This window comes from Azolla caroliniana, unplaced genomic scaffold, assembly GCF_043228905.1.
Source record: "Azolla caroliniana isolate FFs.n. ecotype wild unplaced genomic scaffold, voAzoCaro1.0.p SCAF_2, whole genome shotgun sequence".
In the NCBI taxonomy this organism is placed as follows: domain Eukaryota; kingdom Viridiplantae; phylum Streptophyta; class Polypodiopsida; order Salviniales; family Salviniaceae; genus Azolla; species Azolla caroliniana.
The window spans coordinates 6590564-6734742 of NW_028230437.1; the positions used below are offsets into that span (position 1 = coordinate 6590564).

A 144179-nucleotide genomic window follows, 5' to 3' on the forward strand; every position below is an offset into this window, starting at 1 on the left:
AGATATGCTGCCTCTTGAAACAAGGCTCTGCCCCACTATGCAAGGTAATGGAATACAAAGACCAATGTGTGGGATTGTTCTTGCAAGAACTTAAAAGAGTCAAAGAGCTTGAAAGACAACAGTACACCACAGCTTATCAACAAAAATCCATCAGAACTCCCTTTAGCTCCATCTCTCCTCATGCAACAAGTCAATCAAGGGCTACAAAAATAGCGTCCTCATTAAAAAACTTGAAAGGGGTTACAATAGATTGGGCAATAACAATTTGTTGTGCATGTAGGCTACACCCATCTAAACCACGCCACTGCTAACCTTATTATTAATAGCACAAAAGATGTTTCCTTCTAGGTAAAGAACTCTCCATGTTGAAGTTCTTTTGAAAGCACAAGTTTCAGCCCATCTAAGTTTAGAATGTTAAATGCTTAGGTTGCAAGATTCTCCGGTACCTTATGTCTGTACTATTAGTTTAATTATCTTTAATTTGGTCTGTCTTCCTCAGAGACCGATATTTTAAGATACAATCTCCGATTTGGTTTTATAGGGTATTTTTGCCTCCTATGATACATTGATATCTCTCTCTTTCTAAACGTCTTTTGAAGATAGTGAAGGGGAAAGTATTTTCTTTTGGAAATGCATGCTCAAATCCCCTTTCTCTCTCCTCTATCAATCTCCACTTTATTCAGCTGCTTTACTACTACTGATTTACTAGCTAAGATGACTATCTTCTTTGAGCATCAAGATGCGTTTATGGATGACCTTACAGGTCCTTAACCCATATTTTAATTTTAATTTCAATCTTCCGAATACTTTGATGTTGCATTTCCCCATTTCTTAGGGCATTGAAACATATTTCTGCCATTTCCAAAACTTTTGGCGACTATGGGTACAATATTGATGGTTATTGACGATCAAAGATGCATGATGCATGAATACCTTAGGTAGGATGTTGTATGATACTACATTGCACAAACTTCTGTCTTATGAACTAGAATCTGTCTCAAATTTTCAAGCTATTGGTGTTTTTGTCCTTTAACAAGATTGTTGTGTACATCATTTTAAAGCTGTCTTAATGGTTTGAGTAATTATGGACCTCATATTCAGGATAGGACTTCATTCTTATACCTCCTCTTTCCATCAATCCTACTCTTGTTAAAGAATTGGCTGTGGGAAGGATGCTTTCCTGCGTTACCTGTTCAAGCTTATGAGGTGTTTTCCGATAAACTTTTATGTTGCACAACTTAATTAACTTATATATTGATGTTTTATTTTTCCATCTTATGAAAGCTTATTGCTATCAGGCATGGTTATTATTCTTCTATACAAGTCTTGCATTGCGGGAGAATATTCTTAGAATTAATGGCAGTGACATACGTCCATGGTAATGGCAAAAAATGCATCTTCTCCTCATTTACTTTCTTCAAGATCTAATTAATCACGATTCATTCATTTTGTAGAGTATTTACGAATATCATATTGATGCTTCAATTCAGGATATTTTTATTCTCTTTTTCATTAACAATCCAAGCTGAGATGCATTCTGAACTAATGTGGATTGCTTATGGCATTTGAGGTGGGTGTACCATCATTATTGTGCTATGCTAATGGCTGTCGTTGCTCTTACATGGGACATCAAAGGATATTATCCACATTGCCAACAAAAGCAGGTCAACTCTTGAAAAATATTGTTCTGTTATTATTTTTGTTACTTTTTTGTCATATGTTGATTGATTTGTTTATTTAATTGGGTAAATTTGGACAGGATGGGATCCAGTTTTTCTTGATATGGGCAGTTGTGCAAGGTGTGGCCATGTTGCTTCAAAATAGATATCAAAGGCAACGGTTATATACTCGGATTGCACTTGGGAAGGTATTTTTCATATTATTCTTTTTTGAGATTACCTATCCTTTATATTTTCCATATTCAGATTTATATGAGAATCTGAATAGCATAAAACTCTTGAATGAATGTTGACATCCTCACCATGCTTCTATAATTATGACTATTCTCATCCTCACCGTGCTTCTATAATTATGATGATTTATAAACATGAATAGAATCTGCAGCTTGCTTAAGAAGATCGAAGGCCATTGATTATGTCCAACTTCATCAATATTCAACAAGAAACCTCACGAGGCCTAGTAATTTTAAGATTATGATGATGGGGAAGATCAAGTCCCCAACTTTACCCATGGCTCATGATTGAGGCCTTCAATAGCACTGATAAATGGATGAAATAGGAATCTCAAAAGATAAAAAACTGTTGGTATGAAAAACCATTGTTATTGCATATGACATGGTCTCAAGAAATTGTTTGTTGAGAATAATCTTTTGAAGAGCATTCTGTTATTGATGCTCAATATTATACAAGAAAACTGGTTAGCAAATCAGCTCTTTACACGGGAGAATGTTGTCGAGGTTATTCATTTGATGGGATTTGATTTTTCATGACCATCCAGCCAACATCTGGGATATTCACAGCCAAGTAAACACATTATGTATTAAAAAACCATGTGATTATGCATTCGTGATTCATGCTTGATTTCTTTGAAGCAATCTATGCCAATTGATAGTCTTCTTTCTTGTGGAAGAAGTCCCGATAGACTTTTTTCTTCTACAAAGTTTCTCTACAACCCTGGGTTCTAGGTTCTATTCAAAACTTGTTTGTGTGAGGCTGTCTAAGATAACCGAAGAAATTAATTCTCAATGTTAAAAGATACAGTACATCAAAAGAACTAATGTCTAGATACCCTAAATGCAATAAGCTAGTTTCTGCCATTGATGTGCAATGTGAAAAGACATTTTACCTACAACAGATGTTCAGCTTACTACTTGTTTGTGCTTTTTGCTGTTCAACCTTAAAAAGTCTTCTTATGGATGGGTGCCATTGATCTCAGGCAGGACGAATGGACGTTGTATGGGGTGAAACTGCAGGTGTTATCGGTCAACTATGGCTACTATACCCTCTTCTCTTCTTACTCCAGGTAATATTTATGAATCTCGCCACATCTTAGTGTTTCTTTCAACAACTCTTTGATTATAATCTGGTAAATTTTCAACATTGCTTTAGGACATTACTTTTTCTTATTCAGGTTTGTCAAGGTTGCCTCGGGTTCCTTCTACTCCTATCTGCTTATTCAAAGAACTCAGAATGGCAGGTTATTGTTATTGCTTATTTTCTTACCTCCTAATCAAGATTTCCAATAAGATTTGAGATGCGTTTGTCTTTTTCTCTTACAGGTAATAGCATGTGGCATTTTGTTGCTTATCATGGCATTAGGCAATTTTGCAAACACTTTGGAGACCTTGTTTGCTAAAAGAAGAATCAAGACAAAGAAAACATCAGTTCAGAAAGAACCATCAAAGAACCTCTAGCTCAATAATATATTGAGCAAATTTTTATGCCTCTATTTTTTTATAGCTGGTTGGGAGGGGGGGGGGCAGAGGTTAGTATCAATTTTGAGTAGGAAAAACCTTTAGTAGCGAGCGAGAATGACTTTACATAAGGATTCTTCAACAATATGCCCATGTAATACCTTGCTATCAAGAAAGAATGTGGCCATTTGAGCTAGGCCCTATGGTCTCTCAATTGTTTTCTGTTGGGCCTCCACAAAGCGCATACTTGACTAAATGCTGCTCAACTTGTATCTCTATAGAGCTGTTATATTGGAAGTGCAATGTTTCCATAAGTAGTCTCTCAATGAGAATGTCACATATAATCATGATTTGAACCTTGATAGACAGCCATATAAAGGGTCTTCACAAAGTTGTAGGCTAAATAAATTCCTTCTCACAACAGAAAAACATTGTTTGAAACTTGAGCCAGGGCAAACATATTATGATCTAATTTTAAAAGTAACATCTACAAGTTTGCTTAGATACGGGCAATATTAAAATGAAATAAAAGGCGTGACTCCAACTTCAAATTCACTTCCATTTTCTTTATCCCACTCATAATATGTCTACAATAGTTTATTTATCATGACAAAAGTATGAGTTTATTGCAATATGTTTACAAGTTTTTGTTTATTATGACACTAGCATATTGAGGATACAAAATATAATCATGTTACCTCCATCTCTTTATTAATACCTTGCTTCTTCCTTCATTGCAATGAAAACATGTGTCAAGTTTGAAATCAATATACAATGATTTGATTACATTGATCGTTGTTCCACACAATGTTTGCATTGAGTTGTGCTTATTGCTTGGAAGACTTAATCCACTTTAGTTTTGTACTAAGTAGAACAATTTTCAAGACAAGTGAATTTGAGATACATTTTGCCTAGTGAGTTGTCACTTTGTAACTCTCTCTCTCTTTCTCTCTCTCTCTCTCTCTAAATGTGCATTGCATAGTTGTATTGTGTACATAAAAGAACACCTTGAAGATATCATGAGATCAGAGTTGAGAGGATAATCATGCACAAGGCTTAGAGGTTGCATGTATGAATTTGTCTTAGAAGAGAAGCAATAGTTCCATGAGACCATAGTTTATATTAGGCTAATTTATTTATGATTGATCTATCATATATTAGGGTTTGACATACAAGAGATGAATAGATAGGTGTTATGGAGTAGGGAAAGGTGATGCTGTTTTCTTTTCCCACAAGAGCAGGAAGGTCGCAATGGCAGAGCGAGAAAGAAAGGTGATATTGGATAGGATCGATGGCCAATTGTGTCTTCAGCTTGTGCAATTGGCAAATAGATAGGAGGGTGACACAACCCCCCCCCCCCAAAAAAAAACAAAAACAAAAACAAAACAAAACAAGCCCTACCAAAAAAACTTCAAGCATGCGCCAAGTTTCCGGTGGTTCGGGCAAACAAACAGAGAGCTCGAAAGCCAGGAGGAGCACACCACGATTCTTGCTCGAGGATGGACTATCATCCCGCGAGATAAGAAGATGATGATGTTAAAAGAACCACAAACCCTCCTCTCCCACAAAGGTTTTAGTATGTATGTATCCATATATATGTATGTATGTGGAAATATTCTTCTGTTGCATTTTTCTTTCATTCTGGCTTCACATTTTTCTCATTCCATTTGGATTTGGTTGGCCCATGCCCATGCACATACATACATACATCCATCCATCCATCCATCCATACATACATACATACATACATACATACATACATAGATACATACATAGATACATAGATACATAGATAAATAGATACATACATACATACATGATACATAGATAGATAGATAGATACATACATACATACATACATGATACATAGATAGATAGATAGATAGATAGATAGATAGATAGATAGATACATACATACATACATACATACATACATACATACATACATACATACATACATACATACATACAATGATACATAGATACATAGATACATGATACATAGATACATACATACAATGATACATAGATACATACATACATATGGATGCATGCAATCCTCTCTCTCTCTCTCTCTCTCTCTCTCTCTCTCTCTCTCTCTCTCTGCAATATGAACACACACCCTCCCCCACTTCTCTTATTCCTTCTCCTTCTCCTGCTTTGATTCTGCTTCTTCTTCTTCTTCTTCTCTCTTCCTTTGATTCTTCTTCATTTTCCATTGATTCTTCTTCATTTTCCATTGGTCCTTCTTCTCTCTTCCTTTGATCCTTCTTCTTCTTCTTCTTCTTCTCTTTCCATTGTTTCTTCTTCTTCCATTGATTGATTGATTGATTGATTGATTAATTCATGTTCATCTTCTCCCATTGATTCTTCTTCTTCTTCCGTTGTTGATTCTTCTTCTCTCGTAATCTTTCTGCTCCTCCTCCTCCTCTTCATATCCTTTGTTCTTTCCTTTTATCTACTTCTGTGCAGGAAAAATCTTACCATGAGCTTTATTAATCTTCGTCACCGGAAGCAGAATGCAGACGCTCAGCATATTCAAGGATCGGAATCACTAGAAAGTATACAGGGAGCTAATTATATGGAGGATAGTCACAATATAGCTCCATCGCCATCTGAAGGAGATGATCAAACGAAGATGAAGAAGAAAAAGAAGAAGAAGAAGAAGAAGGAAAAGAGTAAACCGAGCTCATCCGAAATGAATCAATTTTCCTCCTCTTCGTACGATAATCTCGAATCAGACCAGAAACCTCATTCAGAAGCTCCCTCTCCTACTACTGCTCTCGAGCCAGACCAGAAAACGTGTTCAAAAATCCCCTCTGAGAACGACGATAACAGGGAGACTTCGAAGAAGAAGAAGAAGAAGAAGAGTTTTTCTTCACCAGAAACTCTGTCTTCTTCTTCTTCTTCTTCAACTATTCTCGAACCATCTGAACAAAAACCTCCTCCTAATTCTACCTCCATCTCCAACACTTACTGTGACGAAGAAAAGGTAAGTTCTTCCTCTTCCTTTCTTCTTCTTCTTCTTCTTCTTCTGCTAGGCAATTATAGTGATGGGAAGATGTCACCATCACCACCACCACCACCATCATCATCATCATCCATTATATTGTTTAATGATGCATACATGTATATTCTCTCTCTTCTTGTTCTGCAAAAACGATAATGATGAAAAGGTGCATTATTCCTCATCATCTTCTTCTTCTGCAACCATTTTGTAATCATAATGATGGAAAGTTACAGCTTTTCTTTACTCTAATTTCATCCTTAGAAATAAATTTGTTTCCATTAATGAACAAAGATAAAGGGTCATATCCTCCATGAGGTGCAAATTTAAGAGATACAAGGAGGGAGTCGAAGTAATTCATTTCCACATGGAATAAGAACCGGAGAGACTGAAAAAGAAATGAAAAAGAATATCCAAAACGATCTAGAGATATTGGTAGGATTGAAGTAGAAAAAACCCATAGACCATATCGGGCAGTTCTAGATGGATTTTCTGTAGCTGCATGACCTTTGCTCAATCTCTCTCTCGAGAGCGGATGGGCCCTATCAATCTCTCCAACGTGGCACCTCCTGGTACTGACTAGAGTTACCCTCCCCGATCCTGACCTGTGTGTTGCCATCTTTCATTGCCAGAGTCTGTCTGTCTTAACACCTGCGTTGGCGATGAAGTTACTAATTTGAATGAGGTCGGATCAGAGTCTGACCTGAGCTTGGGATGATGTCACTGGGAAATTCTATCCTCAAACTGGTGAACTGGGTCGAGAGGGAGAGGGGTAGCACATGTCTTAGAAAACTTTTTGGGAACTAGAATGACCATGAATCTCTCTGACGTCTGAGGTTTCCATGGTTGTCCAGTGTCTGGGGTCACCAAGGATCTCATGCCTGGGCTCTAAGATGGAAATCACTAGAGAAGAAATTATTTTCCAAGCTAGAAGCAGTTCCAAAAGCAATGAATTTGCCCAAGAGGCCAGTTCCACTGCAAGGTCAGATCAATCAGACCAAGACATAATGAGAATGGGAGCCGAATCATAATGATGTAAAAATACATTCTTTGTTCACTTTTATTGGTTTTTCTTCTTCTTCATGACCATTATAATGATTTTATCATCATCTTCTTCTGCACAATTATACTGATGGAAAGGTACATTCTTCATCATCCTCTTTTCCTTCTCCAACTATTATAATTATAATTAAGAAAAACACATTCTTCCTTACTGTATTCTTCTTCTTCTTTTGTTCTGTAGTCTCATTCGATCAAGTCGAGCAAGAAGCCATCAAAACGATCTCGTGGTTGCAATGGATGGGGATGTATAGACACGTGTTGCTGGCTCATTGGTTACATCTGCTGTGTTTGGTGGATTCTTCTGGTTCTTTATAAGTCTCTGCCTTCTCTCTCAGAGGCCATAACCGGACCGCTTCCTCATCCTCCCGGAGTAAAGCTAAAAATTGAAGGCTTAAGGGCCCTGCATCCTGTTGTATTTGTACCTGGCATAGTAACTGGTGGCCTTGAGCTCTGGGAAGGTCAACCTTGTGCTGATGAGCTGTTCAGAAAACGACTCTGGGGAGGGACGTTTGGAGATATTTACAAGAGGTAAGCTACTCTACTCTATATTTGACATTACCTTAAGTGATCTTTAGCTCTATGATAGGGATTGTTATCAAAGGTATTTCATAACAAACATCAAGTGATCTTTGGATTATAAGAATACTTACAGTAGGTAAGAAACTCTATAATACTATGCATTACATTTTTCAATCTATGATAAGTATATTTACGAAAGCTATACAGTCTGCAATATGTCAAATGAACTTTGGATGCTCCACAAGCCAAAATCTTTGGCTGTAGATAGCTTACAATAACTTATGTATCTACAGTATGCTACCCAATCTCTAGATGATATGGATATGTTTAGGTGTTTTCAAGTGCTAAACTCATTATGTGGGCTTTAAATGATAGGAAATCAATCATATGATATCTTGTAAATCAAACCATGAAGTGAATTACCAAACTGTATGGTTGCTTGAATACATCCAAACTAGAGATGAGTCTGTAGAGGGAGATGCAGAGATATATATGGCTGACTAGATATATCAGAATGTGAACTTTAGATGAAGTAGTTTGCTGCTCCAATATAAGCTTTCCTTGTTTATTTTATGTTGTAAAGATTGTCGACAATAAGCACAATATAGGAATCCAATCCTTGTTATTGTATTGTGTGATGACTCAAAATAAGGAAGTTGCTTAAGAATCCTTAATCCTAGGAGGTGTATGAATGATGAAATTATAATACTATGCATGAATAATTGTAGAGGATGGATGTCTTTGTCAAAAAGCTGTTGTATCTGGCATGTTGATTTGGTTGAACTTACTAGTCAAACGTTGGAACTATCAAGATGGTGGATATGCTCATTATATCGAGAAATGGTTCAAGAATCACTTGTTGCTGGTTTCCCAACATTTTTGTGATTGCTCCATTACTGTAGCAAAATAAGAAATTGCAAAGGCATGCTAAGACATTTTGAATTTCACAAAGGCTTTCCTATACATCTGAACACTTTCTCACTATCAGGAGGAAAAGCTCTTGAGAAAATTTGTGCAATGTATTTAATCACCGCCTATTAGTTTATAAGGTCTTAATCTATAGATCCAATTGTGTCATATCGTACATATGGATAGACATCATATAGAAAAATATATTAATCTGGTAATGTTACCATGGGTTTTTCTACTGTATGTCCTTTTATATCTCACATATGCATGCGTTCAAAGGAGAATAATACCAGCAATGGGCCCGGTTCGTTTTTGGTTCAGTTCGGTTTCTTTGCCTTCAAACTGAACCGAGCCATTTATATAAACAGAAACCATACCAAACTGTTTATGAACTCTTAAGCCATTTTAACCAAACCATTTAAGAAAAGGTAAATCAAACTGTTTAAACCACAATCGTTTAGGGAAAAGTTAAAACCAAACCGAACCATTTAATAAAAAATTTAAACCTAACCATTTAAGTCAAAACAATTAAAAAACTTAATAAACAAAAATACATTAAATTATATGAGCATTTAAGTTAAATTAATTGAATATATAAATAAGCATTAATTAAACCATTAAATTAAATAAACTTTTAAGTTAAATGAATTAAATCAATAAAAAAACATTAATTAAACCATTAAGCGAAAAAAAAGTTAACAAAAAACCAAATAACCTTTAGACCGAACCACTTAAACCTATAAACCGATAAACCCGAGTTATAGAACCAAACCAAACTAAAACCGAACCGTTTATTAATAATCCAAACCAAACCAAACCATTTAATTATTTTTGAACCGATAAATTGTTAAATCATGACTTAAGAGTTCGGTTCAGTTTGAGCCAAAATTGGGCCCATGGCCACTTGATGATATATACTAGGAAAGGTTTGCATCCTGGATGTGAGATTGGTCTCTAAAACTCATGTACTCCTTTGTGAAGCCAAAATATATGTTTCTCATTACACAGAGAGGATATTTGTTGTAGAGAATGAAAGCAATTCTCTATGGATAAGTTACTTTTGCTATACATTCAATGAGTGAAGAAAACAGTTAATAATGGGAACTGCTAGACAATAAATAGACATGAGATAAATAATTACCTTTATAATGATATCTTGAATCTGTTTCCAAGAAAAGTGATAAAATTCCATTCAATGTCATCTAATAATTTCTGGGCCAAAGATATGATACTGGATAATGTAACTCGATTGGATCCATGAGATGTAAGAGTAAGACCAGTCTCTGGTCCAGTTGCAGCTAATTACTTTGCTGCTGGCTATTTGTTGAAAGCTTGATTCTTTTGGTTGTGTTTTTTCCTTATATCAGGCCTTTTTGCTGGATCGACCATATAATATTGGATAATGTAACTGGATTGGATCCACCACGTGTAAGAGTAAGACCAGTCTCTGGTCTAGTTGCAGCTGATTACTTTGCAGCTGGCTATTTTGTCTGGGCTGTTCTCATCCAGAATTTGGCAAAGATTGGTTATGAAGAAAAAAATTTGCACATGGCAGCTTATGACTGGCGTCTTTCCTTCCAAAATACTGAGGTATTTTATATTTCCATATGAAATTTGAATATAAATCAGTTTTAAGGAAAAAATTTCAAATGGGAAAAATGCCAAAATACTCAAGATTTTTCATTACTTCCTGAATGCCCCTAAGTTTTCATTTTTTCTTCAAATGTCCTTGAAGAATCCCTTCTTAATTAGGGATGCAGTTACATTATAATTGCTCAAGTAGCACATATAGTTGCTTGAGAGGGAGTTGGCCAAGGACATTTGAGGCTTTGAACTTTTTCAAATTGCCACTCTAGTTTGCCATTATTGTCAAGGATCATTCAAGCTTACGAAATTCCAAATTTTGCCTCTTAAGTTCCTGAAATTTACAAATGACTACAAACTATTGATTTGAGATTACTGCATGTGTAAATTAAAACAATTCTTAATTATTCTTCTTTTTTACTTTTTCAACTGTCTAACATTTGAAATTTTGAATCTCTTAACTCCTGCAAAATTAAGAGTCTAGCTGCGTATTAAAAACTAACGATGTTTATTTGTGCTAATCAAATAGTTTGGGAATTGACAGTTAGTGTCCATTTTTTTCTCTCAATAGTCGGTAATTAGAACTCAATCTTGTGTTAAGCTGTTATAATCATCCCAAATTACTAGTAATCAGGATTTAAATCTACACATTATTCAAAAGGCCTTCCAGAAATTATAATGCCATTCTAGGAGTTCATTAAACTTGAATGGCATTTTGGGAATTATGGAAAAGGAGAGTAACATTTTGATAATTTTCCCAAAACTCAACGTGTGATAGTATTCATTTGTTTCGTCCTTTTTTTGTGTGGTCTCGAAACAGTACCGTGACAAAACTTTAAGCAGACTTAAGAGTACCATTGAGCTACTTGTGGAAACAAATGGAGGAAAGAAGGTAGTTGCAGTACCACATTCAATGGGGGCACTTTATTTCATGCATTTCATGAAGTGGGTAGAAGCTCCAGCACCAATGGGTGGTGGTGGTGGCTCTGATTGGTGCGCCAAACACATAAAATCTGTTATGAACATAGGTGGACCTTTGCTTGGTGTTCCAAAAGCTGTATCTGGGCTCTTTTCTGCGGAAGCTAAAGACATAGCAGTGGCAAGGTACTTATCTACCTACACATATACGTTCTTCTCAAACATGAAACAGTTGGAAAAAACTATTTAGAATTACATTGTCCAATCACATTGCATGGTTAACGATGTAATTCCAATTTTTTTCATTGGAAACTCTCAAAATTTTTAAGTTGTAGTTGAAAGGATATTCCTCCTTTTGAAACCACTGCTAAAATTTATCCTTGAACCAAAAGCACTTCTGATCATCTGGACTGTAGTTATGTGATAAATGATATCCTATATTGTCTGAATTTTTTTCACAATCAATATCTACAATGCAAGGGTAGAAACAATACTGTTGCCTTAGGTAATGTAAAGGTAAAAATATCCCTGGGCAAGATGCACTTTACAATCATCTAGGAACTAGTTTATTGTGAGTACAAAGACCAATCGACTCTAAATTGATGTTCTATCCTGTCTCTTTTTATTAGTATTGCACATAATCCATTTCTGTGTTTAAATTCTTCAAATTATTTGGTTGAATATTCTTCAAAGCAAAAACTAAAACTAGGCTATCAAGTACCTATGTTGTTTAGAAATTAGACAAATGAGCATCATATGCTAGAATATAATGTGGTTCACATCAAGCATGCCACATTGTCTATGTAATCTTCGGACCGAGCATCTGTTTATATTAATCACCCCATTAGTTCCATTTATACTTTACGAGCTAATTCTTTTATCAATAATACACACTATAGTTCTATGATATATGTTGCCAACTTGGCTTTCCATCGAACATATAGAAGACATCTCTGTTGTTGTGAAATATAGAGATCTTACTTGATTACAAGTTTGCGTGCTTTTCTCCCAAGATTCAACAGCAGTGAAGTCTTATCTCCATACGAATGTGAAATCTTCACATAAAACTCCTATGCTATGGAGAATTAGTTCTTCAAGTGATTGTTCTATAAATAAGAATTTCTAAGGATCTCTAGAATCTTAGATCCCTGTTATGTTGAAAGATCTATGCTTTGCTATGACTTTGTACTCTTACATCATGAGGAACGTAGTCTTCAAATTCCTAAATTCAGAAAGATACCAAGTCTAGCAAATTTAGAATTTAAAGCAATTTTGGCAATCAACTAATGATGTCATTTCCTAATTTTTCAAGTAGTCAAAGTTTTGTTAGGGACTCATTTTCTGAAAAATTCAGGCAATGATTGCTGAATGTGTAGAATTATTTTTACTTCAAGCTGCAGTTTAGGTATGTTGAATGTTGAAGCTGCAATAGGGATGGAATCAAATTCTTGTGATTCGATTTGGTTTGTGGTGTTTGTGAGTTATGCTGGTAGATACAGGCCATCAATTTTCCCTCTTTGTTAGGTGCCAAATGAGATCAAACTCCTGTTTCTAGCCCGTACAGTCTTTATTTGCATAGCATTAGATGTAGGAAGTCTAAATTAATATGATATTTAACTTTGTGCCATGGTGATCATCTCACACATTGAGTGTAACGATGCTATAGTTCATTTTCCATCTGATCCTTCTTTTTTTGAGTCTAGCTTGCAAAAATGATTCTTTTTGTCTGTAGGATTTTTTCTCAAAAGACTAGAATGGTTGGATATGCGCATAAGATGTAGTCTACATAGAGGTCATAAATTTTTCTTCCTCACACAGGGCTGTAGCTCCAGGGGTGCTGGATTCAGAGTTATTTGCTGTACAAACACTCCAACATATTATGCGAGTGTCTCGAACTTGGGATTCAACTATGTCTATGATTCCTAAAGGTGGGGAAGTGATATGGGGAGGCGTTGATTGGTCTCCCGAAGATGGTTTCCAGTGCTTACCTAAAAAGAATGGAAACAACAATGGTTTCACTGAGAAGAAATCTATCAGATTGCATAATCCGAACAAAACTAAAACTCACTATGGGAGAATGATCTCATTCGGAAAAATTGTCTCTGAAAGGCCATCAGATATGCTGGAAGTGGAAAGGGAGCCTTTCAAGGTTTGGAGTCCATTTTTTGAACAAAAAACTCTGAAATACCTGAGTTTTTCTTTGTTCCCCAAATGCCCTTAAGTTTCATTATTTCCAAAGGAGTCCTCGTCCAACCCCCTGTGAGAGACAACAGAGTAAATTGGCAGTATATATCTCCTCCAATATCAAGCGTATTGTGCAACTTGAGCAATATATGCCTGGTTCATCTCCTTTTTCTCAGGATCATTCGGGAAAATAACTTGAAGTGGCATTTGAGGAATTAAAGAAAAATCCAAGGGTGTTTATGGGTTTTTTCCTTTCCATATTAATTATTGAAACTAGTGCAAGACACTACAGCTTTCGTTGATAGAAATGTTGATGAGGGTGGGGCCAAGTTAACACTTAATATTCATGTCATTGCAGTATGTGAGAAATGGTGTGCCAATAAAGGTTAGCACGAATCGTTCATGTGGGGATGCATGGACAGAGTATCATGAGATGAGCTTGGAAGATATTCATGTTGTTGCAGAACATGAAGTATATACTGCAGAAACTATCCCCGACCTTCTGAGATATGTGGCCCCTAAAATGATGCAGAGAGGCGATGCTCAATTTTCCCATGGACTTGCTGATGACCTCGATGATCCGAAATACCAACACTTCAAATATTGGTCGAATCCTCTAGAAACTCGGTAAATTCTCAAATTCAGACATTTTTTATTATTTGGTTAAAACACCCACACCCCTAACATTTCGGATATTTACCAGAATAACCCTTAACTTTTCAAAATATTACCAAAATACCCCTTAACTTCTCAAAATATTACCAGATACCCCTCTACAGTGGTAAATTTGGTGCTACAGACCTGGTAAATTGTTGAAAACTTGGGATTATTTTATGTTTTGGTTTTATCAACAAATCTGAAGGGTATAAAGCATAAGCTTTGCCACCGCACTATCACTTTATACATTTTATGTGCCTCATAGGGCAATTATATTTTGCATTGGTGCACTTGGGCTAACTTACTGTTCTTACACCCCTTGCACGGTTACCACACATAAGCATATTACTTGCCCTTGCCTCTGTGAGTTGATTATTCGGTTTCAATTTTTACTTGTATAAATTGCCATGTTGAAGTTTACAACGTACTCAGCTGAATGGTAATGCTCATACATCAATATGGAAGCACATTGGCGTACTTGGGTTAACTTCCTGTTCTTACACCCTTGCACGGTTACCACATGTAAGCATATTAATTTGGCCTTGCCAGTGTGAGTTGATTATTTGGTTTCTTTTGCTTGTATCAATTGCGATGTTGAAGTTTACAGTGTACTTAGTGGAAAGGTAATGCTCATACATTACATGTAATGCCCTTGTTTGTATGCATATATGGTAATTTTTCTGATGGAGATGCAAGAAAGGATCTTTTCACCTTGTGCTTTAGCACATAGTGTGTTGTTTTTAATTCTTGCATCTCATGCTTTAGCATGTTATTTCTTGTTTTGAAATGAAATGTATTGTGGATGCATGAAAACTTTGTAGGTTGCCAAATGCCCCAGACATGGAGATATATTGTATGTATGGTGTGGGCATCTTGACAGAGCGATCATACGTATATAAGCTCTCACCTCTTGCTGAGACATGCTATATACCATTCCGGATTGACACAATGGCAAATGGTGATAATGATGATCACCTAGGTTGTATGCGAGGGGGCACTCTCTTTGTAGATGGTGACGAGACAGTTCCTGTGTTAAGTGCTGGCCTTATGTGTGCGAAAGGATGGCGTGGAAAAACTCGATTCAATCCTTCAGGTTCGTCTACCTTTATTAGGGAGTATAACCATGCTCCACCTTCGAACTTGCTTGAAGGTAGAGGTACCCAGAGTGGGTCACATGTAGATATCATGGGAAATTTTGCGCTGATCGAGGACGTGATGAGAGTTGCTGCGGGAGCCTCTGGAGAAGACATTGGTGGTGATGAGATCTACTCTGATATATTGAAGTGGGCTGAGAGAGTCCCCCTCAAATTATAATTTTTTGCTCATCATTTTTGTTGAATGTGATTATTTTTATGATGGTTGAAAATATCAAATGTAAAGAGGTCTATCCACTGAAATAGTGGAATTTGTTAAGGAGATCATGTTGTTCTGGACCCTCCTCTCTCTCTTTCTGTCTCTCTCTCTCTCTCTCTCATGTATGTATTTTTATTATGATGGTATGGGAACTCAATTTGTAATTTACATGCTCTCACAACGGTATAGTATTCATTAGAATTTTTATGATGGCTGGATCTTCCAATGTAACCTGACAATCACCATATTTACAGCTTCTAGGGTAGGGATGGTGTTGAATTTCCAATGTATGGATTATAAAGTAATAATTGTTAGATACATAGAAATATGTGTGCATGTTCTAGTGAACAATGTCTTCTTCGTTTGAGGCTCGTACAGTACAGCATTATGATTCAGGGATACGTGTAACCCTGTAAATAACTAGTTCAAAGTATGTTCTGCATCGGTGCCATAGGTAAGGCGGTGCCATAGGTAAGGATTCGTGCATAAGGGTGGCTATATATTGGATTGGTAAACAAATAGAACCAAAACCATTTGTAGGCTTGGGGTTCAAAAGGTTTTGGTTCTATTTTGTAATAAAACATTGATTACAAATAAAAACCCAAAATGTCAATGTTATTTATCCATTCCATTTGTTAAGATTTTTTACCATATTGCTTGTAAATGATCAGGAATAATGAAACATGAAATGAGGGCATGTCATAGAATAAATGCTTAGTATTGCCATCATCCAATTAGGTTGATAAATATTTACCCATGGCACTTACGAATCACAATAGATTGAGATTTGATCCTAGTTAATTGTTCATGAAAGGGGACATTCGTTAGTGATGGATTTCAAGACTACAAGCAAGTGTTCACTCTAGATGCTTTTGTGAACCACAAACCAGCTCCTTGCATCATTATGATCTTTTCATTACTCTTATGTCTTGAGGAATGTTGGTAACTGTTTAGAGATTTCATATAGTAAATAGTTGCTTTTTATTTATCTTTGCGTTTGTGTTTTGCAACATTACATTATTTGCACTATTATGTATTTGTAAGGATTTTAATAGCTTTGCAAGGTTTCGTACAATGTTTAAGAAGTTGCATTACACGAGGTGGACGTAGAAGGTTTCTCAAAAGCACACAAACACTTTTTCGCTTAAAGCATGAGCCAATTTACTAGATGGAAGGGTGATCGAAGAAGTTGACGTATAACAACATGAAGAATTTCAACAATCTCATCAACATAAATAAAATATATATATGTATATATATAGATATATAGATATATAGATATATAGATATGTATGTGCAAGATGATTATAGAAAAGACTATAGAATCTTGTTGCATGGGATTGTTTATGGAAAAAACTAAACAAAAAGAATTGAGTGGTCGTTGGTTATTGTTTTATCGTCATAGAACTTGTGTAAGAAAATAGGAGAAAATCTATTTTGAATAGAAAATGATTAAGAGTACTATTGATGCGTGTTTCCCCAATGTTTTAATTTTTTATGACAACTTTTGAGGATGAGTTAAAGGACCAAGGTATATTAAATGGGGTGAATAACTTAATTAGCTATTTTAATAAATATCTACTTTATAGACATGTACATTAATTTCATTGCGCTTTGATACACACACATTATACATACATATTGATATGATATAATATGATTTTCTAGGGTTGTGGCAATGTCCATGTTCTTTTTAATATCTATAGACTATAACAAAACTTAAAAAGGTTCTTCACATCTTTTGAGACTTATTTTTTAGTGGTGATTAAGAAATGACCAATGTACTCCATCCATGTCAAGGATACTACTGATTATCACCCTAAATTAAGCTAACCTCTTGTATGAGTCTGTGAAGACAATTAGCTAAAGCTATGTCTTGGGTTCGTGCAGAAAATCCAAGGAGAGAGTCGTCTGATTATGGTGTCTTGTAGGTTTTCTGAGGAATCCACAAAGCTAAAGCTAGGCCTTTTTTCTTCAGAGAAAGAGAAGAATGGAGAGAGGATGAAGATGAAGAAGACCCATGAAAGAGCTTCCCGTGAAGGAGAGAAGCAAATAAAATAAATACAGAATTATTATGTCTGTAGACACCATGTCAGTATGTATGTATAGGCAGGAGGGGAGTGAGAGTCCATCATCGCCCATGTCTAAGAAGACCAGAATCCCATCAGATTTCCTAAAATTACAAGGATGCCCCTAGTGAATATAATGAGTGAATGGTATTTGCCTATCAATATATAATGTATGTATTTGTTTGTGTTTTTTTACACTCACTCTATGTGGTCATTCCACACACGTTGATTCGATTTGGGTAGAAATCATGACTTCTTATCGAGCGCTAACCATAGAGGCAACAACTAGTAGAACTACATATTTAATTGGTCTTCTTTACTCGGAAACCTAATTACTATTATTAGGCAAAAAGTAAGACCTAATTAAAATGGGAGGGGATCATTACAAAACAAACACAAGGGACACGGGGATATTGTAGTGGGTGTTTTAATAAGCCTAGTGGGACATCCTCATAACAATACGTAGAAGCTAAAGTGCCATATAAGAGTGCAAGAAAGAGAGGCATCCTTGTAATTTAAACAAATTTGCAAAACCAAAGGGACAATTGAGTATACTTGTAACAAACACGAAAAAGCTAGGAATCATATATGAACCTAAGAGGGGTATCGTCGTAAAACCTACAAATGGGCAAGAACCATATACAGCTCCTAGAGAAGGGTATCGAAAGCTTGCACAAGGACATAATGCCTTGAGTTTGGTCACTGGTGAATATGTCATACATTCGGAGGTCAAGAAGGAAGGCTTTTTAGTTAAGAAGTGCATCATGATTGGAACGGCCTTGATAGATATGTATACCAAATGTGGTGCACTTGGCAAAGCACGAGGATTGTTTAACGAGCTCTCGACAAGGAACACCATATCTTGGAGTGTTATGATCATTAGTTATGTTCAATGTGAACTATATGACGAAGCCATAAGCACCTGTCATCATATGAAAGATGAGGGTGTTTCTCCTAATGCTGCGATTTTTACTTGTGTTTTGAAAGCATCTGGACATTAAGGATGTGTGAAGATGGGAGAAGATCTAGATACATGATGAAGTTAAGAACCATGCCATTCTTACCATGTCTTTAGTGGACATTTCTTTAGGGCACAAGATGTATTTGATTCACTTCCCACATGAGACAATATATCTTGGAATGCACTTATATGTGGTTATTCCCAACATGACCTGCATGATGAAGCATTGAAGTGCTTTAAACTGGTGTATGAAAATGGAATACCAGATTCAGTCACTTACATCTACGTACTTTCACATATCTTTGTTACAAATGTTTGATGCATTGTATGAACGACTTCACATTCTACAAACAATTATCACCTAGTTGTCATGTTCTGTTCTGTGTGGTGTGAAGGTTATCACATCTGTTTACCACACTAAAGGTCTCCGTTGATGAGGCACTGGATGTTGGTGCATAGGTGAGAGTAGTCAATGTTGTTGGGTGGGGGGTGGATCCAAGAACGGCTCCACCCCCCTCCCAAGGGGGTTATGCATGAGGGGAGAGAGGGAAACAAGCACACACACACAAAGAAAATCATAGATGAAACAAAGATTGAGGGGTAACTCTTTCGTATCCTTGTTTTATTCGTGCCCCATGGGTGGGGTTTATATAGTACATAATATGACCATTACATATTTGTACACATCCACACAAATGTGCATGTGTACATACGCACTCATCTTCGCACTCACACATTACACACCCACACTATATTCTTTTACCCTTTACCCTCCCGTACATCCCATAGGGGTAAGCGTCAACTTCCCTAAACAAGTCTTGGAGTCTAGGTATCATACTAATACAAGGCTCTATATTTGATCGCATTGAACAATGTTTCCCACTCATCGTCGAGCAAACCCAATGCTTGCACAAATTTCTCTCAGAAATGGTGTCAATTGGAATATTTATTAGAAAAGTTCGTGAACATAGAGAGTCGATGCTCGCTTTCACATGTATTTCGTGAAAATGTTATTATGCATCTCATTTTTAAATATGATAATAAAATTTATTCATATGTAATTGTTGGCTTATTGGTTTACTTCCTAGCATCAAAATCATAAAATTGAAAGAGCTTAATTTCTATTCTCACCATGGGCATCTTTGTTTTTGTGTGAAAACACACAATTATATTAATAAGGGAAAAGTACCAAGATACCCCTAGAAGTTCGTCTATTTACCAGAATGCCCCTATAAGTTCCAAATTTACCAAACTACCCCTATGTCCAAAAAATTACACCTTATAAAGTAATTATACACTCAAATCTACAAGCCCTATTTACCAAAGATCGAAGAAATGGACCCAAACTAGCCCTATTTACCAAAGATTTGAGTGTATAATTACTTTATAAAGTGTAATTTTTTGGACATAGGGGTAGTTTAGTAAATTTGGAACTTCCAGGGGCATTCTGGTAAATAGACAAACTTCCAGTGGTATCCTGGTACTTTTCCCTATTAATAAATGGGCGCAAAAAACACAACATACATCACTGTTATACGAATAGTGGTACATGTCCAATAATCAATAACAAGATAAACACTACATCGATGTCATTGTTACAGAGATAGTGGGACATGATGAATCACCAATAAACAAGATAAACACTCCATTGACGTCGATAACCAATAACACGATAAACATTACACCGGTGTCATTATTACACAGATTGTGGGACATGTTGAATCACCAATAAACAAGATAAATACTCCATTATGTTCAATCAAAACCAGCAAGTGTAAAATAGATGAAGACTCACATTTAAAAGGACATCCATGTGAGAGAGAACGATGGCGGGAGCGCGAGCAGTAGCAAAGCGTGGAGTGGGAGCAGCAGAACATGGCGCGCAGACAGGGCGAACAGGAGCAGGCGCAGGCGCAGGTGCACGATGAAGAACGCGCGCGCTGTCCACCAGAGCAGGAGCAGGAGCACAACGCCAACTGTTGTCCAGGTACTCCCACACCCACAATGCTCCCTCCCTCCCCCAACCAGAAAACGCACATTAATTAATTAATTAAAAAACACACAAAACAAAGGGGGAAGGGAAGACCAACATAGATAGCCTCGCAAGACACATAACTCGCTATGGAGGGAGGAATCGAGCTTCCACCAACGACCATTTTGCTCGATGAAGAAGGTGGATCAGATCTCGACATTACGTTGTCCCATGAGGCCAACCGTTTCTTATCGGAGGAAATCGAACGTCTACGGCGTACCTCCTTCATATGTAGGTTTCTGGCAGGTAGACCAAGTCGGGGAATGGTTCGGGACATGTTCCAGGTGGCTGGGATGGAGAACATGCTTGTGATCAAGAGTGTCAGGGGTTTAGGGAAAAACTTCTTCCACATCGAATTAGGTAATGGCTCGCTGGCGCAACCACTGGTCGAGCTCAAGGTACTCGAACTGAAGTACGGCAAGGTGTTGCTCCAGCCATGGTCACCAGGGTTCAATCCGATTGAAGAGTTACGGAAACTCAACAACCCTAGGGTGATCAGCGCAACATTTCCCGGCCTCCCTCCTCATTTGTGCCATCTGCTCCCTCTTTTTGGTGAACAAATAGGGATGATATGTCCTCAAAAAGTGTCAATGGCAGACACAGTTGCGGAGGTGCCCAAGTTGCGCATCTTGGTGCCTTCCCTCCAAGGACTTCCATCAAGGATTAGACTCTACTCTGAGGAGCTAGGTCTCACAGTGGTGAAAGTGGTTTACGAGGGACTCTCGGGGCAATGTTTCATTTGCAAACAGATAGGACACCTAGCTAAGGTGTGTCCTCGCAAGATTGGAAAGGGAGGCTTGGGACCTCGACCCTCGGGAAAAGTCGGGCCAACCAAGGGTGACGAGGCTCCTTGGATACCCGTTAAGAAGAAGGGGAAACTTGGAGGCCTAGGTGCATCCTCTTCCACCCTTTTTCGTGACCACCCCTTTGAAAGAAGTCCCGCTACCTTGTCACCAGCAAGCGCGAACGAGCAACCCTTGAAATGGGTAAAGATCCTCTTCGGGAGTGCTGATGCACCCGACCTACAGGTGAGAGCTACCAACAGATTTACACCTCTTCAAGGGTTAGGGGATGGCGACCCAGAAGCATTGGCAGCAAGGTTGTCCCCATGCGACTCCTCATGCCTTTCCCCACGAGAGCCTGAACTTGTGTTCTCTACCCCGATGGAGATGCAACCCCAACTCATATCGTCCACCCCGGAAGAGAAGTTGGCAAAGGCCCCCCTCCCGCTGGAACGTGAAGGTGGTAGTGGCCTAAGATTAGTGAAATCGTGGATCCGGACGGGCAAGCTCAAGGACAAGGGAAAGGGTAAGATAGGCCGACCAACACTTGGTTTGGCGACGACTCTCTTAGATAGAGGAATGCAAGAGGTGCCACCATTTCAGAGCACAAATGTATTGCGGGATCTATTTGAAGCAGGTCGGGAACAACCGACTGAGAATCCCGTAGGGGATTTGCAGCCTACTGTGGAGACCATACCCCCCGAAATAGGTGTTAGGTTGCCCCTTAACATGGGGATCGGCCCGAACATGGGCGTCAGCGTCACCGCTTTCGGATGAGGATCCTAACGTGGAATGTACAGGGCCTTGGTGGAGGCCGACAACACCAAGAGTGCCGAAGACTTCAGGAGGAGCTGAATCCCCTTAATATAGGGGGCCATATTGACATATTGCTTTTGCAGGAACACCACCTCTCGCAAGAGTGAACTCAGAGCTTAGTAAACCCCTTGTCAGGTGGGTGGACCACATGGTGGTCAGCTGCACAAGGTGACCTCCACCGAAGAGGAGGGGTCTGCATCTCGATCAGCGATAAGGCCCAATACGAAGTAACATCATCTGGCACACTGGTGGAGGGTCGGGCCTTATACGTGCTTCTGAAATGGAATCACCTACAGGTTGGGGTGCTAAACATTTATGCCCCTAACTCAGCCCCTGAGAGAGCAATCTTTTAGAGGATGTTAGCGACAACATTACCTGATGCCGAGGCTTGGCTAATGGCAGGTGATTTCAACATGACTGAACACCTGGGAGATAGGAAAGGAGGGACCCAGAGGCCTATTTATGGTGCGGAGCTGAATTCATGGGCTTTCCTAATTGGCAAAATCGGGGTGAAGGATACATGGGGCTCTTCCCTTAGGAGAAGCTCACATTCACTGCACTTTTCCAGAGCTGTCGGGAATGCTAGGGGCGGTAGTCTTGCACGGCTTGATCGCATATACATCAGCTCATCGCTCGAAGAGCTTGGGGGCGCCTTTGCTATCTTGGCAGGTCTTACCTTTTCAGATCATCAACCGGTGAGACTAGACCTTAACCCACCCAACGATGGCAAGGGCAGTCTCAATGTGAAGATCCCCACAAAGATCATGAAGAGTGAAGAGGTGAAGGCCGGTTTACAAAGTATATGGCAGGACACCATGGGCAATGAATCAGCCAGCGAAGATTTGCAAAAAAATTTGGCCCTCTCCTCCTCCTTACAACAGGAGACCAAGCACGCCCTCTAGCAGGTTAGAGCCATTGAAACAAAATTAAGGAAGGTCGTTGCGGCAGCGCAACGACTGCTACAGGTAGACCCTGGTTGCACTTGGTCTAGAGCTAAGCTGGAGGAAGCAAAGATGAAGGTACAGGAAAGGACTTTAGAGAAGAACCGAATGTTGTTTCGAAGAAATGCAGCATGGTGGGCTAGAAAACACGACAAGGTCAACCGACATTTCTTTCACTACAAGGCACCCAAGGGTGGTGGTGGACGTATACAAGGGTTGCGAAAACCAGATGGCTCGATAACGGAGGACAAGACTGAGATTCTGGAAATGGCAACACAATACTATCGTGACCTCCTCGCACCTATGCAGGTGAGGCAACACACGGAGCTGGCTGATCGAGTGATGTCTTGCATTCACCCCAAGGTAACCCAGGCGATGGAAGTTGTGCTCGATAGCCCCATCTCTCGTTTAGAACTCTCGGAGGCGCTTAGGGGATTGCGAAGGGGTGCATGCCCAGACCCCAATGGTCTCTCACGAGATTTCTTCGAGATTCATTGGGAATGTGTCATCCCGTCTTTTGAAGCCGGAGTTTCAGAGATTTGGTCCTCAAGAAAGATGCCAATTGGTTTGGCTGAGGGGATGATATATCTCATCCCCAAAGCATCAGAGCGAAGCCTAGAGTTGCGCCAATGGCGTCCAATCATGATCCTTAACACGGCATACAAGATACTCGCTAAAGTCCTAGCTCGGCGGTTAGCAAGCTTCTTACCGGACATCATACATGACAATCAAACTGGATTAGTCAAGAACAGATGTATCTTTGATAATGTGGTGCTTCTTTGGGAAGTTATGGCATTGGCCGGCCGCTCCGTATCGAGCTCGGCTATTCTGATGTTAGACTTCGAGAAGGCCTACGACCGGGTGTTATGGCCCTTTTTGGAAAATGTGATGCGAGCTTTGGGCCTACCTCAAAAATGGAGGAATTGCACTTCTGCACTCTACCGGACAGCTACGAGTAGCGCGCTGTTGGCTGGTTCTAGGGGACCTGCCTTCCAACTACAACGCTCAGTGAGGCAAGGTTGTCCCCTAGCCCCATATCCTATCTCTTTGTAACTGAGGCTTTCTCCGCCTACTTACAAGCACCAACCAGCGGGCTGCGGGGATTGCCCATCCCCAATGCGACTGAAGATTTGCTATTATCTGAATATGCCGACGATACGGTTCTTTTCTTGCAAGGTGATGAGGAGAATCTGCAGTGGGCTGAACATCTTGTCGAGGACTTTTGTCAGGCGGCTGGTGCCAAGATCAATTGGAATAAAACCCAAGGCCTATGGTTCGGCGAACAAGAGAAACCAAGATGGCAACCCCATGCCGATTTTATGTGGGTCCCTAATGGGACGACGTTCAAGTACCTTGGATTTACGATGGGGAGGTCAATCCCCAAGGGAGCGGAATTGGCCCACGTACAAGCCAAAATAAACAGGAAGTTGACCTAATGGAGTAGATCTAAACTATCCTTCGCTAGTTGGGTCCTTGTTGCGAACCAAGTGTTGCTCACTACCATGTGGCACTCAGTCTCCTGCTGGATTATGGACCTTGCAGGTCTTCACGCGATTAAGGCTGCCATCAAGGGGTTTATATGGTCAGGTAAGGACAATCCAAGGGCTGCTGCCAGAGTGTCATGGTGTTGGTTAACGCAACCGCGGGCCAAAGGGGGGCTTGGCCTCATAGACCCCTTAATGCAAAGTTGTTCATTGCTGGCTAAAATGGTGGTTCGCTGCCTCCTGCCAGGTAAGGGGTGCTGGAAGGTACTACTTCGCAACAGGCTGCAAGCAGGGACTCCCAAGTATGGTAGGCCTTGGCCCGACTCACTGAATTGGTGCTGCACGAGCGGAGTCCCACCCAAGCTAGCTTGCCATCCGGAGGACAGGGTCGCGAACTCCATCTTGCGGGCATGGTGCCATCTACGACAGCATTTGGTCAAACACACCCCGGAGACATTGACCGAATGGACTAGAAAGCCACTATTCTGGAATCCTCACGTGCGAACAAGTGACGACACGATGCTAGGGCAACTTAAGGGCCTAGCATGGGGAAAGCTGGCACAAACAGGCCTCCTATCTATAGACGATTGGAGACGCGTGGCTGTTTCAGGAAGAGCCCAAGAGGACCTTTTCCCTCCCCTCAAGGGAGCTACGAAAATGCGGAGACTGATAGCTGAGGCAGTTGACAGGGTTCCGATGGGGGAGGCGAGAGAACCTGCATGGTTTGGTCTCTTTGACGAGGTTGGAATAGTCAAGTCGCTAAAGGGTGTGAGCGGATCGGGGAGAGATACAATTTTTGGGGACAGTCAGAGCATGGGCTCTTGGCACCCAATCCGAGTGGTGGCACAGGTTGACAACATCTGGAAGACAGACCCGGATGTTGCTAAGGTGGAACCCCATTGGAGGTTAAGGGTATATGGCTGTCGCCCCCTTGTCGATCTGGATTGGGACCCAGGGGATTTCAAATGGAAACATGATGATAGACTCCATCACTTCTTCGATTACACCACTAAATTGGGTCGGACTTTGCAGTTGCAGCTGGGCAGCCCCCTTCGCAATGGCTGGCGAACATTGGGCATCCCCAATGAGGCGCTCATTACCTTTTGGAAAGGTCTCTGGCGCCTCCACATGCCTGAAAAGATCAAGCTCTTTTGGTGGCAGATCGGTCATAATGTGGTGCCCGTTGGTGAATGGCTAGGTAAACGCGGCAGCCCATTAGAATGCCCACTGTGCTCTCGACCTATTGAGACTCTGAGACATTGTCTGTGGGATTGCCCTCAAGCTCAAAAGATCTGGGATAGAGTGACTCGCCTCCTTGCGGCATGTGAAGTTGAAGGAACAGCCTCGTGGAGCGCTGCGGCATGGATTGGTCACTCAGTCGAAGGGTGGACGGACACAGTCAATGCGGATAGCTGGTGCTATGTATGCACGAGGCTTGCGGCCCGCATCCCCTAGGTTTCCAGAAATCTGGATGCTGATCACAGGTTTCACCTTGTGGTACATATGGAAAGCGCGTTGCCTCAAGGTTTTCCAAGGTATGGTACGGCCCCCGGAGGAAGGGATCATGGACATATGGTTCGCGATTATCAGCTGCCTACGAGGGCAACTGGAAGAGATTTGTAGCCACTCCAACGACGTGATTTCTGCCCGGTTGCGCTTTTGCCAGAAATGGAGGAACACACCTATGGTGATGCAAGGCGGGAGTGGCCCGAGGTGGAATTACCAGCCCCCACGCTGGTTCTTTCCTACTCACCTGCCACCCTCTCTTCGTTGTAGGCCCCAAGAGCCGACTCATACTAGGCAACATTGAAGGGCACCGCCTTAGATATAGGTAGCTTCTTACATTAAGTTAGGCCGCAAGGCATTGTAAGTAGGCTCATCTTCTTTTACTTGATCGGAGGAAGACTCCCCGATGTGTGTATAAGTCTCCTTGTAGACTCTCTATGTACTAATCATTCCTAACTAATGGGAAAGTAGCTTCATTTTGAAAAAAGAAAGAAAGAAAAATACTCCATTGACGTCGAAAGAGATAAACCATGCATTATGTACAACAATGAGTCACTTGAATGCCACATGGAAAGCTTCAAATATCTTGGCCTTAAAGTTCCTTCAAATCGTAGATGGAATGAATTTGCTACACGCTGCTTAGAGGCGGGTAAGTAAGCATACTATGCATTTGAGAACACATGCAATCTTAGAGATATTAAGTGTTGGGTCCTTAAGAAATATCTTTTCGACACTTTGGTGACATCGGTTCTTCTCTATGGGGTGGAAGTATGGGGCGATAACATCCCTAAATCTACGTGGAAAGAGTTTGAAAATGTCCAAAAACATTTTCTTACAAAGTTTCTAGAAGTTAAGAAACAAACGCCCTACACCCTCGTCCTCCTTGAGACGGGATCGCTTCCCATTGAGATCATGGCCATGGAAAGGGTTGTTGAATACATGCTAAAGGTTCAAAAAAGTCCCTCACATCGACTTCCTAGAATTGCGTGGGAAGCAAGCAAAAAGATCCAAAAGACGCATAAAAGCAAAATTTTGTGTTCCGGTTGGATGCAAGATATAGAAAAATGGTTTGGTAGATGGGATGTGAGACACTTGCTTCATGATGCATAATTAGATTCTTCTGTAAATGAGGCATTTTTGCAACGCCAATGTATCATGACATGGGACAAATGTGGAGGCTCACGCTTCACACATTATACTACACATGTTGCACCTAACTACAAAACCATATTTTTCACGAAACAGGGAAACCGTACACGTCGATACATGTCAGAGCCCATACCGTTATCTGCCATTCGAACCATTGCTTCCCTGTGACTTAGCTCACATGCATTGCAATGTGAGACGGGGCGTTGGGGCACAAGTGATGAGAGTGGCCGGTTATGCACACTTTGCCCTAAACAAGTTTGAGAGTTTGAGTATCACACTTTGATACAATGCTCTGCCTTTGATAATATTCGATCATGCTTTCCACATCTCTTCGACGGAGCCCAATCCTTGCACAAATTTCTCTCACAACCACAATGTGCACTCTCGATTGCAACATTCATTCGTAAAGTTTTTGAACATCGAGAGCTGCTACTCACTTTCACACGTATCACGTGAAATGTAATATTTTTGGTCTCATAGGTCATATTTGACCTCCGAAGACGATAATATAATCTATCTCTCTCTCTCTCTCTCTCTCTTTGGTGAAAACACACAATTATATTAATAAATGTGTGTAAAAAACACTACTTACAATATGTGTGACAATGGAGTATGGTCACCCATCAACTACACTACACGGGTAGTGGAACATGTTGAATTGCCAATAGGCAAGATGAACACTCCACTGAGGAAAGAATTCCCTCAGTAAAGAAAATTGCCACATTAGTACTCCCTTCAATTTTCGTATATATGCTTTCACTCCATGTCTACCGTTGAATACAAAAGTGTTGCGCATTTTCCAAGTATGACGCAATCCCCAATATCTTAGAAATAGAAAAACGATCTCCATCTTTGATTTTGGGTCAACTTGTGTAAATTGTGCAAACACCCACTGTCTAGGTGTCAAATAACACCGTGATAAAACTTGCCAAATTTGAGAAATGTAACTCCAAATCTAACAAGCAATCAGACATTGTATAAATCGATGAGTACTATCTTCCATTTGAATAGTGCAAAAGAAACAATTACCCGTTGCTCATCCACGACGCTTTAGAGCTAATCCCAAAGGCAATCCTTCAATCAAAACTCTCCAAATGAAGAATCTCTCTCTCTCTCTCTCTCTCTCTCTCTCTCTCTCTCTCTCTCTCTCTCTCTCTATTATGAAAACACACAATTATATAAGTAAATGTGTGTGAAAAACATTACAATAATACCACAACCTAGTAGTGTTACCTCCATACAGGTAGTGCGACATGTTACATTGTCAATAGGTAAGATGAACACTCTACCGAAGAAAGAATTTCAACTTGCTTCAATAAACAAAGTTGCCAAATCAATACTCCATTCAAATTTTGTCGACATGTCGTAACTCTATGCTTACCATCAAATACAAAAGCTTGGTGCCTATCCCAATTTTGATGTAATCCCCAATATTATAGAATTAGGAAAATGGTTTGCATCTCTAATTTAGGATTGACTTGTGTGGTCAATTGTGCAAATGCACATTGTCTTGGTATCAAATAACAATGCAATAAAACATACCAAACTTGAGATGTGTATCTGACCAACAATAGTACATTGTACGAAACGATGAATACTTCTTTGTCCATGATAGCAACGCTAAATAATATAATATCATGGGTTCCATTATGCATTGTACAACATTAAGACGTACATGAAATGGCCAATATTGTGCCTTTCAACACATGAACTTATCCCGCAATTTGCTAGTCATCCATTCAATCAATTGGGCATTTGTACCATTCACTCCTAATGGATACCCCACTGCCCAGGTGCATTAAAATTGTATCCACTTGATCAACTATGAAATCTACATTCTGTTCATGACCAAAGAGGAATGTGCACAATACATCCAACCATATCATTAGGGTTGACGGGAACTGGTCGTTCCTTATGCGCAACGCTCGGCCACAACCAAGCTTAGAATGATACACAGAAAACGGGAAATAAGATGCGACACAAAGAAGAAGAAAATAAAAATAAAAATACACAGAAGGTTTACGTGGAAAACCCCAAACTAGGGGAAAAACCACGGCAGCCCACAGGCTGCAAACTGTCACTATGTAAGAATGTATAGGCAACGACCTCGGACTCACGATCTTCGCCACAGGCGGCGGTTACAACAGAGGCAACGACCTCTTTCTCTCTCTCTCTCTGTACAACGTTACGTACTCTCTCTTCTTCTTTCACCAACAAGAAGAATGACAACAACCAACCCCACTAAAAGTTTGCCGTAAGTCATATTTATACTAATATGACTTTTCGGCTATTTACAAATATAGCCACGGTGGGCTCTTCAAAAAACATATTTACGAATATGTCTCTTCATCCGGAGAGCATTCCTCATCGGGTCTGCATCATCCGGCTCTCCGTAGCCGGGTACTCCTCATCCGGTCTTCACCGGGTCTACATCATCCGGCTCTCCGTAGCCGGGTACTCCTCATACGGTTTCGGCCTCGGCCGAGTTTGTTCATCAGCACTGTTCTTTTCTCTTCCCATCCGGAGGGACCTATCTCCCAACAAGGGTGTGCTCTAATTACCCCACATCTCATAAACATTTGTAGGCCAAGTAACTCCTCAAACTAATGAACAAGTATTGCAATTTTTGTAGCTAGATCTACTATAAATTCATCTTTGTCATGTCATAGTGACATAAAATACATAGTCATGGTGAGGATTGAACCTGCAACCTCACCTCAACAAGATGTCATGCTAAACCATTTTGATATGAGCATGTATTTATATATGTTTAGTATTATATAATCTAGGTAATAATACAATCCAAAATATTCTACTCTTTAGTCTATTCTATGATATATTCCAGAGATATTTCTCAGGTATATTCTAGAGATATTCAATCTCAGAACTTGTATAAATACGTGCGTTCACCTAGATTACAATCAAGGTGAAAAAAACTAGTTACGGAGTCTTTCAATTCATCAATTCATCCATTCAATTCTTTTCTAGTCTTTTGTGCATATTATCTATTCGTGACAGTTTATTCACCTTCCACTGGAAGCATCGCCCGTGTTCGTCATCGCCCTTGCTTCCAGAGTTACCAACATCACCGTCCTTGCTTCCAAAGTCGCGTCCTCATCATCATTGTCTTCGTTGCCCTGTCTTCGACATCATCATTTTTAGCACCTCTTGTTGTCTTCATCAACGTTACGTCACCAAACCTTCATCTTCGTCAACACTACTTTGCTTGGTCGATCATTATCGTTATCATTGTCATTGTCATCATCTAGAGGTATCATTTTGTATCACAATTTTGGTGAGGATTGATTTCAATCACTCACCTTTCCAGTTCCATTGGGGGTTACAACTGCTCACTTTCCTTGTGGGATAGAATCATTTCTCACTTGCACTCCATTTTCATTTTGGTCCACACTTCGCTCCAGTTTCCTTTGATTAGTTCCGGTGGGGGTCACAACCGCTCACATTCTTGGTGAGGATCGCATCGGTTTCTCACTAGCGCTACCGTTTGTGTCGTGTTTTGGGTCAACCTCGACTATTTACCCTCTCATGTTAGAAGAAGTCGAGTTGACCACTTCACCTGCACTCCTTTATTCGTTGGTGTTCCAGTTCTCGTGGAGGATTGCACATGGTCGTTCATGCTCGTTGGTGTTCTAGTTCCCGATGAGGACCGCACATGATCGCTCACGCCTGTTGGTATTCCAATTCCCGATGATGATTGCACATGTCCGCTCACGTTCATTGGTATTCCAATTCCCAGTGAAGACTACACATGTTCGCTCATGCCCATTGGTGTTACAATTCTCGATGAGGACCCCACATGGTCACTCACACGCAATGATGTTCCAGTCTCAATGAGAACCTCACATGGTCGCTCACCTCCGTTCGTGTTCCAATTCCCGGTGAGGGCTGCACATGGCCACTCATGCTCGTTGGTGTTCCTGTTCCCGGTGAGGATTGCACATGGTCGCTCACACCCATTCATGTTCTTGTTCTCAGAGAGGACCGCACATGGTCCCTCACGCCCATTGGTGTTCGTGTTCCTGATGAGGACCACCCATGGTCTCTCGCGCTTGTTGGTGTTCTAGTTCCTGTTGAGGATCGCACATGGTCATTCACGCCTGTTGGTGTTCCAATCTCCGGTGTGGACAACACATGGTTGCTTATGACACCATGCTTTCAAAAAGGCGGCGATAAAGGGGAGGATAATGTCACGACATAGTTATATAAAATACATAGTTGATGAGGATTGAACCTACAACTCACGTCAACAAGATGTTATACTCAACCATTTTGATATGAACATATATTTGTATATAATATTTAGTATTGCATAGTCTAGCAAATACTACATTCCTGAATATTCTAGTTTTTAGTATATTCTATGATATATTCTAGAGATATTTCTCAAGTATATTCTAGAGATATTCAATCTCAAAACTTGTATAAATATGTGTGTTCACCTAGATTACAATCAAGGTGAACATCACCAAAGGTGCACATGTGTGAGTAGAATATAGGTACAGACGTGTAAGTCATATATTAAATGAAAATGGGAGTGGAGGATCTACAATGTATCCCACTCAAGTACAAAATCCTATTTATTCTATCTAGGTAACTACTAAGTTACGTGTGTTGACTAAATGACTAAACTAAATTGAGCTTGATATCTCAACACATATGATAAATGATCTTAATGTTTCTTAAAGTTGTATCCTATGCCTCTACTCCCTTGCTAACCACTTCCTCTAAAAAGTTCAACAAAAGTTTCTCCATAAGAGAATCAAAATGAGATTGATGCAAAAGAGAAAGCGAAAGCATAATGGAGGTTTACTAAGTAAGGATTTTTACATGGACTGAATTGAATGATTACAAATCTTCAAACAAAGTGGTTTGAAGTCCACACATCTCATAGAACTATCATACGAAGTGATGTTGTTAAAATGGACTCATCATGCATCACATACATATTATCTCGTTAATTCAATCTTTGTGTATGTTGCACAAATTGGAAGGTAAAACTTGGATCACTCCCTTGCAACCATGTTTATACATCAAACAACCTCAACAACCAATGAAGCCCAAGCAATTTGCTTAGGATAATCCGTAATTGAATGTTGTGAATGATAATTAGTTATGGGTTTCCCTTAATAGAATTTGACAAAGAGAGCCCCATAATGCATTGTGATGAGTAGCCTGGTTAGGGGCATCAATACCCATCACCCTTACAACTTCACCAAAATGAGTGATTTCTATAACCAAAGGGTAATCGTAAGGATCATTCTACACAAGTTGAGGATAATACTTATCCCACACAATTAATACAACACCTGAATAATGACTACTAAGATGTCTTACATAGAATGAAGAATATCCACATAAATGGATTATGGACTCCACTAACTCATGACACTTACGCTCAACCTCACACAATATAACCCATTCTCTAATTAGCAATATTCCCCATAATATATACTTATTATGAGAAGAACACGCCCCTCTCACATTCCATGTTACCACTTTCATTCAATCCCATTCTCTAATTACCAATGTTTCCCCATAATATATACTTTTAATGAGGAGAAAACATGCCCCCCTATTACATTCCATGTTACCAATTTCATTCAATCAACAATGTTATGGGTGCACTTTCTCCTTTAGAGCAATTGATGGCATGAAACTAATTAAAACATGTTCCAAAGCTGCCTATGGGTTTCCATACACCACATTCTTACGATTATCTAGAAGAACCTTTTGTTTAGGTCCTTCAACATTATGAAAACCCTAAGGATTGGATGATTTTATGATTCGTTCTTATGTATGAAATTGAGGTTGAAGGGTTATCCCTTATCTATAAATCATTGCTAAGGAGCTTTATGACACCTCATTTCTTCTTGAATTACCTTGCCAAGTAGTATCACAAGTAGTGGACAAATCATTATATTGCATATTCACCAATTTCCTCTTCAGCTCACCAAACATATTGACAATCTTCATCAACGACAAGATTGATACTTTGTGTATCAATTGTTTTTTCCCCTTATCTGGAAGCAGTAGACTTCGATTTTGGCAAATTCATCAATTGATTTCCCTTATTTTTCAACATAACATTTTAAAGTAAGACATCTTAATTACATGTTGAAATGTCGACGATAGATTACTAGAGGCACCGATATTGAAATGGCAAGATGCTAAAATGTCAAAATTAGAATACTATAGTACAAAGTGTTAACCCTAAATGTTGGCCTCCAATACAAGATAATGATGTCAAAACATATCCAAATTCAGCTATGCAACTTGAAGTGTCCAATACAAGATAATGATGTCAAAACATGTCCAAATTTGGCTATACAAGTTGAAGTGAACACTTCTCAAGGAACCCTTCGGCTACGCAACTTGAAATATATGCTCCTCAATTTGAAATATATGCTTCTCAAGGAACCCCTACACTCCTTTGAACTCACTCACACAAGTCAGGCCTTGAGGATAAATATATGTAATGATAAACTAGTGGAGGATGAATCACTTGTTCCATGCATGCTCAATATGCAATGTAACTCACGAGTATAATGACATGCTAAACAAGTATGTATACGATAAATTTAAGTGTCATACTCAAAATCTCCACCAACAGTAAGAACATGACTGCACCCATTACTTTCACAGTGGGAGTTTCTACCACAAGGCAATAACCCCCCCCTTCTTAGGAAGCAGTCACATACAAGATTATTCGTTTATTTTTGTCCCATAGGTCAAATTTGGCCTACTTGTGGATAATAAAAAAAGCTAATGTAACCTCTCTCCCAAGTGGTAAACTCGAGCTTCTACTAAGCCAACCTTGTGCAGAATAAACCTACCAAAGCTAGAAATGTTTGGGTCCTTGTTGTCTCTTATGTTTCACTAATATGTGTGTGAACAAAAACAATGGTTGGCTTTAAAATTAGTAAAACAAAAAAAAAAAAAACAAGAACCTTAGACCCTCTTGCTGTATGTGGCATTATTACAGTAGACCTTAAATTTTGCATTAAAAACGTAATGAAGCCAATGATATAAAGCCTCTTTAGATGGATGGAAACCATCTGAGAGCTTTTAAGATACCTAGGTAAAAATGGGATAACAAAAAAAATAACAGAATCAAATAGTGTAGCATAACACACAAGTAATGAGATTAACTTAATTTATTTCTTTTAAAAAAGGGTCAATCAGATCAGATCAAATGATGATATAACAAAATTATGTAGTGGTTAAGCCTTGGGAAACAATCAAAATTTATATAGTTCCGGAACTTAAAAGATGTATCATGAAGAGGACGATACTGTGGAAGCCGAGGGCTCGCCAGAGCATATCGAATTGAGCATCATGTGTACAAGCATGACCTCAACAAAGTAATGATGTGGTTTATCAAACCATGGCCACCGGTGAATACCAGGAGGCCGACCATAATGTCCGCCATCACTATAATTGAAGTCGTAATGGAAAGGGAACGTAACATCGAAGGCATCGATAACTTGCATTCCTCGAAACCTCTTCCGAAACCCTTCCAACAGGATGGCATTGTAATCCTCCATCTTTTGAGGGTTCGATTTGTTCCATCGGGCGGGGCCTGCGGGAGCTACGGTAGTCCTCAACAAGATCCTAATCTTCTTCCCGACTTTGTCCGTCAAAGGCCTTATCACATACCTCCAAAAGTCGGCCGCCCTACCCACTGCCTTTGCGAACCCGCCCATTTCCTCAAAATGCAGCCCATCGTGTAGACCCGAATTGAAGATGAACGTGTCGGGGTGCCCCGCGCTCCCGTTGAAGTGGATCTCGAGCTTCTCCCGATACGTCTTGTTCTTCAGCGAATCCAGCCCTAACCAGTCGCCCATCGTCTCGTGGTGCCCATTGAAAATGTAGGTGATTCGGACGGCTTGGTCAGGCCGTCTCGGGTTCACAAACAAAGGCTGTTCAACAACCCGGTTCATCTCCCACGTGGAGATATTGGCCCAACTCGGGGGCGGGTAATCGAGGCCGAAGATGAGGAGATTCCGCAAGAAATCGAGCATGTTGCTATCCCCCCACATGAAGAGCCACCGATTCGAGAGGCATTCCCAAGCTTCCTCTTTCGAGAAGATACGGAACCCGCATTCGCGATCTGAGTAGACCCAGCCATTGCTTTCGAGGTCCGAGACATGGCCGGAGCACCAAGGGAGTTCACACTCGGCCGACGATTTGTCCGACAAGCACCGCCACCGCCCATCCTGGGGCCCGGCCACACAGCTCTCGTTGAAGAGCCCGCGTGTCCACCGGCCCCCTCCGCCCCCTGCCCTAACCATGTCTTCTTCCCCACACATCCTCATGGTTGAAGAAACCAACCCTAATTTGCTTGGCCTGGCAAGGAATTGAACAGAAGCACTCACCTCCCCATCTCTCCTCCATTCCAAGGTGTTGTGATCCAATCCGTGCAGGTTTCCGAACAGGATCCGAGCCGAGAAGCTATACAGACCTGGTTTGCTTCCATCGATCATGAAACTAACCTCATAGCTCCCATCTTCTAGATCCTTCACCTCCGGCCGGCTCTTCCAGTGGTCTCCTTCAATGTCTGCTTCGTAGTAATCTCCGCCTGCGCATCGATCTTTTCCGTCTGCAGAGACTGAGATTAGGGTAAAACGGATGATCTCATCGGTCGAGATTTGGACAGGCCGATGGGCAGGCAATCCAGACAATCTGGTTCCGAAGGTAGTGACATTATGACATGAAGTGGTCCCATTTCGTCTTATCTTATCCAAGATTTTCTGTGTGTTGTGTGTGTGACCAAGAAGAGACCAATCTGAAGAAGATGATGATGATGATTTTTCTTCATCACTCTTATCTTTCTTCTTTATCAGAGGTATAGATATGCCACTCTCTGTAGACGAGTGCAATCTCACTAGCAGTAGCAGTATGAATGTGAAGAAAACAATCACAATGATTCCTCCATAGCTCAAACCAGATTTGGGTTTTCTGACACTCATAGAGGAATAAGAAGCTTCTGAAGCTTTTGTTCTCATTGACCTCGCGAGAGTTTGCACATAACAGAGATTTCAAAGCATTCCATATGTCATATCTTCATCATCATCATCATCATCATGAAACCCTAATCTTCTGTTGTCATCAAACCCTAATCTTCTGATGTTGTCAAACCCTTAGCTTGGGTTATCATCAAAAACCTAACTTTCATTGACAATAAACCCTAATCTTCTTTCCACAGATCGTTCCAAGCAAAACCTGTTAAACATAGACCAAACAAGAATGAAATGCTGCTCTGTTACAGAACGAGAGACAAAATCAAACCCAAAAGAACCCAGAGAAATTCCATTTAAGACAAGGCCAAAAAAAAAGAGAAATTAAAATTATTGGGCTCTTTCATTTATGAAGAAAATCTGGAGGAGAGAAAATTAATTCCTATTCTCTAGAGAGCAGAAACCAAAATCAAATCAAATAAAGAGAAGTAAAAAAAAAAAAAACAGACAGTTACACACACACAAAAAAAAAAAACATTAAAAACAAATTGAAAAATTAAAAATTAAAAACTAAAGTAAAGAAGATACAGCTGGATGGGATTAAGGGTTTTTGTAAGGATCCTCATCCCCTAAAAAAGCAGTAAAAAGCAAAAAAGCAGACATGGATGTGTGTGTGTGTGGTGTCCCTTTGAGAGGAGCTGGGCATGATCCTCCTAACTCACCATACCATACCAATCAATCAAATGGTGGTTTGCTAGAAGCACAATCATGTCCTGCTTCTTGGTAGCAATCAGCAACGGTTCGGTTCGGTTTAAACCGTTGCCGATTGCTTCTTCTTGACTTGGCTTGGTACTCCAAGAGGCCACTAGGTCTCCCTCCTGTCCTAGAGTCTTTTGTCCACCCGGCCACAACCACAAGTTTCACACTCAACCAACCACTCCTTGCCTATCCCTCTACCGTAACAATGAGGTTGTGTGCCACCACGTAATGTTATCCAATGTGTCAGGGCTAATGTTAATGGTAACTAGCCATGCAGATAATGTTTTCCCCATTGTCTACCTCTCACACTAGCTTCTTGTTACCATGACAATGCATGAGCATATAAAAGTGCTCGAGACTAGCACCAAAATCATTGTTGCCTTAGGCCTATCCTAGAGCAATAGTAATGAGTTTTCTACATGATGAGGCTAGCTCATTAGATTCAAATCCACCATCAATCAATGATGCCTGCGTTTGTTGGTTCATGAATGGTGAGACTTGCAATCGAGATAAGCTCTTTCGATAGACAAGGGGAGAAGTTTCTTGGCACAATATTTCTTAAGAGGCTAGTTGATTCATTTAACTAAGTCGTCGATGGATGATGGGGTTATAAGCATAACCTTACGGACAAATTTGAAAGTTTGTTTAAGTGAGAAACCAATTATCCTTGGACTTAGGCAAACTCCACAAGGACCTATTGGCTATGACACATAACATATTGCCTTATGTTATGATTCATTTCAACCTATAGCCTATGCCTTATGTATAGAACACCGACGGCATTCTATGTTTGAACACCTCTTGTCCTTCGCTCGAGGGTGGCCAATGTGGGTAATCACATGATGGAAGAGAGTCGACCACAAGGAAAAACACTTTATTGTTGTTTTGTTGATTTCAAGAAAGCTTTTGATATGGTGCCACGAAGGGAGCTTTGGAATGGTAGAGATTGACATGCCAGTAGAGTACCCGAGTTGTTGTTGCACGCCTATACGAACAAGTTAAATGCCAACTAAAAATGGATAGTGTATTCTCAAAGCACTTTTTAAGTAACATGGGGGTCAAGCAAGGATGATCACCATCACCCACACTCTTTGGCTTATGTATTTATAAACTAGAAGAAGTGATGAATAAGGTTGCAAGAGAAGAATGATTGAATGCCCCCAAATTGATGCAACATGTTATCTTATTGCTTCTATATGCAGATGATGTGGTACTCTTCTCATATGATGTTGATAGTATACAACATTTACTTGGGATATTAGAAGAATTTTGCCATAGTAGTGGACTAGCAGTGAATGTGGTGAAAACAATGCAACCAAAGTGATACTTGTCGATGGGAAGTAAAACTAATGTTGTTCAATGCCATGGTAACTCAAGTATTGCTTTATGGGGTAGAAGTATGGTTGTGGCATCATCTCTCTTAATGCATGGAATGAGATTGAGAAAATTCAAAAGATGTTTTTAAGGAGGCAATTAGGAGTTAAATGCACTACCTCTTACCAAGTTATACTCTTGGGAATAGGTGCTTGACCCATAGAAATATTGGCACTCCAAAGTATATAAATATATTACAAAAGTCAAGAATATGCCGAATCATCGATTACCACATCTTGTTTGGAATGTTGGATGTAGGCTACAAAAGAATCATAAGAGTAAGATTCTCTCATCTAGTTGGCTTGTTGACATAAGGAAGTGGTTTAGAAGATTGGGTGTGGATGATCTTTTAGAGCTTTTGAGTGATGTTATGCATTATGTCATGATTGAGGAAAGGTTAGTGGAATCATTAAGGATTAAGTGGGAAGATGCTATGAGGACAACGCTAAAATACTACATTGCAAATGTCAACCTTGAATGTTGGTCTCAATATAAAGCAAGAATGGTTATTGGTCGTATCCAACCTTATCTCATTACCAATATGAGTAGTAATGCTCGTAGAGCCCTTACACTACTTTGCACTTGATCTCACAATTTAGGGATTGAAATTGCATCATGGTATCAAAATGTAACGAATTTGAAAACATGTAAAGTATGCAATGAAGGTATGGTAGAGGATGAATGTAACTTGCTCTTCACATGCTCGACATATAGTGCAATTCGTTCAAGATATGCTGACATACTAAGAGGGAGTGATAACTTAAGTGCCATAATTAAGACACCACCTAGAAGGTTGAGCTCATATGTGTATGCTTTATTCACACATGGAGACTTTGTGCTTCAATGTATGAATACCCCTTCTTACGAAGGAGACACATATCAAGAACAAATGTATACTCCGGTCCCATAGGTCAAATTTGGCCTCTTTATGGACGATAAAAATTCTAATTCTAATTCTAATTTCCCTAATCTAAATATGCATTGTTTATCACTAGTATTTTGATTCATAATAGACACCAAGGTTGTCGATTCAAGAACAGTGAAGCTTGTGTTCACGATAGGCTCGTTGGGAAATCAAGTTTCCAAAGAATCAATTCCTAGAGGTAGAACCCTCATTGCAATGTTGAATTGCTAAAACACAATATCCTTGGCCCTGAACAAGTTTCTCCTTTCCTTGACTCAAGAGTTTTGTAAGAGTGTTTATCATTAATCCATTAGATGTTGATTTTGCTTCTAGTTTAGGAGGAAATATGTGTGAAAGGGCATTACAATATTTTTTGTATACAATGAAACAAACGATATACCGTAAACTCTTATCTTTACGAGGCACTGACCTAATATACTTTGTGGAGCATGTGCGGATCCAAGAGATGTGTATTTTAGGATCAATCGTCACAATCTTTTGCAATACAATCTACAATTTCATACATGAATTGTTTAACCTAAAAAAAAGGTTGGTAATGCATTTATGTGTGTGCTTTTTAATATTTGTTCTTCAAACTAAAATGCCCTTTTACGATAGAAGCACAACACTTTCATCGTGTGATAGGCCTAAACATCAATGTAACTCTTAGATTTTGAGGAGAGTATAGTTATTTGAATACATTACCACATGCCTTTTATGCACTTATATGCTTAGTGATTAGTCAATATAAAGGTAATTTTTAACTCAAAAGGGTTGGGTAGTTATTACCCACATGCATACATTGCAATTATATCGTGTGAAAGAAACTTTTACATGTTTCAAAAGTTGTAGAGTATTGATTAATCAACTTATTTTTTGTTTTCTAAGCTGACGCCAAGGGGCATCTATCTATCTACTCCAAAGAGTAGATTGAACTTTGGCTATGCAACTTGAAGTGGATGCAACATTTTTCACACACCAAAATCCTTCCAACTTGAAAGGTAGATGCAAGTGATTGTTGTGTACCATCAAACATTGTCACATGGCACAATGCTAAAAACCTTAGTTTTATTAGAATGGAAGGCTGATGTACTAAAATATTCGAGGAAAGTGTCACTCTTTTTCTTGCACCCATCTCTTTGCATGAATAGCATACACATGGTTAGACAAGGCCACTCTGCCAGGAAATAAAGGCATTGAACAGTAACATGCATTATCTTTTTTGGTTTTTATTCCTCGTCCAGTGGAATGAGAAGAAATAACACACACTCAAAACAAGTTAATGTTTGGTAACCTTTTCATTCTCGGATGTGTTAAATATAGCTCATAGAAAGAGAAAAAACAAACATGGAAAACAAAGAGAAAGAATAATAGACTATGGATGCACGCATCTTATTTCAATTGAAGCCAACTTTATAAATTGAATCCATGTTCTTAACATATATTTTTTCAAATGCTATCCTTGAATCTGAAATAACCTATTTTCAGTAATTATTTGGTCATCAAAGAACAATCTCTTACAAATTTTAGAGCAATAACATGGACTTGTACATCAAGAAGGTTACGCGACAAACCTAGTCCACAACAAACAATACTCAAATATAATCAATGAAGATTTGAAACACATAAAATTTCTAGTTGATCAAGCAAAAACAACACAAAAAATTTCCATCACCTCAACATAACAAATCAATGTGCACATCTCTATGCTAATAAAAAGTACCACTTCTATCACACATCAAACTATGGTCACCTTTGATGTGGATGTGCATTATGCCCAATCAACAAACCAAAACATAACATTTTTTCTTCATTTGGCCTATGAACCATTTCAATCTCCACAATCAAGTGACAAAAGCTCAATAAAACCAAACCTTATGAATGCTATTACAAAGCTTTCATATCATTGTTGGATGGGAAAGTTAATTACATCCCAGCACATTAATATGGTCACATCTCCATTATGACCAGTCATCCAACCAAAACACGACATTTTTTCTTCATTTGGCTTGTGAACCATGTCAATCTCCACAATCAAGTGACAAAACTCCAATAAAACCAAACGTTACGAATGCTATTCCAAAGTTCTCATAGCATTGTTGGATGGGAAAGTTAATTACATCCCAGCACATTAATATTACTATTAGATCTACTATTTTCTACACATTTAAAAAATGCAATGAGAACGTGGCAAATAATGCCATGAATTGAAGACCAAAAGCATCCAAGAGTTGCAACTACTCTAGAATTTAAATGATCTTCTAATGAAAACATCATGTCAAGGAATTTCAAATATTAACCAAACCTTCCCCATGTCAAAAATGTTTATTGTATTTAAATACTTTTCGAATGAGAACATGGGAACTCAACATTTCTTTGATAAAAATATTTTACAAATTTAAATTACAATTTTCCACAATTGCCAAGTCAACAGCTGTAAGATTCTTAAAATTGAACGTGACTATGATGATAAAGACATACAGGGAATGAAAAATTGATATCACCAATACAAAACCCTATCAACATATTGTTGCTCACATGGACTGAAATCGCCTATTTAAAATCAGTAACTTTGCATATCTACTCTTCCCTACGGTCATCATATGATCCATAACAGAAGTATTATTTTAAGGGAAGAGTTAAGTAAGAATGAAAACGACATCAAGCATCGACAAGAAAAATTTCAAGGGTAAATATAAACGTGCGTTTTCAAATGTCAAGGAAAAATTTCAAAATGTGTACATTATAAACAGATACAATAAACAGCCTCTCCAGTTTGCACTGTTATGCGAGACAACACTGCACAATGAAGTAGAGGGATGTCCTGTGTTGAAATCATCAAGAGAATGATTCCTCAAGTACAAAATGGTGTTGGTATATTTATATGAACATCATACAACAAAATCTCATGAGGTTCAGTTATGTTCACACATTCCTGAACAAGGGATTGGGAGTGCAGAGTTTGTTGAAATTGTGACCAATGGCTTAGCATTCACCCTTCCCGCTTGTATCAAGAATTTTACAATCAAGTCAAAAATTTGTCAAAATTCTTGGCTCAGTCAATGATGAAAGATTTACCAGCTAATATTCGATGACTATTCAGCAGAATATTCGATGACTAAGTGCTAAAAATCATTAGCCAGAGGTTAACAAGATGCGTCTTCTAAAATTTTATGGTACAACTTTATCATCTTTCACATCTTTCGGATTAAAAGATACAAGTTTAAGCTCCAAGTCATGTCGTAATACAATCCTTTGGCAGTCTCAGAACCTCCAATCAAATCCACTTCAAATCAAATCTTTATATGCAAAAATGCAAAGCATTAATGGAGCTCAGAGTGGATGCAAAAAATGCACTGAAATTTTGAGCCTATAATGCATTTCTACACAAATTATGCAAAGAGAAGATAATAACTTGCCTATATGCAAAATATAAATCCAGTTCGAATTTGAGTTTTTGTACATATACTTACAAATGTCTCAATTTTAAATGTGATTTTCAATCTTTATCACCAACATCAACTTTTGGCCCGTCGTATGTTGACACAAAGAAAACACTTTGGTTCTTTTGCAGATACCTGTCCGAAATAAATATAACAATACACATCCATTCCTAACATTTAGTAGGCAGTCTCTGCAAATGTGTTTTTTCTTCTTTTACATCCCAGGGTGGCACTTGAATTCTCAACATCATATATCTATATACATAGTTAAGAGCATCAAGTTACTGTTAACTTTTTGAAGATTTAACAAAATACCCCAAAGTTTCAGAACTAGTGAGAATATTATGCTCTCAGTCTTTCTTCTGCTAATTGTTCAAAATCTATGGGTATTTTGGTAAATATCCAAAATTTTAGCAGATATTACATACATACATATACCACTCTCACTTACCTAACATAAATTTAATAATAGCATTTCCTTACTTGAGAAAATCTGCTAGCTTTTGTTGCAATTGTGCCAGAGCATCCTCTTCCATATTAGTGTAAACAAGCAAATCTGGAAGCTTCACTGGGAAAAATACACAAGTTTTTATCCATCACTGTAAAAATAATACAAAAATCTTAAAACTACCATAGTTAACATTCATAAGGTTTTATCCCTTCTGTAACTTCCATGGTTCTAAAAGGAGGATACACATGCTTTCATAATTCCAATACAAAATAACTACAGTTGTATTTTCATATACATTGCTCTATCCTTCAGACTAAAAACTTAACTTCAAACTATGAACTACCATAATTCTATTTCAAGGATAAACAAACTTTTAACCATCGGTGAAAACTAGCCTAACTATCATATAGGAGATCGAGCATTACCAAACAAGCGCAAAAGGTGTTCAGCTCCATAGATAGATGAGGGGGTAATGTTAGTATGGTCTTCCTGTACATTGTCAGTATATTGACCACGTTCTTCTTTATATAATAGCATCACTGGAAGAGCCTTGTCGAAATAAGAGCGCAAGCCATTGAGAATTTCTACCACAGTATCACTGACTCTGGAAAAGAGGCAATAGATCAATCACCACTAAGTAATTAATTAATTTATAACTAATATACTCAAAACTACTTCCCACTAAGAGATCTATTGTCCATTGTGTTTACTGAAATTTGAAGGGATGCAAGGATTCTTTTTTATGCATTTGGCTATTATGTCATAGGAAAACAAAAATACTGGAATCTTAATTAAAACATTATCAGCAAATTTACTCTCTAGAAGCTACTAAGTTACTAAAAGCTTGGACTTCCATCATTTTTAAGTTCAAAAATTTCTATTTCTTCAGGTAGAGAATGACTTTCTAGTTTAATACATTTTTCTCCGCATTTTATGGTATGTGACTAAAAATTTAACAGCATTTAGGGTGTCTTTTCTTTTATATCTATTAGTGGATCACTGCTATATGATCAATCCATTCACATTTTATATATATGAAGACAACACTATGATATTGATTGAGTGTACACCAAGGTTAACACATTAGACTATTCAGCTTTATAAACCATTTTAAGTTCAATAAATTAAAGGATGGTGTTATATACTCATTCTTGACTTTCTGCCAAGTGGAACATCCGAAATTCAGATTGAATAGGCATTGTATGTATTATCTAAAATGCATTTATAAGAAACCATAATTCAGTCCTTTTATTAGAATAGGCATAATTTGTTGAAAGTTAGAATTGTTCAGTCCAAGGACAAAATGCAGAGAAATCTTACATGCCATCCTGTTTAGTTTTGAATTCCAGATACTTTTTGAGGATATCATCAACATTGGGATCCCGGGGAAGCTTGATTAACTGAGTAGTTTTGTGGATAAAAATAATTAGCAGCCTGAAGGAAGTAAAATTCTAACCACATGAAAAATATCAAATTTCATGCTTTAGACCAAAATAAATAATCAATATTTGGCACATTTAAAATGTCATGGTTACAAGCTTTTGAATCAATCCGCATCATATGATAAACTAATTGGACTCTTTGTAACACCCTAGTTAATTCATATAGGCACCAACAAGGTACATAATATCAAAGATATAAATGGAGATTGGCAACATGATCCCCCCCCAGAAGACTAACATTTCTCTGGAAAAATTATGATCTTAAAAAATGTAGAAAAATGTACAAGGTTCGATTTTCTCTACCTTGCCATGCTGTGTTACAAACTCCCAATCATCCACTAACTGCTTTTTCAATGCTCCTGGAAGAGGAATCTTCATAACTTGATCAGGTTCATCAGTGTCTCTATCCTAAAACAAATAAATATACCAGATAAAATGCAATGCCATATTTACAAAATCAGGTAGTATATTCATAAAAGAGTATTTTATAATCTCTTGAATACAATGCACAACTCTAGAACTTATTAACAAAAATTCAAGTTATTGCATGGATCATGTTTAAGAGAATACAATACAGATTTTCAGCTTTACTAAAGAGAAAGAGAAACTTCACATACTTCAACACCTGCGTCCGCTTTACGTTTCTTTGCCCTTGTAACTGCAGAGTTTCGGATTAGCAACAGACAATATTAGACTTGTACTAACAATCAGTTTAAACGGAGTTTACTCATCTCTTATTCTCATATAGAAAGATATATTAACATCTTCTAAGAGGCAAAAATGGCCTATAAGACCAAACAAGAGATCACAGCTTAAAATGTTGTCTTGTCTTTGCAAACAAAAAACCAATTTAAATGTAGACGTGACAAAAGAATCTCATCATCTATAGATGTAAGATTCTCAAATCAGATATATTGTAATTTTTGTTTTCGAAAGATCTCTTGCATAGGTTGATAAAAGACATTAAAATGCATGCAATGCTAATAAAATCGTGTCTATGATTCATGAAATGGACATAAACTCGGGTCAAAGAGTATGACAAACATTAACAATCAAATTAAGATGAACCATTAATGAAACTAGAATGTATAAGACTACAAATAAATGCAACGACAGTAAGAAACTGAATCAATGTGCTCATAAAACTTTTGGGTTTAAAATCTTTAAAAGAATTGAAAATAAACACCCAAGCCTTAGTTTCAGTTCACTAAACGTGAGATTTCAGGTTACAATATTTCACCCTCGTTGCATAAGTTTTACCTTTAATGATTCAAACATTCGAACATGAGATTTCAAGGATGGCATATATGGTCATTAGTGCATAAGCTTTAGATTTCAATGTTTCTTTGTTTAAAACTTGAGATTTCAAGGTTAGCATGCATGGTCATTAGTGCATAAACTTTTGCTTTCCATGCTTCAGACATGAAAACATGAGATTTAAGATTAAATCTTTGGTTATTATTACACAAACTTTAGCTTTATATGCTTCAAATAAACAACCATGAGGTTTAAGGTCAACTTATTTTTTCATCATTGCATAAACTTGTAGCTTTTAATGCTTCAAAAATTAGTTCCTAGGGTTGGAACCAAATTCCTGGAATAATGTAAGAAAAGAACCTTAAACATCAATACAATATATGAGACACGTGCATGTTACCTGTTGTTCCCTTAGGTTTAGTTTGTGGAATGCGCCCTTTCAGAATTTTATCACCACTTTGGTCCTTAAAGAGCTTCTTTCGTTTCTCCACATTTGGCTCAGTGTATTTCATCAAACGATCTGCGCCTACCCATTCATCCCAACTACCAACAGTAACAAACATATACCATGAACTTCTTGCATAAATCTCAGCCTAGGCGCTCAATCAATTGCAAAAAGGGATTGACTCACTTTTTGCTCCATCCCTGACAAAAGAAAAAGATACATCACATCACTTCAAGGGCATTTATAGAGTTTCCGCAATTATGTCAGCAGCCTATCCATACTGTGAGTTTCATTAACAGCTTCAGATCAGTTTTATTCCATCCAAGAACTACATTTAGAATCTTTGCATTCTTAATGCTAATTCTTTGTATTTGTCGTTTATTTCCTATTTTCTTTCTCGTAACTCTCTTTATACAATTCAATATAGCCTTCATATTCCTGTGATTCCCATCCATGAACCTAGCATGGGCCCTCGCATTAATGATACTTATCACACAACCATCTCGTATGAAAGACATTAAGATTTTCAAAGCACTGCCATCAGAAAGCTTCATTGAAAAGCATGAACAGTTTTGATTTTCACGAAGTTTTAACTTTTAGTTTCATAAATATCAACTACAATCCTCTGAAAATGGTATGGATACAATTTTCATACTTACTTAGATACATGTTGAGCATACATAGGCACAAATAACTGTTGCCTATCAGCCAAAGCATTTGATATAAACACAATTTGGATTTCCATTTCATTGACGTCAAAACTTTTCCTTAAAATCGTGAATCACTTTGATTTTTCAAGAAGTTTTGCCTCTCACTTTCATAAATCTCACCTGTTGCAATCATTTGAAAATATTATAGATTTCATACTTACTTAGATATAGATGTTATGTAGGCATAGGCATAAATATGTTTTAAGTAAAACATACATGCTTTAAGTTAACTTAAAGCATGAAAACACACACATGTTTTTGCATAGTGTAAACTGATAAAACCAAAGAGATGAGAATAAGAATTTCAATAGTGAGGCTCTGGCTAGCAAGTACTCACAAGGTAATGCACAAAATACCTCCGCGATTTCTTTCGCACCTCTGCCTTTAGAACCTGTGCAAATATACAATTAACATGAGTCATAACACTCTAGAAGAGACAACAAATAATCTGAAAAGAACAGCATTTCCTACATTTCCACATTATGAAATCTCGGTCAATCTCAACTCCCACATGTTCAAATATGAGTAATACTTACTTATAGGGATGTATGTCTAACAAAACTCTCTCAATAAAACGTTAGATGGAACCCCCAGTATAGATATAATCCTATGTACACAGATACACTTACATGTATATAAACCACACACCGATACATCCTTTCTCGTAGAAATGCATTATGGTAGGGTTAGAAAAGATCAAACTGAGGCAAGACTCCACAATTCTTACATCCACATCAATCTCTTCAAGAACCCACATACATTATACATACACTCTGAAGGAAGTACTATATCATGCTCCCTTCTATTGTCTGCCAATACAAGTCAACCTCATGCACAATTCATACGAGCCAACCTCCAAATATATCATGCTCCCTTCTATAGTCTGCGAATACAAGTCAACTTCATGCACAATTCTTACATCCACATCAATCTCTTCAAGAACCCACATACATTATACATATACTCTGAAGGAAGCACTGTTCAGAACCCAGTTCAGAGACAGACAAACAGACAGACAAACAGACAGACAGATAGACTTCGGTCATGAAAAGATTTCATTTATGGGATTTTTTACGATCAAACTTGGATTCTCTAGAGACAGACAGACGGAAGAGGATCAAATGCAGGTTCCTCAATTTTAAGATCAAACTTGGATTCTCTAGAGTTTACACTTTTACAGTATAAATAATTGAAGCAAGAGCCAGAGTTGACAGAAATATACACATGCACACACATATACATCTTAAAAATTCTTAATTCTGGCGCCGACACATCTTTGCTTTTCTTATAAAAAAAACCAGCACCCACACATACATACACATATATACTGACATAGATATATATACATGTACACAAACACACATAGATATATACACACGCCCATACAAACATACACAGAAAATGCATTATTTACTACATTGCAACATACCCATGCATATACACAAATGCATATACATATATATATACATAAATACCTATATATACGCGTACAAATGCATTTAAACATAAACCACATGCATTACTTACTACATTGCATACACATCAAGTACATTATGTATGTAGATAAACGTACACACACATGTAGAATACTTACAATACAGTACGCACACAATAGCACATTATGTATTCTAAAATTATTCTACCTTTTTTATAAATACTTAGAATACATATTCTAAAGATAAAATATGTGAAATACAAAGAATACATTAAAAACTTATTAGATTTGTAATGCATTTAAAAATTGTTATTTGGCCAGATTATTTATTTTAACTTTATTTCTTAATTTTCGGAAACGTTAAATACTTTTTAAATAAGCAGAATACATGAAACAATTTTTAAATGCAAGTTCTAAAACCTTACGTATTGAATACTTCATATTATTCTCTAAAACCGTATTCTATGCATAAAATCCTCACTTTTTGTCAACTATGACAAATAGAGATATTCTCGTCATTTCTTTGAAGAGTTTTAACTTCCTGGAGTTGGTAGGTAAGCAAAGACCTTACAATTTGAGGTTGCATAAATACATATATTAGTGTATAGGCATGCATGGCATGAGTGTATACTCACAAGAACACACAGATAAAAAAAGAGAGTAGATAAATTAGATAGAGAAATGTGAGCACCTTGGCTTCATAGATGAGGGGTCCATGGTAGGCAAGCACCTTCTCTCCCTCCACGAACAGACTACGACCACCACTGGACTCTTCTTCTTCTTCGTCTTCTTCTTCTTCTTCTTCTTCTTCTTCTTCATCTTCACCTCCTCCCCCTTCTTCAATGGTGTCATCCTCCTCAGAGCTCCCCATCCTCTCTCTCTCTCTCTCTCTCTCTCTCTCTCTCTCTCTCACTGTCTTGTTCCTTCAAAATGGAAAAACCTTCCAATACCAATTTTCTTCCCTTTCATTTCTCTCTTACTTGTGAAGAAGTCCAAATTACAAAAATATGCCCACATACAAGTTATATGTTTTTTTTATTTTTTTTTATTTTAATTTTTTTTTAATGTTTTAAAAAAAAATTATTTTTTTAATTTTTTAATTTTTTAATTTTTTTTAAAATTTTTTTATTTTTTTATTTTTTTTTTAATTTTTTTAATTTTTTAATTTTTTACTTTTTTTAATTTTTATTTATTTATTTATTTTATTTTATTTAATTATTTTTTGTTGGGGAGGGGGGCGGGGGGGCTAAACAAAAGCCGTCCATTGTAACACATCCGTTGTGCTGTGTTGAGGGGTTCTGTGATTGGAACCACAACACACCACCTCAACGGATTGAGGTGAGGGCCAAAGGACCTGTGAGTTGTGGGCTTCTAAGACTTCTCAACGGATGGAGAAGACACCCATGACTCACAATGTAAAGGGATTGATTAATTTAAAGGAGGTAGTGAGACCTATTCAACGAGACAAAGGGTGGTTGGGCGGTATGTTCATCGGGTCCAAATACTTCATCTAGTCTTTTTTAATTTTTTTTAAAATTTTTTTATTTTTTTATTTTTTTTTTATTTTTTAATTTTTTAATTTTTTTACTTTTTTTATTTTTTATTTATTTATTTATTTTATTTTATTTAATTATTTTTTGTTGGGGAGGGGGGCGGGGGGGGTAAACAAAAGCCGCCCATTGTAACACATCCGTTGTGCTGTGTTGAGGGGTTCTGTGATTGGAACCACAACACACCACCTCAACGGATTGAGGTGAGGGCCAAAGGACCTGTGAGTTGTGGGCTTCTAAGTCTTCTCAACGAATGGAGAAGACACCCATGACTCACAATGTAAAGGGATTGATTAATTTAAAGGAGGTAGTGAGACCTATTCAACGAGACAAAGGGTGGTTGGGCGGTATGTTCATCGGGTCCAAATACTTCATCTAGTCATCCTTCACACAGTCGAGTAGCGTTGGTCACGTGAGTCCAAGTCCGAGTCCGATCGAAGATCCACCCTAATCATTAAAAAAATCGGTGGAGGGGTAGGTGAAGGACATTTCAAATAATAGAATGAAAAATTGCATGGCCCCTACTTGGCTTCCATGACTCCCTTCTTGTATCAACCAAAGAGAGAGAGAGAGAGAGAGAGAGATCTTTATTGGAGCAAGTAGAAATTCTTTCCTCGATGGAGTGTTCATCTTGCCTATTAGCGTGCAATTCAACATGTAGTGGTGACTATACTTCATTGTGATACCCATTGAAACCAACATTTTTCAAATGCATTGTAAGTAGTGTTTTCATTGATATATTTAGCGTCCACAGAGATGCCAATATTGACCCATATGACCTAAGTACAAAAGTTATCTTGATGTGTGTCTCCTTCCTAAGAAGGGATATTCATACTTTGAAGCACCAAGTCTTGATGTGTGAATAAGGCATACACATATGAGTTCAACCTTCTAGGTGTTCTCTTTAGTGTGACACTCAAGTCATCACCCCATATTAACATATCATCATAGCTTTCACAAATTGCACTATATGCAAAGCATGTAAAAAGCAAGTGATACTCATGCTCTACTAGCCCTTTCTCGCATACTTTACATGCCTTCATATTTGGTTAATTTTGATTCCATAATGCAACTTCAATACCTAGGTTGTGTGATCAAGTGCGAAGGAGTGTTAGGGCTCTACAAGTCTAGTTAATACTCATGTTAGTCATAAGGTAAGGTTGAATATAATCAATAGGTCTTCTTGTCTTGTATAAAACTCAATATTTAGGATTGATGTTTGCAATGTAATATTCTAATTTTGTCTATTTAGCATCTTTCCACTTCTTCCTTAGTGGGTTCATTAATAGTTCCTCTATAACTACATATTTTATAGAATCACTTGAAAGGTCTAGGAGATTTTCCATATTCCATCTTTTGAGCCATTTTTTTATGTCAACTACCCAATTGGATGAGAGAATTTTTCTCTTGTAATTCTTTCGTAGTTTACATCCAACACTCCAAGTAAGATGTGGTAATCTATGATCTGGCATATTCTTGACTTTCGTTATGTATCTATATACTCTCTGTAGCACCAATAATTGAGAACAAGGAGATGACATGATCATGCATGTGAGTACCCTTTTGAGGTTTGGCCAATGGCATTTAGGAGAATAATGAAAACACTTATCTCCTTAATGATAATGGTAAAGTATTGAAAATTTCCCTCATATTAGGTGTAAATATTGATTCTACTTTGTGTGGTTTTTCAATATCACCATGTGCCCTTGGTCAAAGCTTTCTCTATATTTTTTGTATTTGGGATTGGCAATGTTATTAATGGGTTGTGATGAATGCCTATGGGTGATTGCTCTGGCCATTGTAAAGAATCAAGTATGTGATTTTGTGCAGCGGAATAGATGTGTGTGTGTGTGTGTGAGAGAGAGAGAGAGAGAGAGAGAGAGAGAGTCGACACAAAATAGACAAAAAACTTATGAAAAATTGTATTCACAAGAAGATAATAACAACCAACAACTACAAAGGAGAGGAGAAAGTGCTTATATGGTCACCTTCTCTCTACACTCTCTCACTGCAACTACCTCTTGGGAAAGAGGGTGGAACTTAATTACCTACTAACTATGTGTAATAGGAGTTAAGTTCTATGACACATTAGTTATAATACAAGGTGGTGGGGTGTTCACACACTTGGATGCTCCTAAGGTGTGTTCCCACACTAGGAAAGTTGATTTTGATTCTCAACACACCCTTTCAAACACAACTTCCAGTCGCCGAATAGTCAGCTTGGGTCTTGACTAGTATCCTAGTTCGGCGCCAACTCCAACTTTGATAGACATCTCACTCTACTTGCTTTTTTCGTTCGGCTCCATCTAGCTCCGTATCACTCCCCTTCAAGCTTGGTTGGTTGGCGGTCTAAAGACCTAGGGCCGTCACAAACATCCGAAACTTATTGGCTCCCATGGCCTTTGTGAAGATGTCAGTCGTCTGAAGGCTCGTGCTGATATGTTGTAGGTCGACGTCTCCAGCCAGGACACGTTCTCAGATGAAGTGGTAATGCACCTCGATGTGCTTAGTCCAAGCGTGGAAAACCATGTTGTGAGAAAGGTGTATACTATTGAGGTTATTGAAGTATAGGAGGATGGGATCCTTGATGGAGACGTCTCGTTCCTTTAGAATCCTCTTGAGCCATACGACTTCACATGCAGCAATGGCAACGCCCCTGCATTCGGCTTCTATGGTCGACAGTGCGATTGTCAACTACTTCTTGCTACTCCAAGAAATTGCACCGCTGCCGATTGAAAATACGAAGCCTGAGGTTGATTGTTGGTCGGCTTTATAGCCGGCCGTCGAATCGAATTGGCGTAGCCAACTTGTAGAGGATGTTGTCATTCATAGTACCACTTACATACCTTAATACTCGCTTAGCACAACCCATATGAATATCTTGTGGAGTCTGCATGAACTAGCTAAGGAGGCCGACCGGATAGTTGAGGTTCGGTCAGGTAATTGTAAGGTAAATGAGACTTCTGACAAGTTGTTGATACCGTGTCGGTTCGCATTTTGTGGTGCCAAAGTCAACATCGAGCTTTAGATTCCGATTGAGAGGGGTTACCACAGGTTTGCACTCTATCATCCTAAACTTGTATAGTAAGTTGAGGATGTAGTGCCTTTGAGAGATCATAATGTTGGTCGGAGTCCAAATAACTTTGATGCCAAGGACGTAATGGAGCTCCTTCATATCTTTCATTTCGAATTGGCCGGATAGGAGCTTCTTGATGTTATGGATATTGGCAATGTGATCTCCTCCAATGACCAATTCGTCGACATATATTATAATGAATAAGTGTCATCCGAAGTTGCTCCAACTGAATAGGGAATTGTCGGATTTGGACATTTTGAAGCTGATTTGATGAAGTTATTGAGTGATCTTCAAGTGCCATGCTCTAGATGCCTGCTTGAGACCGTATCAAAGTGGCTTTTTGAGTTGGCATACTGCTTTTGGGTGTGAGCTCGACTTGAAGTCGAGAGGTTGTACCAGGTACACCTCCTCGTCTAATTCGCCTTGAAGAAAGGCCTTCTTTATGCCCATTTGATGGAGGTACCAACCTTTTGCTACTGCAAGTGCGATCATAGTCTGATTGGTAGCCATCTTTGCCACCGGGGCAAAGGTCTCTTCATAATCGACTCTGTGTGTCTGTGCATAGCCTTTTGTGATGATTTTGCCCTTATACCGATTGATAGTGCCATCAACATTATACTTAACTTTGTAGATCCATCGACAACCGATTGCTTTCTATTGATCTGAATGATGAACAAGGTCCCAAGTTTCGTTCTTGTCAAGAGCTTGCATCTCTTCATTCATCGCTTCGACCCATCATGAAACTTGAGTGGCTTCGGCAAAACTTTCAGGCTCACAGACAGTTGCCACCTTCACATAATGGCATAGTGATATGCCATTATTATAATCATTATCGCCAAATCGGTTGACTGGGTTCTTCTCTCTATTAGAGCAACGAAGTTTTTCATTTGCCATTGTTAGAGCTTTCTTTGCTTCAGGTGTCCTCATGATGAGCACATCGAATTCAACATACTCAAAATCTAGCGAGTGAGCCGATTCATTCCTGCCAAGTTGGTCACCTTCATATTCCGGCATTTTGGCCTTCCCTTTGTCCGATTTTGGACTCAACTGCAACATGTTTTGATTGCTCGGGGGCTCTTGAGGTCCATTCAACCTGGTTGAGATTGAACTTTCCTCTGGTGTATGCCTCAATAGATCCTCCGGTTGAGAATCAAACTCAACCTAGTCTAGTGTGTGAACACACCTTTGAGAATCTATGAGCACTCAAAGGTCAAAAGTCACCACTACTCTCTACACATTAAGTATGTGTCATAGAATCATATTCTATGACATATAACTAATGAGTTCCATATTCCCCATGACTAACGAGTCTCCACATTCCCCAAGGTTCTAGAGAGAGAGTGGGCATTGTAGTGAGTTAATGAAGAGAGAGGGTGGCCTTATATAAAACAACCTCCTCCTACTTCATATATTGTCGGTTGTTGCTCCTTGTAATGCTACATTTTTGTACTAGATATTCTCCTTGTTAATATACACTTTCTTGAGTACTTCATTTTCTCTTATCTATCTCGTGTCTCTCTTCTCTTCTCTCCTCTCCTCTCCTCTCCTCTCTCTCTCTCTCTCTCTCTCTCTCTCTCACACACACACACACACACACACACACATAACACACATCTCTTCCGTTGCACAGAATCATATTCGATTCTTTTACATGGTATCAGAGTGATTTGGTAGCTCGATCTAGCCCATCCCGTGTGTTGTGTTCTATGCTAATGTTCAAGAATAACCGACTCATCACTATCGTAGTGCTAATTAACTATTACGAGTAGCTAATTACCTATTACGAGTAGCTAGTTAGATATAGTGTGGTAGCTAATTAGTTATGATCATACTCTCGTGTAGCTAATTAGTTATTTTGATGTAGCTAATTAGCTATTAAGTGTAGCTAATTACGTATGACCAATAACTAATTAGCTATTACCATGCTAGTTAGCTATGATCATATTCTGATGTAGCTAATTAGCTTTTGTGGTAGCTAATTAGCTATTACTAGTAGCTAGTTAGCTATGATCATATTCTAATGTAGCTAATTAGCTTTTGTGGTAGCTAATTAGCTATTACCAGTAGCTAGTTAGCTATGCTCATATTCTGATGCTAATTAGCAATGGTTGTAGCTAATTAGCTATTAAGAGTAGCCAATTACCTATTAGCAATAGCTAATTAGCTATTACAGGTAGCTAGTTAGCTATGATCAAATTATGATGTAGCTAATTAGCTATTAAGAGTAGCTAAATACCTATTACCAATAGCTAATTAGCTATTACCAGTAGCTAGTTAGCTATAATCATATTTTGATGTAGCTAATTAGCTATTGTGGTAGCTAATTAGTTGATAATAGCCAGTTAGCTATTAGCAATAACTATTTAGCTATTACCAGTGGCTAGTTAGCTATGGTCATATTCTGATGCTACTTAGCAATGGTTGTAGATAACTAGCTATTGCCAGTAGCTAGTAGGAGACACAGTTAGCTAAATCGATTATGTAGTTAAGTAGGAGACATAACTATCTAGACCCAATGCTGCTAACTAGCTACGCCCTTACCAAATGTACCAAATTAGCTATGGCCAATTATGCATGTCGCTAATTAGCTATGCTTGATCCCTAATGTAGCTGATTACCTAGTGATTGTAATCTCAATAGTGTATAGGCTTGTGACAATAAGCTCAAAAATCAAAACAAAAGTTGAGATAAATGTAAATACTTGAGGTACATCAAGAAGATGAATGGGATGCTCCTCGTATTGACTCCTTCTAACACGTTTCCTGCATAAATCCTTCTTATTGGGTGAAGCCCTACTCTCATTAGTCTAAAATATAGTGATTATATCCTTGATTTATGATGTTATGGGTGTCACTGCCTTACATCTTGTTGTTAGCTTTAGCAGACTAATTCCTTCACCTCTTGAAATAATTCAGTTCATTGTATTGTAGACACTTTTTCTACTAACACTAATTACCTTAGATAGCACACTGATGTTAAGATCGTCAACATCACTATTAAGTAACATCATTAGACTAGACCTTTTTAAGACAAAATCATCTTCTGACCTGCTCATGGATACCAAACTATTACGGAGATTATTTACTAGTACAGATGTTATGTTTGCATTAAGATCCATCACAATCAACTAACTCCTTTATCGATGGATCATTTAATATTCCATAAAGCACTACCTTATTGTCTTCATAGCTGATGTGCTTGGTCTGCACATTGAAATAGTTTACAACCTTTCTCTCTATGATAATAGTATCATTACTTCCATTCTCAATGGTATTCAGACCTACATCGCAACCAATACTATCCTTACCTTTAGTGAATGTGTCTTTCTTATCCTTCAACATTTGATGATGTTTCCTTTTTTTTCTGCCCAATACTTTCATATCGCTTGTTGTGTACTGATAGCGTCATCCCTATCTTGATGATCCATGAGGGTTGTTGGTAAACACCCTCCTTCCCCTTCCATTTGGCTTGACATATTCATTAGTAAATTGAAACAAAAAATAGACACGTAGCTAGTTACTGAACCACATGCAAACCGGTTTTTGACAGACAAAGATTATATAGAAGATTATACACAACAATACACAAGATAATCAATAGACAAAGATGTAGATGCAATGGCTTCCAGTCGGAGTGAACAATTATTGCAATCCAGGACCGAACAGTCGCGGCAACTAAGAGTACAATAGTGACAATGAAGGAGTGAACTCCGTCGGATCGAAGAACGGCAACGATCCAGGACCGAACAATAGCGGCAACGGAGTGTAAAATGGCGGCAATGGAGGAGTGAGTTGCATCGGATCGAACAATGGCTGCAATCTAGGACTGAACAGTGGCGACAACTGAGAGTACAATGGTGACAATGGAAGAGTGAACTCCGTCGGAGCGAATAGTGGCAACAATCCAAGACTGAACAATGGTCGCAACTGAGTGTAGAATGGCGGCAATGGAGGAGTGAACTCCGTCAGATTGAACAATGGCAACAATTGAGGACCGAATAGTGACGACAATTGAGTGTAGAATGGAGGCAATGGAGGAGTGAACTTCATTGGATCGAACAGTGGGAACAATCTAGGACTGAACAATGGCGGCAATTGAGTGTAGAATGGCGGCAATGGAGGAGTGAACTCCATCGGATTGAACTGTGGCAACAATCCAGAGGTGATGGCCAACGTGATGTGGCAATGGATCATGCATAATGAACCTAGGAATTTGGTATATAATTTTTTGTGCACGTTTATGGTGCTCATTTATATAATTAAAGCATTCTAATGTTTTTATTCATGGTGCAAAAATGACTAGTTATCATTGGTAGCTTTTGCATAGCTAATTAGCTATGTCAAGAATGAAGTCGAGAAAGCCACAAGTCGGCATGTCCAATGGAGGCAAGGAATACTTCTTTGATTCATTCACAACATACCTTCGACAAGAAGGAATCTGACGAGAATTTTCATGTCGACATACGCCACAACAGGATGGAGTGGCCAAATGCAAAAATCGGCACATCTTCGAAGTAGCACGGGCCATGTTAAACGAGAAGCACATGCCGAAGTCATATTGGGCCGAAGTAGCAAATACTGCCATCTACCTCATGAACCGGTCCACAACATCTGGAGTGCACGAACGTACCCTCACAAGAAGTACTATGGGAAGAAGCTAGATCTATCCCATGTAAGGATATTCGGCTCACTTGCATATGTGCACATTCCCCACGAAAAGTGACAAAAGCTAGATCCCAAGTTGGAGAAGTGTATCCTCGTAGGATACTCACTAGAGAAAAAGGGGTACAAATGCCTCAACCCCTCTATTCGGAAGGTTCGTGTAAGTCGAGACACTGTCTTCGACGAATCGACATCTTGGTACGAACCTGAGCCAACTCCCGAACCATTTATGAACAACCTCAACAACACAGAAGACAATGATCAACTAAGGTCAATACCCGAGGAGAGTCTGATCTCAACCAGATTGAGTGGACCACAAGAGCCTCCATGCAACCAAAGCACATCTTAGCCGAATCCAAAGATGGACAAAGGGAAGGCCAAAATGTCGGAATATGAAGACGATTAATCCGACGGTAACGAATTGACTCACTCACTCGACAATGAGTTTGGTGGCTTGATGTGCCTCTTATGAGGTCACCCAGAGTTAAGAAAGCACTCACATCGGCAAATGAGAAACTCCATCGCTCCACCCGAGAGAAGAATTCGGTTAGCTGATTCGGCTACAATGACTATATGGCATATCATTATGCCTTTATGATGAAGGTGGTGATAGTTCGTGAACTGGGAAATTTTTCCGAGCCAGCCAAGGATTCACGATGGGTTGAAGCAATGAATGAGGAGATGGGGGGCACTATGCAAGAACGAGACATGGGATCACGTTCCCCACTCACCACACAAAATGGCGTTCGGCTGCAAATGGATTTACAAAGCGAAATATAATGCCGACGGCTCCTTCAATCGCTACAAAGCCCGACTTGTAGCGAAAGGATACACACAAACATATGGAGTCGACTATGAAGAGACCTTTGCTCCGGTGGCAAAGATGACGACTATGCGGACCGTGATTGCACTTGCAACGACGAAAGGGTGGCACCTCCATTAGAACGTCTTTCTTCAAGGTGAATTAGAAGATGAGGTGTACATGGTACAACCACACGACTTCGAATCCAACATCCATCCGAAAGCAGTCTACCGACCAAAGAAGCCATTCTACGGCCTTAAGCAAGCACCATGTGCTTGGCATTCGAAGATAGCACAATATCTTCATCGAATTGGCTTTAGAATGTCGAAATCTGACAACTCCCTCTACATAAGAAGCGATTCTAGAAGTCCGATTGTCATCATCCTATACATGGATGATCTGGTCATTGGAGGTGAAAATCTAGTCGACATCAACAAGGTCAAGTCCCTCCTCTTTGGCAAATTCGAGATCACGGACATGAAAGAGCTTCATTACTTCCTAGGTATTGAAGTAATTCAAACTCTAGTCGGCATTATGATCTCTGAATGACAATACATCCTTAACTTGCCATACAAGTTTGGGATAACTGAGTGTAAGTCTGTGGCAATCCCTCTCGATCGGAACCTAAAGCTAGTTGCCGACTCCGACACGGAAAACTGCAAACCGGCTCAATATCGGCAACTGATTGGTAGCCTCATCTATCTCACAATCACTCGACCCGACGTCAGCTACCAATTGGTCTCCTTAGCCAATTTGTGCAAAAACCACGTGACAATCACATGGATTGTGCTAAGCGAGTGTTATGATACGTATGCGACACAAATCTAAACAAAAAGGAGGTTTAGGTTTGATTGATCCATTTATGCAAAGTAAAGCCTTACTTACTAAACATGTTGTTAGGATTTTATTGCCAAGAGAGCAGCTATGGGAAAAGCTATGGATTCAGCATTTACATAAGGTCAAGCCATCGTTAGGTGGTCAATGGAATGATAGACTTAGATGGTTTTTTAATGCAGATTTTCAGCTACCTAAGTCAAATGTTGGATCGTTACGGTTCTTTAATGGAATTTTTCATGGTTGGGAAAGTCTTCAGCAAGCACTTGCTTTCTTGCCACCGAGAAGCTATCATTAATTTATGCATCAACCATTGATGTGGAATCCTTTATTTACTGATGAAGCTACATGTGTTTTGGGTTTACACCCTAGGTTATCGTGGGCTGCAATGGACAATGGTCCAACTTGTACGATTGTGGATTGGATAAAGTTTCTACCACCGAGAAGCTATCATTAATTTATGCATCAACCATTGATATAGAATCCTTTATTTACTGATGAAGCTACATGTGTTTTGGGTTTACACCCTAGGTTATCGTGGGCTGCAATGGACAATGGTCCAACTTGTACGATTGTGGATTGGATAAAGTTTCTACCACCGAGAAGCTATCATTAATTTATGCATCAACCATTGATATAGAATCCTTTATTTACTGATGAAGCTACATATGTTTTGGGTTTACACCCTAGGTTATCGTGGGCTACAATGGACAATGGTCCAACTTGTACGATTGTGGATTGGATAAAGTTTCTACCACCGAGAAGCTATCATTAATTTATGCATCAACCATTGATATGGAATCCTTTATTTACTGATGAAGCTACATGTGTTTTGGGTTTACACCCTAGGTTATCGTGGGCTGCAATGGACAATGGTCCAACTTGTACGATTGTGGATTGGATAAAGTTTCTACCACCGAGAAGCTATCATTAATTTATGCATCAACCATTGATATGGAATCCTTTATTTACTGATGAAGCTACATGTGTTTTGGGTTTACACCCTAGGTTATCGTGGGCTACAATGGACAATGGTCCAACTTGTACGATTGTGGATTGGATAAAGTTTCTACAGTCTTCAACGCAGGATCAAACCAATAGGTTATCTAACTTAAGAGGGACTAAGATCATGTTATCGCAATTGACCACAATGCATAACATCATAGTGCCAACGTTGCAATTCAATCATTTTCAGAGTTGGTACGGTATGTTCTCGACACTCAATATACTCATAGGAGCTCGGTTATATCATCAAAATGGCAGCCTCGATTTTTATGAAGTTATGGACAATGGTAGGTTGATACTAGTGGATGAGGAGTCTCCAATCATGTCAGCTACGAAGCAGCTGCCAATGCGAGTAATTGCTAGATTAGATAAAAAACAATATATCGATCCTAATCCACTAATTGCTCATTTCTCATCTCATATTTGGGTGTTACACTCTAGGCCAATTGACAATCTGCAGTGGTATCGGATTATGGTTGGAAACTGTTCATGTCTGACTCTTTGACTAAGGTCCTCCCTTTCTTCACATATTCGGTGGCATTTGGGAGGAATTTTACGTTGAATCAGATTGACTCGATACTTCCTAGAAAAAAGTATTAGGAGGAAGGTAATGCCTCATCTTCTCATATGGTGATGTTTTTGAAACAGTTTTGGTCAATTAAATGCATGAATAAGATATTGCATATTCGGTGGTTGATGATTCATTATGCATTGCCAGTAGGTGATTTGCTAAGGGGATCGGTGAGTAATCGGTCATGTGTTATGTGTGGGTATGCGTTTGCGACATTGCATCATGCATTTTGGGAATGTGTTGCCGCAAAAACTTTTTGGTGTCAAATTCTTAGGCTTCTAGGTCATAAGTATAGATCGGCTATTTTCACATGAGGTGCAGTCTTTTGGGGAATGTTGGATCAACAAAGAGCTTTTTATCATTATCATCATTCTTCCTTGTCTTTACATGTAAGAAGTTTTCAAGTATATTCTACTTCAAGTTCCTTGGAGGGAATTAAGTTCTTCCCGCGGAGTTATGTTTGGTAGATTGTCTCCTCATTGGCTTTATGGGTTCTTTGGAAAGCTAGGTGTTCCAAGTTATACAATGATGAAAACACTCACGTTGTGTATCATGTAAAGACTTTTTGGAACTTATTCGTACATATAGTTAAAGGTGATTATGATAGTTATAAGGGTTCCAGAAACACAACTATTCGGTAAAGACGGAGAATTCGCTGAGTTTGGTAAGCTATTCCTATAATGTTAGATGCATGCGCTAAGGTCAGGTGGAATTACGTACCACCTCGGTGGTTGTTCCCGCCACCGAGACCATTCTTACTACAAACAACATGAGTTAACATGGATGAGGTGGTTGCGGAATGTAGGAAGGCTCTTGGAATGTACAAGGTGTGGGGGCTGAAGCAGAGTATTATGATGAAGTAGGAAATTTTTTGACTTAATTTTTGGCTGTCAGTACAGGATTTTAGCAGGAGTTGGCAGAAATACTGAGATAATCGGAGATAACGAGATGGTGGATGTGGACATGAAGAAGCTGGTTTTTTGTTTTTGTGAGTAGGATGAGTGATGTTGGTGTGGGGGATGAAGCAGATTATTATGAGAAGGTGAGGAATTTTTTACACTCATTTTTTTATTGTTAGTACAGGATTTGCCTGGTAATCGGCGACATGGAAAGAGGGTTTAGCGAGATGCTGTAGATGTGGGCTGAGTTAAGAAGATGTTATGGTTCTTATAGGTTGAGGTATGATGGCGATGGGGTTTGAAGCATAAGTATCATGATGAGAGGATGAGTGGTGATGGTGTGAGGGCCGAAGACGATCATGAGGGGATGAGGAGACTCTTTTTGTTGTTATTTTTACAGGACTTTGGTGGTAAGCGGCGAGATAGTTGATGCGGATCGACCAAAGCAGAATTATGTTTTGTGATAAGGTTGAGTGAAGATGGTGGGGGATCGAAGCAGATTTTCTTGTTGAAGTGAGGAGGACATAGATCATCTTGTTTTAGGGAGATTAATTACAAGTACATTTTCAATGTTAGTGGAGATGAAGGACATGCTCGTTGTGATATGTACAATTATGTACAATTTGTACATTGCCTTTGGCATTGTTAATTTTAATACCAATGAAGCATTTTTTTTATCGAAAAAGAAAGAAAGAAAGAAGGTGACTACATAAAGCACCTTTCTCCTACTCCTTATGGTGTTGGTTGTCTTACTCTTGTTAATACAATCGTTTTTTGTATAACTCTCTCTCTCCCTCTTGGTCACACACACACACACACGTGGATGAGCTTGGATTAGGCTACCAATCGCTCTGATACCATGTAAAGAATCGGATATGATTTTGTGCAGTAGAAGGAATATGTGTGTTTACGTGCGCGCGCGCGTGTGTGTATGTGTAGCCAAGAGAGAGAGAGAGAGAGAGAGAGAGAGAGAGAGAGTTATACAAGAAATGACTATATTAACAATAGTAAGACAACCAACACCATAAGGAGTAGGAGAAAGGTGCTTTATGTAGTCACCTTCTTTCTATACTTTAACAACCACTTACTAAACAGAGGTGGAGACTTAACTACACTAAATATGTTTAATAGAACTTTAGGGTTCTATGAAACATTAAATATCCCTTACGCTACAGAGAATCATATCTGATTCTTTACAAAATATTTATTGAAAATATGGTAAGTTTCGTCTTCTTATTAGCTTATGCCTAGACAATGGGTCTTTAACAACCATTACATGCAAAATGGACCTTCGAAATAAAATTCCAAATTTCATGGTGTTGGGGTAGGAGCGTAGTTGGAATATGCAGAGTGCTTTCATGTTTGATGTTAGACATGGAGTAAATGTATTCATCAAAAGTTTAAAGACATATTTATTTATGGATGCTAGAACATGTGGGGATTGTTTCATCATCCGGATGCAAGAGAGAGAGTGTGTGAACGAACCAAAGAAAAGAGATAAATTACGAGATGGAACAGGAATGTGCTTGATCTGCCTGTGTCGGGAGGGCACCAATATGTATTATAATGGTAGTTTGTACATACAATTAATCAATTGTGTGGTTTACCTGAGACCTATATATATATAGAGAGAGAATGAACCAAACAAAAGATATAAAAGAAAACAAAATAGAAATATATTATCCTGAACTAGATAGTTGACACTGTGAACATTATATAATTGAAAAGTACTCACATTGTTTTGTTGTGTGAGGGGCTTTTTTGTTATAAGTTCAGAAGCAACCTAATAATAGAGGCACATGCCACAATGCAAAATACTTAAAAAGGAAATAATGAGTATCATGCTTATGAGCAACCTAATCATGCACGCCATACAAGTTGTGTGTGTGTGTGCATGTATCAATGATTTGTAAGATTGAAATGTAAGGCCTCATATTTAGGACCACATCTCAAACCAACGAGAAAATGTCAAGGCCTATGTAATGAACTTCAACCCTTAGAGGTGGGTGACAAACCACACTTTGTTATATGGACCTCTCAACCCACATAGTTGACGATAGATAGGTTTGAACAATGAGAGAAGAAGAGCCAAGGGATCATTTAGACTATAGTGCGACAAGTGAACTGTATTGTAAATTTTCAAGATCATGTGTTTCTGAAGGGGTTGTGGATGCAAGTTGTGGATGCAATATGACATGGAGCCTTGGATTTTCAATGTGAGATGAAATGGAGATAGATTTTTTTGTTTATTTTTTTTCAAAAGGCATACAATTTGCAAAAAGGAGAGAAGAAAACATGATTCGTTCAAGGTTTACATTAAAAAAGGGTTGACCTTTTTCCGGTTCAATAGGATGGTTGAGATCTACATATCCATAGGAAGGTTGACATCTGCTTATCCATAGGAAAGTTGCACAAAGCAGGGTGACTTCTTTCTGCCTTATCACCTTCCCTTTCTAGTGGTGCTAAGATGCACCATAAAAAGAGCAAGGTGGGGGGCAATCAGATACCACCATATCATTCATTCCCAAGCTTTGCCTTCATATTCTACACAAGGAGAGATTTAATTAACACATAAGTTAGGCAACATATCTACTAGCACACACACACACAAACAAAATAAAAATAAAAATGAATATGGTTATGAGGTTCAATGCTCACCCCACTCTCATAAGTGTGCTTCTTGTCATCGTTAGCGCGGCTGCTGTTATCGCAGCTAGGCGTCCGGAAGGCCTCACACCGGGTTTCTACGAGCAATCGTGCCCGTCGGTTTTCACGATCGTGAAGGATGTTGTGGCCTCGGCAGTTCAGAGTGATGCGAGGATGGCCGGCTCTTTGCTTCGCCTACATTTCCATGATTGCTTCGTAAACGTATGCGCCATACATTCATATTTACGCACATGAATGTGCGCACACATGTGTGGGTCATATTTGATCATTGGTCTCGTACTCTCATGGTTGTCTTAAGTGTTGTTGTGGTGTTTGGCCCTCATGCAGGGATGTGATGCTTCGGTCTTGTTGGACGACACCGCCACGGCCACGGGCGAGAAGAATGCTCGGCCCAATCGTAACTCCCTCCGCGGATTCGAGGTTGTGGATGCCATCAAATCGCAGCTGGAAAGCACGTGCCCTGGTGTCGTCTCGTGCGCCGACATCCTTGCCATCGCGGCGCGTGATGCCGTCGTGCAAGTCGAGGGCCCCACATGGGACGTAAAATTGGGCCGCCAGGATAGCCTCTCCGCTAGCACCTCGGACGCCAACACCATGCTCCCTGGACCCTCCGAATCCTTGGCTGCCATCATCGCCAAGTTCGCAGCGGTTGGCCTATCGGAGCAGGACGTCGCTTCCTTATCAGGAGCTCACACCCTCGGCCGAGCTCGTTGCTCATTGGTTGCCCAACGTCTCTACAACTTCAGCGGCACCGGCGAACCCGACCCCACTTTATCTACTTCTTACTTGGAGGTACTACGCGCATTCTGTGGTCCCCCGTCCACCGCGTCCACGTCGAGAGTCCTTGCCAACCTTGACGTCTCCACCCCCGATGTGTTTGATAACAAATACTACCAAAACCTTAAGGCCTCCAACGGATTTCTAGTCTCCGACCAAGAGTTACTCTCTACGCCTGGCTCGGCGACTGTTGGATTGGTCAATGCATTCTCCGCCAACCAAATGGCCTTCTTTGTCGCCTTTGCTAGGTCGATGGTCAAAATGAGTGACATTAGCCCCCTCCTCGCTCCGAATGGTCAAATCCGAACGAATTGTCATGTTGTCAACGCGTAAACCCTTAGACCAATGTAAATTGTAAATGACTCCAATATTTAGAATAGCACTACGTAACACTAAGAATAAATGATACCTGTAAATACTTTTAACATTTTAAATAAATGGCATGCATATTGTATACGTTCATTATCATAACATGTAACCGCATTGGGAGTGAAACCTTTGGCTAAAAAGGTGATGTTGCCCACAACCTACATCTATTGAACCTTGATTTTCATAGCAAGAAGATCGCGAATTTAATGAAGGGAGGTAAAGAAAAAATCAAGCTTGGTGGTCCAGAAAGAAAATGGATCAACACTTCTCCACTGACAATTCTTTCTTTATTCGAAAGTTATTGTAGCTATATACTTATGATGTTTGAAACCCAATATTGAGCTGAAGCATAGTAATTTCCACTAAAGCTCACATACTTATGATATATTGGATTGGTTTTGGGTGACACTCACCTATAACTAGAGGCTTTATTAAACATCACTTCAAAAAAGTTAATCAAGAAAAACATATACTTTATGGTATATTGATTTAATAGTAAAGATTATGGAGCCTTAAAACCTAGAGATAGAGAGGGAATAAGGGTTTGTGTGTGTATTATTTGTGTTTATCTTCATATCTATGTGTGTTTGTGTAGGGCGATTGTGTATTGGTCGGGTTGAGAGGTAGATAGATTTTACTATAAACTTCCAATGTCAAATTTACTTCTGAGACCAAATGTGAAACATTTTTCAATATATAACACATATTGTATATCTACAGTGCATATACAATATGATTGGGAGAGTCATAAGAATGGAGATAGGATCCATTTTACAATATGTTCAAAGGAGATTCACAAAAGTATAGTCCTTTAGATCAATTTGGATTTTTTGTCTCTAAACCACATTATAATCAATATAATTGTGTGAACTAGTAGAATGAAACAAAATTTGTTTTAGGGATCTACAAATATTTTGATCCAGATCATAAGGGATCAATAAATATTTTTAAAAAGAAAGAAATATCAATATTTTTTAAGAAGACAAAATGGCATGTCAAACCAAACAAGAAAAAGACATTATCGTTGTGATAAATGTTACATCAAGAACTTCAACGAACTTACCTTTTTGGTCTTTCCACATATATTTTTGTTCTTCTTTAGTGTGCCACTTTTTCTTGGAATACAAACGATGTGATTTGATTTTCTTCGCTTTTCTATTAGACATATCATTATATTTCTTGAATTTTTCAATGAATTGTCATTAATTTGTGTCGGTGTCATAAAATGTGTGTGTGTGTGAATGTTGAGTGGGACCATCAAGAACTTGAACTAGAGAAGATGGATCTCATAACTAGGGATCAACAACAATTCGGTTTAGGCTTAGCCGGTTTGACCTGATCCAAGCCAAACCGGCTAAGCCTAAACCGTTTACAGGATCTCAAACCTGAACCGAACCGAACTGGTTCATAAACCGGTTTTGTAAACGGCTTGGAAACCTCCCTCCGTCCCTCTCTCTCTCTCTCTCTCTCTCTCTCTCTCTCTCTTTTGGTAAAATCACACAATTATATTAATTGTATGTAAAATCCACTTAGTTACAACACTTCTTAGTCTCCTCTACTTATCATATGCCTATGTAGGGAGAGGGACGTTCTGTAATGCTACTAAAAAACCTGAATATGCATTTGAGGAAATGATCCCTACCTCCCTCTCTCTCCCTCAGATGATCCACTATATACTATATAGTATACATTGTACAAGCTCTCCCTCCCACTCTCTCTCTCACGTCTGTGGTCTCGACTCTCTCCCTCTCCCTCTCTCTCTCCCCTCTATGTAGTTTCTCTCTCTCTCTTTCTCCTTATCTGTTCTCTCCCTCCCTCCCTCTCTCTCTCTCTCCCATCGCATGTTTAGTCTCCCTCCCTCCCTCTCTCCCTCTCTCCCTCCCTCTCTCTTTCTCCTTGTATGTTGTCTCCCTCCCTCTCTCTCTTTCTCTCTCGCCCCCTCTCTTTAAAGTTTATAAACGGCTTAGCTGGCTTGAGCCGGTTTGACAAGGCTCAAGCCAAGCCAACCTGAGCTCAAATCGTTAAGGCAAGTTCAAGCCTAAACCGAGCCGAGCCGAGCCGCTAAGCCGCTTTAAGCCGTCTAAGCCAAAGGGTTTAGGCTTGAGCCGAGCCATTGCCAATCCCTACTCATAACGACATTGTTGATAAAGGATTGCATAACTTTCTTTTCATGATTTCTATGGGTGCACTTGTAGGTGTCGGTGTTTGCTTTATGTTTAGGGGAAATTTTGATTTCATTGGGTTGTCAATGCTTTGCTTGAGTATCACATGTTGACACAATGTTTTGCCTTGGATCATATTTGACCATGCTTTCCACACATCTTCGACGATGCCAGATCCTTGCATGAATTTCTCTTACAACCACAATGTGTGCTGTCAATTGTAACGTTCATTGTTAAAGTTCTTGAACATCAAGAGTCACTACTCACTTTCACATGTATCACGTGAAGTGTAATATTTTTTGTTGCATGGGTCATATTTGACCCCCCAAGATAATACTAGAATCTATCTATCTATAGGAGGAGGTGTGCCCTTTGTATTCAACTTATATTCCTCCATCCATGTTATGCTCATACACCTTTTTATTCTTTAAAGATCTCTTCACAACTCATTGCCCCTCCTTTTCTTTTCTCCTCCTTTACATTTCTCTCCCTTCTTCTCAACATGCTCCCTCTCTATGTTTTCCCACTTTCTACCTTCGGTTGGACCACATTGTGAACATGTAAAGAGAGAAGAAGATTGGAAATTTTGTGTTTTGAAAGGAAAGACCAAATTTTATTTTTCCCATTCTCTTAATTAATAAAGTTCCTAAACTCCCATAAGTTTTTAGAAGATTAATAATGCCAAGAATTTTGGAACCAACGAAAAACATTGTGTCTTTTGAGTAAAATGTTTAATCACCACAAGTATAGTGTTCATGATGATATATTTATCATAATAACATCATACAGATATTACAAGGGTTCATTATTAATGTCACTAGGATTTACTCAAACTTATTTTGAGATTCATTATGGTACAAATATGAACTATCTTGAGTGTCACAAAGTGTGATTATAAATACTTTGAAGCTACATCCAATGCGATTGTCGAACTTTAAGCATTGACAAAACGGCAATTCCTTCGGATTTGGCCGTTGGGAGCTAAAAGAGGGCTAATGTCACCCATTTTGACCATAGATCTCGCAAACGCGGCAAAGAAGGCCTTTTGGTTACTAGCAAAAGCATTGACCAATCGGATGGTGGCAGCGCCAGGCGTTGACAGCAACTCTTGGTCGGAGGCGAGAAGTCCTTTGGAGAACTTGAGGTTCTTGAAGTATTTGTTGTCGAACACATCGGGGGTGGTAACGTCGAGGTTGGCAGGGGCTTCCGAGGTCAACGCGGTGGACGGGGGCCCGCAAAACGCCCGTAATAGGTTCGAGTAAGAAGTGGAGAGGGTGGGGTCGGGTAGTCCGGTTCCGTTGAAGTTGTAGAGGCGTGGGGCGACAAATGAGCAACGAGCTCGGCCGATGGTGTGAGCGCCGGACAAGGAAGCGACGTCGTCCTCCGAGAGGCCGACGGCTGCGAACTTGGTGATGATGGTGGCCAACGATTCAAAGGCTCCAGGGAGCATGGTGTTGGCGGCTGAGGTGTTAGCGCGGAGGCTATCACGCCGGCCCAATTTCACGTCCCACGAGGGGCCCTGGACTTGGACAACAGCGTCTCGTGCCACGATGGCGAGGATGTCGGCGCACGAAACGACGCCAGGGCATGCGTCTTCGAGCCGCGATTTGATGGCATCCACGACCTGGAATCCGTCGAGGGAGTTCCGGTTGGGCGCCGCATTCTTCTCGCCCTTGCTCGTGGCGGTGTCGTCCAACAAGACCGAAGCATCACATCCCTGCATGACGGATCAAACACCACAACAACAACAACAACAACACTTAGACACATTCGATGCTAATGGATACGAGAATGCGTCGATGAATTCCGGGTTACATGTACGAAGCAGTCGTGGAAGTGTAGACGGAGCAACGCGGCGGCCATGGTTGGGTCGCTCCGAACCGCTGATCTGACGCGATGCCTCACAATCCTGAAAACGGACGGACATGATCGCTCGTAGAATCTCGGGGAGAGGGCTCGTGGAGGCCCATGGTGGCCTCCAGTGGCAGCCATAGAAGCCACCATGGAGGAGCTAATAATGATGGCCAGAAGCAGAGTAATATGAATAGAGAGAGTGCTAAATCTCGTCATGATCAGATCTATTAACTTCTGTATATGTATGTGTATGTGTAGGAAATCAATGGTTTCTGGTTCATGACCATATCTGCAGCTTTTATGGTAGCTCACAAGTGTACGTCTAGCATCACCCTCTTTTTTTTTGGGTCTTTCTTTTGTACTATCCTAAAAGTAGCTGTTAGTACCGAAAATGCAAAGGCATGATTCATGAACTCTTAAGTCAACTAGTCCGAATGGTTATAAAGTACTTTGATGATTATAATGTGGGCGTTTCTCTTGTACTAACATATTTAAAGGTAATCGCTACTTATACATTAGCCCTCGACGGGTTGACCAGCTTGCCAGCTTGCAATCTGTTCTCCTGTCCATCTTCTCCTTTTGGCTTCTTTTACATACCCCTTTCCCTATGCCGGGGCACGAGTATGTTGCATCTATTTTTAGGGTTAGTATTCGTGCACGCTTGTTTGGGTAGATTAAAGTTCATGTATGTATATACGAGGGCGTGCCATAATATGCTAGGGTATTCTAGAGATTTTAAAAATATGTTAGTGTTACGGTTAGTGTCATCACGTGCTAGGGTATTGTAGAGACTTTTAAAATATGTTAGTGTTTGTGTTAGTGCATGATTTTCTCTTCACAAGTGCTCGTTCAAACCAACATCATTACCTTTATCCCCATGATCAACATCGATTTCCCTATTTATATCATTATGGGCCTATAACGCAACTTTTGTGGGGTTGCATAGACTCAATTCAAGTTATATTTATATTTATTTTAAACCCTTGGAATTTGGTATACATTATCTGTAGTCAACTATTTGCTTAATAAAAATGACAAAGAGGAAGTTTCCTTCGCAAGTGCAATAAAGGAAATTGCATAAAGTAAACATTGCAGAAGCCCCAATCTACAAAGTGCACAAAATATTGTTATAACAGTTATGAACCGTTCTCGCGTTGTTACGCGCGTGTGTGGAGAAAGGGGCGGGACCACGGGGGTCTTGAACCGAGGAGCGAGAGAGAGGGAGCGAGAGAGAGAGAGAGAGAGAGAGAGAGAGAGAGAGAGAGAGAGAGAGAGAGAGAGATTTGTAGATACGCGGAGCGAGAAGGCGAAATATGGAATGTAACACTTGATTTCAGTAATAAGAGATTACAATGACAAGAGAATACGACTCTGACAGTTACAACCGACAAGGCGATCCTACTCACACACAGAAAATCACACGCTCGACACCCAGAAACAAAACAAAGGGGGGGGGGGGGGGGGGGGAGCCTCTGCTGGAAGCGCACGGGCTGTCCTCGAAGCAGAGGCGGCGCACTCTTGACCCGGGCCCCTCGTGGGACGTAAAACTGGGCCGCCGTGATAGCCTCCCCGCTAGCATCTCAGCCGCCAACACCATGCTCCCCGCACCATTCGAATCATTGGCCACCATCATTGCCTCTGCTGGAAGCGCACGGGCTGTCCTCGAAGCAGAGGCGGCGAACTCCTGACCCATAGAGACCGACGACCGGAGGAGAAGAGAGAGCTTGGCACTCAGATCTGCAGCAGCACTTCGTCCTCCCTTGCGCGCGATCCCTTTCTCCCCTCTCCCTTCCCCTTTTTATCCCCATCCTCCTGTCAATTTGCTTTATTCCCTGCCCCCCCCCTGAGAGAGATACACACAATCCCCCTAATAAATGCGTGCTGCTTAGTATTTACATCCACCGATCCGTGTACAAAATATCAAGTCACGCGTCCATCCGTGTAAGAGCTAGTTTATGCGCTTTCTCTCTGATTCCGCCTATGGCTGGTTTTCTTCACGACATCCACCCCCACCAAACCGCGCATCCACCGGTATGCGCCAGAGACGGGTATATATCGAAGAAACCCGGCCTCACTCGTTGCTCTCCGATTCTCCGCCGGACCCGAACTGATCGTCGTTGTCGCTCCTGCTCACAGGCTTCGGCTCGTCTTCGAACCGCTTTTTGAATGCTTTGATCCGCTTTCCGGCCACCGGCACTGCTAACCGTGTCCCGTCGAGTTCCGCGAGGTGGTATGTGCCGTTGTCGTTCGCGCTCGTCACCGTGTAGGGCCCGAACCATCTTCTAGCGAACTTTCGCACCGCCTTGTGCTGATTGTTGAGGCTGCTGTCATATACCAAGATCCAGTCGCCTTCCTCGATCTTCTTTGGTCGCAACCGGTGCATCCGGTTGAACCAGATCTTGTTCTGCTCCCTTGCCGCTCGCAGCTTTTCCTTCGCTTGTATCACGTCCTCCGGCCTCCGCTCAAGTTGCCGAATCCGCGCCGCCAGCAACTCCTCCCGACTCATTTCGTCCTTCCAATCTACAGCCGCCCACAAAGAAACTGTCCGTTCCACCGGCATGATCGGCTTTTGTCCGTACATCAGCTCTGCCGGCATAAACCCTGTCACCCAACTGTGGGTAGTTCGGTCCGCCCATAGTGTGTAAGGAAGGAGTCGTGGCCAATTCCCGACCTGTCCTCCGCATGCACGCACCAACGCCTTTACGATAGGCCCGTGCCCCCGTTCTACCTTTCCGTTTGCCTTCGGATTGTATGCTGTAGTGAGGGAGAATTTGACGCCTAGCCGGCCGAACAACTCCTCAGCTTCCCGCGCATCCAGCTCTCCCCGGTCCGCCACGATCCTCCTGATGCACCCATACCGACAAACTACTTTTTCGATAAGGAACCGGCATACCGCCGCGGTTGTCTTGCTTTGCAGTGCACGACCTTCACCTGGTTCGTTAAGTCTTCCCGTGCAAGCACCAGGTATCGCATTTGTCCTACCCCCATCGGCATCGTCACCAAGTCTACCATCCACTTGAAATGGACCGTAGGCGGGTAGGTCGGGTGTAGCTTGTCCCGGTGTCGGACTTCGGAGTGCATCTGACAACTTTCGCAAGTCGTTACGAACCGATGCACGTCCTGGTACAGCCCCGGCCACCAGTACTTTCCCTTCAGCTTCTCGAACGTGGCCCACGTTCCGCGGTGTCCGGCCCAGGGGCTCTCATGAAATGCCGCCAGCAGTCCCCCCTGTTCTTCTTTCTCTGCCACTACTCGGAGTGGGATGCCGCTTCTCTTCTTAGGGTGCCTCCATATGCACTCGTCCCGCAGGAAGAATCGGTACGCCTTCTTCCGTATCCGGCTTGCCTCCTCTCTCACCCATGTTGCGTCTGGCGCCATTGTCCGTAGGAACCTCTCGATTTGGAGCCACTCCCCGTCGTACTTGCTTTCATCAAATTCGTTAAGCACCGGAGTGTTCCCTTCCCTCGTTGTTACGTTAGCCGACCCGAAGAAGTCCTCGCCGACTTCTTCGTCATCCGAAACCATGCCGTCTTCGTCGTTGAACCTTGCCCTCGAAAGCATGTCGGCCATGGCGTTGTCCTTTCCGGAGATGTGCCGTATCTCCAGGTTCAGGGACTTAATGTACGCTATCCACCGGAGCATTGCTAGGTCCGGCGTCGCGCATCTGGAAACCATGCTGAGTATCGGCAGGCAGTCCGTCTCGATGATCACCTCCGTCCCGATCAGATAATCCTTGTCGGCCTTGACTGCCGAAACGACACCCGAAAGTTCGCGCTTAACTTGGGCGTATCCTCGCTGCCGCTCACTCAATACTTTCGCCCCGAACCGGATCGGGAATCGTACGCCGTCCTCGTCCTCCTGACTGATTACCAATCCAATCCCGATCGGGATGGTGTCCACCATCACGCAGATGGGAACATCCTTGCCGTAAACCGCTTTAGGGAGAGCCGGCGCTACCGTAACCACCTCCTTTAGTGTCCGTACAGACTCCGTGTGCTCCGTTCTCCACTCAAAGCTACGCCCCTTTTTCAATAGTCCATAGAGGGGTTCCGCGACATGTGCGTAGTGCGGGATCCAGATGTGGTAGAATGCGCATGCTCCCAAGAATCTGCAGACCTCCGTGACCGAATTGCAGTCATGCTTCATCGCGGAGATGGCTTCTACCTTGGCCGGAGACGGTTTCCGACCGTATGGTCCGCACAGGTGCCCGACGACCATGATCTCTGATTGCCCGAAGGCCGACTTTTCCCCGGAGAAGGTGAGCCTCGCGTCTTCTAGTCTCTGTAGCACCTTCTCACAGTCATCGATGTGGGACGCCACGAAATTCAGACATCCGTCCGGCCCGATTGCTTCGTCCTTTTTCTCCACCGGGCATCCCCTGATCGGGATGTCGTCTAAGAATGGCATGGTGATGTCCGGGATACAATCCCTGAGCACCTTGTTAATCGCGTTCACCATGTGAGCCACCGAGTTCGTTCCTCCTTGTGGCAGGGTACACATCCGCACTAGGCCGAGAGGAGTCCTCATCATCGTAATGTCTCTGCTCTCCACGGCTAGTTGGAACTGATTGTACCCCGAGTACAGATCACCGACAAAATAGATCGACCTTCCAGCGAAGGCCTCCGCGAACTCGTCTATGGTCAGTCCGACTCCTGCATTACGGATGGTCACCTTGTTGACCGGTTGCAGGTCCTGAATGAAGCGCAACGTGCCGTTCTTTTTCGGCACCGTAAACCACTGATTCGAATACGGGGCACTCGACGGTTCGACGATGCCCATCTCCACCTTTTGCTTCAAGGGCTCCATCAACTTCGGGATGTGCGCTCTCGGCACTAGAATCGGCTTGAGGTTCCACGGTACATGCGGTACCGTGAAGATCACCATCGGTTCGACAATTGTCGGGTCTACGCACCCGATCTCCTCCGGTGAGAATGCAAAAGCCCTCCCGTGCCTCCCGAGCATTCTCCGAAATTGGTCCTCCTTCGCCGGCAGTAGAAAGCCACCCCCACCGATCTTGAGCTCCTGTAGCGTTATGTCGGTGAACAGGTGCCCTATGCCGGCCGGATTCCGTAAACTTGGGTCCAACGCAACCCCTTTTATCCGCTTCTCGTTGCCCTCCGGCAAGGGTGCCGCGACTGGCCTCACCTTCCGGTCCACAGTCTTGTACTTTGTATCCACGCAGGCCATTTGATCCGACCTGATCCTTTCCCCGAAGTCCGCGATGACTTCGTACATTCCCATCGACCCTACCGGAACGGTCCGGTCTTCTCTAAGGTCTTCACCGATCACCTTTAGCAGTTCGCCCAAGGTGTCATCAAAAGAGACCACCTCCACGGCGTCGCTGATGTCTTCGTCGGGGAAGAGGACTCCGCAACCCCTGAGCCGCTCCTCCGCTCGCTTCCTTTCCCGGCCGCTGACGCCGGTCATAGTACAACCTCCGTTGTCCGAGAACCAAAATTTCCTACCTATGGTACAGGTCTTCTTCCGTACTGTACATTTGTGGGGTTTTTCCTGGGTGTCCGGACTATCGCGGCCCCACGCCTTGATAGCCCTCTCTAAAAATCCCCTCGGGTTTGGCCGCCGAGGGCCTCGCGGTTACGCTCATGGTTTGGTCGCACCATCAGGAACTGGACCGAGTGACGCCCGTCCTGGCTCTTGACTCTTGCATACACTGAACCGTTGTCCAGCACCTTGGTCTCCATCCGTGCCGCCGTGATATATGGCTCTCCTAGTATAACCGGATGTGAGGACGTCTCCTGCACGAAGAAGTGCTGGTCGATCTCGACATCGCCGATTTTCACCCGTACGTTCGGACAGGCCCCATGTAGTTCTTCCGTGGCGCGTGTCGCTGCCCGTATCTTCCAGCCATGCTTGGTGTTGATTGGCCATTTACCCTTCTTGTAGAAATCGACGGACATCAGGTTGATTTCAGATCCATGGTCTACCAATGCCACCACCGGTTCCAGAACGTTGCCGATCCGTACAGGGGTTTCCGTCGTTGCCCTGGCCTAATGCGGCTTCGTGTAGTGGCTTCCTGCCAGCTCGTCTTCTAGGGCTTCGTCTTCCAGGTGCGTGGTCTGCACCTCCACCGGTTTCTCCAGTTCCGGCTCCGTTGAGAGCCTCTTCCGCTTCACCAAGTCTACGATAGAGTCGTGGAACTCCCTCTTGGCGATTCCCAACACCTCCCGCAATGACAACTCCACTTTGCTATCGAGAATACGTTCCTCTAGGACCTTTCGCAGGTCTGTGGTCCTTTCGATCTCGATGCTCAACCAAAACCCCGCTTGCTTCTTTCCGTCCGGCGTGCCTGGGTTGCCGGCACCGGTCGGTTTCGGTCCGAACCGGGTCTCATACCTCTGCAGGGGGCCGGCCCCTCCGACCTTTCCTGCCCGTTTGTCCTCCACCAAAACCTCATAGTTCTGGCAAGCGGCTTCCACGAAGCCCATTTTCTCTTCGACCGGATCGTCCAAACCGGTGACCTCCTGGACCCGCTGTTCCGCGCAGTCCGCCTGTTCCTTCTTTAGCCATACTCCGGAGAGGCCTTCTAGCACTAGCGGCCAGAATCCGGAGTGCTTCGCCTTTCGGGTCTCATCACCCCTGACCCGAATTCCCGCCGACACCGAGTAGTTGACGGCTTCAACGTGCTGTGCTGCGGCCTCTTCCATCAACCTCTTCATTCCGCTGCACCCCGTATTCAGTTCCAGGGCTCTCCGGGTCTCGGTTGCGTGCACCTGCCCGTTCCAGAGGTACACCACGTTGGTCCTGAGCGCGTCGGCGAAATCCGCGCACTCCTTCCGAATGTGACCGATCGCGTCACACCACATGCACCGCTACCCAACCGGCGGCCTCCGGTCGCGAGGTTGTTCGCCGCTGTCTCTCCGGGCCTGTGCGATCTGCAGGTCACGCACCATTTGTGCCAGCTCCTCCAGAGCCGCTCCTCCAGAGCCGCTCCTCCAGATGGGCCTCTGGCCACGTCATTCGATGCCGACCCCGAGTCTAGCCAGATTCGGGTTTCTTCCGTCCTACCGGCCGGCACTGATACCTGCTCCTCGAGCCTCCTCCCCGGGACTGGCCCCGACCCCGACGAGCTTCCGTCGTTCCAATCGCGTCGTTTGTCGAAACAGCTGCAGACTCGTTTTACCACGACCCAGTCTGCCGTGAGCCCTTCGTCCGTTTCCAATAGGGGACCCACCTTTTCCTTGTCGATCGCGTCCACCGACTTGACAAATAGTAGTACTCGACTTGTTTCGAGCACCGTCCGGTCCAACGTCGACAGCCGCACGAACCGTTTTTCGAACTCCTAGCGGAGCACCGACGTGTTCCTCCCCTTTCCGGGGCTTTCCACCCATGCCATGAAGTCCCGCCTCGACAGCCGAAGCAAGTCGTCAAACCCGTACTTCTCGAGGAGCTGCAGCTCGAACTCCTCCCAAGTCTAGCATCCGGCCAACACCTCGAGCACTTCCGCGTGGATGCCCGGCGTCACCATCCGAGGGAATCCAGACAACCGCCTGTCCACCGGCATATCCCTCATGATCATTTCGGCCCGGTAAGCCTCCAAATAATTTGTGGCGTCTTTCCCTCCAAAGCGGCCTATAGAGCCGACGATTGATTCAATGGCTCTGTCGAGGGTACCCGTCCCTTCACGAGCGCTCACCAGCCGGTCGACGGCCACCGCCATTGCCTCTGCTAGCTCCGATCGCCTCATCTTTGGACTCCTCTGCCGCCCGTTCACGTCGGGTTGACCAAATATGTCGTGTTGTTACGCGCGTGCGTGGAGAAAAGGGCGGGACCACGGGGGTCTTGAACCGAGAGAGAGAGAGAGAGAGAGAGAGAGAGAGAGAGAGAGAGAGAGAGAGAGAGAGAGAGAGAGAGAGAGATTTGTAAATATGCGGAGCGAGAAGGCGAAATATGGAACGTAACACTTGATTTCAGTAATAAGAGATTACAATGACAAGAGAATACGACTCTGACAGTTACAACCGACAAGGCGGGGACGTGGATCCTACTCACACACATAGACAATCACACACTCGACAACCAGAAACAAAACAAGGGGGGGGGGGGGGGGGGAGCCTCTGTTGGAAACGCACGGGCTGTCCTCGAAGCAGAGGAGGTGGACTCCCGACCCACAGAGACCGACGACCGGAGAAGAAGAGAGAGCTCGACACTCAGATTTGCAGCAACACTTCGTCCTCCCTTGCGCGCGATCCCTTTCTGCCCTCTCCCTTCTCCTTTTTATCCCCATCCTCCTGTCAATTTGCTTTATTCCCTGCCCCCCCCTGAGAGAGAAACGCACAATCCCCCTAATAAATGCATGCTGCTTAGTATTTACATCCACCGATCCGTGTACAAAATATCAAGTCACGCGTCCATCCGTGTAAGAGCCGGTTTATGCGCTTTCTCTCCGATTCCGCCTATGGCCGGTTTTCTTCACGACATCGTTCAAACTACATTAGATCGTAATTTTGTTGGAAAGCTTGAACATGTCCTTATGGCCTACCTCATCTTAGCAATAGCTATTGCTAATAGCTATTTAGCTATTACGAGTGGCTAGTTAGCTATGGTCATATTCTGATGCTACTTAGCAATGGTTGTAGATAACTAGCTATTGCCAGTAGCTAGTAGGAGACACAGTTAGCTAAATCGATTATGTAGTTACATAGGAGACATAACTATCTAGACCTGATGATGCTAACTAGCTACGCCCTTACCAAATGTACCAAATTAGCTATGGCCAATAATGTATGTGGCTAATTAGCTATGCCCGATCCTTGATGTAGCTGATTACCTAGTGATTGTAATCTCAATAGTGTATAGGCTTGTGACAATAAGCTCAAAAATCAAAACAAAAGTTGAGATAAATGTAAATACCTGAGGTACATCAAGAAGATGAATGGGATGCTCCTCGTATTGACTACTTCTAACACGTTTCCTGCATAAATCCTTCTTATTGGGTGAAGCCCTACTCTCCTTAGTCTAAAATATGGTGATTATATCATTGATTTATGATGTTATGGGTGTCACTGCCTTACATCTTGTTGTTAGCTTTAGCAGACTAATTCCTTCACCACTTGAATTAATCCGGTTCATTGTATTGTAGACACTTTTTCTACTAGCACTAATTACCTTAGATAGCACATTGATGTTAAGATCGTCAACATCACTATTAAGTAACATCATTAGACTAGACCTTTTTAAGACAAAATCATCTTCTGACCTGCTCATGGATACCAAACTATTACGGAGATTATTTACTAGTACAGATGTTATGTTTGCATTAAGACCATCACAATCAACTAACTCCTTTACCAACGGATCATTTAATATTCCATAAAGCACTACCTTATTGTCTTCATAGCTGATGTGCTTGGTCTGCACATTGAAATAGTTTACAACCTTTCTCTCTATGATAATAGTATCATTACTTCCATTCTCATTGGTATTCAGACCTACATCGCAACCAATACTATCCTTACCTTTAGTGAATGTGTCTTTCTTATCCTTCAACATTTGATGATGTTTCCTTTTTTTTTCTGCCCAATACTTTCGTATCGCTTGTTGTGTACTGATAGCGTCATCCCTATCTTGATGATCCATGAGGGTTGTTGGTAAACACCCTCCTTCCCCTTCCATTTGGCTTGACATATTCATTAGTAAATTGAAACAAAAAATAGACACGTAGCTAGTTACTGAACCACATGCAAACCGGTTTTTGACAGACAAAGATTATATAGAAGATTATACACAACAATACACAAGATAATCAATAGACGAAGATGTAGATGCAATGGCTACCAGTCGGAGTGAACAATTATTGCAATCCAGGACCGAACAGTCGCGGCAACTGAGAGTACAATAGTGACAATGAAGGAGTGAACTCCGTCCGATCGAATAGAGGCAACAATCCAGGACCGAACAATAGCGGCAACGGAGTGTAAAATGGCGGCAATGGAGGAGTGAGTTGCATCGGATCGAACAATGGCTAAAATCTAGGACTAAACAATGGCGACAACTGAGAGTACAATGGTGACAATGGAAGAGTGAACTCCGTCGGAGCGAATAGTGGCAACAATCCAAGACTGAACAATGGTGGTAACTGAATGTAGAATGGCGGCAATGGAGGAGTGAACTCCGTCGGATTGAACAATGGGAACAATTGAGGACTGAATAGTGACGACAACTGAGTGTAGAATGGAGGCAATGGAGGTGTGAACTTCATCGGATCAAACAGTGGGAACAATCCAGGACCGAACAATGGCGGCAATTGAGTGTAGAATGGCTGCAATGGAGGAGGGAACTCCATCGGATTGAACAGTGGCAACAATCCAGGGGTGATGGCCAACATGATGTGGCAATGGATCCTGCATAATGGACCTAGGAATTTGGTATATAATTTATTGTGCACGTTTATGTTGCACATTTATGGTGCTCATTTATATAATTAAAACATTCTAATGTTTTTATTCATGGTGCAAAAATGACTAGTTATCACTGGTAGCTTTTGCATAGCTAATTAGCTATGTCAAGAATGAAGTCGAGAAAGCCACAGGTCGGCATGTCCGATGGAGGCAAGGAATACTTATTTGATTCATTCACAACATATCTTCGACAAGAAGGAATTCGACAAGAATTTTCATGTCAACATACGCCGCAACAGGACGGAGTGGCCAAATGCAAAGATCGGCACATTTTCGAAGTAGCACAGGCCATGTTAAACGAGAAGCACATGCTGAAGTCATATTGGGCCGAAGTGGCAAATACTGCCGTCTACCTCATGAACCAGTCCACAACATTTGGAGTGCACGAACGTACCCTCACAAGAAGTATATGGGAAGAAGCCAGATCTATGCCATGTAAGGATATTCGGCTCACTTGCATATGTGCACATTCCCCACGAAAAGCGACAAAAGCTAGATCCCAAGTCGGAGAAGTGTATCCTCGTAGGATACTTACTAGAGAAAAACGGGTACAAATGCCTCAACCCCTCTATTCGGAAGGTTCGTGTAAGTCGAGACGCTGTCTTCGACGAATCGAGATCTTGGTACAAACCTGAGCCAACTCCTCCGGAACCATCTATGAACAACCTCAACAACACAGAAAACAATGATCAACTAAGGTCAATACCCGAGGAGAGTCTGATCTCAACCAGATTGAGTGGACCATAAGAGCCTCCATGTAACCAAAGCACATCTTAGCCGAATCCAAAGATGGACAAAGGGAAGGCCAAAATGTCGGATTATGAAGACGATTAATCCGACGGTAACAAATCGACTCACTCACTCGACAATGAGTTTGGTGGCTTGTTTGGTGGCTTGATGTGCCTCTTATGAGGTCACCCAGAGTTAATAAAGCACTCACATCGGCAAATGAGAAACTCCATCGCTCCACTCGAGAGAAGAATTCGGTTAGCCGATTCGGCTACAACGACTATATGGCATATCATTATGCCTTTATGATGAAGGTGGTGATAGTTCGGGAACTGGGAAATTTTTCCGAGCCAGCCAAGGATCCACGATGGGTTGAAGCAATGAATGAGGAGATGGGGGGCACTATGCAAGAACGAGACATGGGATCTCGTTCGTCACTCACCACACAAAGAGGCGATCGGCTGCAAATGGATTTACAAAGCGAAATATAATGCCGACGGCTCCGTCAATCGCTACAAAGCCGGACTCGTAGCGAAAGGATACGCACAAACCTATGGAGTCGACTATGAAGAGAATTTTGCTCTGGTGGCAAAGATGACGACTATGCGGACCGTGATTGCACTTGCAGCGACGAAAGGGTGCCACCTCCATTAGAACGTCTTTCTTCAAGGTGAATTAGAAGATGAGGTGTACATGGTACAACCACACGGCTTCGAATCCAACATCCATCCGAAAGCAGTCTACCGACCAAAGAAGCCATTCTACGGCCTTAAGCAAGCACCACATGCTTGGCATTCGAAGATAGTACAATATTTTCATCGAATCGGCTTTAGAATGTCGAAATCCGATAACTCGCTCTACATAAGAAGCGATTCTAGAAGTCTGATTGTCATCATCCTATACATGGATGATCTGGTCATTGGAGGTGAAAATCTAGTCGACATCAACAAGGTCAAGTCCCTCCTCTTTGGCAAATTCGAGATGACGGACATGAAAGAGCTTCATTACTTCCTAGGTATTGAAGTAATTCAAACTCGAGTCGGCATTATGATCTCTCAATGACAATAAATCTCGGGATAACTAAGTGTAAGTCTGTGGCAATCCCTCTCGATTGGAACCTAAAGCTAGTTGCCGACTCCGGCACGGAAAACTGCAAGCCGACTCAATATCGGCAACTGATTGGGAGCCTTATCTATCTCACAATCACTCGACCCAACCTCAGCTACCAATTGGTCTCCTTAGCCAATTTATGCAAAAACCATGTGACAATCACATGGATTGTGCTAAGCGAGTGTTATGATACGTATGCGACACAATGGATTGTGACATTCTCTACAAAATGGCAATGCAAATTCAACTCGAAGGGTACATAGATGCCAACTGGCCCGGCTACAGAGCCGATTGACGATCAACCTCCGTATTTGTTTTCTCCCTCGGCAGCGGAGCAATATCCTGGAGTAGCAAGAAGCATCCAACCGTTGCTCTTTCGAGCATAGAGGCTAAATACAGGGACGCGATTGTGGTTGCATGTGAAATCGTCTGGTTGAAACGAAATTTGAAGGATCTAGGCGTTCCCATCAAGGATGTGACTCCCCTTTACTGCGATAACATGACCAGTATTTATCTGGTTCGGAAACCAGTGTTCCACGTGCACACAAAGCATATCAAGGTGCACTATCACTTCATCCGAGAGCCTGTTCCGACTGGAGATGTCGATCTTCAACACATCAACACAAATTTTCAAATAATCGACATCTTCACCAAATCCCTAGGAGCCGACAAGCTTCGACAATTCACATCAGAACTTGGAGTGATGATCCCTGAATTGCCAAGCTTGAGGGGGAGTACAAGAGAGAACTAGATACCATCCGAACTGGGTACCAGCCGAAGCGAACATCAAACAAGAGAGAATCGGATACCGTCTGAACTGGATACCAACCGACGGGGACATCAACCGAAAGGAACCGACCTGAGTTGAGGTTGAGGGGGCATGTTGAGAATCAAGCTCAACCTAGTCTAGTGTGTGAGCACACCTTTGAGAATCTATAAGCACTCAAAAGTCAAAACTCACCACTACTCTCTACACATTAAGTATGTGTCATAGAATCATATTCTATGACACATAACTAATGAGCTCCATATTCCCCATGACTAATGAGTCTCCACATTCCCCAAGGTTCTAGAGAGAGAGTGGGCGTTGTAGTGAGTTAATGAAGAGAGAGGGTGACCTTATATAAAACAGCCTCCTCCTACTTCATATATTGTCGATTGTTGCTCCTTGTAATGCTACATTTTTGTACTAAATATTCTCCTTGTTAATATACACCTTCTTGAGTACTTCATTTTCTCTTATCTATCTTGTGCCTCCCTTCTCTTCTCTTCTCCCCTCTTCACACACACACACACACACACACACACACACACACACACACACACACACACACACACACAACACACACATCTCTTCTACTGCACAGAATCATATCCGATTCTTTTACACCTCCTCCTCTGAGTTTATGTTGAGGTCGATTGTAAACGATTCAGATGGAGTCGGCTCAAGTTTGTACCATGATGTTGATTTGTCAACGGCCACGTCCTGACTCAATGAACTTTTCGAGTAGAGAGGTTAAAGCATTTGTATCCCTTTTGCTCAAGTGAGTACCCCATGAGGATACACTTTTCTGATTTCGGATCAAGCTTTTGCCGCTTTTCATTGGGAATGTGTACGAATGCAATTGAGCGGAATATTCTGACGTGGGATAAGTTCGACTACTTTCCATAATACTTATCGTGACGTGTAACCTCATGCACACCGGATGTCATATATCGGTCCATGAGGTAAACGTCAAATATTTGTTGCTTTAGCCTAGTATGATTTTGGCATGTGGTTCTCGTTCAACATGGCCCTTGCTACCTCGAGGATGTGCCGATTCTTCCATTGGCTACACTGTTCTGTTGCAGTGTATGTCGGCAAATGAATTCTCGCCGAATTCATTCTTTTTGGAGGTATGGAGTGAAGGCATCAGAGAAGTGTTCTTTACCTCCATCTGACCGGAGACATTGTACATGCTGGCCAGTTGTCTTTTTTACTCGCATGAACAGAAGGGGTACAAGTGCTACAACCCCCGGACCAAATAGGTGCAAGTGAGCCAAGATGTCATATTTGATGAGCTAGTGTCCTCATATTCTCTTCCATTTCCAACTTCTGACAACTCCGTTTCGATTACTGAGTATGAGGCCAGTGAGGCCGAGATGATTCTGGAAGAAGAAGAAGAAGAAGATATCGGCACTCTAGAAGAGAGTTCGATTTCATTCCGGTTGAGTGGCCCAAATGAAGAGTTGAGTCGGAATGACCAACAAAATCAAGAGCCGGTAAGTAGTGAAGATTCGGTCGTGCACTCCCTGCCCCCATAAGGAACCGAGGAAGCGGTATACGCGCAAAGAGAAGGGGAAGATGAAGATGCCAGAGTACGACATAGAAAGAGGAGCATCGAATCAGGGAGAATTTGACTCCAGCAAGAGTGAAAAGGAACCTCAAGAGTTGAGGTCCGATGCGGCCAAGATGGCCCTGAAATCGGCAAATGAGAAGTTACGCCGATCAACTCGCCAAAAGAACCCGGTGATCCGGTACGGATATAATGAATAGATGTGCATCATTATGCGTACATGATGAAAGTGGCTAAAGTCCGCGAGTTGGAGAGCTAGGTGGAGGCATCACAAGATGCCAAATGACAATCAACAATGGAGGAAGAAATGTAGGCACTAGCTGCCAACAAGACACGGGACTTGGTTGACCCTCCCCAACACTGCAAGCCGATTAGGTGCAAATGGGTGTACAAGGTAAAGTACATCCTTGAAGGCTCGATCAACCGATACAAGGCCCGATTGGTGGCCAAGGGATACGCGCACACCCATGACATCGATATTGCCAACCTATCTCCCTCCCTCTTGTACTCTTGTCCCAACATTTAAATGGAAAAGAGTATGTAGAAGAAGCGGGGAGGAGAAGATTGGAACATGATTGTCGGGTCGGAATAGAGAATTAAAAAGTGGCGAAAATGCAAGCCTTATGGAATGAATGGCTTCGAGCTATGATTGAGGCCTAATATATAATTAGCGATTACCTTTAAATACGTTAGAACAAGAGAATGTCCACATTCTAATCATCAAGTATGTAAGTTGACTTTGACTATTCGTGAGAAGTTGACTTTAAACCTCATGGCTTGACTTTTGGAAGTACAAGTAGCTGCAGATATGATAATGACCAGAAACCATTGATTTCCTACACACACACATATAAATATACAGAAGATAATAGATCTGATCATGATGAGGTTTAACACTCTCTCTATTCATATAACTCTGCTTCTGGCCATCATTATTAGCTCCTCTTTGGTGGCTTCTATGGCTGCCACTGGAGGCCACCATGGGCCTCCACGAGCCCTCTCCCCGAGATTCTACGTGCGATCGATCGTGTCCGTCCGTTTTCCAGATTGTGCGGGATGGCGTCAGATCAGCGGTTCGGAGTGATGCAACCATGGCCGCCGCGTTGCTCCGTCTACACTTCCACGACTGCTTCATAAACCATCGCATCGAATATGCACGGATACATTAATTCTCCCAGTTTTCTTTAACTGTTGTTTGTGGTGTTTGATCCGTCATGCTAGGGATGCGATGCTTCGGTCTTGTTGGACGACACCCCAAAGGCCACAGGCAAGAAGAATGCGGGGCCCAACCAGAACTCCCTCCGCGGATTTGAGGTAGTGGATGCCATCAAATCGCAGCTCGAGACCGCGTGCCCGGGAGTCAGTCTCATGCGCGGACATCCTCACCATAGCCACACGAGACGCTGTTGTCCAAGTTCAGGGCCCCTCGTGGGACGTAAAACTGGGCCGGCGTGATAGCCTCCCCGCTAGCATCTCAGCCGCCAACACCATGCTCCCCGCACCATTCGAATCATTGGCCACCATCATTGCCAAGTTTGCAGCCGTCGGGCTCTCGGAGCAAGATGTCGCTTCCTTATCTGGCGGCCACACCATCAGCCGAGCTCAGTGTGCATTAGTTGCTTCGCGTCTCTACAACTTCAACAGAACCAGACTACCTGACCCCACCCTCTCTACTTCCTACTTGGAGGTACTACGTGCGCTCTGCGGGCCTCCGGACACCGCATCCACGTCCCGAGTCCTCACCAACCTTGACCTCTCCACCCCCGATGTGTTCGACGACAAATACTACCAGAACCTCAAGCTCTCCAACGGACTTCTCTCGTCCGACCAAGTGTTGCTTTCTGTAGAAATCGACAACTATACAAATAGAGATTGAGAGAGAGATCACACATACACAAAATTGTTCTATATTAATTGTGTGTGTTACATTAGCCCAAATGGCTTCTTTGTAGAGACGATGAACAAAAAGTTATGTCTCTTCAAATGAAGAGTTTTCTCTAAAGTATAATAATAGAAATAACTTTTCGTAATAATAAATAAATATTATATTTAGATTAAATATTTCCACACCCCCCCTTAAGCTAAATATTATTTTATTCAAAAGTATTGTCGTTCGACGAATAGTTTGGCATTGTTAGACCAATCTTTCGGCAACAAGCGATATGCTTTGTTTGAGGTACTGGCTTTGTTAGAAAATCGGCCCACATTAGTGTTGTGGACGCATACTTCAAATCTAGCTTCTTCTCTTCGATTAAGTCTCGTAGAAAGTGATGCTTGAAAGAGACATGTCGAATATTATCACTCATTTTTGGATTACAAGCTAACTTGATACATGATTGATTATCACAATGAAGGATTAGCTTTGAGGTTTTAAACAAGTTAAGTTCTTCAAGTATGGAATGAATCCATATTCCTTCTTTAGCAGCGAGTGCGGTAGCTACATATTCGGCTTCCGTTGAAGATAATGCAACCGTTGTTTGCTTCTTAGACCTCCATGCTATAGCGGCTCCGGCGAGACAATATACGAAGCCACTTGTTGACTTACGACCATCAACATCCCCCCCCCAATCCGAGTCCGTCCATCCAGATAATTGTGATGGATTGGTTCATCCTTCAAGGTTCATGTTGATGGACTCGGATTGCGATCTGGAGTAAGTTAACACCATATCTTTCGTTCGTTTTAGATAACGTAGTAGTCGTTTTAATGCTTGCCAATGTTTCGGTCCAGGATCCTGCATAAATCTCGAAAGAATTCCAGCGGTGAAACATAAATCGGGACGTGTACAACTAACAAGGTAGCGTATACATCCAAGAATTTGCTTGTAAGGAACATTGAGCATCTCATCTCGCTCTTTGATAGTTCGAGGAGCATCTTCGATTGATAATTTGCATGGAGTTGACATGGGTGTCGAGATAGGCTTGCAATGTAGCATGTCAAAACGTTTTAATACACTTTCAATGTATTGAGTTTGGGAAAGAGAAATGGTTCCTTTGGCACGATCTCTTTGTAGGTTCATTCCAAGGAAATACTTCATTGGACCAAGGTCAGTTATTGGAAAAGCTTGTTGAAGTTCCTTCTTCGCAAGTTGTAGATACGCGAGTGAGTTGGCAAGTAGAGGTAAGTCATCGACATAAACACCGATTATGATGAAATTATTCTTAGCTCTTTTAATATATACATTTGGTTCATTCTTTAGTCGTTTATATCCATTCTTAGTTAGAAAATTATGAAGTCGATGATACCAAACTCGTGGAGATTGTCGTAGACCGTATAAGGATCGATGTAGGCGACATACAGCATTTGGTTGAGTTGAATCTTCAAAATGTGGTGGTTGTTGCATATAGATCTCTTCTTCAAGTTCTCCATGAAGGAAAGCGGTTTGAACATCTAAGTGATGAAGTTCCAAATCAAGTTCGACGGCGAGAGAGACGAATATGCGAAATGTGATACTTCGCAATGTAGGGCTAAATGTATCTTTGAAGTCGATTCCAGGTATTTGCGAAAAACCACGAGCTACGAGACGAGCTTTGAAACGTATAATATTTCCAGTAGCATCGGTCTTCTTCCGAAGAACCCACTTACAACTAACAATTTGTCGATCAGGTGGTGGATCGACAAGGCTCCAAGTTTTGTTCTTTAATAAGGCTGTCATCTCTTCTTCCATGGCTGCTCTCCATTTAGGGCCATCGGTACCAGACAACGCTTCGCGAACGGTAATAATTAATTCATTTGCGGTATCTGGTTCTTCTTCAACTATGAGAGCGTTCATATCGAGGTCCACAAAGTGTGCCTCGAATTGGTCAAGTTCCTTATAGATATCGGACAAGGAGCGCGTACGACGAGGTGGTGAGTCGTTATCATATGAGTTTGGATAGTCTTGCGAGGATTGTGATTGTGAGTTAATTGAAACATCACTAGTGATGTCGGGTGAGTGAAGATGAAATGGCGGAATGATTTGAGAGGTTTGAGGGCTTTCAAGAGTATTTTGAATAGAATTCGAGAAATTAGATAAAGAGATTGGTAAAGTGGTAGATGTATGTAAGCGTGGTGAAGATAAGGTTGATGTAGAGGATGTGTTTGTGAGGTCATCATAATGTGTAGAGTTAGATGGTGTGAAAACACTATCAAGATGTGGGTTAATATAGTTAGTTTGTTTAGGTTGGGTATTTCTTTTATATTGGTTGGTTACATTTAAAGATGCATTTTTTATTTTACTTTTATTTTTATTAACTTTAAATTTAAATATTGGCTTTTTATGTAGACTGAGTCGAACGGGAGGAGTTCTTGGAGGAGAGGAGATGGGAGGAGATGCAAGGGGTCGATGTGAAGGAGAGATTGGAGGAGGTGCAAGCGGTGGAGGTAGTGGCTGATCAACGTGAATAAGAGTGCGAGGGATTACCACATAACGATCGACAGCATCGAGGACTTCATCAAAGTGAGAGGCAACGTTGATATTGGCGGCTTTTCTTGATCGATTGTTGGCGGCGATAGTAGCGGCATCAACATTCTTCGCTCGATGGCCAGTGGGTATTCTCTTTGAAGGGCGGCAATTATCATCATCACTGTTGTGTTGGTGGCAAAGGGCGGCATCGACGGCGGTGCTGTTTTGGAGGCGGCGGTTGGCAGCAATAAAGATGTTTTGTTGGCGGGAGGCGGCGGCGGTAGTGTTGGTTGGGAGGCGGCGGTCGTCAGAACCAGAGATGTTTTCTTGGCGGAGGGAGGCGACGGTGGCGGTGCTGTTTGGGAGGCGGCGATAGTCTGCAACCGCCATGTCCTTTTGGCGGGAGATGTCGATGGCATCGGTGGCGGCGGCACTGTTTGGAGGGCAGCAATTATCATCAGCAACACTGCTGTTTGGGCAACAAAACGTGGCGGCGGTGGTGGTGGCGGCGACGGCGGTGTTTGCAGGGCGGCGAACAGTGGCGGCATCATCTTTTGACTGTTTGGCTCCTTCACGAGTATTAATTTTAGGGTTATGCGTTGGTGTCGTGGATTCAAGAAATGGTGACTCATCAAATTTGACGGTACGACTATAAAAGAACGTGTTCTTGCTTGGATCGAATAAACGGTAAGCCTTGTAGCCGTTTGCATCTCCGTACCCAACAAAGATCGCTTTTCTTGCTCGTTGTTCTAACTTGGATCGTTTTTCAGTAGGGACGAAGGCGTATGCAAGGCAACCAAAAATTTTGAGATCTTGCATATTTGGTTTTACTCCAAACCATAACTCGTATGGTGTGATTAACCCAAGTGTTCGATGATAGTTGCGATTTTGGAGATAGCATGATGTTGCGACGGCTTCTTCCCAAAATGAGGGTGAAAGTGACGCTAGATTCAACATGCTCCGGGCCGAATTAAGGAGTGTTCGATTCTTGCGTTCGGCTAGACCATTTTGTTGTGGTGTTGAAGGAACAGAAATTCGTTGTAAAATTCCATGGTCTTTACAAAATTTTGTAAACTTGTTAGATGTATATTCTCCTCCCCCATCAGATTGTAGACATTTCAATTGTAGATTTAGTTGCTTTTCTGTTAGTGATTTGTAATTTGTAAAAGCAATGAACGCTTGGTCTTTGCTTTTGAGAAATGTTAGTATTGTAAACCTTGTATAATCATCGATGAAACTAATGAAATATTTTGATTTTAAAAGTGATTGAGTTGGGAATGGACCGCATATGTCACTATGGACGAGTTCAAGAGGTCGACTTCTTCGTGAGTTACTTGTAGGAAACTTTGATGATGCCATTTTGCCGAACAAGCATGCCTCACATAAGTCGATTTTGCAAAACATATCCTTTGGGACTCCTTGAGCGAGCTTGTGAGTTTGGAGTGTTCGCATAGCAGCAAGGTGTGGATGTCCAAGTCGGTAATGCCAAAGTAGAGTGAGTTCTTGTTGTCTTTCGATTTCGGTTGTGTGAACTTCGATTGTTGATTGGGTTGTTGGATGTACACTAATGGGATATAACCCTCCTTGTCTTTTGCAAGAAGTTCGTATTGTGAGACCATTTGGTAGAAGGTGACGAATCACGGCTTGGTTATGATGGAACTCGATGATGGTTCCATTCGAAGTTGCTTGACTTATCGAGAGAAGGTTCTTGGTGATACCAGGTACGTGGTACACATCATTGATCATGAAGTTTCCTCCTCCGGTGAGATGAAATGTAAGTTGGCCTTTGCCTAATGCTTGTTTTACTCCATTATTTCCAAATCTAACAGTTATTGGATTTTGTAGGGGTGTGTACCTTTGAAGCCAATCCGATCGATGTGTAAGATGATTTGTTGCTCCGGTGTCGAGATACCATTTGTCGTCCTTCTTTGTTGGTATGTCTGCGACAAGTGCTTCAGCTACGAAAGCTTGCATCAAGTCACTGTAACCTTCTTCTTCATATTCATTCTTTTCTTCCATCGAGGCGGCATAGACCTCTTCTTCTTCTTCTTCTTCTTCTTCATTTCTCTCTTCCTCAAATTCCTCGACAATGTGCGCTTGTGGTCGGCGAATATTGCTTGGGAAATCTCCGAATCTTTTATTTTGCCTTACATTCTTGTGGTGTGTGGCCTGGCCTTTTGCAAATGTTGCAATAAGACCTAGTGAACTTCATTCCTCCTTTCGTCATCGGTGCATTAGTCCATTGACTCTTGAAACTCTTGTATCTTGGTTGTGATTTGAAATGAGGTCGATAGGCTGCCATAGCGATTGCTTGTGTTGATGTGTTTTCTTCTCTTGTCTTTCTCATCGAGTCTTCTTGCCTTATGTCTCCCATGAGATCTTCCACGGTAGCTTTTTTATTTAAATTTTGTGTAGTCACAAAAGATGACCATGAAGAGGGTAAAGCACCTAGTAATAAACATCTTTGTAGTTTGTCGGAAATGTCCAAGCCAGATGTAATTGTATCATCCAGTTTCTTTTCCCAAGTGGTTAGAAAATTATCTACATCATCTTCTTCTTTCATTGTAAATGTGACATATGCACGTAGTGTGTGCACTTGTGCTGCATCCGTTTGTGGTTCATATTGTGTCTTTAATTTCTCCCAAATTTGATGCGAAGTTTGTAGCTTTTTGACCGCTTCTCCTTGAACATCTGATATATGTGCTAATAATTCCATTTTTGCTACAAGATCTTTCTCTTCCCAAATAACTTGATCGGGTCCGGGGGTATCAGGTTTTAGTGATGATCCTGACACTACATTCCAAAGTTTGTAGTGTTGAAATAATAATTCGAGTCGAGCACTCCAAATGCGATAATTTTGCTTTGATAACTTTACTAATGAAAGTTTATGTGTGTTGAGAATGTTGGCGGGAGATGAGGATTGTGCCATTTTTATAGAAGAGGGCTATCCGGCTTAGCGCTCGTCTTGATGACAAATCGATCAATGCTCCTAGGATTCTCTAGTCTTATTTGATAGATGCGGAAATCTATAAATCTGATACCATGTAGAAATCGGCAACTATACAAATAGAGATTTAGAGAGAGATCACACATACACAAAATTGTTCTATATTAATTGTATGTGTTACATTAGCCCAAATGGCTTCTTTGTAGAGACGATGAACAAAAAGTTATGTCTCTTCAAATGAAGAGTTTTCTCTAAAGTATAATAATAGAAATAACTTTTCGTAATAATAAATAAATATTATATTTAGATTAAATATTTCCACACCCTCTCCCCGAGATTCTACGTGCGATCGATCGTGTCCGTCCGTTTTCCAGATTGTGCGGGATGGCGTCAGATCAACGGTTCAGAGTGATGCAACCATGGCCGCCGCGTTGCTCCGTCTACACTTCCACGACTGCTTCATAAACCATCGCATCGAATATGCACAGATACATTAATTCTCCCGGTTTTCTTTAACTGTTGTTTGTGGTGTTTGATCCGTCATGCTAGGGATGCGATGCTTCGGTCTTGTTGGACGACACCCCAAAGGCCACAGGCAAGAAGAATGCGGGGCCCAACCAGAACTCCCTCCGCGGATTTGAGGTAGTGGATGCCATCAAATCGCAGCTCGAGACCGCGTGCCCGGGAGTCAGTCTCATGCGCGGACATCCTCACCATAGCCACACGAGACGCTGTTGTCCAAGTTCAGGGCCCCTCGTGGGACGTAAAACTGGGCCGGCGTGATAGCCTCCCCGCTAGCATCTCAGCCGCCAACACCATGCTCCCCGCACCATTCGAATCATTGGCCACCATCATTGCCAAGTTTGCAGCCGTCAGGCTCTCGGAGCAGGATGTCGCTTCCTTATCTGGCGGCCACACCATCAGCCGAGCTCAGTGTGCATTAGTTGCTTCGCGCCTCTACAACTTCAACAGAACCAGACTACCTGACCCCACCCTCTCTACTTCCTACTTGGAGGTACTACGTGCGCTCTGCGGGCCTCCGGACACCGCATCCACGTCCCGAGTCCTCGCCAACCTTGACCTCTCCACCCCCGATGTGTTCGACGACAAATACTACCAGAACCTCAAGCTCTCCAACGGACTTCTCTCGTCCGACCAAGTGTTGCTTTCAACGCCCGACGCTGCGACCATCTGATTGGTCAATGTATTTGCCAGTAACCAAAGGGCCTTCTTCGCCGCCTTTGCGAGATCGATGGTCAAAATGGGCGACATTAGCCCTCTCCTCGCTCCCGAAGGCCAAATCCGAAGGAATTGTCGTCTTGTTAATGCTTAAAGTCCCATAACCCCTTTGGATGCAGCTTCAAAGTATTTAACACTCAAAATAATTGATATTTGTACCACAATGAAGCTCAGAATAAGTTTTAATACATCCTCCTAACATTAATAATGCACTATTGTAATATTTGCATGAAATTTCAAGTTGTGGCAATAGCCAGAGCTTTAAATCGCCAAATAAGCCATCTTCATTGAACAATGATGTGGAGATAGAAAATGATTCATCAATAAAAATTTCATCTCTTCTTGAGCTACTAGTCCAGAAGATCTAGAAAGTTAATATGCTCTTTTTTTCTATTTGTTTCTTACCCCCGTTCATGTATTTACTTTCAAAAGCTTAGAACAAGATAAAGGTGACATCATCAAGGTATAGCAAAAAGGTTTAGTATTCAATTGGACTGATGGTTAAGGGAATTTGTTTTAGGAGAGCCTTAATTGTATCTTAATATCCATTTTGCTTTGCATCCAAGAGCCCAAATAGAAGGGAGACAATCAAACTATTCACAATCAGAGTATACAAAGGGTTACCAAGATGAATGTGAGTATACAAAAGCAAATGAGAGTGGTTGTCTTGGGAAAAGTCAGAGCAAGGAAGCGAAGCTTTCTTGCATGTATTTTAGGGGAAATGTGAAAGCTTCAAGGAATGTTGAGATATCACTAGTATTTAGAGTTGTAATGTTTCCTTTGAGATATCACAAGTATTTAGAGTTGTAATGAAGATTACAAGGCAGACATATGGGTTGAAGAATTGATACATAAGATCATTATAACATATTTCAGGGCACATAGAAGCACATATGAATGGTAATGAAAAAACCTGAGGTTGTAGATGGAACTTCAAAGGGGAGAAGAAGGATATTAATAAGGAACTATGGTATAATTTCGTTATAGAGATATTTTTAGTGTCCATAGAGGTCAAAATCGACAACTTTCATAGGCATACATGTAATGATAGATGCAACTGCAAATCCATCAAACAAATATATAGATACATGCAAAAGGTAAATTACAATTTAAAAGTTTTAGCAATTTTCTTTGTCATGCCGTTGTGCGACACATTTACCGACGTCTTTACTAGCGCAATAGAACACGTGGCCAATGTTGTCATTAACTGTGCCGCACATCAACAATAGATAGTGATCTAGGCTAAAGCCCTATTATTTATTGAGTAAAGAAAAACTTAGAAAAATTATTACCCAACAAAAAGGAGAAAAGAAATATTAATAAAAAAAAACTTAAAATTAAAATGACACAACCATTAATTCAATCGTGTCTTGGCCTCATTACCCAACAAAATAGAGAAAAAAACATTGATAGTGATGCCAAAATAGATGTGTCGTCTCAAGGTCACACTACCGAGAGCATGTCTATTGATCAATGGAGTTCTACCTCCATGTTGATGTAATAAGCCAAGGGATTCAAAAAACTATATACCCTATTAGTAACGAATTGGGCAAGAGTAGTGGTTAATCATTCATGAGCCATTAGTTCTACAACCCTAACTTTGTGAATTCTCTTACTCACACTTCGTCGCATTAACCCTCATTAAGTGGCTAAGGAAGCATTAAGACTAACTTAAAGAGAAAACATACACACATAAAGACAAAGGTGCACAATATGTACACTAATTTCAACTATGTCTCGATTAATACAAGAGCTTGTAAGGAGTGTTTAAGGTATAGCTAAATAGCACTTAGCCTTTTTCACTCAACTCTCTTAAGTAAAAGATTAAGAAATGAGAGGGAGAGAGGCCAAGATTAAGCTACATAAAGATATAAAAAGAAGAAGAAGAAGAAGAAGAAGAAGAAGAGCTACAAAAGTAGGCATAAGTGACTTGTATAACGTTCTACAATGAGGTTTGACGCCTTTCACATTGGCGTGGCTAGTTGATCTAGGACTTGAACAGAGTTTTTCTTTATTCTCCTTTTCTTTAATATTTGCCCGAGTTCAGTGCCAATTCCAACATCAATGTCTTCTTGGATTGTATCACGTATGACAGGTACTTCACACCAATCAGTTGGAAGGTGTATGCGATTCAATGGTTCTTGGAAGTACCATCTTTTGTGCCATTCCATTAATGGAAATCAATTTCATTGATGGAGGATACATCCACGTAGTCCTTAGCTGATTCTTCATTGCTATACATCCTTTTTTTAATGCTTTCCAATCTTACCATTGATGGTAATATTGTGATGTAACAGCTTGGTTTGTCTAGAGAACAAATAATGATGCTAACATTCACAATGATTCGTTCATATTTTTCCATGCCTCGATAGAAAACCTTGAGAAGAGCATGCAAGTTTGGGATCAATTTGTATTGGCCTTGGGGTTGCATATAAATTGGAGAAAGTCTTGTTTGATGTCTTGTATTGAGGCCAATTTAGAAAGTTTGGGATGATATGGATGAATGATTAATAAAGATACGATTTTCCAACATTAAGGGTATCCAATGCTAGTTGATTTCATAAGTTTTCATTTAATTGAGTATATTTGCACTAAGTTGAAGAAACAAGTTATGATGCATTGGAAGCCTCAATAATGGTCATTTCATATGTAGACTCAAAGTGGGGAATGTATTCTGGAACCCATGATTCTATATATTGTTCACAATTGCATTGTTGGACTGAGAGATTGTTACATGAAAGATGTTACAACCTCTTCAATTTATGTATGAAGGTGTTGTTTTCGAGAGTGTTAAGCCTGTCCTTTCGTTTACCTTTAAGAGGAGAGAGTCGACATGTATCTAGCCCATGTTTCTTTTATATTGTTCAATTGGAAGACAAAATATGCATCGATTCATTCAATGCCCTATAGCAAATGCTATTTGAAATATGTTGAGAATCAAACTCAACTTCCCTAGTGTGGGAACACACCTTAGCATATTCAAGTGCGTGAACACCACATATTTAGTGTAGTTAAGTCTCCATCTCTCTTTAGTAAGTGGTGGTTGTATAGAAAGAAGGAGTCTCTTTTGAGTTTTTCATGAGATCGAAGGAGAAATGCAACAAATAGGAAAGGAACAGGTCGCGTATGGCGCGAACAGTGCGACCACAGCAACAAGTGATCCAAGCACGGGCAGGAGGTCGACTGCGGACCAACCGATTACTTCATCAACGGCTGGACTGCATACGCGAGCAGGGGAGTCCAGTGCACCCCCCCAACTTTCGCCTCATCTGAGTGATGAGACAGTCAACCTAGTGTTATCAGAGGCGGATAGGGCCACAGTTTTGGGCGAGGTACAAAGGTTGGAGGCTTGCTCCTTGGTAGTGCAGGTACATGGTTTGTGATTAAATCGATCGGAACTTCGGCATACTCTGTACGCGGCTTTCTCGGAGGAAGCCGATAACATCCTCGATATTCAATTCATGTCTCGAAGATGTTACCATGTGGAATTTGCAAGCGAGGAGCTAGTCACAAGGTTACTAACAATTAAGGAGGCGGGTGTGGAAGGTCGAGATTGTCAGAACCGATGTCCGAATGAAGAAGTACATTCAACTACTCGACCAAATGTTAAGAATGAGGGCTGGAAGTGGAAAAGGTGGTGGTGATTAGTCAAGTGCATGACGGTTTCTCCCTCCCAGTTTTCACAAAGGAGCATCGGGTGGAAATGATTCGCATGACACATTCTCGAAGGTATAAAATGTAGAATTTGTTTCTAAGGTTAACAATAAATTTAGTAACGATAAACAATTGTTTTTAGAGCAAGTACAACAAGTTGATAGATCCGTACCTTTGGAAGAGCTTAAAAAAATGAAGTTGTCACGGTTGACCATACACATGCTGACATGAATTGTGGCAATATAGTTTCTTTTACTATAGTTGCTAAGTCGTCCGATAGGTTTTCTATAATAGATAAACATATGCCAGTGCGTGCACATAAGTTGACTGGGAAAGACATCTGGTCAAATAAGAGACAATTACGGCCCTCGAAGGATGGAAGGTGTCATGATAACACTCACATCATGCATCAAAAGGATCATGACAGTCACATTATGACTCGAAAGGATTTGAACCCACGACCTTGTTGTACACATGTCAAATCCTTAATTATTGTATTAATATTCTTATATGTATAATCTCTAGAATATGAAATTTAATATCATAGGAATATTCTATATTACTCTACATTCTAGAATGACCTAGAATATTCTAGAGTGTTCTATACCACTAGAACCTTCTAGAATACTCTAGAGATCTTTTAGATTACTCTACATTCTAGGATAACCTAGAATATTCTAGAGTGTTCTCTATTACTTATAAATAAGGATCTACCACCCATCCCAAACCTAAATTGGTTCAACGCCATTTTGTAGCCTACTCTTTGTAATCCATTTTACGCTTCAATATAATAATTCTCTTTCTATCTCTTTTCCTCTCTTTCTCTCTCTCAGTCTTGACAGTTTGAACCAATTTTTTCCTTTCATCTCTTTGTCTTCCACAAATTCTAACAAGTTCTCTTCTTCCTTCTCCTCTCCTCTCGTAAGCTATGGAGTCCGTGAGCAAACAAGAATACATGCGTGTTCTTTCTGAGCTCGACATGCTCACGAATAAATTTGTGGCATTAGAGCATGAGAATCAAAGGCTAGTTGGAGATCTACAACACGTGAGTGCCGAAGAAGCTCAACAATATGAAGAGTTATCACAGCGGGTTCATCAACTCGAGGTGACTATATTGTCATTATGTGAGCAAGCGTCGGGGGCTTAGAACTCCCCTAGAGAGCCAAAGATCAGCCTCCCTGCCAAGTTTGATGGTACGAGGTCTTTATTTCGAGGCTTTTTGAATCAAGTTCGTCTAGTTATTCAGCTACATCCCAATCGGTATCCAACTGATGCTACTCATGTGGGATTAGTGGGAACTTTGCTATGCGGTACGACGTTAGCTTGGTTCGCACCACTTCTCGAGAAGAAATCACCATTGTTGGAGGATTTCGAGGCATTTGTTAAAGAGTTTCAAGCTAGTTTCGGAGACACCGACAACACTAGGACAACAATAAACAAGATTCGAAGGCTCCGACAAGGAGATCGTCCCGCGTCGTCTTATGCAGCCGATTTCCGTCTCTTGGCATGCGATATCCCTTGGGATGAGGCAGCTTTAATGGATCAATTCCGTCAAGGTTTGAGAAATGATGTCAAAGATCTTCTTCTTTCCCTAATGATCCGCAGTCACTTACAGAAGCCATTAGTCGAGCTGTGCGATGTGATAATCGCCTATTTGAGCGACATTCTGAGCGCCAACAAATGTTACGCCGCCAACCTGAGCAGACTTACGCTTCCGTAGTCACAACGCCTCCACAAGTTTCTAGACCCATTACAAGGGATGGCCCAACTCCGATGGAAATAGAGTCAACACAACGTCGTGGGCCGTTATCAGATGCTGAGAAGCAACGACGTCGAGCGCATCGCCTCTGCCTGTATTGTGGCGGTCCAAGACATATAGCTGTAAATTGTCCACATAAACCTAGGCGTCAAGTATACCAAGTAAGTGCCCATGAAAACCCTACATCGAGTGGTACAAGTAGGGAATGAGATATTGGACTTAGAAAAGATTTCAACTGATTTTAATTATCACAATATTTCATCCACATGGGCCGAATCAGGAGATAAGGTCAATAAGCTGTTCTCTGCAGTGCATAATCATCATAAGTCATCTGCTAGAATTTCTCGATTAAAATGTCCTGGCAGCTCCTATACCATTGATCCTAATCAGATGTGGCAAATAGCCTCTCATTATTATGAGACGTTGTTAAAAGCTAAACCCTTTTTGGAGGGACATCATCTGGTCTAGGATTCATAATAGGGTGTTTATACAACTTTTAGGTTGTCTTTTGCAACCATTAAGTTCTCAAGAGGTTTTGAATGCAGTAAAAGCCCTTGCAAAAGATGTTTGTCTCGGTTTGGATGGGTTGGGAGTTCAATGGTATATCCAATATGGGGATTTGATAAGTGATGGGCTGACCAAAGCTTATCAACAGATTTTAGATTCCGGAAATATGCCACAAGAGTGGAAGGAGCGTTTAATCTATATGATTCCTAAAACAAATGGACAGTTAGAAGAGCTTAACCATTGGAGACCAATCACCTTGTTGAATGTTATTTATAAGATATTAGCAAAAACGATAGCTAGACGGTTACAACCTTATCTTTCGGAGTTGATTCATGATACAGACTAGTTTTTAGCAAGAGCGAAGTATTTTTTATAATATTATTCTTTTTTGGGACATGATGACATTTGCTAAATTGCAAAAGCAAGATCTGGCGATGTTATTTCTTGATTTTGAAAAAGCTTATGACAGAGTGGACTTGGATTTTGTGGAGGGAACACTATTCAAGATGGGCTTTCCAAGCAGATGGATATGCGGAGTATTAGCATTATATCGTAATGCATATAACTCTCTGTTATTTGTAGGAGATATTGGTAGGCGGTTTTCTATTTCAAGACCAGTATGGTAGGGATGTCCACTTGCTCCTTTCCTGTTTTTGCTAGTATCTAAAGCATTTTCCGTACATTTAAATTCTCAATACGTAAATATTAAAGGTTTAGCACTACTAGTGGCAAATGCTGGTGTGGATTGCGAATTCGCTGATGATACAACTTTATATGTTTAGGCCTCACATTGTAATTTGTTAGAGGTGCAAAAGGTCGTGGATGATTTCTCACATGCATCGGGTGCATTGATAAATTGGGATAAATCATCAGGTTTTTGGGTCGCTTTGGGAGATGTGCCAGTTAATGTACCTTCCTTAGGATTCACGTGGATACCTCAAGGTCGGTCTATTAGGTATCTAGGTTGTCGAGTGGGTGTGGGATTAAAGATAGAAGATATGATTGCGTCGTTATTGTTAAGATTAAGGAAGAAACTAGTATATTGGAATAAGGAAAAATTATCCTTAGTTGGACGTGTAGTTGTAGCTAATTTGGTGCTTTTGTCCTCGATTTGGTATATAGCCTACATGGTTGTTTTCTAGGTCAATAATGTTGAAAGTTCAACGTTTAGTACGTAATTTTATTTGGGGGAACAATAGTTCAGGCAATTTTGTAGCAAAGGTAGCTTGGTCTATTCTGATACAATCTAAACAAAAAGGAGGTTTAGGTTTGATTGATCCATTTATGCAAAGTTTACTTACTAAACATGTTGTTAGGATTTTATTGCCAAGAGAGGAGCTATGGGAAAAGCTATGGATTCAACATTTACATAAGGTCAAGCCATCGGTAGGTGGTCAATGGAATGATAGACTTAGATGGTTTTTTAATGCAGATTTTCAGCTACCTAAGTCAAATGTTGGATCGTTACGGTTCATTAATGGAATTTTTCATGGTTGGGAAAGTCTTCAGCAAGCACTTGCTTTCTTGCCACCGAGAAGCTATCATTAATTTATGCATCAACCATTGATATGGAATCCTTTATTTACTGATGAAGCTACATGTGTTTTGGGTTTACACCCTAGGTTATCGTGGGCTGCAATGGACAATGGTCCAACTTGTACAATTGTGGATTGGATAAAGTTTCTACAGTCTTCAACGCAGGATCAAAGCAATAGGTTATCTAACTTAAGAGGGGCTAAGATCATGTTATCGCAATTGACCACAATGCATAACATCATAGTGCCAATGTTGCAATTCAATCATTTTCTGAGTTGGTACAGTATGTTCTCGACACTCAATATACTCATAGGAGCTCGATTATATCATCAAAATGGCAGCCTCGATTTTTATGAAGTTATGGACAATGGTAAGTTGATACTAGTGGATGTGGAGTCTCCAATCATGTTAGCTACGAAGCAGCTGCCAATGCGAGTAATTGCTAGATTAGATAAAAAACAATATATCGATCCTAGTCCACTAATTGCTCATTTCTCACCTCATATTTGGGTGTTACACTCTAGGCCAATTGACAATCTGCAGTGGGATCGGATTATGGTTGGAAACTGTTCATGTCTGACTCTTTGACTAAGGTCCTCCCTTTCTTCACATATTCAGTGGCATTTGGGAGGAATTTTACGTTGAATCAGATTGACTCGATACTTCCTGGAAAAAAGTATTGGGTGGAAGGTAATGTCTCATCTTCTCATATGGTGATGTTTTGGAAACAGTTTTGGTCAATTAAATGCATGAATAAGATATTGCATATTCGGTGGTTGATGATTCTTTATGCATTGCCAGTAGGTGATTTGCTAAGGGGATCGGTGAGTAATCGGTCATGTGTTATGTGTGGGTATGCGTCTGCGACATTGCATCAAAAACCTTTTGGTGTCAAATTCTTAGGCTTCTAGGTCGTAAGTATAGATCGGCTATTTTCACATGGGGTGCAGTCTTTTGGGGAATGTTGGATCAACAAAGAGCTTTTTATCCTTATCATCATTCTTCCTTGTCTTTACATGTAAGAAGTTTTCAAGTATATTCTACTTCAAGTTTCTTGGAGGGAATTAAGTTCTTCTCGAGGAGTTATGTTTGGCAGATTGTCTCCTCATTGGCTTTATGGGTTCTTTGGAAAGCTAGGTGTTCCAAGTTATACAATGATGAAAACACTCACGTTGTGTATCAGGTAAAGACTTTTTGGAACTTATTAGTACATATAGTTAAAGGTGATTATGATAGTTATAAGGGTTCCGGAAACACAATTATTCGGAAAAGACGGAGAATTCGCCGAGTTTGGTAAGCTATTCCTATAATGTTAGATGCATGCGCTAAGGTCAGGTGGAATTACGTACCACCTCGGTGGTTGTTCCCGCTACCGAGACCATTCTTACTACAAACAACATGAGTTAACATGGACGAGGTGGTTGCGGAATGTAGGAAGGCTCTTGGAATGTACAAGGTGTGGCGCAGAGTATTTTGATGAAGTAGGAAATTTTTTGAATTAATTTTTGGCTGTCAGTACAGGATTTTAGCGGGAGTTGGCAAAAATACTGAGATAATCGGAGATAGCGAGATGGTGGATGTGGATATGAAGAAGTTGGTTTTTTGTTTTTGTGAGTAGGAGGAGTGATGTTGGTGTGGGGGATGAAGCAGATTATTATGAGAAGGTGAGGAATTTTTTACACTCATTTTTTTACTGTTAGTACAGGATTTGCCCGGTAATCGGCGACATGGAAAGAGGGTTAGCGAGATGTTGCAGATGTGGGCTGAGTTAAGAAGATGTTATGGTTCTCATAGGTTGAGGTATGATGGCGATGGGGTTTGAAGCATAAGTATCATGACGAGAGGATGAGTGGTGATGGTGTGAGGGCCGAAGACGATCATGAGGGGATGAGGAGACTCTTTTTGTTGTTATTTTTACAGGACTTTGGTGGTAAGCGGCGAGATAGTTGATGCGGATCGACCAAAGCAGAATTATGTTTTGTGATAAGGTTGAGTGAAGATGGTGGGGGATCGAAGCAGATTTTCTTGTTGAGGTGAGGAGGACATAGATCATCTTGTTTTAGGGAGATTAATTACAAGTACATTTTCAATGTTAGTGGAGATGAAGGACATGCTCTTTGCGACATGCTCTTTTCAATGCGCGCACACATGTGTGGGTCATATTTGATCATTGGTCTCGTACTCTCATGGTTGTCTTAAGTGTTGTTGTGGTGTTTGGCCCTCATGCAGGGATGTGATGCTTCGGTCTTGTTGGACGACACCGCCACGGCCACGGGCGAGAAGAATGCTCGGCCCAATCGTAACTCCCTCTGCGGATTCGAGGTCGTGGATGCCATCAAATCGCAGCTGGAAAGCACGTGCCCTGGTGTCGTCTCGTGCGCCGACATCCTTGCCATCGCGGCGCGTGATGCCGTCGTGCAAGTCGAGGGCCCCACATGGGATGTAAAACTGGGGCGCCAGCTGGCGATAGCCTTTCCGCTAGCACCTCGGACGCCAACACCATGCTCCCTGGACCCTCCGAATCCTGGGCTGCGATCATCGCCAAGTTCGCAGTGGTTGGCCTATCGGAGCAGGACGTCGCTTCCTTATCAGGAGCTCACACCCTCGGCCGAGCTTGTTGCTCATTGGTCGCCCAACGTCTCTACAACTTCAGCGGCACCGGCGAACCCGACCCCACTTTATCTACTTCTTACTTGGAGGTACTACGTGCAATCTGTGGTCCCCCGTCCACCGCGTCCACGTCGAGAGTCCTTGCCAACCTTGACGTCTCCATCCCCGATGTGTTTTATAACAAATATTTTCTACCTTCGGTTGGACCACATTGCGAACATGTAAAGAGAGAAGAAGATTGGAAATTTTGTGTTTTGAAAGGAAAGACCAAATTTTATTATTCCCATTCTCTTAATTAATAAAGTTCCTAAACTCCCATAAGTTTTTAGAAGATTAATAATGCCAAGAATTTTGGAACCAACGAAAAACATTGTGTCTTTTGAGTAAAATGTTTAATCACCACAAGTATAGTGTTCATGATGATATATTTATCATAATAACATCATACAGATATTACAAGGGTTCATTATTAATGTCACTAGGATTTACTCAAACTTATTTTGAGATTCATTATGGTACAAATATGAACTATCTTGAGTGTCACAAAGTGTGATTATAAATACTTTGAAGCTGCATCCAATGCGATTGTCGAACTTTAAGCATTGACAAAACGGCAATTCCTTCGGATTTGGCCGTTGGGAGCTAAAAGAGGGCTAATGTCACCCATTTTGACCATAGATCTCGCAAACGCGGCAAAGAAGGCCTTTTGGTTACTAGCAAAAGCATTGACCAATCGGATGGTGGCAGCGCCAGGCGTTGACAGCAACTCTTGGTCGGAGGCGAGAAGTCCTTTGGAGAACTTGAGGTTCTTGAAGTATTTGTTGTCGAACACATCGGGGGTGGTAACGTCGAGGTTGGCAGGGGCTTCCGAGGTCAACGCGGTGGACGGGGGCCCGCAAAACGCCCGTAATAGGTCCGAGTAAGAAGTGGAGAGGGTGGGGTCGGGTAGTCCGGTTCCGTTGAAGTTGTAGAGGCGTGGGGCGACAAATGAGCAACGAGCTCGGCCGATGGTGTGAGCGCCGGACAAGGAAGCGACGTCGTCCTCCGAGAGGCCGACGGCTGCGAACTTGGCGATGATGGTGGCCAACGATTCAAAGGCTCCAGGGAGCATGGTGTTGGCGGCTGAGGTGTTAGCGCGGAGGCTATCACGCCGGCCCAATTTCACGTCCCACGAGGGGCCCTGGACTTGGACAACAGCGTCTCGTGCCACGATGGCGAGGATGTCGGCGCACGAAACGACGCCAGGGCATGCGTCTTCGAGCCGCGATTTGATGGCATCCACGACCTGGAATCCGTCGAGGGAGTTCCGGTTGGGCGCCGCATTCTTCTCGCCCTTGCTCGTGGCGGTGTCGTCCAACAAGACCGAAGCATCACATCCCTGCATGACGGATCAAACACCACAACAACAACAACAACAACACTTAGACACATTCGATGCTAATGGATACGAGAATGCGTCGATGAATTCCGGGTTACATGTACGAAGCAGTCGTGGAAGTGTAGACGGAGCAACGCGGCGGCCATGGTTGGGTCGCTCCGAACCGCTGATCTGACGCGATGCCTCACAATCCTGAAAACGGACGGACATGATCGCTCGTAGAATCTCGGGGAGAGGGCTCGTGGAGGCCCATGGTGGCCTCCAGTGGCAGCCATAGAAGCCACCATGGAGGAGCTAATAATGATGGCCAGAAGCAGAGTAATATGAATAGAGAGAGTGCTAAATCTCGTCATGATCAGATCTATTAACTTCTGTATATGTATGTGTATGTGTAGGAAATCAATGGTTTCTGGTTCATGACCATATCTGCAGCTTTTATGGTAGCTCACAAGTGTACGTCTAGCATCACCCTCTTTTTTTTTGGGTCTTTCTTTTGTACTATCCTAAAAGTAGCTGTTAGTACCGAAAATGCAAAGGCATGATTCATGAACTCTTAAGTCAACTAGTCCGAATGGTTATAAAGTACTTTGATGATTATAATGTGGGCGTTTCTCTTGTACTAACATATTTAAAGGTAATCGCTACTTATACATTAGCCCTCGACGGGTTGACCAGCTTGCCAGCTTGCAATCTGTTCTCCTGTCCATCTTCTCCTTTTGGCTTCTTTTACATACCCCTTTCCCTATGCCGGGGCACGAGTATGTTGCATCTATTTTTAGGGTTAGTATTCGTGCACGCTTGTTTGGGTAGATTAAAGTTCATGTATGTATATACGAGGGCGTGCCATAATATGCTAGGGTATTCTAGAGATTTTAAAAATATGTTAGTGTTACGGTTAGTGTCATCACGTGCTAGGGTATTGTAGAGACTTTTAAAATATGTTAGTGTTTGTGTTAGTGCATGATTTTCTCTTCACAAGTGCTCGTTCAAACCAACATCATTACCTTTATCCCCATGATCAACATCGATTTCCCTATTTATATCATTATGGGCCTATAACGCAACTTTTGTGGGGTTGCATAGACTCAATTCAAGTTATATTTATATTTATTTTAAACCCTTGGAATTTGGTATACATTATCTGTAGTCAACTATTTGCTTAATAAAAATGACAAAGAGGAAGTTTCCTTCGCAAGTGCAATAAAGGAAATTGCATAAAGTAAACATTGCAGAAGCCCCAATCTACAAAGTGCACAAAATATTGTTATAACAGTTATGAACCGTTCAAACTACATTAGATCGTAATTTTGTTGGAAAGCTTGAACATGTCCCTATGGCCTACCTCCACTTGGAGACCATACACACCTGAAATATATGTAAGAGGAAATTTTGTCCCATTACATGGAAGTCGATAATGATATGTATGCACATCATATCAATTTAATGTATGCTTCTTCATAACCATTCCTATTATCATAGTCTTGCTTGTGCCACTAAGAAAGACTATGATAATAGGAGTCCTAATAAAAAAGTAGGCAATGCCCCAACAAACACTCACTTATGCATTGAGGATTGAGTGTGAACAAAATGCTTATCTCCATGTCCATCCATTCACATTACTGTTATTTGTCCATTGGTGGCCATTGTTTTGCTAAATCTTGAACCCCAAGCTATGATAATAGGAGTCCTAATAAAAAAGTAGGCCATGCCCCAACAAACACTCACTTATGTGTTGAGCATCGAGTGTGAACAAAATGCTTATCTCCATGTCCATCCATTCACATTACTGTTATTTGTCTATTGGTGGCCATTGTTTCGCTAAATCTTGAACCCCTAACCATTCAATCCTATAAGCTGCTACCAATTACACTATGTCTTTTTGTTATCACTTATTTGTGCTACCCTTAATTTTCCATGTAACTTGTGTTGGGATTACGGTCCCTTCGGATGGGATGGTCGGATATCGGAGATGAATGCCGACAAGCCCGGTTTCGGTTTCGGAACCGGATGATGAAGACCCCGGCTTCGGAGCCGGATGACGAATGTACCCGGAGCGAGATCCGAATGCAGGGACATATCTGTGAATATGTTTGCCAAGGGCCCTTGAGGCTATAGTTGTAAATAGCCCCAAAGTCATATGTGTATAAATATGACTTAGGGCAAACAGTTTTGTAGTTGCTACTCATTTTTCTGTTTTTCCACTCAAGAGGAGTGAAGAGAGAGCAGCCGTGAGAGAGATAGAGCGTGAGAGAGGAGGAGGTCGACGCCTCTGTGTATTTCCGCCGCCTGTGGCGAGGACAACGAGCTCAAGGTCGTCGCCTTGCAGCTCGCCATTGTATATTTCTCTGTGCATAGTTTTGGTTTGGAGTCTTGTACTCCCGTGGTTTTTCCCGTCTAGGGTTTTCCACGTTAATCCCTGTGTATTCGTGTTCTTTCTCTGTGGTTCCTATTTTCTGCTGCATTGATTCGTGCTTACTCGGTTGTGGCCGAGTGGTGAAGGTTAATCGGAGCGTCGATTTCTCTACAAACTGGTATCAGAGCGACTGCTGCAGAAAATGGAAGGCGGCGGCAGCGGGCAGCCGGGGATGATGGTGCTGAATGCGCAGAATTACGCCGACTGGAAGATCAAGATGGAGGATCTTCTAATTGTTCGGGACCTGTACGAACCGATCGACAGGTCGGAAATACCGAAGGGGGTACTTGAGTCGGAATGGAGGCTTCTGAACCGGAAAGCCGTAGCAACCATTCGGCAATACGTAGACGTGAGCGTTCTACAACATGTGGCGAACGACACCAATGCATATGAGATGTGGCGGAAGCTGTCGGGCCTCTACGAGAGGAAGAATGCGTTGAACCGGACCTCCCTGATGAGGAAGATAGTGAACCTCAAGTACCGGGACGGCGAGAGTATGGTGGAACACGTAAGCACGTTCATGGGATTCGTGAACCAGCTTGCGGCGATCAAGTTCCCGCTGGAGGATGCAATGCAAGCCATCATTCTGATGTGTACATTGCCGGAAAGCTGGGAGAACTTGGTGGTGACTCTCAACACCTCCTGCACCGAAGATAACTTGTCCCTACAAACGGTAAAGACAAGTATTTTGAACGAAGAAGCGCATCGGAGAGATAAAGAACCGGCCTCCGATCCGAAGATGTTGTTTACCGAATCGGATCGGGGAAGACAACGGAACCGGAGTCCGCAAAGACGGGAGAAGTCGGGGACCCGGTCGCAGTCAAGAGGAAGACCCACATGCTTCCACTGTGGGAAGCCGGGGCACTTCCGAAAGAATTGTCGGCATTACCGAAAAGACAACGGAGCCGACGACACCGATTCGAAGAAGTCTTCGGAATGGAACGGTGCTTACCGGGGAGCCGGGACCGGAATGGTTCGGATCCGCGAGGGCAGGACAGGAAAGGAACGACGGCACTCGCGGCAAGTGAGGAAGAAATCATGCTCATCACCGAAGAAGGTGAGCTAAACATTGCCGGCGATGAGACGACCTGGGTGGTCGATTCCGGAGCGTCGTTCCACCTGACCCCGGAAAGAAGATACTTCTCATCCTACACAGCGGGTGAGCATGGCTGTGTTCGGATGGGAAATGAAGGTACGTGCCGGATCGCCGGCATAGGAGACGTGTGGTTGACAACCTCGACCGGATGTAAAATGCTGCTGAAGGATGTCCGACACGTTCCGGAGGTTCGATTGAACCTGATTTCGGCCGGGAGGCTAGACGATGAAGGCTACACAGGTAGCATCCGGAACGGAGTAATGAAGTTCAGCAAAGGGAGCCTGATAGTGGCTCGGGCCCGGAAGATCAACACACTGTACCTGATGAATGCCCGGTTATGTCCGGAAGAGCTGAATGTGGCAGCCGACACTGCCGGTGAGCTGTGGCACAAAAGACTGTGCCACATGAGTGAGAAGGGGATGAAGAGGCTTGCAGAAGACAACCTTATTCCAGTGAAGCATGTGCACCTGGAGAAGTGCACCGATTGCCTGGCCGGTAAGCAGAACCGAACCTCCTTCCACTCAAGGCCACCGACGAGACGTAGCGCACCATTGGAGTTGGTGCACACCGATGTGTGTCAGGTAGAAACGAAGTCACATGGCGGAGCCCAGTACTTCGTAACATTCATAGATGATCATAGCCGAAGACTGTGGACGGCACCGATGAAGACAAAGGACCAAGTGTTGTCCGTCTTCAAAGAACTCCACGCGAGAGTGGAAAGAGAATCCGGCAAGAAGCTGAAAGTGATACGAGCGGATAACGGAGGGGAATACCGGGGACAGTTCCAGGAGTACTGTCGCTCGAAGGGAATCCGGCTCGAGTTTACTGTGCCGAAGACGCCGGAACTGAACGGGCTGGCCGAGAGGATGAATCGGACCATAATGGAGAGGGTCCGGAGTATGCTGGCGCATGCGGAATTACCCAAGGGGTTTTGGGCTGAGGCGATGTCGACGGCGACATACGTGATAAACAGATCACCCTCAGTACCTTTGGACGGAGACACGCCGCAGAGAGTGTGGACCGGTAGGGAAGTATCCTACCGGCATCTGAAGGTGTTCGGGTGTCTCGCATACGTGCATGTGGCAAAGGACCGGAGAGGAAAGCTAGATCCAAAGACCCGGCCATGCATATTCCTCGGTTACGGCGATGACGAGTTCGGCTACCGAGTATGGGACCCGGTCGACAAGAAGATATTCCGGAGTCGTGATATCATCTTCATGGAGAACAAGACACTCGCCGACTGGGAGTCGGAGAAGAAGATGAAGAGCTCCAAGTCGACCGGTGAGGATCAACTCTACGAGGAGCAGTCCCGACCGGCAAGGGACCGGTTAGCACTCGAGGATCCGGCCGAAGACGGTGAAGAAACAGAACCGGCCGAAGAAGATGAAAATGATACCGGAACCGGCCCCGATCCCGAAATAGATTCGGATGAAGAAGAATCGGAAGAACCGGTTACCGAAGCTCCGGAACGGAGATATCCTCTAAGAGAGAGAAGGCCCCCCCGGAGATTTCCGGAACCAGAGCACCTGTTGCTAACCGACGAGGGGGAGCCGGAGAGCTTTGAAGAAGCAAAGCATGACACCCAGAGCCGCAGGTGGTTGAGTGCCATGCAGGACGAGATGGATTCCCTGCATGAGAACCACACATATGAACTTGTGGAGTTGCCGAAAGGAAAGCGGGCACTTCGGAACAAGTGGGTGTTCAAGCTGAAACCGGGAGATGCCGGAAACCCCCCGAGATACAAAGCCAGGATCGTGGTGAAGGGGTTTCAGCAAAAGAAGGGCGTCGACTTCGACGAGATATTTGCCCCGGTAGTGAAGATGACCTCCATCCGGACGGTGCTGAGCATAGCGGCAAGCATGGACCTCGAGGTAGAACAGATGGACGTGAAGACGGCATTCCTTCACGGTGACCTCGAAGAAGAAATCTACATGCAGCAACCGGAAGGATTCGAGAAGAAAGGGAAGGAGCACCTGGTATGCCGGTTGAAGAAGAGCCTTTACGGACTGAAGCAGGCTCCCCGGCAATGGTACCGGAAGTTCGACTCCTTCATGACCGACGAAGGGTACCTCAAAACGCAGTCCGACCACTGCGTGTTTGTGAAGAAGTTCGAAGGAGGAGACTTTCTAATACTCCTCCTGTACGTGGACGACATGTTGATCGTCGGACAAGACCAGGTCAAGATACGGATGCTGAAGAAGGCTCTTCACCGAACCTTCTCAATGAAGGACCTGGGTCCGGCGAGACAAATACTAGGGATGCACATCATCCGGGACCGGAGCAAGAAGCAGTTGTGGCTGTCACAGGAAAAGTACGTGACAAAGGTGCTTAAACGGTTCAACATGTCGGAAGCAAGACCGGTCGGATCGACCCTCCCGACAAACTGCAAGCTGTCCAGCAAGCAAAGTCCCTAGACAAAGGCTGAGAAGGAGGACATGATGAAAGTGCCATATGCCTCTGCCGTCGGAAGCTTGATGTACGCAATGGTGTGTACCCGACCGGACATAGGATATGCAGTCGGAGTGGTGAGCCGGTACATGAGCAATCCCGGCAAAGAGCATTGGAACGCGGCCAAGTGGATACTCCGATACCTGAAGGGCACGGCAAACGTGTGCCTTCGATTCGGCTCCGGTAAGCCCGAACTCGACGGCTTTACCGATTCGGATATGTCGGTTGATGCAGATACCAGCCGGTCCACATCAGGGTATGTGATGACGTATGCAGGGGGAGCTGTTTCATGGCAGTCGAGGCTGCAGAAGACGGTTGCGTTGTCAACCACGGAGGCGGAGTACAGGGCAGCTGTTGAAGCCGGCAAGGAAATAATATGGATGAAGGACTTCATTAGAGAGCTCGGTATCCGGCAGGAGGAGTACCGACTCTACTGCGACAGTCAGAGTGCAATCCGCCTTGCAAAGAACGCGGCCTATCACTCCCGGACGAAGCACATCCAGCGAAGATATCACTGGATCCGGGAAAGGATAGAAGACAAGGAGTTCGTGCTGACGAAGGTCCACACGGACGAGAACGGGTCGGATATGCTGACCAAGGTGCTCACGCCCGACAAGCTGGAAGCATGCCGGAAGAGGATCGGATTGGAGAGACATCCCATGCCGAAGTGAAGGGGGAGTTTGTTGGGATTACGGTCCCTTCGGATGGGATGGTCGGATATCGGAGATGAATGCCGACAAGCCCGGTTTCGGTTTCGGAACCGGATGATGAAGACCCCGGCTTCGGAGCCGGATGACGAATGTACCCGGAGCGAGATCCGAATGCAGGGACATATCTGTGAATATGTTTGCCAAGGGCCCTTGAGGCTATAGTTGTAAATAGCCCCAAAGTCATATGTGTATAAATAGGACTTAGGGCAAACAGTTTTGTAGTTGCTACTCATTTTTCTGTTTTTCCACTCAAGAGGAGTGAAGAGAGAGCAGCCGTGAGAGAGATAGAGCGTGAGAGAGGAGGAGGTCGACGCCTCTGTGTATTTCCGCCGCCTGTGGCGAGGACAACGAGCTCAAGGTCGTCGCCTTGCAGCTCGCCATTGTATATTTCTCTGTGCATAGTTTTGGTTTGGAGTCTTGTACTCCCGTGGTTTTTCCCGTCTAGGGTTTTCCACGTTAATCCCTGTGTATTCGTGTTCTTTCTCTGTGGTTCCTATTTTCTGCTGCATTGATTCGTGCTTACTCGGTTGTGGCCGAGTGGTGAAGGTTAATCGGAGCGTCGATTTCTCTACAACTTGCGCCTACCCTAAACCCCACTAGTGCCGTAAGTAAATGTCACCCAACATCAACTACCACGTTACCATATATGCATCATTTTGAATTGGCACATCACTTATAAATATTATTGTATATTGCGTGATGTCATTCTTATTGTATTTGTGCTACTCTTAATTTTCCATGTAACTTGCGCCTACTCTAAACCCCACTAGTGACGTAAGTAGACATCACCTAACATCAACAACTACCATGTTACCATATACGCATCATTTCTCTTATAAATATTATCACATATAAAAATTAAATAAGTCAAACACCCACCCAACTAAACTTTACCCCCTCTTTCCTTTCTCTCAAATTTACTTATCTAAGCCAAATAAAGGGTAAACCTACCCACGGGCCACGAGAACACTTGAACCTCTTTATTTTCACAAATACCTCTCATACCCACCAATATAAAAGACCCTTTATATCTTATACTTATCCTACATATACCTACATAAAGCCCTACATATTAGCATAAACTTACATGCATCCTTCAATAAAACACACCTTAGTGTACATGAAACATTATAACTTTCATACCTATATTTGCCCATATAGATCATTCTATACAATACATGGACAAAAAAAGACTTGAAATAAGCATTAAACCATCAAACTAGGGATGAGATAGTTGACCATCATAATATGTTCAATGTCCCCTCAAATATATTATAGATTCTACTAAATCATGACACTTATGCTTAAATAAAAATAATGTATCCCATTACTTACTAAAATTTTAGTTTGCTATAAAATGTATTTCTTATTATGAGAACAAACCCCTCCAACAGAACATTTCAAGACACCTCTTTCATATAATTTCAATCCTTGCTCCTTATGAGCACTCATATGCATAAAAAGTTGTATTAGCTAGGGATAAGAAAGACGAAGATGATGAGATGTGGATGGTGAGAAGGAAGAAGGTGAGGTTGGAGTGTGAAGCTAATGGAGAAAGGAATTTGTAGAAGAGAAACAAAGAAAATGCACTCAACCTAGTTTAGGTGAGGTTAAGGAGTAAAATAAGGGAAAGAAAAGTTGGAAAAAGTAACAAAAAGGAGTTGGGGAAACACAAATGAAATTGAGAATTGGGACTACTCATGAAAAGGATTTCATTAAGATGTGATATCACCATCACCACCATCATCAATACAATATTCTTCTTTTTAATCTACTTCTCAAGTGTACAATCTTCATCCTTCTCAAGTGTATAAATCTTTGTTGAAATCTCCGTTCTTTTCAAGTTGACACACATCGTCACCTTTTCGATATATTTTTTGTGAACGTCCTCCCCTGTTCGAGACACCGGTGGTCCCCCTCGAGCAAAGCACGCACACATATGTATCTTCGCGACATCTCTATTTGGTGAACCCGATGTGAAAGAGTAGCAGGGGAGCATGGTTGGACCTTCAAACATTGGAGATTCTAATGATAGTCTAGCACAAGAAATGCCGAGAATGATGGACCAAATGCTTCAAGTGAGAGATAACATCGCAGGCCTTGACATGGCCATCGATAGGCCAAAGAGGCCTCGGGTTGCTATTGGAAAACAATGAAGGCCTCATTTCTGATTGGGTAGTATTGAAGAGAACGTGTGGAAGTTTTGATAAGGGTCGACAATGGGACAACGAGACACGATCGAGTGTTGTAGCTTAGATTGGTCGGCAAACTCATAACGAAAGACAAGAACCACAAGCCCAAAGACCGAGGAATGACGAAGTGGCTCAACCCATGAGTGGAGCCACAATAGATGAACTTGCTGACATGCTTCGAGAGATGATAATTTCTCAAATTAGAAAGGATGAAGGTCTAAGTTTTCTAGGTCACCACTTGGACATTCCCTGGAGGTGTATTTGGTGTGACTCTTTGGAACACCAACAGAGAGATTGCTATGAATTCCAAAATGCTCTCTGACAAGATACCATTGATCTCTCCAACAATCGGATTCATTCCTTAGTGTTGTAGCGTCCACTGAACACCAACTTCGTTCGAGGAGGTATGAAGAAGTTGATGGAGGAATTGGAAGAAAACAAAGTGAGTAGTGTTTACTATTCCTCATCCATTGGAATTCAAGTTGGACACGAGACGAGAGCCCGAGAGTCTCAAGTAGGAGAATTTTGGCTGATCATATTGAACCAAGTCGGGAAAGGGGAGCTTTGCATGAACGAGGAATTCAAAGTGGAACAAAGAGTCCAAGCAATGACAGGATGGGAGGACCCCGTGGAGGAGAAGTCTAGCTTCGTGGAGGCCATCTATCAAAACTATGACATCCTAGTTGAAGAGAAACGAAAAAAACCAAATTACCAAGTAGGCTCTTTAAAGAAGTGACATGAGTCATGAGACATACATTTTGGCCTTACAAGGATTTGAGCCCAAGACATCTTGGTTTATATGTTAGACCTTTAACCATTATAATAACATATATGATGTAGTTATAATAAATTTATTGTTAGTTATTACAAGATATTTAGAGTATTCCAGAACATTCTAGAGTATTCCATGATTATATTAAATATCATAAATATTGAAAATATTCTAGAACATTCTAGAATACTCCATAAGGACCTAGTGTTCTTTCTCTCTCTCTCTCTTGGAAAGGCCATTGGTGAATGTGAATGTATATGGGGCACACCGAGTTGGGAAACATGGTGTTACTCGCTCCAGAGAAAGGCCCATTGTATGCACAATGATGGATGATACAAAGCGGCGGATCATACTCGAAAATAGTTGGGTATACCTCAAAGGTACGCAATGCTTTGTGAGTGAAGATCGTACTATCTCACAACAAAATGCCCGCCGTGAAGCATATGAAGAAAGATTAAAAAATAAGGTGAAGGATGTGCTTAAAGATGGAAATGTAGACAAATAGGGACACGTGACCTATGCGACTAAACCACGTCTTTTACAACTATGTTTTTGGAATTGCAATGGATACCCATGGAATGCGGGATTCGGCATAGAGGAGTTCACCGATGACTCGGATATCACACTTCTTGTTGAAACATGGGAGCATGATACTCAAAGGATTCAAGGTTTAGGAAACTATAATGTACACTCTTTGATATGGGAGAAAAATCCAAGACAAAGAAGAGGACAAGGAGGGGTGGCATGTTTGATTAAGAAGGAAATAGAGAAATATGTGTCAATCGTAAAAAATGATGAACATAAATGCTACATATGGCTCAAAATAGAAACACCTAATGATTAGCCCACTTTTGTCGTTGGATGTTACATTCCTCATCAAGATTCTAACTTCTATGCTTGTTTGGATAAAGATCAACCTTTAGCAAATCTAGAAGATGATATTGCTTATTTCAAATCCAAAGGGGAAGTTATTGTCTTTGGTGACATGAATGCTCGTACAAGAAGTTTCCAACTTGATTCACAAGAATCTTTCATGCCACATATCTCAAGGATGCAAGAGGATATGCAAATGTATAGTCGATCTTCTAGCAATGAAAAAGATCCGGACCAATTTGGGAAACTATTCCTACAAATGTGCAATAGTGCCGGATTGCTTATTGCAAATGGTGTTTCCTTATGGCCCAATACTAACGGCTTTACATGTAGAAAACACAATGGAAATAGTGTGATTGACTATGTGATACTTTCCGAAGGTATTTTGGATCATATACATAAATTCTCACTGGGTGAATGGACACCGGAATCCGATCCTAGGAATTTATGTATTGATCTTAAATGTATGCATAAGTTTGATTGCGAGAAGGTCATTGAAGATAGTAAACAAACGCACTTGAGCATGAATCTTAAGCGAGCGCCCATGTATTCCAAGATGGTTGAGGATATGTTACAAATGACAAAGACACAACGTGGTGCCACACTAGAATGCAAATGGGAAGCTTTTAAGAATGTCATTATCTCTTTACAAACAAATGTTTTTCGACCAACTGCACATCATGGAAATGCACCAAGAAATGTAAGAAAAAATGGCTTGATAAAGAATGTCATGAAGCTCGAAAGTGCCTATAGTTTTGGATGTAGTTAAGGATAAAGAAAATTACCAAAAGCATTTGCATGACTTTAAAAGGCTTATTCAAAGAAAGAGACAAATATGGGAAGTTACTCAACAACTTCTCCAAACACAAGAGAAAGCACATGCATGTGCTAAATTTTGGGGAAATCTAAAGGGGAAACGTGTTGAGAGTTATGGTGACTTAACTCTTCATGACTTGTCTATGCATTGTAAGAATTTATATGAGTTATGTCTTGCCGGAAAGATGATGTGTTATGGTTCTCTTTCACATATGTCTCCCTTCTTTATAATTGAAGATATATGCATAGGACTTAAGAAATTGACCTCTCGAAAGGCAAGCAATCTTCAAAGTATAAAAGCTGAAATGCTCAAATGGACTGGAAAGGAAGCACATATATGGATATGCGATATGTTTAATGATGCATTGCAATATGCTATGCCATATGATTGGACTACAAATTGGATCAAACCTTTACATAAAGGCGGAGATGTAAATAATGTAAACAACTATCGAACCATCATGGTTGGCTCATTAATGGAAAAACTATTTGGATGTATAATGGAATCAAAGATAAGTGTATGGGCAGAAAAAAATGGTAAGAGAGATTATGGACAAGCTGGTTTTCGAAAACACCATAGCACCATTGATCATCTTGTCACTCTTCGAGTATTAATGGAGGAAAGTCGCCTTAGAGGTAAAGGTTTATATTGTTGCTTAGTAGACTTCAAGAAAGCTTTTGATATGGTACCTCGTGAGCATCTTTGGAGGCGGATGGAAGAACTTGAGGTGCCAAGTGAATATATGCTTGCAATTTCCCGAATATATGAGAAGGTTATATGTTGTGTGCGAATGAGAGATAGACTTTCAGATTTTTTCAATAGCACTATTGGTGTTAAGCAAGGATGCCCAGTCTCACCAACATTATTTGGTCTATGCATTGATGAATTAGAAAAAATGGTTACCAAGTTTGTAAAGGAAGAATGTGTTGAAGAAGTTGCCATTGGGAATGTTGTGATTATGCTTTTGTTATATGTGGATGATGTAGTGGTTTTTGCAAATACTTCAGGAGATGCACAAAAACTTATGAAGGTATTGGAAAAAATTTGCATGCATACTAGATTAAGTGTCAATAGCTCTAAAACAAATATTATTCTTGTGAAGAGTCAAAAAAGAGATAAACCATGCATTATGTACAACAATGAGCCACTTGAATGTGTGGAAAGCTTCAAATATCTTGGCCTTGAAGTTCCTTCAAATCATAAATGGAATGAATGTGCTACACGCCGCTTAGAGGCGGGTAAGTGAGCATATTATGCATTTGAGAACACATGCAATCTTGGAGATATTAAGTGTTGGGTCCTCAAGAAATATCTTGTTGACACTTTGGTGACACCGGTTCTTCTCTATGGGGTGGAAGTATGGGGCGGTAGCATCCCTAAATCTATGTGGAAAGAGTTTGAAAATGTCCAAAAACATTTTCTTACAAAGTTTCTAGAAGTTAAGAAACAAACGCCCTACACCCTCGTCCTCCTTGAGACGGGATCGCTTCCCATTGAGATCATGGCCATGGAAAGGGTTGTTGAATACATGCTTAAGGTTCAAAAAAATCCCTCATATCAACTTCCTAGAATTGCGTGGGAAGCAAGCAAAAAGATCCAAAAGACGCATAAAAGCAAAATTTTGTGTTCCGGTTGGATGCAAGATATAGAAAAATGGTTTGGTAGATGGGATGTGAGACACTTGCTTCATGATCTATCACTAGATTCTCTGTAAATGAGGCCTTTTTGCAACACCAATGTATCATAACATGGGACAAATGTGGTGGCTCACGCTTCACACATTATACTACAAATGTTGCACCTAACTACAAAACCATATTCTTCGCGGAACGGGGAAGTTGTACACATCGATACATATTAGAGCCCATCCCAATATATGTCATTCGAACCATTGCTTCCATGCGACTTAGCTCGCACGCATTGAGATGTGAGACGGTGTCGTGGAGAAAACCGTCCCTAGGCGGAATCAGAGAATGATGTGCGCGAACCGGCCCTTACACGCGGGCACAAGTTTTGTTGTAATGTACATATTTAGGTACAAGTCGGCTAATGTGAATATCCTAGGTTGTACGGATTTGATAGGTAGGAAATCGAGGCATATCTCTGTCCGAAAGGACAGAGAATAAAGATGGTGTAACAAGTTGTAACAGCCTCCCTCCTTGGGCTATAAAAGAGAGGGAGAGGAATCAGAAAAGGGATCGCTTTTGTCGAGGACGAAGTGTTGTCGGATGGGGACCGAGCTCTTCTCCTTCGTCTTTAGGACACAATATTACGAGAAGCGCACTGCGGCGTTGCCGAAGGGCACTATTCCGGGAACGCTACGGCAAGAAAGATATGGCACAGCGGGCTATGGTGGCCGACGACACTAAAGGACTCGGTTCGATACACAAAAGACTGTGATTTATGTCAACGGATGGGCCAACCAACAGAACATGCAAGGATGCCTCACTAGTCGGTGCTACCCTTAGAGCCATTTCAGAAATGGGGGTTGGACTTTGTTGGGCCGGTTAAACCTCCGGCAATGAGAACCGGCAACAGATATGTTATAGTCGCCACAGATTATTGCACCAAGTGGTTAGAAGCCAAGGATTTGTGGAACAAGATTGCGACAGCAACGACAAAGTTCTTATATGAGTACATCTGGTACCGGTATGGATGCCCGATTGAGTTAATTAGCGACCAAGGCGGACATTTTCTCAGTCAAGTAGTGGAGAGCTTAACAACATTCTATGCAGTGGTACACAAGCGCAATACCCCTTATTATCCACAGGCCAATGGACTGGCCGAATCCACAAACAAAACACTCCAAAACATCTTGCGAAAGATCGTCAATGAAAACCGGACCGATTGGGACACGAAGCTACATAGTGCACTATGGGCATACCGGATGACATACAAGACGAGTATTCGGTCAACACCATTCCGGTTAGCATTTGGGCTAGAAGCAGTAATGCCGATCGAATTTCAGGTTCCGAGTTTGCGGATACAGGTTAGAGAACGACTAAGTGAAAAGGAATCAGAAAAAATCCGGTTAGCCACATTATGCGAACTAGAAGAGCATCGGATAGCGAGTCTTGTGCGGTTGGAACTGGAGCAGCGACAAAGGAAGGTGTTTGTCAATCGGCATCAGAAAGGCAATGAGAAGATGTTCGGGATCGGCAAGCCGGTACTCGTATTCTAGACCCGGATGGGTCAGATGCCGAGAAAGCTACAGTTCCGATGGACCGGACCGTATTGGATAACGCGGGAATTCAACGGTTCATACTAGCTCGGAACGCTCGCCGGTGAGATAATGGACAAATGTTAGGAAACAGGTCCCTCCGGATGGGAAGTGAGAAGAACCGTGTTGATGAGCAACTTGGCTAAGGCCGAAACCGGAAATCGTGGAGATAGCCAACACGGAAGGCTAAGTTTGTAAATAGTCGAAAGGTTACATTAGTATATAAGTACTTAGGGCAAAACGCGGGAATTCAACGGTTCATACTAGCTCGGAACGCTCGCCGGTGAGATAATGGACAAATGTTAGGAAACAGGTCCCTCCGGATGGGAAGTGAGAAGAACCGTGTTGATGAGCAACTTGGCTAAGGCCGAAACCGGAAATCGTGGAGATAGCCAACACGGAAGGCTAAGTTTGTAAATAGTCGAAAGGTTACATTAGTATATAAGTACTTTGGGCAATCATGTTAAAGTGTGGGCATTATTGTAAAGTTACAGTTGACGAGGTTGTTGCCTCTGTAACCGTGAGTGTGAACAAGTGTGAGTGGAAGCATGTGAGCTCCATAGCCGCCTATTGGCGAAGCAGGATCTCGAGGTCGTTGCCTCTGAGATCTCTGATTGTATTTTCTTTCTCCTATAGTGTTCTGTTTCGGAGTTTGTGGACTCCACATGGTTTTTCCCCAGTTCAGGTTTCCACGCTAAAACTCGTGTCATTCTCATTCTCAGTTTCTGTATTTTGTTTTTCCTTTTCATTAGACTACCTATTATTCCGCACACGTACAACCGGTTGTGGCCGACAACGATTTTAACTTCAACAAATGGGTCAATGGATTTCGACCCAAACCATATTGTGGACCCATGCCATAGAATCCGTTCGAGCAGACGGAGGCTGATGCAACAATAGGAAGCGGTAAACAAGTACCCGACAATCAGGCGGAGCCGGCGTTACCGGATAGCGACAAAGAGGTGGCCGGCAAACATGAATTTGGGAAAAACCGGGATACAGACCCGGTGCTTCTGGTTAACTAAAACTCAACTTGTAAAAAAAGAAAAAGAAAAAAGAAAAGTCATCATGCATAGGCGAGGAGCGAATGGGCACTTTGAAAAGGTGTGGTGGGTGGCTAATTAAATCCTCTTTAAAAGCACACCATGTTGGGATTACGGTTCCTCCGGATGGGATGGTCGGATGTCCGGGAATCGGGAATGAAGACCCGGATCCGGATGATGAAGACCCCGGCTACGGAGCCGGATGATGAAAACCCCGGCTACGGAGCCGGATGACGAATGTACCCGGAGAGAGATCCGGATGCGGGGACATATTTGTGAATATGTTTGCCAAGGGCCCTTGAGGCTATATTTGTAAATAGCCCGAAAGTCATATGTGTATAAATATGACTTAGGGCAAACTGTTTAGGGTTGCTGGCTGTATGTTGTTGCCTATTGTGTATTGCCACTCGTATGTGTGAGAGTGAAGAGAGCAGCCGAGAGAGAGAGAGTGAGAGAGAGAGACGAAGAGGTCGTTGCCTCTGTGTATTACCGCCGCCTGTGGCGAAGACAGTGAGCTCAAGGTTGTTGCCTTGTAGCTTCACCATTGTACATCTCTGTTTATAGTGATAGTTGGAGTCTGAGGACTCCCGTGGTTTTTCCCATTTAGGGTTTTCCACGTAAAACATCCTGTGTACTCTTCTCTCTATTGTCTTCGTGCATCTTGTACATCCTGTTTTCTGTGAGTTGATCCTATTCCTCGGTTGTGGCCGAGCACTATGTGGTTAACAAGTGGTATTAGAGCAAGGTTAACACAGAAAATGGAAGGCGGCGGTAGTGGGCCTCCGGGCATGATGGTGTTGAACTCACAGAACTACGCCGACTGGAAGATAAAGATGGAAGACCTTCTCATCGCCCGAGACCTGTACGAACCGATCGACAATGCCGACATACCCAAGGGGGTAATAGAGTCAGAGTTGAAGCTCCTAAACCGGAAACCGTAGCGACGATCCGGCAATATGTCGATGTAAGTGTTCCGCAACATGTGGCAAACGATACGAACGCCTATGAGATGTGGCAGAAGCTGTCCGGACTGTATGAGAGGAAGAATGCTCTGACCCGGACCTCCCTGATGAGGAAGATAGTGAATCTTAAGTACCGGGACGGCGAGAGCATGGTCGAACACGTCAGCACGTTCATGGGATTCGTGAACCAGCTTGCGGCGATCAAGTTCCCGTTGGAAGACGCAATGCAAGCCATCATGCTGATGTGTACCCTTCCGGAGAGCTGGGAGAATCAGCACCTCCTGTAAGGAAGAGAACTTGTCTTTACTAACGGTAAAGACAAGTATTCTAAATGAAGAAGCGCGTCGGAGAGATAAAGAACCGGCCTCCGACTCGAAGGCGCTGTTTACCGAATCGGAACGGGGAAGACAACGGAACCGGAGTCCGCAAAGACGGGAGAAGTCGGGGACACGGTCGCAGTCGAGGGGAAGACCTACATGCTTCTCCTGTGGGAAGCCGGGGCACTTCCAGAAGAACTGTCGGCATTTCCGGAAAGACACCGGAACCGACGGTACCGATTCGAAGAAGTCACCGGAGCGAAACGGTGCATACCGGGGAGCCACGGACCGGAGAGGTCCGGATCGGCGAGGGCAGGACCGGAAAGGAACGACGGCACTCGCGGCAAGTGAAGAAGAGATAATGCTCATTACCGAAGAGAGGGAGCTGAACCTTGCCGGTGAAGAGATGACCTGGGTGGTCGATTCCGGAGCGTCGTTCCACCTGACCCCGGAGAAGAAATACTTCTCATCCTACACAGCCGGTGAGCACGGCTGTGTCCGGATGGGAAATGAAGGTACATGCCGGATTGCCGGCATAGGAGACGTGTGGCTGATGACATCAACCGGATGCAAGATGCTGCTGAAGGATGTTCGACACGTTCCGGAGGTTCGATTGAACCTGATTTCGGCCGGGAGGCTAGACGATGAAGGCTACACGGGTAGCATCCGGAACGGTGTCATGAAGTTCAGCAAAGGGAGCCTAATAGTGGCTCGGGCCCGGAAGGTCAACACACTGTACCTGATGAATTCCCGGCTATGTCCGGAGGAGCTGAACGTGGCAGCTGACACTACCGGTGAGCTGTGGCACAAGAGACTGTGCCACATGAGCGAGAAGGGGATGAAGAGGCTTGCCGAAGACAACCTAATACCGGTAAAGCACGTACACCTGGGGAAGTGTACCGACTGTCTGGCCGGTAAGCAAAACCGAACCTCCTTCCGCTCAAGACCACCGACGAGACGTAGCGCACCATTGGAGTTGGTGCACACTGACGTGTGTCAAGTAGAAACGAAGTCACATGGCGAAGCCCAGTACTTCGTGACATTCATTGATGACCACAGCCGGAAGCTGTGGACGGCACCGTTGAAGACAAAGGACCAAGTGTTGTGCGTCTTCAAAGAACTCCACGCGAGAGTGGAAAGGGAATCCGGCAAGAAGCTGAAAGCGATACGAGCGGATAACGGAGGGGAATACCGGGGGCAGTTTGAGGAGTACTGTCGCTCAAAGGGAATCCGGCTCGAGTTTACTGTGCCGAAGACGCCGGAACTGAACGGGCTGGCCGAGAGGATGAACCGGACCATAATGGAGAGGGTCCGGAGTATGCTGGCGCATGCGAAATTACCCAAGGGGTTTTGGGCTGAGGCAATGTCGACGGCGACATACGTGATAAACAGATCACCCTCAGTACCTTTGGACGGAGACACGCCGCAGAGAGTGTGGACCGGTAGGGAAGTATCCTACCGGCATCTGAAGGTGTTCGGGTGTCTCGCATACGTGCATGTGGCAAAGGACCGGAGAGGAAAGTTAGATCCAAAGACCCGGCCATGCATATTCCTCGGTTACGGCGACGACGAGTTCGGCTACCGAGTATGGGACCCGGTCGACAAAAAGATATTCCGGAGTCGTGATATCATCTTCATGGAGGACAAGACACTCGCCGACTGGGAGTCGGAGAAGAAGATGAAGAGCTCCAAGTCGACCGGTGAGGATCAACTCTACGAGGAGCAGTCCCGACCGGCAAGAGACCGGTCAGCACTCGAGGATCCGACCGAAGACGGTGAAGAAACAGAACCGGCCGAGGAAGATGAAACTGATACTGGAACCAGCCCCGATCCCGAAATGGATTCGGATGAAGAGGAAACGGAGGAGCCGGTTACCGAAACTCCGGAACGGAGATATCCTCTAAGAGAGAGAAGGGCCCCCCGGAGATTTCCGGAACCAGAGCACGTGCTGCTAACCGACGAGGGGGAGCCGGAGAGTTTTGAAGAAGCTAAGCTTGACACCCATAGCCGCAAGTGGTTAAGTGCCATGCAGGAGGAGATGGATTCCCTGCATGAGAACCACACATATGAACTTGTGGAGTTGTCGAAAGGAAAGCGGGCACTTCGAAACAAGTGGGTGTTCAAGCTGAAACCGGGAGATGCCGGAAACCCCCCGAGATACAAAGCCAGGATCGTGGTGAAGGGGTTCCAGCAGAAAAAGGGCGTCGACTTCGACGAGATATTTGCCCTGGTAGTGAAGATGACCTCCATCCGGACGGTGCTGAGCATAGCGGCAAGCATGGACCTCGAGGTAGAACAGATGGACGTGAAGACGGCATTCCTTCACGGTGACCTCGAAGAAGAGATCTACATGCAGCAACCGGAAGGATTCGAGAAGAAAGGGAAGGAGCACCTGGTATGCCGGTTGAAGAAGAGCCTTTACGGACTGAAGCAGGCTCCCCGGCAATGGTACCGGAAGTTCGACTCTTTCATGACCGACGAAGGGTACCACAAAACGCAGTCCGATCACTGCGTGTTTGTGAAGAAGTTCGAAGGAGGAGACTTTCTAATACTCCTCCTGTACGTGGACGACATGTTGATCGTCGGACGGGACCAGGTCAAGATACGGATGCTGAAGAAAGCGCTTCACCGAACCTTCTCAATGAAGGACCTGGGTCCGGCGAGGCAAATACTAGGGATGCACATCATCCGGGACCGGAAGAAGAAGCAGTTGTGGCTGTCACAGGAGAAGTACGTGACAAAGGTGCTTCACCGGTTCAACATGTCGGAAGCAAGACCGGTCGGGTCAACCCTCCCGGGAAACTGCAAGTTGTCCAGCAAGCAAAGCCCCAAGACAAAGGCTGAGAAGGAGGACATGATGAAAGTACCATATGCCTCTGCCGTCGGAAGCTTGATGTACGCAATGGTGTGTACAAGACCGGACATAGGATATGCAGTCGGAGTGGTGAGCCGGTACATGAGCAATCCCGGCAAAGAACACTGGAACGCGGCCAAGTGGATACTCCGATACCTGAAGGGCATGGCAAACGTGTGCCTCCGATTCGGCTCCGGTAAGCCCGAACTCGACGGCTTTACCGATTCGGATATGTCGGCTGATGCAGATACCAGCCGGTCCACATCAGGGTATGTGATGACGTATGCAGGGGGAGCTGTTTCGTGGCAGTCGAGGCTGCAGAAGACGGTTGCGTTGTCAACCACGGAGGCGGAGTACATGGCGGTTGTTGAAGCCGGCAAGGAACTAATATGGATGAAGGACTTCATTAGAGAGCTCGGTATCCGGCAGGAGGAGTACCGACTCTACTGCGACAGTTAGAGTGCCATCCACCTTGCCAAGAACGCGGCCTATCACTCCCGGACGAAGCACATCCAGCGAAGATATCACTGGATCCGGGAAAGGATAGAAGACCAGGAGTTCGTGCTGACGAATATCCACATGGACGAGAACGGGTCAGATATGCTAACCAAAGTGCTCACACCCGACAAGCTGGAAGCGTGCCGGAAGAGGGTCGGACTGGAAAGACATCCCATGCCGAAGTGAAGGGGGAGTTTGTTGGAATTACGGTTCCTCCGGATGGGATGGTCGGATGTCCGGGAATCGGGAATGAAGACCCGGTTCCGGATCCGGATGATGAAGACCCGGTTCCGGATCCGGATGATGAAGACCCCGGCTACGGAGCCGGATGATGAAAACCCCGGCTACGGAGCCGGATGACGAATGTACCCGGAGAGAGATCCGGATGCGGGGACATATTTGTGAATATGTTTGCCAAGGGCCCTTGAGGCTATATTTGTAAATAGCCCGAAAGTCATATGTGTATAAATATGACTTAGGGCAAACTGTTTAGGGTTGCTGGCTGTATGTTGTTGCCTATTGTGTATTGCCACTCGTATGTGTGAGAGTGAAGAGAGCAGCCGAGAGAGAGAGAGTGAGAGAGAGAGACGAAGAGGTCGTTGCCTCTGTGTATTACCGCCGCCTGTGGCGAAGACAGTGAGCTCAAGGTTGTTGCCTTGTAGCTTCACCATTGTACATCTCTGTTTATAGTGATAGTTGGAGTCTGAGGACTCCCGTGGTTTTTCCCATTTAGGGTTTTCCACGTAAAACATCCTGTGTACTCTTCTCTCTATTGTCTTCATGCATCTTGTACATCCTGTTTTCTGTGAGTTGATCCTATTCCTCGGTTGTGGCCGAGCACTATGTGGTTAACACACCACGTGTCAACGGACTGCTATGTTAGTACAAGACGTGCATGCGCGGGAATCAAGAAAAGGCGCCATGCATGGAGAAAGAAAACCTCCACCGCGCAGAGTCCCTTTCATTTTGTGAACACAGAGTTCTCAGCGCACATAGGCGATTACGAGTGATCAGGCAAGAGCAAGCAGAACACATAGGCGCACTAATCCTACCACAATCTATTGACTCCGACAACAACATGGAATGCATGGTACTCTCAGAAGCGGCCAAGAAATGGCTTAAGCAACACGGCCTGGAGGGATTCTTGAGGATAGTCGAAGCACCGCCTCACGGGGATGCGGAAAATGTCGTCAAAGACATCGACACGGAGGTCATCACCGAAGAAGCCATCCGAGCCCTGACCAGCTTACCGGAAGGGGGAATATACTCGATCGACAACCCTTCACAGGGGCTGTTGATGTGGTATTTCGGAGAATACTCCCTAGGCAGTAAGGCGTATCGCACGCAAGGTGGTGAAGACCTATTGTTTCAAGAAATTGCTCGGGTACTCCACAAGTATGGTCATGTATACCCCCGACCACCGGCAATGCCCAGGAATAGAGCCGGTTTGATCATAGCCACCTACGAGGGAGTACAGGTGGATTGGTCGGTAATGATCGTCGACGGCCTGAGCGTTGTCATCGTCTCAATAACAGATGGCAAAAAGATGTGGACAATGGTAGCACCATGGCTCACTCTGTTAGCACTACCGGTGGAGTCCATCAAACAAAGGAAGCGGGGAAGACCGACAGAATCGACCCCTAAAACAGCTTCAAAACGGCAACAACTCCTAGCTACCTAGACATTACGTTGGAAGGAGGCCGACACTTCACAAAAGGCGAAGGAGCAGCCTAATAGGAAGCAGTAGGCAGAGAAGGAGGCATCGGTGGATACCCCGGTGAGACCTGTGAAAATCAAGTTGCGCTAGACGGAACAATAAGTACAACAACAGCCGAACAAACCACAGGGGCAGGACCCCTTGGCGGTGTTAATCAATAGCAAGACCCTGGAGGAAGAAAAGCAGGAAGACGAGCCTACCAAGACTCTCTTACGTCGTCGATAGACAAGTGACAAGGTCCACAAAGGGGAGAAATCAATTTTGATGGAAGACATTATACTGAAACCCATCCCTGAGGATCCCCAGCCAAGGAAGGCGTCAGAACTGGTTCAACAAGAATCGGTGGCACAAGAATCGGTGCGGTAGGACATAGCACAATCAACGGGCCAGGACACAGTAGTACCGGTGGATCAAGAACCGGTCATTAAATTGTCGGTGTCACCACCGCAATAGCAACAGCTAGAACCGGAGTGGCCGCTTGACGTTGTCATAGTGTAATTCGCACACTACGTGAAAAATTACATTTTTGGTCTCTCCGGATAGGACATGGAGTACCCGGTGAGAACCGGAAGAAGGAACTGATAAGGACCGAAACCGGTAAGGAGACTCGGCAAGAGCTGGATGCAGAAGGCCGATGAGAGTCAGTGAGAAACGGACGAAGAGATCGGTAAGGAGGTCCCGATAAGAACCGGACAAAGAAAACTAGCAAGCACCGGATGAAGCAGAACCGGAAAGAGCCGGATGAAGAAGGCCGGTGAGAGTCTCTCACCGGATGTAGAGACATATTTGTAAATAGAAGAAAGTATAAAAATATATATATTACATGCATAGGGCAAGATTCGAACCTTGCACCTCCATGTTAATAATGTTAAGCCTTATCATTATACTAGCGTATTATGAATTTTAAAGTTATACTAAACTTTATCCCATGTAAAATTTCTAGACATGCATGGTACAAAAAGTTATTCATGCGTAGACACTCGAGTTAAAAGAAAAGATGAGATAGAAAGCTAATCATGCACATGCAATGTGCATGACAACTAAAGATAGGAAAAGCATGATGCTTGCATGTGATAAACTTAGACTCTTCCAACAATATATAAGGAAGAGAGAAAGATGTATAGATGTTGTTGATTATTTTACAAGGGTTGATTAATATAATATAATCGTGGGATCCACGAATTTGCTAACTATTATTCTCTCTTAATTTGAGTACTCACTAATACACTATACTCGTGGGATTCACGAGTTTTGCATATCTTTCTTTCTCACAATATATTTCACATTCTTAATTGCCTTAGAATTTTCCTTCCTCCTAGTCCAAAACCCCAGTGGTTCCCACCCGACTCACGCAACGATCCTGAGCCGAAAGGCACGACACAAGTGGTGAACCCGACGTGAACACGGGTGGCAAGGAGGTAAAAAATCAACCGGAGGCTAAAAACATGATGATAATGTTTGAGCGGATGCTTCAGGAACAACGTGCGATGTCGGAGATAGCGGCGGCAGTAGAGCGGCTCGTGCAACGGATCGGGTAATTCAACGGAAAGGACGTATCACGCTATCTTCGGGACTACAAGGCGAAAATGCTACGATGCGGGATTTCGGAAGGACTGCAAGTGGCATCCTTCAACCGGGTGGCTACCGACGGGCTTCAAGCAAGTATCCACGGGCTACGACAACAAAATCCGACGTGGGAAGTGTTTGAAGAGGCGCTAAAGACCACGTTCACTATCGAGGACTCCTCCAAGGCAACGCGGAGAGGATTCGAGGATTGGGTAGAAACGCCGGACAAGGGGATGAAGGTCCTCGATGTGTTCTCGGCATTCGAAAGTCGGTTCGGGAGGTTGTCTGTGAGAGATCAAGCTATCCTCTCACCGGACAAAGTTATCATGTTCTTACGAGCCGTAGACGTCCGGGACCGGAAGGATCTTGGAGTGCTTCTAGAGGACACGAATACCGTGAGTGGCCTCACCGAAACATGGGAAAGCGTGCGGGATATCCTCACACGATACACAAAGAGGGGGCAATGGCTTACCAACGAAGAAAAGAGGGTTTCAGAACCGATTCCGAAACCGAGATCCGGATTGGAAGACCATCAACCGCGGGCTCGGGAAGCTACAACTGAGAAGGGAATCGACGCAACTACGGTGGAGCAGTTGCTGAAGGAGATGGAGAATCTAAAAATTGCGATGGTGAAGAAGTCGAATGACCATCCCACAAGTTCCAAGTATATGGACCGTCGATGCATATGGTGCGATAGCACCAAACATGATCGGAGGGATTGCGACGAGCACAAGGAAGCGCTACGACAGGATCTTATCTACTACGAGGGAAATTGGATTCATTCGATGGACTCTCAGAAGCTGCTCCGACCGAACTTCCGAAAAGGTGGCATGAAGAAGGTCCTAGAGGAGGAAATAGCGGCGAAGAACAATTACGCGACAACCGCGGGAATACGTGTCGGGGAGTCATCGGGAGCAAAGGTGTATTTTTGGTCGGAAGTGCTAGAGAACACCGAGAAAACCGACTCTAACGAGATCCGAAGCACCGCGGAAGGCATCCAGGAAGCTACGGGATGGGAATAGTGTGTTTGCTTTATGCCAATTGCATGAAGTGTATGTAGATGAGAAGCGATGGTGCACGGATGAGGCGGCTGGTCCATCAAAGACACCGGGAAGCTGGAACTCCGGAGGTAAGGGAAAAGAAAAGATGATTACGGCATTCAAGCTCGCCTCGGACATCGAACAACAAACGGATTTGAAAAAGGTGTTCGAGGAGAGAATCCTCGATAGCCGGGTAGATTTTTTGCCTCGAGAATTACTCGGAATAGAGAGGGAGTTTCACGATCTTCTTGTGGATCTTGTGAAGAGAAAAAGGAAAAGTACGGAGGAGAACGCTCCAAGGGTGAATGCAAATACCGTTCTAATGAGTGACACCGAATTGGAGGACGAAATACCGAATTCTCACTAGACAAAGCCACACTGGGCATGCGCAACTACGGAGACTCCGGTCCGAATCGGTAACATCAAAGAACCCATGCTAGCATTGATTGATCACGGATCGGAGATCAACTTGATGTCCAAGGAATTCTACTGAAAGGGTTAGTGGCCTATTAACATGAATCATGGGTGGAAGATCCGGGCGGCCACTAAAGCAACGGAAGATCTATTTGGGACTTGTCTGGATGTGACAGTGAAGATCGGGGATGTCGAGATCAACCAAAATTTCTTCGTACAAGACGAGGTCTCACACTCCGTGATCCTCGGGCAACCTTTTATCACGGCATCACGGATGGAGACGAAGGTGCTCGATAGCGGTGCGGCTTTTGTGCGAATTCGGAGCCAAAACAGAGGGAAATCCGTCCAATTCCTAACAGTGCCGGCAAATCATGAAAGGAACAAGAGAGAGCTCTTTGTCCCAAAAAAGAATGGATTTTTAGAGCGGACTGTTGTGGAGTGGGGAAGTGATAGTCCGGGTGGAGTCGGTCGAGATGCACGAGATCATTGTGAAAATGGGGCCGTATGCGCTCCGCAAAGAAGAAGCAATGGTAAGTACGACATACAAGACCGTGGAGAAGAAAGTGAAACCGGCCGCGGAACCGTTACCCGCAGATAGCGAACAAAAGAGGAAAGAAGTCTCGGGGGATCCGACACTTCGGAATTCCATGGATATGAGACATGCCTTCACGGATGAGACCCGGAAGAAACTTTGGATCTGTGGAGGTGGGTTCCTATTAAAGAATGAAGAAGAACGATTCCGTGGGATGCTAGAGCGACATGGGAGAGCATTTGCATTTACATCGAAAGAAATAGGATGCACTAACCCGAAGATAGTGGAGCTGATGGTGATCTTCACGATTGACCATGTACCGTGGAACCTGAAGCCGATTCCAGTGCCACGGGTGCATATTCCGAAAATCATCGACTTGCTCAAGGAGAAGGTGGTGATGGCGATTCTAGAGCCATCAAGTGCTCCGTACTCAAATCGATGGTTTACGGTTCTGAAGAAGAATGGGTCACTCCGATTTATTCAAGATTTGCAACTGGTGAACAAGGTCACGATCCGGAACTCCGGAGTCGGTCCGATAGTGGACGAATTTGCGGAAGCATTTTCCGGTCGCCGATATACTCCATCAGAGACCTGTACTCTGGATATGACCAATTCCAACTAGTTGTGAAGAACCGAGACATCACTACCATGCGGACACCGATAGGATTAGTCCGGATGTGTACGCTACCACAAGGTGCGACGAACTCAGTCGCACATATGATGAATACGATGAACAAGGTGCTCCGGGATTGCATACCGGAGATAATGATGCCGTTCCTAGATGACATTCCGATGAAAGGATGTGCAGTGGAAGAAAAAGATGAAGCTATGGATGAACGGGGATGCCGAAGGTTTGTAGTCAACCATATCCATGATTGTGAGAAAGTGTTACGGAAGTTAGAAGATGTGCATCTAACACTTTCCGGAGAGAAATCAACATTCGGACAAGAAGAAATATTGGTAGTCGGACATCTATGTGGGCCCTACGGCCGAAGACCGTCACCAACCAAGATCGATGCAATTCAAGCTATGAAAGAAGTATGTGAGTCACAATCCGAAGTTCGAAGGTTTCTGGGAGCATGTGCATTCTACCACATATGGATTTCGCACTATGGACATATAGCGGACCCACTCTATCACTTGTTGCAGAAGGATAAGAAGTTTGAATGGAAACCGGAGCATACCAAAGCCATGAAGAAGCTCAAGAAATCACTATGGAGGGCAGAAGCACTAAAGAATCCGAGCTATGACCAACCGATCATAGTAACGGTGTCGTAGTGTATTCCACACACTACGTAAAAACCATAAAATAATATATCCGAATTTAGATACATATAAATAAATAAATAATATATCAAAAGAATTTATCACATGCATAGGGCAAGATTCAAACATTGCACCTCCACCTAGATAAACCCCAACTTTACCATTGTAATAACTTATCTTTAGTGTTATAAATATAGATTTAATACGTATAAGACCTTTATTTACACATACCTTTATTAAAAGGTAAAAATCATGTATTCTTTAGAGTGTGAATATTTTATTTACACGTGACATTAAAAGTGACTCATGCACATCTAGCGTGCACGAGCCCTATATTTAGGAAATGACAAAACATCACATGCACATTTAGTGTGCATGGGCACTTTAGGTGAAAAAGCATGAAGCCATGCTTAGCCTCTTCCATCTTTATATAAGGAGGAGAAAAATATGTATATGGTTGTTGATTAATATACAAGGTTGGATCAATCTAATATATTCGTGGGATTCACGAATTTTGCCATCCAATTGCTCTTATAATCTAAATATTGTTTTAATTACACTAAACTCGTGGGAATCACGAGATTGCTATCTTACTTCTCTTTCCACTATTCATATCTAGCCTTAAGTTGTATTCCTCTTCCTCCTAGTCAAAAACCTCGGCGGTTCCCACCCGACTCACGCAACGATCCGGAGCCGAAGGGCACGACAATGGTTGACACAAGTACAACCGGAATCGGATGGGTCATCAATCAAGCCGATCCGGAAGATTCACGATATCCGATCCGATTCGGAGCAAATGTTCTCAACGAAAGGCAACGCGGATATGCACAAGTTAAAAGAGAATTATGGGGAGTTGTGTTGGCAATCAAATCGAATCGAGATTATTTGATCGGAGCCGAAGTAGTGATCGAAACAGATTGTCTTCCAATACTCGGGATGATGCGGTGTTGCACGATACCGGATGTGGCTATGCTAAGATGGATTGCATATGTTAAGTCACTTAATCCGGAGGTTAGACACATCTCCGGAAAAGACAACGCTGTAGCGGATATGCTATCAAGGGCGCGGTTCGGAAATGACATAACCGAATCCAATAATGAAGAAGTTTCTGAAGACTACTTTGCTTCGGAGCACATATGCCGGGTGGACGTAATCCAAGAATTCCGGGAAGAAGAATACGAGGGAGAAAGCTTGTTGATCGGGAAAATGCTACGAGAAATCGAGGAATCATTGGACAATAAAGAAAAGAGAGTTGAGATCGAAGTAAGAAACAGCAAGTCCGAAAGTTCTTGAAAAATGGATTTTTATGGAGGGAGCCGAAAAGATCGGGTGGCATACCACTTCGAGTAGTCGGGACAAAAGAGCAACGAAACCAGGTAATGTCCGAATTTCACGAATCTGATTGGGTTGGACATCGGGGAACATGGGCAACATTTGGGAAGATCAAGCAAAGATATTGGTGGAAAAATATGTACAAAGATGTCGCAGAGTTCACGGAAAGCTGCGAGAAGTGTCAAATCTACTCCGGAGTTCGACACCAAGATGAGTTACATCCGACATTCTCACTGACAATCAACTTCAAATGGATGGTCGACATTGTAGCCATGCCAACCGGGATCGGACAAAAGAAGTACTTGGTATTAGCTCGGGAAGATCTCACAAATCAAGTAGAAGGTCGGGCGCTACGAAGAAAAACGTGCTCTGCGGTATGACAATTTCTTTTGGAAGAAGTGTTTTGCAGGTACGGGTGCGTAGGAAGAGTGATTGTGGATCGGGGAGAACTTGACTCTGATAAAGCTAGGGGATTCTTCGCCAAACATGGAGTTCGGTGAACACTAACAACGGCATACAATCCGGAAGCCAACGAGAAGGTCGAGCGAGGACATAGTCCGATCGTCAAAGCACTTGCCAAAGCATGCGACGGAAGGGTGAAGGATTGACCGCAGATGCTTCCGTATGCACTATGGGCGGATCGGACGACGCATAGCTCCGTAACCGGTTACATGCCGACAAAACTCATGACCGGACAAGCACCGGTAATGCCGACAGAAACTGCAATCGCGACATGGACAATGCTACCATGGAAGGAAGAGATGAGGTGGGAAGAACTACTAGCGGTCCGGATACGACAACTGGAGGGAAGACCGGAAGACATAGCGGAAGCAATACGCCGACAACAAGAAGCGCGATTCCGGAATAAAAGCCGGTTCGACACAAAGCACCGACTACGACCGCGGAAGATTGAAGAAGGAGATTGGGTGATTGTCTACGAAAATAGTTTGGATCATCAACATACAACGATGCGGAAGTTCACGAAAAGGTGGTTCAGGCCATACAGGTTCGGAAAGTTTTCGACAACGGAACTTACCGACTATGCGAGTTGGATGGAACAATGCTACGAGTGCCTATAGCCGGGAAACGGGTGAAGATTTTCAAGAAGCGGACTGATGAAGAACCCTATGTGATCCTAAACAAGACCGACCAGAAGGAGCAATTAGACGAAGATCGCGGTGATGCGGAAAGCGAAGAAAGTGGATTAGAACTCATAGTTGACTTAAGGGGAGAATCGGAGGAAGCTTCGGATGAAGGTGAATAGCAAGCATCGGGGACTTCGGCACATACCGGAGGATGTGCAGGTTAGGAGGGGACGAGTGTCGTACTGTAATTCGCACACTACGTGAAAAATTACATTTTTGGTCTCTCCGGATAGGACATGGAGTACCCTGTGAGAACCGAAAGAAGGAATCGGTAAGGACCGAAACCGGTAAGGAGACCCGGCAAGAGCCGGATGAAGAAGGCCGGTGAGAGTCGGTGAGAAATGGACGAAGAGATCGGTAAGGAGGTCCCGATAAGAACCAGACAAAGAAAACTAGCAAGCACCGGATGAAGCAGAACCGGAAAGAGCCGAATGAAGAAGGCCGGTGAGAGTCTCTCACCGGATGAAGAGACATATTTGTAAATAGAAGAAAGTATAAAAATATATATATTACATGCATAGGGCAAGATTCGAACCTTGCACCTCCATGTTAATAATGTTAAGCCTTATCATTATACTAGCGTATTATGAATTTTAAAGTTATACTAAACTTTATCCCATGTAAAATTTCTAGACATGCATGGTACAAAAAGTTATTCATGCGTAAACACTCGAGTTAAAAGAAAAGATGAGATAGAAAGCTAATCATGCACATGCAGTGTGCATGAAAACTAAAGATAGGAAAAGCATGATGCTTGCATGTGATAAATTTAGACTCTTCCAATACTATATAAGGAAGAGAGAAAGATGTATAGATGTTGTTGATTATTTTACAAGGGTTGATTAATATAATATAATCGTGGGATCCACGAATTTGCTAACTATTATTCTCTCTTAATTTGAGTACTCACTAATACACTATACTCGTGGGATTCACGAGTTTTGCATATCTTTCTTTCTCACAATATATTTCACATTCTTAATTGCCTTAGAATTTTCCTTCCTCCTAGTCCAAAACCCCAGTGGTTCCCACCCGACTCACGCAAAACTCGCTGAGATGGAGATAGAGAGGCTTCGTGCCGAACTCCGACAATCGTCGAATCATGAAACAGACATCCGAGCATGGCGCAGAAGAGCATTAAAGCACTGCATGAGAAGTTGGATGCCGAAATTTCGACTCACAAACAAGCAATCGAAGCGCTCAACAAGCTGACTGATGTCGTCAGTCGATCCGAAGTCATCATTCAAGAGTTGCATGAGGCCGAAACGAAAAAGCACCAGTGGTATGATGAACAAATCGAGAACAAGCGCCAGTTATCAAAAGAGATCCAAGAAGGATGGGATAAGGAGATGGGCCGATTAGAAGAATTGTGTGAAAAAGAGTCGAAGCTCTAGGAAGAGGTGAAATCACGGTACGAGATGCAAGCGGCCTGCAATAACAACAAAATCATAAAACCTCAAGACGGCCATCCAGGAAATGAGGGTGAGAACTGAGATGAACATCTAAAGAATCAAGGTCCTGCTAGCAATTAAAAGGGAGTGATTCACACGCCAGCTCACGAAGTCACTAGACCGAGGTTGGGCCGACTAGGTGAAGCAAGCAGTAGAGCTTCATACATATCAGGCCGACTAGGAGAATCGGCAAAAAGAAGGCATGGGATTTTACAAACTAAATGAAGAGAGTATCACAACGATCTGAGAAGACCTTGTGCAAGACTATCAAGCCCTAGCCGACTGCCAGTCCGACGAAATCAAGCGGTTATTGGAGGAATTCGGCGACAACCAGATCAAAACATCGCTCGAACTCTAGGCATGAATACGAAAGCAAACAGGCGGAGCAAGGAGAAGGGACGGAAACCATAGTACTCCCCAACAGTGACTCTAGTGAGCATGCAGTGGAAGATAATGACGTCATAGCTACCCTACCCCCATACAACAAAATTTCGGACAACCGACGCTAGGAAGAAAACCATGCCAAAACTCAGACGAAAGATACGTCGCGGGAATAGAGTCAGGCAGAGAAGCCCCTCAACAATAATCCCTAGCCATTTTAGAGACATAGAGTAATGTAAGCATTAGATAAGGATGGAATATAGATCAATAGATAGATCTAGATAGAGAGGAGAAAGAAAGAAGGGTGTCGATCCACCCGACCACCCCCGAGCGAAGGGATCGAGACGGACTCGAGCCTCGATCGGCATCCCATACCACCACCTTGGCGTTGAGTCGTACCTGGTGCTAGCGCACTCGCTACAAGAGTTGAACCACTCATGAACAACGTCTTGACGTAGTCAAGAGATGATGAAATGAGGTTAGCTAAGCCTCTTATTTATAGCGATACCCAAGGCCCCCAGCCATGTTCACACTTGGCCTAATGGGTTGTCTTAATCCCGAGGATTAAAAGTAATCCTCCCCTTCTTTACACTCTTGTTTAACCCTCACACTTATCCACGTGTATAGAATACTACAGTAAATTCTGACAACAGGATATTATATGGTCATGCTCGTAACAAGCCAAGCCATGCAGAAGGAAACCAGGAACCAGGACAGAAAACCAAAGCCGAACTAGAGCTGGAAAAGATAGTCAGAGTTGAACCAACAGCCCAAACGGAGCCAACGAAGCCAACAGGCCGCACCGAACATGTCGTGCTAGATCTAATGCAGGAAGCCCCCACTCCCCCAAAGACGCCTATCGTTGCCCCCATAGTCACGTGGGGCCAAGCATCCTGCAAATTTTCGATGACACATAGATTGCACTGTGGGTTCGACCGTGCAGGCAATGTACCATAGGCGTGCCATGTGTTGGCCGCCTCGGATGACCAAGTGAGAAAGGATGAAGAGGAAAAAGACAAGCGGACAGTCACGGCAAGGTGAAGAAGACGGTTGGGGCCAAAAAGCAATAAAGAAGAGAAAACGTAAAACGGCTAGGACTTTCATGAGGGACAACGGTTCACGATCTCTGCGTAACCGCCCATGACCCTATATAAAGGGCATGGAAAACCTGTAAAAGAAATCTAATCGTAGTTTTTGTATAAATAGCTTTTGAATATAGAATTTGTTTGGTTATTTGTTGTATCTCTATTCTGTGTTGAGTTGTATCTGTGTCGAGTCCGCGTACTCTGTGTGTAAAGCACGTACGAGTCGGTTGTAGCCGTCTTCATAAACCTCTACAGTCTCCACAATCGAGATACCTAGCACAATTCTTGCTCATAGTAACCCAGGCTACGAGTATGCCCCTTCGCACTCCTTCCCTAACCATGATACCTTTGAGCCGAACCCTAAGGACCGAGGATTTGGCACCGTGTTACCCTTAGCCGGTAACAAGCTACATACCGAAGCTCCACAAAGCCGAAACGAACTTCTACGAGCATTGCTAATACGGGAAACAGGCATGTAGTCCACACTCAATCCATTATGAGACGGTACGAAAGCCCCTAGAGCTGATCCACACCAACAACTGCAAGTCGATGCCCAAAATGTCTCTAGGTGGCTCCTAGTACTTCATCACAGTTGTTGATGATTGTACACGGAAGTTCTGGGCTTATTCGATTAAGTCCAAATACGAAGCGCTTGAAAGTTTCACTTGGTGGAAAAATAAATCTGAAACCGAAAATAAATCCCGTCATAAAGTGAAGACGCTGAGGTCGGACAATGGAGGTGAATACACCTCCAAAGCCTTCGAAAATAACTTGTCCAAAAAGGGGATCCAGAATCAGAAGATTGTTCCCTACACCCTGATGCAGAACGGTTAGATGAACCGATGAACCAGACCATCCATGAGAGAGTGACGACAATGCTCTAGCAAGGCGGACTAAAGTTGGAGTTCTGGGCCGAGACATTGCAGACAATGTTGTGGAGGATTCCAGCCACTAGGAGAAAGGTCCATCGCTACATGTGAACAAAGGTGTGCATGTATGCACATGAACTAGGTCTTATGTACAAACAATTGTAAATAACGTCGTATTAATAAGTACAAGACAACATATCTTTTATTAGTATTTATGGGCCCTCGAAAAGAGGGGAAGAATAATAGGACATGATGGGAGGAATTTAAGGGAATCATGAGAAATATCTAACAAAAAGGGTTGTCATAACTATTGATGTAATCGACCCTCCTTGAGCTATAAATGGAGGGGGGGAAACTGTTTTGGTGGGAGGGGAGGGAGGCGGAGGGGGGGGGGGGGATTCAGTCATTTTGGGGAATTCAAATTCTATGGGGATCTCAGCTCTATCTTGTCGAATAGGTGGTGTGAGGCCTTCTGCTCGCGTAGGTAGCCCATGTGCTCTCCACCACAAGATCACAAGTGTGTGTTTGTTGAGCTCGAAGCTCTGTTTGCCTGACTAAGGCCATCTCTTTGTATTTTCTCTTGAAATTAATTGATTTTTTTGTGTTGTATCCGGGTGCTCTATCAGTGGCCTTTGCTTTGGTCTCTCTATGTTGTGTCAATATTAATATCTTGTCTATGGTGTCCAGGGAGGTGTCATTTTCTCCCTTTTCTCTTTCTACGCTTACCGTCTAGTATTCGTAATCCCGTGTGTTCATCTTTCTGAAATTACGTAACAAGGTTGGATCGATCGCTGCAAAAGCTCTGTTGGCACTCATATTTAAGCTCCTTGGTTTGAGACCCCGACGGTCCCGCCCGAGACGACCCGCAAGTCGTGGATTTCCGTGACATCCTAAAGCCATCTCTTTGTATTTTCTCTTGAAATTAATCGATTGTTTTGTGTTGTATCCAAGTGCTCTATCTGTGGCCTTTGGTTTGGTCTCTCTAAGTTGTGTCAATATTGATATGTTGTCTGTGGTGTCCGGGGAGGTGTCATTTTCTCCCTTTTCTTGTTCTACGCTTACCGTCTAGTATTCGTGAGCCCGTGTGTTCATCTTTCTGAAATCTGATAATAGGGTTGGATGAGTCACTGCAAAAGCTCTATCAGCACTCATATTTAAGCTCCTTGGTTTGAGATCCCGACAGTCACACCCGAGACGACCCACAAGTCGTGGATTTTTGTGACATCCTTGTTGAACCTGACGTGAAAAGGGCAGCAAAGGAGCTATGATGAAAGGTGGAAAGCTAGCAGAAATGATGGTGGTGGCCATGGACCACCTCATGAGCGCAAGGGACGGGTCAGCAGGCCTCGACAAGGCCATAGAGACCATAGTCGACACATCCAGCCGATTCAACGGACGAGACATTATGGGTTATTTGGAGGCCTTTAAGGCCTAAATGTTGATGGGGGATATTCCGAACGACAGACGATTGTCTGAATTTACCTAGGTCGTGATGCCGACCATCCACGTAGAGGTGCTCAAAAGGCAGGGAGACAGTAGAAACTGGGCGGACTTCGAGGAGTGACTGCTTGAAAAATATCGCTTTGATTACTCACTCCCGTTGTCGAAGAAGGAGCTCATGAATTGGGTCGAGCTCCCCTGGAAGGGAAGGAATACAATGTCAGTTCCCCATGAATTCGAGAAGAGATTTGCACAACTCTTGGCATTGAAGTGGACCATGCTCGATACAAGCAAGGTTCTATTATGTCAAGATCATGACCGGCCACAACCGGTCTCCCCCATGAATGTTTGGTGCAAAGAATCTAGATAAATAGTACACAGACGGAAAACGAAAAGGCAAGGAAAAACAAGGGCAGAGACACCAGATGTTTTACGTGGAAAACCTGAAAGGGAAAAACCACAAGGGTCCACAAACCTCGAGAAACAAAATCATTAATAATGAGGGAGGAATACAAGAAGACTCGAAGGCAACAACCTCGAGCTCGTCTTTGTCAAAAATGATGGTTGTAGAGTTACTCACACTCTTACACACACACTCTCTCTCCTACTAGTTATAGAGGCAACTACCTTCTCTAACTATACAACAATAATCAACTACTTGCCCTAAGTGTATATATACTCATATACACATCAGACTATTTACAAATATAGCCTCAATGGGCACATCTAGACTATTTACAAATATAGTCTCTCGAATCGGTTATACAATGGATTCTCAGTTTCAATTCTCCTCCTGGAGATGGGCGATGGCCTAACGATCGATTGGGCCATGGTCAAGAGGGTATGCAACTGTTTCAATAAACAGCATGAATGGAATGACGAGGGGAGGTCGTCGACAGGCCCGACCACAAGAGAGGAGTAATAGGGGAGGTGACAACTCGATCGGAGTTCCGACCAATGTAGTCGACGGACCATTGGGAGGCACAATGTTGGAGGAGCTCACAAAGATAGTGTACGACCTCCAGATTGCTCAAGCTCCGAGGGATGGTAGGAGTCAAATCTCATGATCGACACCCGCCTAACGGCCTTAGGTGCATGCGGTGCGTTAATGTCGACCACATCCGGAGGGACTAGGCCGACTTAGCCGAGAATAATGTCGTCTATCTCTAGAATGACCAAGTACATGCCAGTGAGACAAGGAGGCCCCTAGAAATGAACACTGGTCGAGGCGAATGAAGAGGATAATGGATGAGGCGGCGGCGCAACATGTAGAGGTCATCCATTACTCAGCGTCAGTCGGTATCCGAGTCGGAGGAGATAAGTGCGTCAGGATAGGAAACGACACCAAATTCTGGTTGGTGGTGTTAGAGGGCTTCTCCGGAAAGAAGCTAAGGAAGGAAGAGGCGGACTGCACAAAGAGACAGATCCAAGAGGTCACCGGGTGGAACGACCCGGTGAAGGAGAAGACCAACTTCGTGGAAGCTGCATGCCAAAACTACAAAGTACTAATCAAAGCCAAGTGGGTCTGGAAGGCCGGAGGGGCAGGCCCTTCAGGCAAGTACGACATCCGGAGCAGACCGAAAAATGGTCACAATGGTCTGACCGACCCTCAAGAGAAGTCAAAGGGAAAACTTTCAAGCTTCTAGCTGAGCTTGGAATTAGAGAAGTCGATAGACCTACAAAAGGTCTTAGAGGAGCGAATCCTCGAATGTCGGGTGGAATTTACACTACAAGAAGTATTGGTCATTGCCAAGAAAGAATTACACAATACAATTATCGACCTGTGGAAGAGGAAGCAGCTCTTCATGGAGTCGGAAAATGAGAAACCAATTGAGCTAAAGGCGGCACACATCGACGAAATGGTGGGGGAAGAAGAGTATGCCGCCAACCACTACATGCAGCCGCACTAGGCAAAGGCTACAACGAAGACTCCAGTATGGATCAAAGAAGTGAAGGAGCCGGTCGTCACATTGATCGACCACGAATCAGAGATTAGTCTAATGTCATTAAATATCTACAAGAAAGGGAAGGAACGATCAACATGAAGCACGGATGGAAGATTCGAGCAGCGACCCATTCCATGGAAGAACTATACGGTGCGTGCCCAAACATCCGAGTAAAGGTCGGTGACGTCGAAATGGACCATCACTTCTTTGTGCAAGAGTCTTCCTCCCATCCAGTGATCTTGGGTGAGCCCTACATTACGACGGCCCAGATGGAGACGAAAGTGCTAGACAACGGTTCAGCCTATGCGAGGGTGAAGAGCCAGGACGGTCGGCACTCTATTTAGTTCCTGATGGTTCGGCCGAACCACGATAGAAACAGGGACTCTCCTGGCAGCAAAGGCCAAAAGGATTTTTGAAGAGGGTCATGACAATCTGGACAACTGACCGAAACCCCACACTTGTCCATAGGTAGGAAATTTTGGTTCTTCGACAATGGAGGTTATACAATAGTCGACATTGACGACCGGGAAAGACGACGAATCGAGGGGTGCTTAAAGGCATGCGGAGCCATGGACCCCAACAACTCAATCAGTGGCAGCGTGGAAGCGATCTCGTTCAACGACACCCTTGGGAAAATCAAAATGGCGATCGAGGGAGGTCTATGTGAAAACCAGACGATTTCAGCCAATTCTGTCGAGATATATGAGGTCATCAAGGATTTCGGGCAAATGGTCAGGGCGGGTCAAACCGCCCATATTTCCACCAAGTACAAAACTGTGGACAGGAAGGTGAGGCCAGTTGCGACACCCTTACCTGAGGATAGTTGGGAGAGGATGAACGGGGTTGCAATCGACCCATGTGGCATAGGGCACCGGTTCACCGACGAGCCGCTACAGAAGCTCAAAATTGGTGGGGATAGCTTCCTACTACCCATAGACACGAACCTGTTTCCAGAGGATGCTCGAAAATCACGGGAGGGCTTTTGCATTCTCTCTGGAGGAGATCGGGTGTGTAGATCCAACCATCGTCGAACATATGGTGATATTCATGGTACCGCATGTACCGTGGAACCTTAAATTGATTCTAGTAGCCAGAGCTCACATCCGAAGCTAATGGAGCTACGCAAGGAGAAGATCGAGATGGGGATCCTTGAGCCGTCGAGTGCCCCATATTCAAATTGGTGGTTCATAGTGCTGAAGAAGAACAACATTTTGCGCTTTATATAGGACCTGCAACCAGTCAACAAAGTGACGATACAAAATGCAGGGGTTTGGCCGACCATTTATGAGTTTGTCAAGGCCTTCGCTGGAAGGTCGATCTACCTGGTCTTTGATTTTTACTCAGGGTACGATCAATTCCAACTAGTCGTCGAAAGTAGGGACATCACGACGATGCAGACCCCTCTCGGCTTAGTTCGGATGTGTACCCTACCGCAAGGAGGGACAAATTCTGTGGCGCACATGGTGAACACAATGAATAAAGTACTAAGGGACTGCATCTTGGATGCCATCATGCCATTCCTAGATGACATCTTGATAAAAGGGTGTCCAGAGGACCGGAAGGACGAGATCATTCGGGGAAGATGGGTGCCAGACGTTCATGACCGACCACACTTCCGACTATGAGAAGATACTGTAGAGGCTGGATGGAGTGCGACTTACCTTCTCTGGGGAGAAGTCAACGTTCAGATAGTTGTTAATCCTAGGTTGGACTTAGCCGCTAACACAAGGTGTTCCCTTCCAGAACAGGTATCCAAAGGGATGGTCGGAGATATGGATGATGATTGAACACTTATTCACTTAACACTATCCGGTTACTTTCTGGAATGCCTTCCGGAATCACAAACTTATCCAGATCTTAATTACACACGTAAGATTATGAATGATGGCACAAACGGCAAGTACACAAAATAGACAATAAGATTAACAAGAACAACACTTAACACTTGTATTACTTCCATAAAATATACATCAATCAAGATCATTTTATAGAAATCCGATAAGAGTTTCAAAACGGTGTGTGGCGGCTACTAATTGGTGCAGATCCGGATCGGTACAATTATCCGGATCCATCATTTCCTTACCTATATTAATTCCTATATTAATAATACTCCTCCAGCCTTAATTCATCCTTGTTCACATTTCCTCATGCGGATCATACACATAAACCAACAACAGTCAAAGATCTTAGCGGTCGGTCACCTATGCAGACCTTATGGTTGGAAACAATTTGTGGCTAAGGTCGACACTATCTCAACGATGAAGGAGGAATGCAAATCGACCACGGAAGTCTGATGGTTCCTAGGGGCATGTGTCTTCTACCAAATTTGGATTCTGTTGAGATACAAGCTCAACATTGGTCGGATCAGCTGTGCAAGCCGAGAACCAGATTGGTTGGGACCGATCGGTTAGGCCGAACTGGTGCGTAAATTGGGTGCGTAAACCGGTACGCAAATCGGTGCGTAACGAGAAGCCGTAGCGGTGCGTAAACCGTGAGGCCGTTGGAAAGATATTCCGCGTAGGAATATATTTTTAGGAGTTAGTGTAGAGCTCAATTATGAGCATTGAAGTACGTGTCAGCACTTCCATCAGTCTGTATGGACTTGTATAAAAGTGCTAACTGAGCACATCCTATGTACAGATTGAGTATTCTTTTTGAATTACAGTTGTGTGTATTGACCCTCTCTCTCTCTATCTCTCCCGCGTATTGTGTGTGTCCAAACTCTCCATTAAACCTGTGTTTTCCTACGTTCTGTTTTCTGTTGCTTCCGCACGTTCTTTTTACATGGTATCAGAGCGCGAGGGTTGAGAACCTCTGCAACTAACCTTAGCTCAAGAAGAAAACCTAACCTTCATAAAGAACAGGAAAAACAAAATGGATAGAGGCATGGCTAGCTCGCTTCCAACAGAGAAGCTCGACAGAAACAACTACGCGTCTTGGTCTTATAAGATGCACCAGTACTTGCTCAGGCACGGTTACTGGAGCTACGTTGACGGAGCAAATGACACAGCACCCGACTCGGCACACAAAGACTTCCCGGCTTGGGAACAGTCGGCAAGCAGAGTTCTCTACTGCTTCGCGTCGTGTGTGGGCGAACAGCTTCTGAGCTATATTCGGGATGCACAAACGCCAAAGGATGCTTGGGGAAATCTGAAGAAGATTTTTGCCACAAGCACCACAACCAGGAAGCTTCAACTCCGATAGGAGCTGAGCAACTTACAACAACGCGACTTGTCAGTGGCTGATTACACCCCGAAGATCAAAGAGATATGCGACTCCTTAGCCTCTATCGATGTGAATGTCGAGGAAGGCGAGATGGTGCAGATCTGTCTCGGGGGACTCATGTCGAAGTTCAAAGCGTTCCGAACTACTGTATGTACATGGGAGAATACGCCATCCATTTTCGACCTACAGTCAATGCTCCTTATAGAGGAGAACCACACG

General features: G+C 42.7%; 8 protein-coding genes, 1 long non-coding RNA gene and 2 pseudogenes across 11 annotated transcripts in view; 6 read left to right on the forward strand and 5 right to left on the reverse strand.

Annotated features, from left to right (window-relative positions):
• The window catches only part of LOC147867236 (uncharacterized), an 8316-nt gene extending 4581 nt beyond the window's left edge, over positions 1-3735 (forward strand). Inside the window, exons 4-10 of the mRNA XM_087315031.1 lie at positions 1102-1206; positions 1299-1378; positions 1571-1664; positions 1760-1867; positions 2896-2982; positions 3091-3156; positions 3239-3735. Coding sequence (XP_087171157.1) covers positions 1102-1206; positions 1299-1378; positions 1571-1664; positions 1760-1867; positions 2896-2982; positions 3091-3156; positions 3239-3373 — 675 coding nt within the window. The 3' untranslated portion in view covers positions 3374-3735. The remainder of the gene's footprint in view (positions 1-1101; positions 1207-1298; positions 1379-1570; positions 1665-1759; positions 1868-2895; positions 2983-3090; positions 3157-3238) is intronic.
• A 1958-nt stretch (positions 3736-5693) lies between these two features.
• On the forward strand, positions 5694-15640 carry LOC147867237 (phospholipid:diacylglycerol acyltransferase 1-like). Its single transcript, XM_087315032.1, has 7 exons — positions 5694-6365; positions 7624-7970; positions 10238-10460; positions 11275-11558; positions 13191-13521; positions 13915-14183; positions 15035-15640. The coding sequence occupies exons 1-7, from the start codon at positions 5859-5861 to the stop codon at positions 15525-15527; spliced, it is 2454 nt and encodes an 817-aa protein (XP_087171158.1). The 5' UTR covers positions 5694-5858; the 3' UTR covers positions 15528-15640.
• An 18826-nt stretch (positions 15641-34466) lies between these two features.
• On the reverse strand, positions 34467-36584 carry LOC147867238 (uncharacterized). Its single transcript, XM_087315033.1, has one exon. The coding sequence runs from the start codon at positions 36330-36332 to the stop codon at positions 34602-34604; it is 1731 nt and encodes a 576-aa protein (XP_087171159.1). The 5' UTR covers positions 36333-36584; the 3' UTR covers positions 34467-34601.
• Positions 36585-42180: 5596 nt separating this feature from the next.
• Positions 42181-49378, reverse strand: LOC147867239 (protein MRG1-like). 2 transcript variants are annotated; one of them, XM_087315034.1, is made up of 11 exons: positions 49196-49378; positions 47407-47460; positions 46546-46559; positions 46315-46457; positions 45275-45315; positions 44961-45065; positions 44536-44615; positions 43641-43819; positions 43248-43332; positions 42795-42899; positions 42181-42592 (listed from the first exon to the last, which is right to left on the reverse strand). In XM_087315034.1, exons 1-10 carry the CDS (start codon positions 49373-49375, stop codon positions 42821-42823), a joined length of 960 nt encoding a protein of 319 aa, XP_087171160.1. In that variant the 5' UTR covers positions 49376-49378; the 3' UTR covers positions 42181-42592; positions 42795-42820. The 2 variants fall into 2 exon arrangements, 1 of the variants encoding a protein (XP_087171160.1); XR_015529330.1 differs by lacking the exon at positions 42181-42592 and having other exon boundaries at positions 42759-42899; positions 43248-43327.
• A 15060-nt stretch (positions 49379-64438) lies between these two features.
• On the forward strand, positions 64439-65853 carry LOC147867240 (peroxidase A2-like). The gene is made up of 2 exons (XM_087315035.1): positions 64439-64770; positions 64897-65853. Exons 1-2 carry the CDS (start codon positions 64531-64533, stop codon positions 65677-65679), a joined length of 1023 nt encoding a protein of 340 aa, XP_087171161.1. The 5' UTR covers positions 64439-64530; the 3' UTR covers positions 65680-65853.
• Positions 65854-68688: 2835 nt separating this feature from the next.
• On the reverse strand, positions 68689-69977 carry LOC147867241 (peroxidase A2-like). Its single transcript, XM_087339587.1, has 2 exons — positions 69693-69977; positions 68689-69594 (listed from the first exon to the last, which is right to left on the reverse strand). Exons 1-2 carry the CDS (start codon positions 69945-69947, stop codon positions 68812-68814), a joined length of 1038 nt encoding a protein of 345 aa, XP_087195713.1. The 5' UTR covers positions 69948-69977; the 3' UTR covers positions 68689-68811.
• A 15197-nt stretch (positions 69978-85174) lies between these two features.
• LOC147867242 (peroxidase A2 pseudogene) lies at positions 85175-86200 on the forward strand (annotated as a pseudogene).
• Positions 86201-89277: 3077 nt separating this feature from the next.
• On the forward strand, positions 89278-90753 carry LOC147867243 (uncharacterized). 2 transcript variants are annotated; one of them, XR_015529332.1, is made up of 5 exons: positions 89278-89393; positions 89480-89790; positions 89970-90201; positions 90305-90427; positions 90552-90753. It is a non-coding gene; the product is annotated as an uncharacterized LOC147867243 (long non-coding RNA). The 2 variants fall into 2 exon arrangements; XR_015529331.1 differs by having other exon boundaries at positions 90308-90427.
• A 90-nt stretch (positions 90754-90843) lies between these two features.
• On the reverse strand, positions 90844-91635 carry LOC147867244 (uncharacterized). The gene has a single exon (XM_087339674.1). It carries the CDS (start codon positions 91633-91635, stop codon positions 90844-90846), a length of 792 nt encoding a protein of 263 aa, XP_087195800.1.
• Positions 91636-92037: 402 nt separating this feature from the next.
• On the forward strand, positions 92038-93006 carry LOC147867245 (peroxidase A2 pseudogene; annotated as a pseudogene).
• A 10494-nt stretch (positions 93007-103500) lies between these two features.
• LOC147867246 (peroxidase A2-like) lies at positions 103501-104718 on the reverse strand. Its single transcript, XM_087315037.1, has 2 exons — positions 104435-104718; positions 103501-104336 (listed from the first exon to the last, which is right to left on the reverse strand). The coding sequence occupies exons 1-2, from the start codon at positions 104687-104689 to the stop codon at positions 103554-103556; spliced, it is 1038 nt and encodes a 345-aa protein (XP_087171163.1). The 5' UTR covers positions 104690-104718; the 3' UTR covers positions 103501-103553.
• Between the last annotated feature and the right edge of the window lie 39461 nt (positions 104719-144179).

Bases quoted from the DNA above. Each gene is read 5' to 3' on its own strand.
- LOC147867237 (XM_087315032.1), top strand. From the start codon at position 5,859: ATGAGCTTTATTAATCTTCGTCACCGGAAGCAGAATGCAGACGCTCAG. The intron at 7,971-10,237 runs GTAAGCTACTCT...TCCTTATATCAG, and splicing joins TTTGGAGATATTTACAAGAG to GCCTTTTTGCTGGATCGACC. The intron at 14,184-15,034 runs GTAAATTCTCAA...AAAACTTTGTAG, and splicing joins TCGAATCCTCTAGAAACTCG to GTTGCCAAATGCCCCAGACA.
- LOC147867238 (XM_087315033.1), bottom strand. From the start codon at position 36,332: ATGAGAACAAAAGCTTCAGAAGCTTCTTATTCCTCTATGAGTGTCAGA.
- LOC147867239 (XM_087315034.1), bottom strand. From the start codon at position 49,375: ATGGGGAGCTCTGAGGAGGATGACACCATTGAAGAAGGGGGAGGAGGT. The intron at 47,461-49,195 runs GTGCTCACATTT...ATATTTGCACAG, and splicing joins CCCTCATCTATGAAGCCAAG to GTTCTAAAGGCAGAGGTGCG. The intron at 42,900-43,247 runs GTAAGGAAATGC...TATTTCGGACAG, and splicing joins AAGCTAGCAGATTTTCTCAA to GTATCTGCAAAAGAACCAAA.
- LOC147867240 (XM_087315035.1), top strand. From the start codon at position 64,531: ATGAATATGGTTATGAGGTTCAATGCTCACCCCACTCTCATAAGTGTG. The intron at 64,771-64,896 runs GTATGCGCCATA...GCCCTCATGCAG, and splicing joins TCCATGATTGCTTCGTAAAC to GGATGTGATGCTTCGGTCTT.
- LOC147867241 (XM_087339587.1), bottom strand. From the start codon at position 69,947: ATGACGAGATTTAGCACTCTCTCTATTCATATTACTCTGCTTCTGGCC. The intron at 69,595-69,692 runs GTAACCCGGAAT...TCCGTCATGCAG, and splicing joins TCCACGACTGCTTCGTACAT to GGATGTGATGCTTCGGTCTT.
- LOC147867244 (XM_087339674.1), bottom strand. From the start codon at position 91,635: ATGGCACAATCCTCATCTCCCGCCAACATTCTCAACACACATAAACTT.
- LOC147867246 (XM_087315037.1), bottom strand. From the start codon at position 104,689: ATGACGAGATTTAGCACTCTCTCTATTCATATTACTCTGCTTCTGGCC. The intron at 104,337-104,434 runs GTAACCCGGAAT...TCCGTCATGCAG, and splicing joins TCCACGACTGCTTCGTACAT to GGATGTGATGCTTCGGTCTT.